Genomic DNA, 144179 nt, shown 5'->3' with positions numbered 1-144179 from the left:
GAAAAAGCACAAAACACGCACACAAACAACCACAAACACACACCAGGAGGATGGTTTTTTGTTTGTTTGTTTTGAGTAACAACATTTTCTCCAGCAATGGAAAGATAACATTGTCACATTAACATTATCTTTGTAACCTCCTGGTTCAGCTGCTGTGAGATAGCCCTCCCTGTTTAACAGGAAGGAGGGCAAGGGTGGCAGCTCATTTGTGAATTTCGTACAGGGCTACTGAATGTGCTTCTGGCCTCTGCTCAGTGCCGCACAGGACCTCCATCAACACAGTTTCTACAGTTTAATTCTGTTTCTCCTGTCCTCTTACTGCTGAATAGAATCATGCTGTTATCTTAATACTGATTTTTTTAATTCACTACTTGTCTTTTACTCTCTGCTGCCTTTCTCCATTTTATTTCAAAGCTATCAAGATCAGATTTAATTTCAGTTGATTTCCTGGTTTTGATTGATCTGTGCAGTTTACAAGGTCCAATTGTTTTCAAAGTGTTTCCACAACTACATGTTATAGATAACCATCAATTTGCCTATCTTCTCCCTAAACAATTTCTGATAATGTTAACATTATATATTTTTTACAGGCTTGTTATATGCCTGTCTCATTCATTTGAAACGTTGACTAGGGGTTTCTCCTTCAATTTCCACTCTTTTGGCTTAAGGCAGCTGAACAGCAGGGTAAGTCTGAGTATTTTAAGCAAGTCTTCAGCAGTTCCCACTTTTGTCTCAGTAAGTGTATTTATTATCTGAGAATAACCTGAGTTGTTCTAAGTATCTAATTACTGTATGTCTTAACTTTTACATAAATTTAAATAAAATTAGCAGTTAAGAATTAGGATTTCCATTCTTTAGTACCTGAATCAACTGATTTAAGATATAAGAGCTTCTTAGTCTTACTATATCTGAAGATGCAAGGTGTGTTTGAATCATACATTACAGAAGTGTTATTTGTTTCTTAGGACAACTCCAGAGGACTTACTCAAGCAGAAGCTCCAATTATTTTCTTTCCTAGTCCTCAGATTGCATATGCTCTCCCCTTTCTGATCAGAAAGCATCATAGCTGCTCAGGCTTGAAAGTCATAACCTACTCATTTGCTCTTGAATACTTCAGCAAGTTCAGGAAGAATGAGCATCCTTCACACTTGCTGGTTTTTTTAGGGACCACGTAACAGCTAAAGAAAGTAACATGAAGGGTTGGTTTTGTTTTGTTTTTCTAATAAATAATAAGATAGTCTTACTTTCATTGCAGAGATCAATGAAAAAAATAAATAAATAAAACTAAGTAATAAAACAAATAGTTACCTGAGAATTCCTGCCAACGTTTCATCATCATTCAGATTTCCTTAGGTTTCTGCACAAAGTCCTTTTCTTGTCTATTTTTTTCTCCTTGTCTTTTCTCTCACTTCTAAAATTTTTGATAGAAAATAAATCCTCACTTTGTTGACTAAGAATCTTGGCCCCATGAGTGAAAGAAAATATTCTTTACGGAGACATATTGCAGCAGACATCATGTTGACTTCTGTTTTATTTACTAGTACTATTGATGCTGTATCACCTATCAAGTTACATCACAGTATCATTTGTAGGGAATGATTTTAAGAAACAGTACTATTACTATAAAACTATCAAAAGTAGCATCTATGTCCCTTTTTCTTGCCTGCTAAATGAACTATAGACTGTTATTTAAGCTACTAAAAACCAATATGCATCAAAGAAATGCTGAGTGTCATGAAGCACTAGTCATGAAGTGTTATGCTGCAAAAATAGTCTATTTTGTGGGTTCAGTTGTCCATTCAGTTGTCCATTGTGGAGAGTTTTTGAAAGAAAGAAGGCATAAACTGTATGCTATGAACAAGCCAGAGCTTGATATAACTGAAGTGTAGGCCAGGGCCTACACAGAAGGTTATCTAAAGACATGAAAGAAGTAAACAGAAGCTGGATGCAGGAGGGGCACTGTCGCCACTGTGCGTGAACAGCTCATGGACAGTGCCCTGCAGCTAACCACAATGGCGGGGGCGGACCGGAAAACGCGTGACTGCAGAGAGTAGCCAATCATAGCCTGTGTTTTGTTGTGTGACCAGTAAGTAAAGGGTATATATGTGTTGTTAGAACGTGCATAGGAGGACATTGATATTCAATGTGTTGTTAAAACGTTCATTAAAGGGCATTGATGCTAGACTCATATTGAGCCCAAGTCTCTGTCCTCGCTGGTCCGCCCGTCGCACTCAAAGAGACTTACTGTGCCAAATTTTTCTTTCTCCACAGTCCAGGTGAAACAGTCTCTCTAAGTTGGGGGAATGACTACACACCATACCTCTCACACACGGAGCATTCAGGAACAACTGCCAGTCTAGAATGTACAAATGGAAATCGATGGAACAACACTGAGTGAGGTCTGATCCGATTGTACAGATATTTTCTAAAACTCTAAAAGCTGACATGTGAAGAACAGTAATTTAAAAAAAATCAAGTCATAAAATCCCATAGATAGTCATATTCCACACTGCTTTCATCTCTTATCCCCAGCTAGATGTTGAGGCATCACATTTCTGCTTTGAAAGAAAGATCAGACTACAACTTTTGTACCCAGACAGTTTTATTGGAAGATTAGTGTAAGATCTGTGCATCCAACACCATCATTACACTAATGATTGCCCTAACAGTGATCAGGTTTTTAGGTCAGATGGTCAGTCTGCCTTTGGGGAAACTGGATTCACAGTTCCTTTCTTCTGTGCTGCATCTAGATGTCATGCAGACCAGTCTCACACTAGAGAAACATGTTCTGCTCCTGTCAATAAGTGCATTTAAAAGTGAGGCATATTTCCATTTAAAGCACCCTCTTGTGTTGTCCAAGCACAGACTTGTATCTATCCAAGCATGATACGCTATACCACGTTCCAAATAATCACCCCTTCGGGGGAAAAGAAAAGCAGGAACAGTTCTTGAAACATCTTTCAGGGTGTACTACAGGGAAGCCATTTGCAGTGTCTTTCAAATAACACCCACACAAGGGCACAGACTCCAGAACTAGAGGCTTTTAAGCAGAACAAGAGCACGAAGTCTGTACAAATAAGCTACTTGATGGAAAACATTTAAAAACCCATCTTACTTAAGACAGGTCATAAGTGGGAAACTACTAATTATTTGTATCAAGAGCTCCTGGCATGCTATCAAGAAAGAGCTTAGGAGCAGTTTGGGATGCCCTTGTCTGTTTAGAAGCCACCAGCATCATATGTAAGTGACTGGAAAAACTCAAACAGTCCAGATACCCTACTTCAGGATCTAAACCTATTCTCTAGTCACCAGTGACATCCTAGGAGGTGTTAGGAATCCACTAGTGCCCACCATAAATGAAACCTAGAAACAATGTCTGAAGTCCTCTGACATCCAGCTGACCTGGAAACACTCAAGCCTACTGTTGGGATCCTCTCATGGCCAAGTATTAACTGGTCTCTGGCACTGAGTCAATTCACATTTATAACTTCTTTAAGATCACCAACAACTGGGCATTTCTTTGGGTTCCTGCTTATTTTATATGAATAGCCCACGACTGTGCTACCAAGCCTCTCCTATGCCTGTGCCCAGGGATGACTGAAGAAAAGCCACACAGCACAGATGTATGCCACAGCTCCCTGCACAAGGGACCTTTCACTCATCTCGTTGCAAAGCTCTTGAGACTAGAAAGGCGGCTGGAATATTATACTTCCCAGCATACTTGTACTTAAATGCTGTCTACTTCCAGATTCTGGTCTTTTTACTTACGTCTAATTTTGTTGATTTGGCCTCTTTACACAACACCTTGGAATTCAATTAAGATCAATAGTAAATGATACAGCATGTTGCAGTTATTTTACAGAACTCAAGTTGAAAAAGTTTGAGAAAAATCCATAGAAATTAAAAAGCAGTTTGTTTCTTGTTTCAGTTGTCTTGTTTTGACAGTCCCTCCAGCATTTGCAGGTTTAATTTCTCTTTCAAGCTAGAGGCATAAAGTGCCAAAGAAAACCATTTTGTCCAGCCTCAGCCAGTCATTTTGAGGTAATTATAGTGCTGAATGTTCAGCCTGAAGTTTTCCAGATAATTAGAGGTTTAGGTTAGCTGCCTTTCTTTGGTAAGTATTTCAGTTCCAACTCATCTCTGTTGAAATAACCCCCAAACCACACAGAGAAAGACATCCTCTGGGTTAGAGTAGACAGATTTTATCATATAGTCTAGTACAGCTATAGCTTTCCTAGAAACCTAGGTAAATAAACAAAACTAATCATTCTGGATTAGAAGATGGCTCTGTATGATAAAGCACTGTGTTAAAATATTTCTGAGGCCATATAAATCAGTTATTTTATATTCTATTCATTTTAAAATATGACACCAGCACCAGAGAGGCAGTCACAGTTTGTTTTATCAGGTGCTGCTACATCAACAGCTGCTGTGGTACACAAAGAGAACAGCTAAGGTTAATTTTCTTGTGATGTGTTAGAGCCCTGGGCTCCATCACATCACTGATAACCAGTAGTCAGGTTTGCAACCCCTGCTAGCCTTCAATTGCAAACACCAGTGCACAGGGAGGGCAGCCACTGGAGAACCTGATGGGCCCTTCCACACAGTTGCACAGAATGGGATTCCAGTGCACGATTTCAGACTTGGTTTCAAATGGAGCACCCCACTGATGTGCCTGAGTGTATTCTGTACCAACCCAGTTACAAAGATCAGGCAACTCTGCTCCTAAAAAGACCCTTTCCAAAGCACTAAACCATTCAAGTATGTCCTCAATGTGCTTGTTAACAAGATGAAATTAATATAATTGCAGAATGAAATCAATGACATGAGGAGAACTTTAACTTCTGGTCTTCATCCTGATACTTTCATTTTCCATGACCAACATACAGCAAGGATCCTACACATGTGTTATGCACACAGATATAAGTAACATTCCCCATACTCAAACTTTAGCAAGGTTTCAAAGCAGAGCAAGAGGAAGAACATGCACAGATCAGTGGAGAACTGAAAATCACTTTGCTGTTGTTTTGTGCAATACCACTCATTCAGCCAAAGTCCCTTGCTCAACCAAAATGAAGTACTGTTACGCTTTGAGTCCTTTCAAATCCATGCTTTAAATAACACTGAAATAAACATTTACAACTGCAAACATTTTGTGTGTTTTCAAAAATAAAGACAAAACATTTCAAATATTTCAGGTTTTGGGGACTTAAAAGAAAGTAAAACAGCTAAACCAATTTGCAGACTGCTTCAGATTACTTAAATGCACTCCCCCCTTTAAAATATCTGCTAAAAATTTCACCTAGACCTAAATGAGAATAATGTCAAAAAGTGTATGGTTCACATACAGAAACTATATATAACCTCAAATAGATGGAATCAAGTCAGTAATTTTAGAAATCCAATTATATATTGTAAATACAAATATTAGAAAAACTTTAGCAACTGCCCTTTTAATATCTCTCTTGAACAGCAAGAAGACAAAAAAAATTCTTAACCATAAACAATGGTAAAATTTGCACTTTAGTCATGGATTAATTCTGGAGTGTTATTTATTATTTTCATACAACATTTAGAGCAAGCAATATGGGTTAAAGGATTAAGCTTTGCATTTTGTCAAAATATCGTGAGCTCACTGTCAATGTACCACCAATGTGACCAGTGGAGGAGGCTGAAAAAAGTCGTCAGTGCAGCAACCATCTAGTTCTAAGTCTCTTTTTATCAAATTAAGAGACCAGTGCTGCACCACTGATTTAATGAATACTTTAATCTTTTACATTAGTGGCATAATTTCAACTCTCTGAAGAAACAATAACATATTATGGATTCACAATCAAGAAAAGCATTATGACGCCAAATTCTATTTCATATATCCCTCTATATACAATTAAGAATTAAATTCCTTGCACTGTATTTGAGCTATAGGCAACCCTCTGAGGGTTTTTAAATGAGCTTTAATGATTGAACCACAGGAGGATTTTGAATACCAACATTACAATAAAAATTGCTCTCTAAAATATGCCAGTTCTACAGATCTGTTTCTCATAAAGTTATTGCTGTCATTGTGAAAAGCTACATCATCCTATGGGCAGAAGTAGATAGGATAGTATCCATTATAAAGAGCAAACATCATATTGAAAACAAATTTGCAAGGTTCATTAGTATTTCCTGCTGATATGCTACTAAGGCTGGAGTCCAGCAGCCCTTTCCTTGTTTACTCTGTCTTAAAAACATTCACCCCAAGAGATGCATATCAAATACCACTGAACATCCAAGCAGCATTTTCACAGTACTGTACTTTGCTTGTGCTCAAGGACAGCTATTCCCTTTCCACCTACTGGCATATCGCCCACAAGAATTGTTCCCTATAACAGTAACACAAAAAAAACCACACACCAAAACACAAACAAAAACCCTAAACCCTTTCACAATGTCTGTAACACCATTGTCTATCTGAATAGTCTTGATTCTTCACTGTGCTAGTTTTTATAACAGTGTATTTCTTTCAGTCTACAGAAAACACAAACTCTTTTAAGTGGAATCTTGTGAAAATGGAAACAGATGTACGATAGAATATTTCATTTAATTCACAAGGATATTTATATCTCCAGCCCTGGTCCCACAGCACTTCTCCTCCAACAGGCAGCCAATACAGTCCTGGGCAGAGCTGCCACCCAGAGGGACACAGACAGGCTGGGGAACAAACCAACAGGAAGCTTACGAAGTTCAACATGAGTAAATGCAAAGCCCCGCACCTGGGAAGGCAGAGCAAGACAAACTGGGCATCGTGTGTAGTAGCTCTGTGGAAAAGTCCATGGGGGCTTCCAAGTTTCCCAAACCTCCTGAGCATATCCAGGCAGAGGGATTTACTGACCTCTTTGGACTTACCCACTCATCCCAACTTCCACATACACCCACACTCAGGCTTTGGGGCTCACTAGACCAGTCATCCCGGACTCAAAGGCTTTAACATATTTTTCCGTTCTTCCCCTCATAAGAATTTATAACAGAATACAGTAATATGAGTAAGATTTTCAACAGTCTAGTGCCTTGGATTTCATCATCAAGACCACAACTGATACAACTAATCTGTTTGATATAAAACAACACCCAAAGGAGTGCAGTTCTCTAAAACTATTTTCATAAAACATAAGGAAAACAGAAGTGTGTTATTTTGAATTAAAGCATGTTCTCATGTATTTAAGGTATTGCAGAACTTGCCTACTAAAGAATAATTTACACAAAATATATTGAAGTCTTGGTTTAAAAGCAATGTGCCCATTAAAATATGCAATCATATAAAGACTGCTTTTCTTCACTAGAAAAGAAGATTCTTCACTGAAAGCAAGCTGGAGGCAAAGATGCAAGGAACAAAATTTAAATTGATGTGCTGACAAGTTTTGCACCTCTAAAAGATCATTTTGTTTTGCTGCAACACTTTCCTCATTAGCTTTTATACACTGGCTATCTAACACATTTTAAGAATTAAAAAAAAAAAAAAATGTGGTGTCTTGAGCTGAGTTTAAAAACCAATAGAGGCCTTTGAAGACAATGAAGATGAACACTCCCAGAAAGATCAAGCCCTCTGTCCTCAATTTTGCAAACAAAATTCCTAACCAAGTTTACTTTCAGTCTCTGCTGGCATGTTGGGCACTGAGTGAAGGTTGGACAGCAAGGCTGCATTACTTGAAGAACCATTGCTGCCACAGAGGCAGGACTGGGACACAGCATAGTGACAGCCAATTTTGGGGACTTGGTTATACTGAAAACCACAAAATGCGTCAATATCCAAGACTCTCTCCAAAATGATACAATCTTCCTCCGATTTTATAACTCTCTATATCATTTATTCTTCTTTATTAAAAAAAAAATAACTATATATATATATTCTTCTGAGGGCACTTCCATCCAAACAGGAGTCCAATTTTCATATAATCCAAATCAAAATGTAGCAAAAGCAGCACTCTCGCAAAAATCAATATTGAGTCACCAGGATGTTTAGCTTTGCATTGGGATTAATGCAATACAATCTGGGCAAAAGTGCATGTCTCAAAAGTTTGCAGGAATATCTGTACAGGTCAGAGATCAGTTCAGAACAGACTTAATAAACTCGAGCATATTTAATAAAACAATACTGCTTTGACTAAACCAGTACTCCTGAGTGTTTTAGAAAGCATTAGAAAGCGTTTTTTATTTAGAAGGCGATATATTTTTAATATTAGTCTTCACACTTCACATTTTACTAAAATTAATGTATACATCGTCAAACTATTTTTCCTGAGAAGCAAATACATAGAAGCACTCTTCTGTTCCAGCTTACTCCTGAAAAGTTCTGAAATATGCGAACTGATATATGTAGCATTTGTTACACAAGAATTTACACGTATTCCCTTGAAGAATATTATGTTTTCCTTCTGTAAAGCTAGAGCCAGGTAGATCATGTAACTGCAACACAGTTCCTATTAATACTAATGAAGAGAAGACTAGAAGAGGCCTCCTGGATCACAATTTCCCTACTGTAGAAGTTGATCATAATGCTATCTCTAGATTTATGAAAGCTCCCATCTGGAAACCAGTTAGGATTTTTTTATCCCAGTCCTGTCAAGGTGTGTACAATAATCACTTTCCTCTTACAACTAGACTCTCTCCTGATTTGTAGCCCAAGTACATTGTTTGCTTATACAAATTTGTCCTCACTGTCTACTTGCCTCTCTTGTTTCATTTTATTTAACCCTGTTCTGTATTAACAAGGAGTAATGGCATGCCTAGACAGGCTCAATTTTGCTTGGTTAAGCAAAATCCAAAAGGTCTGGATCCTAAGATAGCTTTAGAAATGGGGAATGAAAAACAGCTTTGACTTTGTCATTTCAACAGCATACACATTGCTGCAAAGACTTCACCTTGTGTGCTGGCATTAATATTTCAACCTCTCCTGCTAGATTTCTCACATCTTAGAATCAGTTAGCTCTTCTGCAATGTCTATAGCATTAGTAGCACATACTTTTCATAAGATTTACCAGTGCAATAAGCTGACAAGCCACATCTCAGAGCAAAATTCTCCTTTATTCTTAAAGGAACAACCTTGAGCTCTATACTGTTAAATTTCAACTAGCTGTAGTCCTTTTTCTAAACACTAGTGTTCTGTAAAACCAACAGTTGTTCTGAGGACTGACAGCTTTATGTTAGCAGTAAATGTCCTCCAACCAGTCTAATTTTTCAGCCCGGGTCATCTATAATGGCAGGTGAGACCCAAAACCACTACAATAATGTGGCAGAACAGAAACCGTTTTAGACCTCCCTAGACTTCTTGTACATCTCTCCATATTAGCTTACCTAGATGATCTATCATATTCATCAAAAATTAGACTGAAGCATTAAACATTTCCCAATGCTACTAATTTTAAACTAGCAATCCCAGACTAAAGGATTGTTGGTTTGCTTGTTTGTGGTTTTTTGTGAGTTTTTTTGTGTTTTGTTTGTTTGCTGTTGTTGTTTGGGGGTTCCTTTCACTAGTGTTAGAAGATATGCTCAGTAAAATAAGTTTATTCTACAATTGTTGAGAGATAGTAGCATTCTGAACTTACATCTACTCTCCTCCCCAAACATGTATGTTCAGAACAGTAAATAACAAACATCATAATTTATGCATAGCACACTGAAACACAGGAGGTGTTTTTGTTTTAAGATGACACTATTTTTTATCAGTTTCAGAAGTGATAAGAAAGCAGTTTTCCAGATCTTTTACTCACTTTCATTGTCAGGAAGAATACTGAGGCTGAAGCTTACTCAGAAAAACAGAGAAAAGCTCAGGAATGGGCACCTATTAAGGCCCTTGAATCCTGAGGACAGCTGTGTCAGCCAAGCTGCAACCCAGGCTTGTCAGCATTCATTATGCAGAAAAGGGCTTAAATGCTCTTTAAACCTGGAACTCTTCCAGATATTAAAGTAGTATGCTGACTTGTCTAGCCTTTCGGATTTGCCAGCATCATACCACCCTCTGTTTTTTATGATTATATCACCTCCTACACTGAAAAACCCCACATCTATGCCACTTTTTTTAATTTTTCAAAAATAAATAACATCTGCTACGCTGTTACTACTTATGGTTAGTCACACATAAATATATGGGGCATATTATAAGAATTAAGCAATCTTTATGATAGCACTGCTTGATCATTTAAACACAGATGTTCTCCAATGACAGTTCTTCATACTGACTGATCTTATGATACTAGCTTGTGATAATTTCCAACAGCTAAATTGCAGGGGAAGAGAGCTAAAATTCATTCAGTACTTTCTCAATATTCCTTAGTCATATAAGCAATTGGTGTTTTACTCTAGCCACCCAGCACGATAGTAAATGAAAGGAGATTGCAGTCAGATTCTCCAATCTGCTCCTGTCGCTCTGTATCAATATACTGCAACTTACTCTGGGCAGAGTGCCGAAGCAAGCTCACATTCTATCTAACATTGCTCCTCTTCAGTTTAGAGGTTACTTTTTCCTGAATGAATCACTGCATTCTATTAAAAAAAAAAAAAACCACAACAAAAACAAAATAAATTTAAAAAAAAACACAAAAACAAACAAACAAAAACAAAAAACCACAACAAACAATGCCTTGTATTTCAGCTTATTCAGAGCTCATTTTCTTAGAATAGCACAACCAAACCAAACAACTTTAACTTGCCTTCCTGTGTTTTATGTTATTTTTTGATAGGCGTTGTTTACAAGTGAACAGATATGCAACTAAAAACAAAGGGCAGACACAAGAGAAGGTTTCCTAAATGAACATTTGGTTGCTGAAATGGAACAACTTACAAAACTTGTAGGACTCATAAGAGCAGCTCTTAGCAACTTACCCTGAGTTATTAGTTCACAGACATGGAAGGGTGTAACACAGCTCAAAGCAAAGCTTACGGTAAGAGAGAAATTCATAATGGAGGGAAATTTCTGCAACAAAATGCAGACCATGAAATAAAATTAAAATCCTTAGCTACACAGATCCTTTGAATCACTGGCATCATCATATCAGCTAAAAGAGCCATGAAAACAACCACACACACAAAAAAACCAAAACAAACAAAACAAAACAAACCACCACCCAAACAAAACACACCACACAAACCACAAAAAACCCCTCCTTTGTCCCTCTTTTATCCTAAATTAAGCATAAAACTATGAGGGACTTTCTCTTCTTCACTCAGTTGAACATAAAATAACTCATCCCCTATCACACCTGTTTTTGTCCCCACTCCCTTTCTATAACCGCCTGATAGTCAGCTGAAATAATTATTCCAACTGTCACCTCCTCATGAATTGCATTAGATTCACCTATTCCTTTTCACCTTCCCTGGAACACCTGATCTGGCTTGAACCTGCTCCAGAGATTGACCCTTTCCAAGGTTTTATCTGTGTTACACATGATCTTGAATTAGCACAATATCATTCTGAGTCTGTAAAAGAAAATACAGCTATTTGCAAGTGACAATTCCAAGTTCAGACTGGATAAGGACAACATCCTTATCTTGGGTAACAACGTTGGACAAAATGCAGTATAACCATGTAATGGAACACAGGAATAACATTTAGAGGCTTTTGGTTTGTATTGTTGATGGTGGTTTCATTGCACTCACAATCAACCATGACATTTAGAAAGTATGCAGGATAATGTCACAAACCAGTATTTTGATGTCAAGGAATAACACTGATCACTGTGCCACAGTATGTTCTGGCCACATTCTCAGCCTAGAGTGTGTCTGCCAGGTAGGAGGCTGAGCTAGAGACAGCAGCTTCATTAAGTCAGGTTAATATATTACACAAAACTGAAGACCCCCTGTGTCCCCCAAATTAAGCTTGAACTCATAGAAATATGTGCCAATACACCTTCAAAGTAATCTTCATAACTTTTCTTTAAAAACAGATACCTATCTTTTTTAATGGAGGTAGTGGAGAACATAATTCTAACTGGTCTGGCAGCAAACAATTAGCTATGGAAGACTAAAGACTGAAAACTGAAAGATGTAGAGTTGTTAAATAAAACAGATTTTTTTTTCTGTTATAAAACACTGGAAACAGTACAATACATTTAACACAGTCCATAAAGGAGTCTCCGTACATCTTAGAGGAACCATAATAAAAACAAAATATGAAATGGCAGCCAACAGAACTGATAAGCAAATGCAATAAAATAAATTGCCAATATCTATATATCACAAACTACAGTAGCCTGTGGAAGTTTGCCAGTGGTGCTTACATTTACCTACTAATTTCTTTACCTTTTACATCTCTTCTATAACTGATTAACAAATTTTACTTGTGCTGATTGCTCTGTTCTTAAAAATGAGATTCACTTGTGTGAACAAACCACAACTTAAACAGACATCACTCAACATCACTCATATGGATTAGTGAAATGAAAGCATGTGCCATTGAGCTGCATTACATGCCTTTACAGAAATGACGCCTCATCACAAACTCATAGACAAAGGACCTGGAGCTGAGGGGGAGCCACAGCCATGGGGCTCCATTCCCCTGCATGAGGTGGGAATGGATGTGTGCCAAGTTGCTCTGTGGCATGCTGCAAATTTTCCTGTAAGAATCACAGAGACAAAAAATGCGCCTGTTTGAGAGTTGGTGTCATAGAATTTTCCTGAGCCCCAGGCACTTGGAAAGCATATGAACTCCAGTGACTGTGTATCAGACAATTCTCTTCCCAGATATCTCCCACTATTCTCCTCATTTCTCAGTATTTTATGTTGTATAGCAGCTTTCACGTCACTCATCATTTTTATAAAATTGAGTTTATGTAGTGCATGAAGTCACCTCCTTGTAAGCTCTTTTACCAGCAACCAGCTGACATACTATGTGTTTCATTTAATTACCACCAAGACATTTGTCAGCATTGTCTTAATTAAGACCACTGCTTACCCTGGTATATTTCTAGGGTAAAAAGTAAGCCTTGAGAATATCATATCTGAGAACTGGATGCCCTGGAAGCTACTAAATAAACACTGTGCCTTCCCCGTGCCACTGCAGAGGAGGGGGTGACCGGCTGGGCATGTAGAGATCAAAAGCTGCATCAGCAGATACAGTCTCCCAGCTGTCCAAGAGTCAGAGCAAAGGCAGAAAAATAGCCTTTCTTGGAGACATGGTTTCTCTTTGTACAACAACAGTTTTGCTAGTGGCAAAATAACTTCCTACAACTATGCCTACATCGTTCACAGACAACCCCTTTCATTTGAGCAATTCATGCAGAGGGAATGGGCAATTTTTCAGAAGAGGAAAATTGCGACCAATTTCTATGATATTTTGGGGACTGTTCCTCAGAAATAATAGGTTGCAGGATGTGGCTAGAGACAGTGATGAGTTCCAGATCTTTCTATAGCAACTACATTTATTAAAAAAAGAAGTTAAACCTTTTTGCATCATATAAATAGTGGTGTCTGTCTCCGGGAGTTTAGAAGGGATATTAGTGTTGACTGCTGCACACACATCACTGCTGCTTCTTTAAAACCAGCGCTTGCATCTTCTGCCTACTAAGAAAAATGGCACTTGGTGACAGGGGCACTTCAAGATTTTGTGTTGGTCTCTACACATCAGCAATGTTTCTGCCAGATGCAAATGTAAAGTGTCATTTAAGTATAATTTAGCAAACATTATTGTTTTCTAAAAAAATGTTCATTGGTGAATAGCAGACATCTGCATAAATACAATAGCACACATGTGAATTGAACTCTGATTCTCTTCTCTCTAGCTGACTGAATAGCGGAATATTTCTTTTCTCACCTGAAACTTTATTTTTTACAACCAAACCTCTACTTTAATAGTGCTGGGTATTTCCTGATTCACACAGGCTTACATTTGTGGACATTTTCATGGAGGTAACTGGCAGGAAATTGCATTTACGGTAATGTAAATAATATGAATAATATGCAGCTTTCATACCTACATACTGATGTAGACATGATGTTTCCAGAGCTCAAACCTCACTTAAAGACCACCTTGTCAAGCAGCAACTCTAGAAACTGCAGATGTGGAAATTATAAAATGTAAACTGAGCTGTGGGCTGAATTGCCCAGGAAGAGTCACACCCATGGTAAGTAGGAACCAACACACTACGCTGAGCAACACTCGTGGCAAATCAATATACAATGCTACCTGCAGATCAAAATCTCTTTTCTCTCCGTGTCAGCCCCTAGTAGGATTCTTTGATCAGAAGCAGAAAAAGAAACAACTGCTTTTAAAGCCATGAAAGAGAAACAATGAGATTTCAATCCTAGGAGATTTAGGGCCAGCTGTTCCCATTCAGGCTGTAAATATGAACACGAGTGGTTCACAGAAGGAAAGTGCACATTTCAGGAAAAGGCACGTATTTTTTAAGAAGTCCGTATCGTACAGCTATGTCTGCTGCAGGCTGCTGGAGGAGACTCTTCTGCAGATACTTGTTGAGCCCTGGAGCTGAGCTGACGGGAACTAGAGGTCACTGCCAGTGGCGGCCAGTAACTGCTGTCCTCTGATTCAGTGTTGTTCTGATATGCAGTGCAGAAGTGTTTTCAAAACTATCCCTGGTGAGGGAATTGACAAACATACACACACCAACGCCCTTTGTTTTTGTTGTGGGGTTTTTGGTTTTTTGTTTGTTTTCACACATCAATTTTGAAAGATACATCCACCTCAAAGCTTTGTTTTCAGCTATTTTAATCGGCCCCGAGTTCCTTGCCATTTCACTGCAATAATCAAGGGAGAGTGTGACCCAGGACAGAAGATGTTCTATTTCAAGGAGTATTCATTAACAACAACCTTTAGGAAATTTTAGAAGTGATCAAAAAAGAAAATAAAAATAACAATTTCCAGCATTTCCAGCAGAGATAATTACTTTGTTATCATCAAATAAAAATAAATTTGCTTAGAGTTTTACAATACAGAAACATGCAGTAACTTAAGAACTAATTTCAAAGAGACGTATCCAGCACACTACACCACCTCAGGTACAGCTTGCAAAGTATCTGCATTGGCTGAGAGCTCATCAGTCTCATAACCCAAATATTTTTTTCAGTTTCTGTGAGTTTTGAAGTCTACATTGAATTCTTTGCTTCTGAAATAACACTCCAGTGATATTAGCTGGTTAAAATAGCTCCGTAGGAGCCCAGTCTAGAAAGAATTCTTGCCTTTAACAGTCACTCTGCCCTGTAAAGAGCTGGAATAAAAAGCATAAGTAGATTTGTTGTGGTTGGCTTGTATTGCTCTACAAGATTTTGGAAATAGAAATGCATTTGAATGAACTACCGTGCAATGAAACTAGATGACTTTTCAATTCATTGATCAAAGTGCTTGTAGCTCACATTTTGAATCAAGCAAAGGAGTGAAATGGTAACTATTGAACAAATATATTTCATCTGTCAGATTCTCAGGAATAGCTTAAGTTCTTGACAAAAATGGTATTTTTAAATGAAAAGAAAGTTTAAGTATGTTGTGACCTACCAATCTAATTCTAACAGCAGCATATTTTTGATATGTTCTCAGAGCTGTAACACATATGGAAGGAATGCAGACAGCATCTTCAAAGACCAAACAGAATGAGATAAAAAGAAACTGAGGGTTAATAATCTTCATGCAGCCAAGTATTTTTTACCTCATCAATAAAAAGAACAGTCTCAGGAATCCTTGTTCGAAAGACAATGATTCTCACAGAATCACACATTCTCCATACTTTTAGTACGCTGAGCATCCCTCAAGAGGTTTTTTTCATTTGGTGTGGGTTCACTGCCTTTGCCTCGCCTCTCAACCTCTCTCTCAAATGGCAGGGGAAAAAACAAAATCCTCTTTGAAATATTGGTGGTTACCCAACAAGTACAACGTTGTCCACACCTGAGCCATGTGGTTTGTCAGACACAGGTTGTCCAGGCTACACCTAACCCTAAGTTACTCCTAAAGCTCCTGGGAACCACATCCTTGTATGGAGCCACCGGCCAGGACCTGGCTTTCAGCTCCTGCTTCTCCAGGGCACCCTTCCACATCCACAGCTCCACCTGCTGCTCATTAATCTGAGTCTCTCTTCTATTTCTCCACCACCTAGAAAAACATTTAATCACACATTGTAGCCACTCCTCTGTTCATCTGAGCTCCCTGTTATCAACTAAAACTTCCATTGATTTACCAATTGCAAAACAGAAGAGAATTGAACTACTCCCTCCTTTAGCCTGGAGGGAACGGCAGCTGTTCCAAGGAGTTTAGACCCAAATCATACCTGTAGTCAGCTTAGGACTGACTCAGCTTTGTCAGTTTAGAAATCAAGATGATAGGAAGCCGCAAAATACAGGGATAAATAATACAGTTAACTTACTTGCAAGACAATTTCATCACTCCGCTCTCTTTCACTTCCTCCTACACATACACACGTTTGAAGTGAACGGAAAACAAAGTATTGCAGACTTTTTTCAAAGTTAGAATGTGACTGCCTGTGCACAACCAGTATGCACACTGACAAAATATTCAAAGATGTAATGATCACATTCATCTCTCACAGGAACTAAAATATACGATGATTTACGTAGCTCATCTGAGCTGATTCAATTTAAAATATTCATACAAGCTCCCCACATGCAGTTAAAAATCTGGAAACATTTACAGAAAAATTCGGCTAAGAGCTCCAACTACTAAAAATATGAAGAAGAGGGAAAAATCCTAAAACAATATATGGTCTACTGGCTATTTTATCACACATAATTGCAACCACAATGGTCATGCAGGATCTGACCATTGTTTATATCCTTTACTTGCCTCAGTATTATTAGCCCTCCCTCCCTCAGTGTTTCAGTGTTCCTCAATGCAATACCTGACCTCCACAAGGAAGATCTTAATGGTGCTTCTACCAAGTTGGATTTTTGTACAGATCGTTCAGCTTAATCCTGCATTTCTGCCACTTAGGAAATGGCAAGCAGTATAATAAAAATATTTAGAATCACAGATCCTACTTCCTGGCAATTCTTTTCAAATACTCAGCTCTTTATGCAACATAGGTGCACAATTTATTAACCTATTTTTCAGTAAATATTGATGAAACTTCTTTTACTTGCAGGAATATCTCATTTCAAAAAAGTGCTGAAAACACCATACAAATTTGTACAGCATGGAGGAAAATCCCAATAAAAAGTCTCACCACTGCCCAGAATTATAATAATCATTTTTGTGAATGTATATTTTGCACATACAACTATGTGCTGCAGTTTTATTTATTTAGATGAAGAATCTGTATTCTAAGCTGACTATAATACTGCATATGATGAGACTATAAAAATTCTTTATATTACATCCAGTGTTTTCTATAACAATTTACACATTACTTTTACATAGCTATATGTGAGAAAATAGTAAACAGTGCAATAGTATGAGGTAATTTCTTATTTTTAAGAACACTGAGTTAGGTAATCTTTCTGGTCAAGTTTTACCAGTCAACAGCCCATTTTGAAAGAAAATAATAATGTATGCTCTTCCATGGTCATTTTTTTTTTCTTGCTTTATGTTAAGATCCTTCCAGGGAGTAAACTTCAAGAGAACAGCGACAACTCATTTTATACCCTATTCCTTGTCTGATGTGTAATTTCATTAATATTTCATTCACATTTGCATTTTTTGTACAGCAACAGCCTCCTCCAAAAGACATCCTACCATATTTTCACTACCAGAAATTTAAGATGATTTATTCTGTGTCCCTTTTTTAAAAAGAAATACCTGAAGTCAACTTTTTTTTTTTTTTTTTTTTTAACTAGAGGATGTTTGACTATTATTCACAAATTCAATTACCCTTCCTTGATATGGAACAGTCTTTTAAATTATTTTATTTTGCAGTTCCAAGTTTTCTTCCTGCTGATTATTGCTTTGCTTGCTTGTTTAAGTCTGCCTGCCATCTTTTGATGATGTGTCAGCACATCTTATCACGTGGGAAACAAACAACAGTCAATAAGTAAAAAGCAACTTCGATCCACACTTTGATTCAAGTTAAGGTGCAGATTTCTTATTTTCCTTCCATGATTAAATTTTTCTAGTAGCAGATGAAATAGAAGCAACTTGTTCCTCACTCTATGTTTCACCTGTGGCTGACTCTGGATCTTCCCCCACCCTCTTCAGCTGATCTGGGAGAAAACATGTCGTAAAGACAAGATACATTTGCTCCATAGTTTTAGAAAACATGCCATCCTTGAACCACATGAATGAATGTTTGCATCATGAAATGTACCTACATCCTGGATTCTGGCCTGACTGGTGCTTGTCACCTACAGCTCTTGCTGGTTGAAGCTGAGCTGTCAGGACTTCACGTCCTTCCCAGCTGCATCACGCTTGGCAGATCTCACCCCATCTTTAGCTATGCACACTTTGGGAAATGCCATTTCCAGCACCCACCCTCCCCAGCTCACACTCCTCACAGCCACGTCCTTTCATGCCTCAGTTTTAGTTCTGTGCCCCTCCAACTGCTGCCCCACTCTTCAGCAGCACTGGCAGTTTTGCATGTTTAGTGTTTGGGGGCATTTTTGCAGATTAGCTTGGCATCACTAGAACAGCTGAAACGTCATCATTCCTGCATAGTGTCAGCTGCAAAGACAGCTAAGAAGAGGCAGCTGAACAGAGTTTGTGAATAAATACCAGGTGACAGGCAGACACTGATGCACTCAGCTAGGTTTTATTAATTATATCCCAAAATAAGATTAAGAATGCGAACATGCCTATGCATACATAGGTACCAGAGGTCATTAATTCAGCCAATATCTATGTTTGAATAAAAGATTCCACTCAGGAAATTGAAATACTCGTAAGCCACAAATTACTATTATCCTAAGATAAAATGAAATGACCAGGGTGAACAATCAATCATTTTTATATGGGTGTTTTCCATACTGTCTAAAAATAAGACAACACTTACTTCATATTTACAGCAGTCCTAAGCATTTCAGCCCCCAAGCAATTCACACTGCTTGCAGTTATATTCAGACCTGCTCTCAAAGACCTAAAGTGTACTCTTGTTCTCCATCACCACCTCAGATGTCAGGCTCCTCTGTCTCTCCCAGCAGAGACTCTACTGATAAAAGATGGACTTCCACTGGAGTGCAAATCCTGCTCGACAGTTGCCATTTCTGCTGTACACATTTTGTCACAGCACAAGCTGCATTTCTCTCCTGTTTCTCATTTCTCAGGCTGGCCTCTTTGTACTCCCAGGTCTCACCTTGTTTAGTAACAAGGACTTAGGAGGACAGGTTAGACAAACTGTCCTCTTCAAGAGTTCAGCTGAGCTGGAACCACCAACTCACACCAGGTTTTCTCATCAATGACCTGTCATTCAGTGACACCAGTCCCTTGTTCAGAAGAAACTGTTTTGCTCTGAAGAAAACCTGTGGTGTCATGTATTTACCCGAATTCCTCTGAGACACCGCATGCTGCCCATTCTTTGCCATCCTGGTGGAAATATGGAAAAGCAGAAAGGGATGCACTGTAATTCTTTATCTTGCTAAGAGAAAACAGCATTTTCACAGATGCCATGGTCCACTAAGCATATGTCTTCTATCAGTGCTTTGAGGGTGAATTTCTTCTTTCCAAAGATTGACAGAGGACAAAATTCTAATGATTTATTAAAAAATGGATCAAGAAACAAAATAACATGATGCTAAAAGACCATCACAAAGGGTCTAGAAGCAACATATTAACAGCAGAATTGTTCCTGGGTAAATAAGAAGAATGGAAAGTTGCAGCTGCTGTATTTGTGTAACTAAATCCAGAGTTTAGAGCACAGCTTAAAATCTAAGAAGTGGAGGAACTGTATGAGCTCTTCAATTCTATAGTAAAATTGAAAAAACAGGGCTTATGTTGAGGCACAGTGAGGCGAAACGTTTGGAAGAGTCTTCAGTCAATGTTTCTGCAAAACTGTAGATCTTAGGTGCTCAGTTTTCTGTCACATCCTATGGCTGTTGTAAATCTAGGCTTAAGTGGGTTTCTCCAACCTAAATAGGTGATTTTAGGAGAAGGCTGCACAGAGAAATCAAGGAGAGGAAGAAAGCCATCCAAACCCCAGGCATCCAGCTAGTCGGAGAAATTTCTACATGGAAATTTCTACATCTGCAGCCTTGCATTGCTCATTCCAGGTTTCTTGTACTGAAGCTTCACTGCTTCTATCACCCCTTCCCCTTATTTCATTTGTCCTATGTCCAACCTCCCCTCTAAACTTTTAACACTAGAAAACTATATGCCGCTACTCAGCTGCTGATATTTCTGGCACAATGCATCTTTCGTTCATTGTTGGCTCTGTTTTGCCTCGTTTGATTGTAAGCACTCCTCCAGACCTGCTTTTACTACCGTACAATAACATCACTGAAGCCACAGAAAACAGCAAGGTTTATGTGCTGGTACCCAAGTGACTGGTGATACAGCAACCAGCAACTAGATCAGATCCTATGACTTCTAATAGAAAATTTATAAGGGCGATTAGGAGTCATGTCTCCAGGAGTCTTATCATTCATGATAGGTGGCTCAAGCCTTTTTTAGTTTTAACTTTTCTTTATTTTATTTAATAGATATGCAACTGTGACCAGGGCTACATAGCAATGACTCGGATCAGAATACAGTGACTCATCACACAGAAAAACTAACCTATTTAAATAAAAGACTGCAGTCCAAAGAAGTTCCCTAGAACCTCTCTTCTTCGGGGTTTGACACAGAAGAAAGGAAATGTGTAAGCAAGTATTTCATAAAACGCTTCTGTAAATTTTTCATAGAATGTAGAAATATCATACTCTGAATTTAATAGTTGCAATAGCCAGTTAAAAAAATCTTGGTGAGTACGAAGATGAAGTTAGTACGATGGACTGTGATTGTTCAGGTTATATCAATCTGACCACTAGCATTCTGGTGAAGATTGTCCTACATTTCTGAAGGAGTTTGCCATACTGCAGAGATGAACTTGCCAGCCACGACTGTTTCAGTGTGGCACTATACATCTTTATCCACTGGTCGGGCTACTAAATCTCTGTTACACATTTTTGGCTAATGCTTACAAAGTACATTCAAAAGCACTAGCAAGGTACTAGGAGGTGAAAATGTATCATAAGTGTCAAAAGGTTTGGAAAGATGTTCTACTGCATTTCTAATATAAGGTTTCACATCCTTTTTGATTACTCCTTGCCTAAATCCAAACTAACACAGAAAAATAATGCCATGTATTTAGAGTCAGTTAACATATTCTGAGTTATTGCATTAGATGTCACTATCATTTAGAGGCACTGTACAAGTTAGGTCTAGGTAGACTTAGCAATAAATAGCTTATGGGTAACTAAGTACCTTCAAGCTCATCATATTTAGACGCAGTTCCATTTTTCTGATGGCTGTTAAGGATGACAAGTAAAATGACTTTTGGCAGTTGCACTCAGTTCCCTAGGGAACAAGTGTCAAATTCAAAATACAAGCAATAAAAGAATGTTGTATAAATGTGCTACCAAGTTCGACAGGTCAAAACAGTCTCAGCAGGATAGGAAGGACAGACTGAAACCAATCAGGCCCCATAAAGGTGTCCACAGTGTTTGGAAGTTACATTATTCAAGTGGCAGGAGTGATGTAAAAGTAGCATATTGCTTTCTTATAGCAAAAAAAAAGTTCCATTAATTTATTTGCTTTTGGTCATCATGCCTTCCCCCTTCTCTCCCACCAGGTTCTAAGCTAATAATAGCTTGTGTAGAGAGCTTGTAGTAACATTTATTTGTATGTGCAAGGTAAAGACAATGTAACTCTGTTGCCCTGTAATAAGGGGCTGTGCACTGTGTACTGAATTTGCAAGGCCTCAGATCTGAGGCTTGTCTAGCTTGGTGTGTCTGACCTTTTTTTTCTGCCTGCAACCTCCTGTTACTTTGGTTAGCTCCAACAGCAAATCTTCCTAATTGACCAGATTCTAACGGTGATTTGTTTTCCCTAGTTTTATCTTCTATAGTACAATCATAGTTTCATATAGATAGCAACAACAAGGAGTTATTCCATGTTGAGTGAGATATTTACGAATAACATAATCATACAGAGAAAAACAAGCCAGGTATAATGGCAGAGGATTGAGAAGTGGAGAATCAGGATGGAGCAGAGAGGAGTACAGGCCTGAGAAAATAAAGGATGGGGCACAGGCCTGCTACTGGAAAGCCCACAACTATAAACAAGTCACCAGTGCTCACTAAAAGAAAAGTGGACCTGGATCTGGTTAAAAGTGGGTTTATGTAGAACAAAGAAGTAGTAAACCAACACACATGAAAGGCATGAAATTTGGATGTGAAGTGGAGCTACAGACCAGTGAAGAATGATGACCAATGAAAGAAAAGCGAAGGCATGAAAGCATCTCAGCTCACATACAAAAACAGCCCCACACTGGTCCTTGGCTGATGGAGGAGAAGCCATCAGAATGTGCTTCCCAGCAAAGGAGTCCACATGCTGACAAACCACTGTAACACCCTTACCATCACCAAAATGAAACCTATGACCTTATATCTCAGAAGAGTAGGGGAAGAGGAAGCAGAACATTTCCTGACCCTTTCACTCATAAACAGTGTGTAAACAACAATTTTAACTCTGTTTTCATTATTATTAAACTTTTTCTGTATAGATGTATTCTTTCTGTAATAATTACAATTGTAGCAGCAATGGTTCTTGGATTAGACTATTGAGACTTCAATTATATTAGCAGTAAATATTTTTGCTTTATGAAAGATGTGTTTTGGTTTTGCCCATAAACATGACTTTGAGTGCAACAATGGTTGACAGTTCTAACTCAACACTCAACAACACTTTGGATTTTCTAAGGAAAGATCATCTTCTGCAGAGTAATGCTATTTCTGTAGATAACTTAATTATTCCGTAATAATTAATTTTAAAAATGGAAAGGTACTATTCAAATGTTTTGCTTAATCTCCCAAATATTTCTGTAACATTATTGTGTACAAATGGGACTGTATCTCTGTATATCCAATTTTGAGAACATTGTATTCTACTCTTCATGGCATACTGTTTTATTGTCAAGCAAATTAATAAGACCATAAGATTAGAAGGACCCTAGGAGGCCAAAATGTTAGTCAGTATGTCAGAAAACTTATTACTATCACTATTCCAATTAGCTACATTTTGCCTAAAGATATTTATGCACTATTTGTACTTAGTTGTTCCTGTCCCAACACTACTCATTACACAAAAATGATCTTAACTGCCCATGATGTGTATCATTCTAAAATATTCAGTTACTGTCATCATACTTCTCAGTCTTTATTTTGTCAAGCTTGGAAGCTTTGTTTAATTGTCCCATTGAGACAAACTCTTATTTTCCCTTAACATCTTTAACCCTTCTCTTCACTCATTCCAGTTAAACTACATGTCTCCTGAACATGAATAAGCAGAACTGATAGTCTTACTACTAATCCTTACTATTAACCCTTAAGTGCTCGCCTTGTCCCTTGTACTGTTAGATTTATTGTTAAATTAAATCATGGTTTGGTTCCTTTTGTTCTCACTGCTGTCCATCTTCTTCTGCTCTTGCTCTCTGCATATTCTTAAGGGTCTGTCAGCATATTGCAAATGTACCTCGAGCATTATATTTCCAGAGTGCACTTTTTGTGCCTCAGTCACTTCTGAAATTATTAAATATGATCAAGCTCAGAGGAACACCACTTGAAATCTCCTTTTATTTTAGTAGTTCCCCTATCAGTATAACTCACTTTTTGCTTAATCCATTCCATACACAACTCCCATGTTTTATCTCAGTCCCCATCTTATTCTACCTACTGCTTTCCCATGTGGCACTATGTCAAATGCTTTATTGAAATCTATACAGATAAGACATTTCCATTTTCTGGTCAATCATCACTCCAGTAAAAAAAAAAAAAAAAACACACGTCAGCTGGCACTATAAAAAAAATCAGCCTTGGACTTTTATGATAGCCTGTTTTCAATCTTCTTCTATTAATTCAAAAGCATTAACTTCCCACAGATGAAGATCTTGCATCCCACTGGCCTCAAAGCAAACAATTTCAAAGAACAATATTTGACTTGTAATTGAAAATCTACACAGTTCTCTAGCAAGTCTCTAACCTGTTCAATTCTATACACAGCTTTTCAACATCAGGGGACTTTAACCAACACTTAAAAGACATGAAGATATAAGCTAAGCAGTTATTTAATGGGTATTCTGTATTAAGAATCTCTGCACTGGAGGAGGATCTGTCTGTCGATCTAGTTGCCATTTCAGCAGTACAGCACCCCTCTTACCTCACCTTTTACCAGTGTAGCCTACATCAGTACTTCATACTTCAAAAATTTCAGGTCAAGAAACTGAATATTTTCCCAAGTACTTGGATGACACTCCAAGCACTCGAGAGTTTCTTGCCTGGCCAGTCTGGTTTCTCAGTTTCTATGCAACTGTCTTGTCTATGACCTGCAAAAGTTGAGAGGCACCAAATGCCTGTACGTAGCTGTAAAATAAAAGCAACCCAAACCATTTATTTTCTAAACTGTTAAATACAGTCCCAGCATTAACTACAAATCTCCAATATTATTCCTGGCCTGGACACAGTTCAGATACTAGTACAGGATGGGGGATCATTATGAAATCTGCATTTGACTGGCTTCCAAGCTGGACCTGGGACCTGCTTATCACCACAAACCCACCGAGCAGTCTCGACTGTTGCATGACCCTGGCCACGAGCTCTGGGTCTGCCCTGCTTGGCTCATTCAGGTGGCAGGGGCCTGGCTGGTCATACTGTCACACTTGACTTCCCAGCCCTTGGGGAGCAGCCTGCCCCTGCTGCTCCCTGACAGCATGTGTCCATAATGAATCTCTTGATAAAGAACAGATTTCACTTTTTTTTTGCAGTATTTCTTTCGAAGTTCTGTGACACATGGACTAGCCCTATTCACTGCACAAGGTCAAGGTGGCTACGTCAGTCACATCAATCAGCTGAGCTGAAATGCAAATTGTCAGCTTAGAAAAATGTTGCTACTGGAGTTCCTAGTGGGCTGGATTAGGGAATAGTCTCATTTAATATTCCTACTCATGGCCTTGGCTCAAGGAGTACAAAGGTACTAAAGAAGTTGGATAATGGCACAAAGTTGACAGGAATCTAAACGAATGAAGGAATACACTGGGGAAAAATAAAAAGACAACCTGAAGCACTGGAGAAATATGAACTGAATGAGGTCTAACACTATCAAATGCAAGCAAAGGAAGCAAGTAGCTTTCTGCACGACCTTCCACTATAAGCACAAATATCATCAGTTGAGCATGACAAAGGAGAGACCTTAGCGAACTAGTTCAGTGTCCTGTGACTGGTGACTGTACACCAGCTCTGTGAAATGACTCTACAAAAGAAAAATGTGAAATGAACTAGAACAGATGAAATACTATCATTAAAGAGGAGAAGTAACTCAAGTTCTGTCATGGAAGGAGTTTGTGAGGCTGTATCCAATACACTGAGTTCTTCTTGTTTCTCCATGCTGAACTCCATGCCCACTAAGAGGACATAACCAGAAGATTTGCTTCAAAAGTTCATTCTTGATCTGAATTAAAATATGAAACTGTTGTCAGCACTGCCAGCCTTAAACTACACACAGTTTGAGATGGACAGAACCTTACCTTTCCATAGACCCAGGTACCCTCTCTAAAGCTAATCAACAGCAGCAATGATTTCATCACATGTTCCCAATCCTGGTTTTGCCATGAGGAAAACATTTGGCTCATTTCCCCCCACTGATGGTATAAGAGCACTATTCAGTATAATCAAAACCATGGGTGAAACACATCCTCTATTAGTAGGCATCGTGGTGTCTCATTTGAGAAGTGGGAAGCTAGTCACTTTTCTATCCTGCTCTGTACTCATTAAATATAAGTTTAAGAAAGGAAGATTCAAGACCACACTGAATTTGTTTGTGTTTTCTGGGCTGGGATTTTTTTTTCTTGCTTTCCTTTAAACCATCAATAAAACATTAGTTGTGAATGGATGATTTGTTCCAGTTCCAGCAGGTACACTCCAGGCTCACTGCAAGGCTTTTCATTTTGAAAACGTTTTTGACATAATATTGCTATGTTACCATCTGCCTGAGTGACAAATCCCAGATAAGCAGCTTTATTGGGACACTCACTGTCTCTTAACACACAATCTATGCTAAACTTCCAGGGGCAGTTTTCAATATCTTAAGGCCAAACCCAAACACTACAACTTGCACTCAGTGGAATATATTGAAAAGTTATATTAGCATAAAAACAATATGAGAGGCCAATACAGAGAAAGGCAAGAGAAAAATATATACTGTATTTATTATTTATTAAGAATGAGGAAAAAAAAAACCAAAACAACAGCCTACAGTCCAAGCCATACTGTTTTTCCATCTCATGATGGATGTCATAACAAGCTGCAGGAAAGGAGCAGGAATGGAAGAAGGGAGTTCTTTACCCCGAGGTAGGGTAGGAATCTGAAAGCTTTCTGTACTTCATAGCATATGCTGAAAGAGCAAAGGTCCTTTACTGCCATCACCTGGAATAAATTCAATCAGAAACAGAAACATCCTCTTCAAGCAATACAGTCAAGACTCATTAAGCTGTGTGCTGTTTCACACATACAATGACAACATAGGCTTAGTTCCTCATGAGAGTAGTCAGAGAAGCAGCGAAATTAGAAAATGGTATCTCTCAAGAGAAATGGACATATCTTCATTCAACATCTGCACAATGAAACTAAGCATGATCTCTGCAAAACACAGATACCATTCTAAATCCCAGCAGAGCCAGGGCTTCCACACCTGGTGTGCTCATGAAAGGATCTGCAGAATTAAACCTGCAGTTACCAAGAAAACAAAATAAGACTCCAGAAGATTTAGGAGAAAATCTAAAAGTGTAAATCAGAATCATCAGGTGTATCAGATAGAAAGACAGTGGGGCTCTCAAGTCTCTATTTGTTGATTATGAGAAAATTTGGCCAAATATTACCAACTGTGTTCCATGCTGTCATCAAAATACTCACAGGTGATGTCTAGAGAGAAACAGATACAAAACAATGTTCTAATCCACATATCTTTGTAATTTGTAATCCCATATGGAAAAATATCTTGCAGCTTGATGTGACAGGCATTACTACAGCTGAAACCAGCTAAGGAATACAAGAGACAGCAGTCAGCGAATGCCCCTCATCCTCCACTGCATAATCACTCAGAAGTAGACTGATCTGCCAAATATTGAAGAAATCTTACACTGAGAAACTAGTAAGAGCTTTCCTATGTAAACAAGCACCTTAAAGCATTTTATTTGGGTCAAAATAAAGATTAATCCTGTAGCTTTGAATCACTTCTCAGAGATTTTTGTATCCACTTTTTAAATTCACTGCAGTGATTTAGTTCTAAGAAATACTCAGTGCACGTGGAGCAGCTCTATGTTGTCTGCTGTTCATGTACATCATTAAGAAGTTTTAAAACTCTCAAAATACTATAGGAAAAAGTATTCATAATTCTTTGAGTGAAGTCTGTGCTGTCAAGAAGAAAAGCCTTCCGTAAGCTTGATGTTCAATAAAATCTCTTATTCAATAAGAAAAGTGTCACTGAAAGTGACAATGCTGCATTTCAAAGTCTGAAAAAACGATATTTCAGAAATACTGCAAATTCAAAGAGTAGAAAACTCAAAATATTGGTGTAATGCTTTTCTTTATTTCCCTAAGTGTGCATTAACTTTAACAAGGGGGAAAGGATGCACAATAACCGGCACTTTGCTGGTTCTTGAACACCTAACAAAAGCTGTCAGCTGCAGCTTTGGTTTGGATAAGCAGCAAACAGGTTGGAGATCTGTAGTTTCCCAAGTTTTGTGGATGTAACACTAGTTAAAAACCTAGGCATAAAATTACTCAGCTAGTATTGATATTCATGGCTCTTTCATGTGCGACATCTATTCTCGCTGTTTCATTGTGTCCTTTTTCAAATCAAGTCAGAAAGCAGATTGAAGGCCGAAAATGAAAATCAAATCAAAATGTATGCATGCTCAATTCAAGTCTTAATTGAATCCTTGTGTCCATCTTTCGAAAATGTTTCTTTGCTTAAATACTTACCGCAGGTCAAACGTAACAGGCATCACAGACAGAAAACCTAGCTTATTAAATATGATCAGAAGATCTACATACACACATAAGCAATGTCTCTAATTCCCAGGCACTTGAATATGTCTCTGCTGATACTTAAGGACTTGGGAATGTAATTGTAAAAGGTTATGAATATCAAATACTTTCAGAAGGCAACTCTGATTTAAAGATCCATTTTGGAATACTTTTGATTAATGCAATATTCAAAACTGTAAGAAACTGGAATCACCAGCTTTATGAAGATCTACAATACATGATTGTATTTTTTTAAAGATAACAAAAGTTTACTGAGAGGAACTGTCCACTACCTTGTTTTTCCACAGCACACTGCAGAATAAACCTTTCCATTTTCCTGCTTTATCCCCCTTTTAACTCAGGTCTTTTACAGATGCTATAAAACAAAATTGTAATAGTACCTTTTAATAAACCGGTTCAGACTTTATAGGTAATTGCTTTTCCCATAGTGACCCTCTCTCAATTCAGGCACAGCTGCAGTGCGCCAAGCAACAACAACTTCAGTCTAAAACATTTCCTGAGAAATTTTCTTTGGATGAAGTTAATGACCGTGAGTCTTGCCTCAGACTATCAACCCTCTCAATCAGTCATTAATCCCCAGAAATTGCCCAGGGCCTCAACTGCCATCGCTTAAACACACTAAATGAGGTTTTAGACAAACAGAGCAAATGGAAGTCAATATCAGGAAACAGAATTCAGTGAAAATGAAATAAAATTCTGAGTTTATAATAGGTCAGTATCAGTTCAAGGCATACAAGGACTTGATCACAAGGTCTTCTGTAGTTACTGAGGACAAGGCCAGAAGAGCAGGGAGTTTACCTCTAATTTCATTGGGCTTTAGGTCAGATACTTAATGCTCTAAACTCTCACTTCTGGCACAAGGTGAGGTCATAAAAAGTGTCTATAATGTCAAAACACTGAAAACAAATTATAGTTGCACAATATTTTTAGCTACCCTGGGGCAGACGATGCATTTCAAATACATTCTGTCACAGGACTCTACAGACACTGGAAATCTGGAAATATTTCCCTTCAAATATTACAAAGAGAAAGAGCTACCTTTATGATGGACTTTGTTTGCCCCCCTCCTTCCTATCTCCCTCCCAAAAGCATAGTGCTCTTCAACATTACAAATTGCACGCATGCTTCCTTGTAAAATTTGGGGTTTTCCCTCATTACTTTAGTTATTACTATTGCAAGTAAGCAGTTATAATCAACTTTCCTAACCAAGAAACAGGAGCTTTACTTGCCAGCTTCCTTTAGGTTAGTTTGAGGACTTTTGCAGAGGTGGATCTTCCACTTTTACAAAACCAGTTGAGGTTGCACCATGAACACCATCTACCCCCTCAGCTCCTGGGGAATTTATACATGAGTACAAACAGCAGCAGAGTATTGGCTAATGAGGCTTTAATGGACCAAAATCAGCTTGACTGCTGTGCAAGTATCTAACCACAAGAAAGCAAAGGCTGTGTACGACACTCATAAGCCTAAACTCAATAACAATTTTCTAGTTACAGACTTTATCTATTATATATCTATGTAGCTCTTAGAGACAGTAACAGAGTAAAACTACAGCAATCAGAGGCTGTAAACATTGATAAAAAACTGATGTTGTAGGAGTACAAAACACATTGTGTGACATCTAAAGAAAATGTTGATGTCATAATTTTATAGACAATTGAGTAACCAGTGAAACGTGCAAGTTAGTTAGTGCCATATGATTAGGTAAGCAGGACTTAATGGTGCCTTACTTTTGTCACTTCAGTACATACAGGGCAACTAACAGGACAAAGAGGACTGATTTTTCACACACATTCAGTATTTTCCACGTATTTTGAAGATGCTGTACAGGTAAACCTCTTGTTTTTGCATGGCTCCTGCTAGAGCTCCTGTATGTTAACACAGTACCAATAAGTCACTACATTTACACAATTACATCCATAGGCTATCACGACAACATAAGTAAGGATTATGCTAAGAGGTTTGTCATTTTCTCCTAACAAATATATCCTTTTTATCAGCGTACCTGGCTTTTACAGCTTTCCAATGCAGCATAAGAGCACAGGAATTGTGTGGGTATCAGCTGCACTTGATCTATATTGCAAAAAACAGCTCTTGCTACCTTTTATGAGCAGCATAGACTGTGCCTGCTATGGAACTTGGCAGACAGGGTATTTTTATCCTCATTCCCACTTTTGTCTCGGCCACATAATGCAGTAAACAGATAGCAACCCTTTTATCCTTAACACTAAACCCATTCTGCTAAGAAAATCCAACATTTTAACATCTTGCTGAGATATTTAGCTCTTGACGACATCATATACTTCTTAAAAATCTATCCATGTCTATTGAGTCTCTTATTAAGCTAATATTATGCACTGACACACCTCAACAGAAAACTATGTAAAAAACTGTATACACCAACTTTATTGTAACCATTTTTTTACTACTGCCTTATTCTGGACAATATGGTCACAACCAAAATCTGCCACAGTTTACAATTCTTTTTTTTTTTTTTTTACTTGCCTGCAGAAGATAAAGACTTGTGAAGGTAGTTGTATTTCCTGTGCTGTTACTGCTCGCTAATACGGATCAGATCAAGCAAAAGAAATCTGTGTTTCCAGAGAAAACTCAGGCCACCCTGAGCAAAAGCCAGGCAAACTCATCTGTCTACCTGCTCGCCTTCACCAAAGGAAACAGGGATCAGCTGTTGGAGTAGCACATGCATCCATACAGCCACACAGCCCTCCCTCCTTCTGCAGTCTCTGAGCGAGAGTTGGGAAGTTGTAGCCAGACTGAGCTACTGTTTTGGGAGACAGCCTCCCACAGCAGCAAGAGCCACTCCCCCAGCCCCATCCTGGCAGCATCAGAACACCTGCCCAGGGCTCCCTTCCTTATGGAAGGTCTCTCCCTCCCTGAGCAGCCACCCCAGAGACACAAGGGCTGCTCCAGGGAGGTGCAAGCAATGGAGAATGTCGCTGCAAGTGCAGGTATAGTGGTCTCTTATCACAGGGGACTGGGAGAGGAACAGACTGGCCTAAGAGCAAGAGAATGAAACCCTTCCTCAGTCTTTGAAGATACTCTGAGCACTCCCAGTTAACCTTCATTACCGAGAATCCCCCTTCACCAGAATCTCCAGCAGTCCACTGTGACCCTCTGGCCAGTTCTTGCATCACTTCTGAGCTTTGCTGATTCCCTCATGTTCCTCCCACAGACCCTCAGAACTCCTAAAGTCTCTTCATAGTCCTCCATGCAAGACTCCCAAAGCTTCCTTTCATCTCCAGACCCACATTTATCTTTCTCTGACCCCTGCCAGACCTAGTTTCACCAAAGCCTCCCAACACATCTAAAGAAACATTGCAGGTTTCTACAGAGAACTAGAGGTACAAAATACCTAAATACACAGATAAGTATTTTTTTTCTTTAAGTGACCTGTAATGGTTGAATTTGAAAAATACAGCAGAAAAAATATATGGAAAAAATCCATAAATAATTTACCAAGATAAAAGCTGCTGTATTCTTGGCTTACTTTTACACTCTTTTCCAAGCACCTACTATTAGCCGTTCTGAGAGTCAGGAGACTGTCTTAGATCCACAATTGGTCTGACACGCTTTTACAGTCAAGGTCAAAGACAACCAGATGTTTATGAAAATCTTTAAGGTCACTCATCTTTCACAAATAATTTTTTTTCTCTGTTCTTCTTTTGGTTGACGTTGTAACAATTACTAATCCTGTACATTTGACTTCCAAAGCAGTTGTCATGGAAGCTAAGGTGATCTTGCAAACTCTAAATATTATTTCCCTATCAGACCATACAGGGAGAGAAACAAAAGGTCTTGTTGGAAAGTGAAACAACAAATTCTGTTTTGAGCATTTCACTAAATGGTAGACAGTAAGAGTCACAAGCCAGCAGAAATTATCAACTCTACTTTTTTTACTAAATTTATTTTTTCTACTAAATACATCTAAATTTACCTGGCTCACTACATCCCCCGCTTCCTCCCCAAATATTTTATTGTAATCTTAAAATCAGTTTGGAGTTGCATCAGTAATTATTAAAAGACATTAATTTCTGCTTATATTTTAAGTTTTGTGGTAACTAAAAATAGACGTAAACTCATTTGTCACGTATTCCAAAACTGCAACAAGAAACTACTAATTTCAGTATTACTCAAGTTAGAAGTAGGTATGTGACAACATAATTTAAAAAAAAAAAAAACAAACAAAACTTATTTATAATTCCAACACAGTTTCTGAAACAAACCTTTTTTTAAAACAATGTTGCCCTCAATACTGTATTTGAGCAAAATAGACTGAAGTAGAGCAGTTTTCTCTCATTTCTTCCCATGTAGCACCCCGTTCTTCAATGTTTGCATAGAGCTGGATTTTAGGAAGTTATAACATAACTACTTTGCTGTCTAGTGTTGATCACAGGACTTAAAATACGAACATTCATAAAAAACAAACAAACAAAAAAATAGTCTCCTGTTCATTCTCTGTAAGTTCCAAGGAGAAAAATGTGCCCTTAACTCACGTCCCCCTTGCCAAGAGAAAGTCAAGGCCTCTCAGCATCACCTCTTCAGAGGCAATTTTTCTTCATATTCCTAGTAACAGCAAACAATGAGGACACAGAATAGGTGCAGCTGCATAGCTGATCTATGCTAGGAATTAACAGCATTTCTGTATTGAACCCTGGATAAATTTGATAATAACCAACATTTCAGAGGAAAAAGACAAGAAGCAAAAACCCATAAAGGCTTATGTATACATTTAAAGCATTATCAGAACTACATATTGAAGATTTTAAATATTAACAATTTTTAGCAGAAGCCTTGAATGCCCAAGAGTGCCCAACAGGAAAGAAAGAAGTGTCTCGTCTAAGGTATGGGGCAGACAGTGTGTCATATAAAAATGAGAAATTCATATAAGTAATTTATTCAGGTATTGTAGATGTATATGCTATATATGTAAATCAAAATGGAGAGAATTTTATGAAAATTAATACCTCAGTTTATCACTGAAGTAGAAGTGGTATGTACAGTTCTGCTCATGCTTACTTGAAGCAAATGGCTTTGAGGTTTGTTCTTTGTTTAGGCCCGGATAAAAAAGAACAGTTGTTGATTTAATAAACTAGTGGCAGGATCTCAATTCTCTTGATTATGTCTCCTTGCAAAACTTTCTACCAGTTTGAAAGCTCCCATTATTTTATTGTTATTCCGTTTCACATGCAGAAAATTCCTCAAACTGACAACCTCCGAATTAAAAAACTGCAGGGGCAGCCACTGCATCTATTTGTCCAATGAGATTTATACCTAATTACTCAATGCAGTTTTACGTGCAGCTTGTGAATAGCTAAAGTATCCCCCTATATCTACTTGGTTTTGTTTTTATTGACTACTCTTTCTTCAAACTCCTGATTAGCTTGAGGCATCAGAAGATTGTGTCACCTCTTCATTGTTGCTCAGAAGAGAGGCTAATCACAATTCTACCTGGTATATTATAACAGCTCCACTTAACATTTTTGCTGCTTAAGAGTATTTCTTGTTAGATGCTTAACTCAGTGGAATCTCATCATACTTGTAAGATATTTCCATCTCTAAAAAGTTCGACTCAAACTTTGTACTTGTGATAGAAAACAAAAGCTTTTGCTTCCAAAATTACTATTAGATATTTACTTTTGTATGTTAAGCTTCAAAACCTGCTACCTACAGACTCAAAACTGCAGTTATTTGCAGCTTTAAGTGTTTTGGTTGTGTTGTGTTGTGTTTTGTTTTGTTTTGTTTGTAAACAAGTAATTAACACTAGTAGCCAAATTAAAAAAAAAAAAAAAAGAGTGGTTCATCTCCACTTTTTATAGATGCCACTGCCAACATTTGAAGGCAAATGCTAGAAGTGGAGCAACTTTGAAAAACAGGTCACCTAATTAGACATGAACATGAGATTTGAGAACTGCATTTCATGCATTTTAGTTCTGAAATCTTGGAGACAAAATTCACTAGTATATCATCAAATGAACTTGACATCAAGGTGCTGCTGTCATGAAAACATGATTCTTCCAAGATTTCCAGAATTATTTGCTCGGGAACCATAAATGTGAAGAGTGAAAAAAAGAGCACAGGATTTTAAATTTTCAATTAGATCCATATATTGAACTTCACTTCAAAATTTTAGGACATACACCTAGAACTCTAGCTTAGCTTGTCAGGCAAAGTTTAAAGTGACACATCTGTATATGGAAAGTGAGCATATATGCAGTGGATGCTGAAATATATTGTTATTTCTTCAACTACACACACCATTTGAAATCCTTATGAATACAAGACAGTATTTTGGCCCCTTGGATTTTTCTCTGCAGCCTAACCAGGCAGTGCAGAAGCATAAGAAAAACACAGCAAAGAGAGGAGGCCAGTCAGTATAGCATGTTTGGCTCCACTTGCCTCCTGGTTGACGATCTGATTCTGGAATTTTTCCCAAAAAATGTCATGGAAGCTCTACCTTACCCTCAAGCAAAATAGAATTTGTTCTGCTGGATTTTTCACTTCTTTCCCTTTCCACTATACCTATACAACTAAAGAAATAATGGTTGGAAATACACCAAATTTGGAAAGAAAAAAAAAACAAAACCAAAACTGCCAGCCTCCTAAGAGCAATTTTCTTCCTTCCTTTCCTTTCTGTCCTTTTCAGTACTGGAAATACTACAAGTACAGCCTATAGCTGTTGTCAAGGGTTCAGTCATGGGAGTTTAACTACAAGCCTCTGGTGTCATTTCCCCTAAAGATAAATAATAAAACATTTGGTTCCGTTGTCTACCCTTTTCTCTTTTGCTACACAAAAAAGAAGTGGGATGTAACAGAATAGTGAAGTAGCTTTATCCTCCCTTCCAGCACACAGTGTTCATAATTACATACCTGTGGAAGAATTGAGACAATATTTGTCACACTTTATACTTTGTCCTTGAAGGATTCAGCAGCTTCCATTCACCCTTTTTGAATGCAGAAGCATTGCCAGAAAAACCCCAGTGCACTACTGCACATTAGCTGGCAAAATGTCTGTAATTATCTAATAAATAGGCTGATGGATCATTTTGTATAATTTTCTTCTAAACCACTGCCCAGATCATCTCAAAGTGCAAACTATTATAAAAGCAGCTTAGCTTCATATACAGTATATATCACTTTAAAAATTCAGGCAGATTTTCACAGCACTATTAACAGAAATTAACAGCATTAACAGGAAGTTCAAACGTGTTTTTAGCAATCTGCTGAACTTCACACAATTTAGAATGTGTTTCTACACAGCTGCATAGCCACACTGATTTGGAAGCGGCTACTCTGCAAGTACATGCTATTCAGGTGTTTATTTTTTCAAACAGTTCTGCTTCAAAGCTGGTAAAGTTATATCCTTCCTGCAGCTATACAAATTTAAGCAAACCTATATCCATCAGAACTAGGTTGGCATAAGTTGAAAATATTTTTTTTAAAGGAAGTAAAACTGTAAGATGGCTATGGGAAACATCGCTTTCCTAACTGTTGTACCTTGTAAAACCTAAAAGGAAACACTTTTACCAGGAAAGCTCCATTTCATGAAAAGTGTTTAGGCATACCTTTCCTAAGGTCTGACAATGTATCAGATTCCCCTGAAATGTAGCACATTAATTACTGTTTTTAAATGATCAAGGTGTCAGTACCCGCTCAACTGAGAGTCTTCTACTGAGATCAAACCATAATTTCTCCAGGCCTTTTCCCTACAAACTGTAAGAATCCTTCCATCACAGAAGAAGACAGATATCAAAAAGTAATTATGAAATTCAGAGGAAAATTCAGTTTCCCTCAGTTCTTCATTTACTATTCTAAACTCTGCTCAGCTGTTTCAAGATGTTTCTGGACAGAATAATTGACATAATGACATAATGCTCAGTGGTAATATTAATCATTTTAAATATGTAGCTATGATTTCAAAACTGCTTTTCTAAGTCAGTTGCTGAGTGCTAGACCCCATAAGGAGCTCTCGTATTAAGTCTGTCAGCAGCACAGACCCTGACACTACCTACAGCATCACTAGGCAAGGAAGATGAGAAAGCCAGTCCTTCATGAAAGAAATTTAATTTCACTATGTGTGTATGGCGATATAGCGGAAGATTTGGTGAGGAAGTTAGTTAAATGTAAATACGCTCAAATGACTTGCACCTGTCTGTAGAAAAAGCACACACATCACACTAATTGTCTTACTGACCTTGTGTGCTTGATGAGTAGAAGCTCTGTGTTAGATAACACAGGCCTGGGAGAAACTCTGGGCACCTTATCACAGTGTCTGAGATTCCTGCTTTGTTGTGAGAAAGAGCGGGAGGCTGCACCTGCCTGAAGCCTTGAAATACAGGCGAGCTCAGCAGGCCCAGTGATCTTCCAGCAGGGCTGAACTGACCAGCGCCTGCGTCCCCGCTTGTGTCGCCTCTGCCTGGGAGCTCAGGTGTGGCTTCGGAGATCCCCCAGTAGAGAAGTAACTAAAATAAAACTTGCTCTTTGCAAATGCATCCGTGGCCTCTGGCTCTTGCGATGTGCCTGCATATGTGCACACAATGTGCTATGCTCCTTCTACACCCGTGAAATGATGCTGATGGGGAGCTGGGTTTGCACTGCACTCCTGGGACAACTGGTAGCAGCTGAAAATTTTGGGGATGGTAGGGGAGACCTGCATGAAGCTCACAGTGCAGCAGCTGAGCCATCCTGTGTCAGAAAACACAAGCTATCAACACTGCCGTCTGCTAAGCGGTCAGCAGCTAAATACTGTGCTGGGATGGGGGTTGTCCTCAGCTGCAAAGCACACTGAGCAACTTGCTTTAGCTGGAGCTGGTCTCTTCTCCTTTCAAATAGTTCCAGGGCTCTTGAATCTTGATTCATTCCCTGAGAGTAAAAACGGCCTAGCTCCAAGTGATCTGCACGAGGCACTCTGACCATTGCTAGAATGCCGGTAATAGACATTTGTTACCACGGCAGCATCCACAGAAAGGACCCGGGTGAAGTTAATTGTACATGGGTGTCAACATTGTCTTTCCCCATTTAGTTATCCGTGGTAGCATATTTGTCTTTTTAAGAAGCTTATAGTCTATAAGTGAGTCAAGTAAGGTGATTATGAATTTTACCATTGTATCTTCAGAGAGTTGTGACAGAAGCAACCAGGCAAGCTGAAAGATGCATGCTAATTGAGACACAACAGAAGAGGTAATTAAGAAGATTTTGCTATGAGGGGAAGAACTAACAACTGAACAGTAAATTTCTTATCCTGTGATTTCCCATTGCCTAATCATTGCTGGGGAAAAAGAATAAAAATCCTTGACAGAGCTGGAAAGGAAGCTCGTGTTTTTCAGATGGACCAAGAAACAGTAGAATTCATAAAGCTGTTTTTTCTCTGCATCTCACACCCTGCCAGGTAAAGGGAGCAGAGGATCATCAGAAAATGCTTTGGCAACAGAAGCAGGGAGGATGAGGAGAATTTCACTGGCAATGTCACCCTTGGGGTACAACAGTGCATCCTCCTGAAGAGGAAAACACTGAAGAAAGTAAAAAACAACTAGAAAAAAAACAAACTAAAGCAAACAAATATGTTTGAAAAATATATTCTGAAATGTTATTGTGTATACATCCCTTCCATACCCATTTCTATCACAAAAATATTTTTGTCCTTACATGAATAGGATAAAATAAAGTCATTCTTCCATGGTTAAATCTTGTCTAATAATATAATTTACTCTCAGTGATCTCATTAATAGACTATATACTATTTCTCAGGCAGCATTAGACACTCTGCATTGCTGTTAGAGCATCCCACATCCAGATTGGGCTGAGGGCCTACAAAGGTCTGTGCTGTAAACCCTCCCCTGCAATGCCTGCCACCAGCTCCGCACCACCTCCCAGCCTGGTGGTTAGCTGCCTAACAAATTCAAGGTTCAACTCTGATATGACACAGCTCCATCACCTCGACTCAGACTGCTTGATACTTTTGAGCTCTATATATGCTGCTCACAGAGCTTGTCTACACCAGCTAAAGACACCCAAATGTACAAGCTTGAGCTGGGAGCCACAGAGGTGCTAACGCCTCGCTGAAGGTGAGTAACACTTCAAATTTCTGAAAAAATCCTCTCCTAAGGAGAGAGAGGAGGAGACTGAGAGAAGCTCGCACCAGCGCCAATCAGTGCTATGTTACTGCACCTACGAGCAGAAGCATTATCAAACATGGGTATTTCTCCCACCAATGCAAGTTAAGAGCTGTGTCAGGCACATGTGGGTTGCTCCAAGGGTGCCAGGCAAGCTGGGCGCAAATCACACCCCTGGCTATAGGCCACCCACAGTGGTGTTGGTTTAAGCTTATTTTTTTCCTTCTGAAATTCTGATAGAATAAATGCCCATCAGCATCATTTATTGAAAACTCCATGAATCTTTATTGAAAGAGGAAATATTGCTCAGATACTGTCTTTTTTTCTTAATGACCTGGCTTCATTTGTTCTATGAAACAGGCTTGCCATCTCTACCTCCTGTCTTCCTCACAAGGAAACAGAACGGACTCTCTGCTGAGCAGTTTAGAAATGTGAATGTGCTGAAAAGAAATACCTATTCAGAAACCAGAATCAAGAGAACAGATGTTGGCCTGAAAAATTCAGCAGAAGAGGCAGCAATTTTTAAATCTGACTTAGAGGAAAGATAGTGGATCCTCTATGACAGAAGGATTTCAGTAATTGTGACTTTCCACCAGCAGCTTGTTTCATAGAATTCCTAACATCTTACCTTTTCTTACATCAGAAGTAATAAGGTGCCATAGTGCCTAATACAAGCGTTAGGAAGATCAAATCCATTGCACTGATAGGTAAAGATCAACTGTAAATAATTAATTAAGATCCAATTAATTAATTAATTCCAGTAGTTTACTCATAGGATTATTAACAATTGTGGTGTCTTTAAATCCTTCTTTGCCATAATTAACAATTTACAGGATGCACCAGGCAGTATCTAAAAATATTCAGAAATATCATTACATAAAATGATGATGGAAGTGCTTGTACAACAAGACAAAATTTAATTCATTTTTTCCGATATACTGCCCTACAACTACCCAATATGTTTTTTTCAGTTACCATGTAAGTATGAAGTAAATTTTGATTGCCCACATCCTACTTTCTGCTCAGTGTCTTCTTCGCAAATTACTTTCAAAGCCATTTTACCTGTTCTGTTGTGTTTCTGTCACCATCCTTGGCTAAAGCAGGTACCCCAATAACAACGTTACTTATTCAAAGCCCTCACGTAGCTCAAAATTTCATTTTTAGTTCTCATATGTTAGAGAAAGAGACAAAACCAAGATCATTATTATTAATAGCTTCTTTTGTGTTTTGGTTTTTTTTTTAAAGCCTAACAAACTTATTCCAGCTGAATGTTTCTGAATGCTCCTGCTTGGTAGTACTGCAGCAGATTCATTCAACCAGTAATACTCCAGTGTCCACACTCAATACTGTCACCTCCAACCATACATTTAGCCACTGGCACGTGGATGTAGAGGCTCACAGCCTTCTCACAACTTGTTTCATCATCGACTGCAATCCCACTAAACGGTGAAAAGCAGTGATGTTCTTGAAGGATACAAAGACAATCCTTTGTGTCCTGCTAAGTATTTGTACTTTGCCAGGGGAAGTTAACATGTGACTCTTACATATGTTAGGGCCATGGAAACATCTGTAATCAAAGTTTTGGGTTCTCAACATTCAAAGATAAACAGCTCTCATGAGTATAAACACAAGGCTCTATTCAAATTATAGCCTCTTCTGTGAAATCTTCAATCAGTCAGTGATGAGGAAAATTTCAAAGCATGGATCTTGAATCAAAAACATATACTACAATATTCAAGGCAAACAGCCACAATGTTTACATGAGTCATCTGTACAACCTTATGAAGCAGTAAGCAATAGAAAAGAGAACAAAGCAGAATAGAGAAAAAAGATTAACTAACTACAGTTTTGATGACAGATTTTGTAGAACTTGTACTGAATGGTGCTGAGGTTACTGATGGGAACATTAATTAGAGATTTTACACATCGTCAAAAGGAAAAGGTGGTGTTGCTTAGCAGGTCTCATTGATAGATAAACAAAAGAATTTGTGGTGTGTTGGTTTGTTTGATTTTTTTCCTTTAAATCCTAAAAAGAGAGAAACTGTAAAGGAATAACTATAAAATATTGATTAAATAGATCTGACAAATGGGTTTCCCAGCCTCATGCAGTATTGGCTCCTCTATGTGAAGAGATCTTTATCTGAATACCCAAATACTGCAGAAACACATGAACCAATTTGGTAAATATCATGAGCTTGGAAAGAAGGAGAAGGAGTTTAAGGTGATTCTTACTTTTTATGGCCAACTTGGGAAAATTAGGCTTATGTTATTGGCTATGTCTCTAAGCTTCCTTCCTTAGGCATAGTAGTTATAAATTATATTACTTTTTCAGATGAAAGCACATATGCTAGTGCCAACTTTATTCCAGTTACTAAGGCAACAAGAACACATACACACACACACAAAATGCACAAGCCTGATAAAATCAACTCCTGTTTATGCATGAGTTGTGACTATCAGCATTGGAAAAGATTTTAAAAAACAGATGACTGGCACTAGGTTATCAAAGAGGCAGCATTAATTTTACTCTTTCTTCTGCTGCATGCACCAATTTTCATCACATTTCACTTACGTCCTTTTGACTTCACTCTCAAGCAGAAAATTGTGCTACCTTAAGTATGGAAGTTATTATCATTCCTTCCTTCAGATTCAGGCATCCAAATAAATGAAATTTCAACAATGCTTAGCATCAAGCAGCTTCTAGGCTCTAAGGCTAGTGGAACCGCTCAGGATTAAAAGTGGTAAGTACAAGCTTAACTGTTTGGAATAACGTAGGCAAAATTTCATGTCACTTTTATGTGAAGTAATTTGATAGTGAAGCAATAATACTGAATCTTACATTATACCTAATCAAGGCTAAGTTATAGCATCATATCAAACCTTTATTAAACTCATCTTCAGAAAACAATTCTCACAGAAGTTGATTCACTCTATCAATAGCACTTTAGTCACAGCAGTTGCAGCTCTGCTGTAAACAACTTACTAATTGCATTTCTCAGTCTTTATGGTGGGAGACATGTTAACATATTTAAGCATGCCATTGCAGCAGAAAAGTTCCTTGGGAGAAACAAAAGCTCACAAATAAGCTGCACTCTCCAGATAAACTCTGGTTGCCCTACATGCATATACACAGCCTCTTTGCTTCTTTCTGCAAGCTTGCATGGGAGATGACCAACATCCATTGTAAGTGCAAGCGTGCAACAGAGAAATGTTCCATCCTCTGCAAGATCAAGTGCTCGCATAATGGAAACAGTGCTGTAATTTGACAGCTTAGCATACAAGAAATCATACATTCATTATGCTTTCTACAAGTGTCTGTGTAAACCAGTGGCCTATAACCACCGACTCATCATATGTGCTTGTTTTGATATAACTTACAACACATGACAAGACTTACAATATTTAAACCAGGCATGAATGTAGAAAGTTAGAGCTGCATCTTCCAAACAGAGTTGGGCTTAACAAATTGTCTAAATCCATATTATTTCGTATTTTATTTATATATATTTCATTTTAAAAGTAATGCACTGTCTGTGGGAGCACAGTGAGCATTTCATTGTATAAATAAAGTAATCTTTATATGTTCTTCATAAAATGTATCAAATCCTTGAAGTGCTTGCAGTAATTTCTATATGTATCATTATCTGATTTATTTTGAAATTGTTATCAGATAAATTGCATGTCTATATGATTTATCTGCCATGAAACTAGTAAAGTTACCAATAAAATACTGTGTTAATCAGAACCAAGAATTCATCGTTATATAGGTGTATTTCCAGAGAATTGTGTTAATTTTAAACTGGAACACCATTGTACCAAGAATGTCATGAAGCATTGCTGCCATCTACACAAATTAATAGCGAAGAAATTTGGTGACTATTTCCTTTTCATTATGCAATAACATTTTAGGCAGCAGCTCTAGGAATCTTACTGCTGGGATAATTATGTGGTTTATGGCACCTTCTTTCTTTTTTTTTTTCTTTCTGTGTGTATTTTCTCAAAGAAATACCTTTTTCCTGTTATGGCTCTCTAGTGAAAGTGGATTTTGTTGAAATTAATAAAGCAAAGCATTTTTGAACACTATGAAAAATATCCAGAGGAATGTTTTAAGTAGTATTCAGAACAATCCTGCTTAAGCATAAGAAAAAAACTCCTTGGAGGACTCATTTCCCCTCACTCGTATTTCCACTACCTCACCACGTAACTTCCTGAATATATCACAGATCCACTATATTCTGTAAGCTTACATTTGTCCCAGGTATAAATTAATTATCCTCCTAAAACATCCTAATTCTCCCACCCAAGTACCCTTTGAATGACCTATCATTCATTTAAAATGCAAAAATAAAGATATAGCTCGTACAGTGCTGGACTACAGACAGTTTTTCTAGGTCAGAGAACTCTGTCTTAGTTGATACAAATATTTCTTTCCTATGATGAACATAGTTAAAGCTTAGTTTTTTTATTCTAAATGCTAATTACTCTAGCATTCTGAGCTATCAGAGAGAAATGACTAGAGGGAAATTGCAAAGAGAAGAACTCCTAGAGCTAAGTTAAAATCCAGCATTTTGCTACATTTTAAGGGTGAAAGAAGCACACATGATGCCTTTTTAATATGGAGCCTTGCAAGGGATCCTTATGCCTCAAATTACAACTCTGTTTACTAAACTTCTCTTTAAATTTCTACAAAGGATCTTTCAACTGGTTTTTCACACTATAGTTCTCTTCAATTTCCACAGCAATAATATTTTTGACAACTTTCCATGTATTCTGCTGTTTACATTAGCATACACAAAGTGTAATTCAGAGAGATGCCACCATAGGACTTAAGTGTAGACATGTGCATACCTATTCAAATGTACAGTAGACAATTATTTGAACCACAACCAGACAAAAAAAAGCAAGAAAGCTGGACACATCACACAGCAGAGTGTGGCACAGAGATCCCCAATGCAGCACATCCCCAGCAGGGGTATGTATAACGGCACCTCCCAGAAGTAGTACAGAGCTGTTGGCATTGTGTTCAGCCTGAGTTAATAAATTGTCCCACTCAGAAGCAAATCAAAGCTAGTCGAGTTTACCCCAGCTAGACTATGCGGTATTTATGCTTGGTCACTAGTCTCACTCCCCTGAGATAGCCTTAATGGGATCTACTTCAGTCAGCCCATCACCGTACAAGATGATTTTCGCTAGATCAGCATTTCTGAAACTCTTCCTGTAAATGGGAATATGTGCAAACCATGGGAGAACGGTTTTACTGAAAGGTCTGAAAGCTTTGACACATGCTACCAGTTCTGCTACTGCCTTCCTAGATGACATTACACAAACCACTTAATCACTATTTCCTTCATTTGGAAAACAATTGACTAATATTAGTTTTCTGGGAACAGCAGATAGTAAATCAAAATGTTAAACATAATCATTGAGTACAAGGTGCTACAGACATGAATGCTTAGTAGATACTTCTCTGAAGCAAGACATTGATAGGAAAAAAGGAATTATGAAGTTAATCACACAGTTTTTACTCAAGCAAATGATCCTTTGAGCTTCATATTCAACAAAGCCTGAAGTTAATAAAAACTTTCCCAAATTTCAGGATAATCTAATGAGCAGTGGTAAAAAATGCAGAATACAACTCAGCGTGAGATACAACCTGTAAATAACTATGGCTGTGAAAAGACTTTGCCTTTAATTGCTCATTTGAATGTCTAACTTTTCACTCATTAATCTTTTGCTCAGTTTTACTGTAATCTTGGGAAATACCACAGATGAGAGATAAACACAGGAAACAGGATTAGACATCAGCTACCAAGCAGGAAAAAAAAAAAAAAAAGGCAGCTTCCAAATAAAAGAATATTAAATTAGACAAAGCAGAATCGTTTTATTCTCTACTGAACCTTTGAGCTAATAGAAGTGCTATGCATTTGTTTGACAAATATGTATTGCAGTTAAAGTCATAAGAATAAGTACAATGACACCTCCCTCCATCTGTATTGCACATCTTATCATGCTATCCATGCCTAAACATTTTTAACTAATTTCTGTAAACGAAACATGTTCTGTGAATAAGGATAAAAATCAGTTCAGTTTCTCAGTTAAATAATTCTTAATACCAATTACCAGTTGCCATGGTAATAACTGAGACTCTAGAAATATGTATTTTGTTTGTTTGGCACAGACAATCTGCTTCCCAGAAAGGTGCACATAGTAAAAGTTAGATGTCTGTAGGAAGATAATACCAAGGTCAGATATTCATCCTACTGGCATTTATACATTGTCATTAAAGTTATATTTTGGCACTATTAATTATGCTTGGCTGCCTCCTTTTCTCCTTTTTTTTTTTTTTTTAAGCACATAATTGGGAAGTTTCATTATAGTGAAAAATTCTTTCCATAGTAGTTAAGAGAAAAATATTTTGAAATAATGTGATTTTCCTTGCAGTGTTATGTTAGCCACTGCTGTCGTTACGTTTATTTATCGCCCTCATTCCAATTTTATATTTGAACTGTGAAACTTTTTAAAGCGCATCCCTGGCAATTCAAATATGGTTATTTCAAAAGTATCAGAAGTTTTGCTGAAATACTTTTTAACAGCTTTAATAGGTTTTTAATGTAAAGGGTTTTTTGACTGGAAACATACAGTTATTTTTCATTTAGCTACCAAGCTTTGACAACGTAAATGTTCAGTTCTCCATTAACACAGGTGTTTAAAAATATCATATGCATACAGATGTTTGTTTTAATACTTTCTTGACTTTCAGGAAAAAGTTATAGGAATTTTAGAAACACAGCAGAAGTGAGGTCCAAAGAATGAGAAATCTTCCTTAGAATGAATGCACATCAACTGCTTGTATTCCTAAATACAAATTTGTAGAAACAATTTTCAAACCCTTAAAACACATGAGTTACCCACAAACACTAGCACTGTGCAATAAAACAAGAATAACTTTATAGGGGAACACAGCATCAAATTAGGTAAAAAGTAACTAAGTAATACATCTAAATAATATATAAAAATTATATGTTTTCCACATGAAGAATCACAAACTGATTCTTGAGTAGTACAGGCTCCAAGAAGTTCCCCAAACCAAGTGATCAGAACCCTAGGAACACAGGGGCACATATCTGCCATAGATTTAAACGTAACCTGCGCAGGTTAAACATGAAAGCTACAAAAAAAGCTGTAAATTAATGTAATTGCAGTGGAAGAGTCTATATTGTAAGATAAAAATCACAAAAGAAATTTCTATATTCATCCCATTAAAAATAAAGCAACCATTAAACAGTCTAAAATCTCAAATACAGTGATAATAACATATATTCATGTTCAGTCTCCCTTGCCTAACAGTAGACTAAATGAAGCTTGCACATTTGAGAGAAGCAGATAGAAAGAAAACATTTGAGAGATTAAATATGGTGATGTTTTGTTTTGGTTTTTTTGTGAGGCAGTAGACCTAGAGGGGGATCTCATCCACTAGAACTGCGAGCTACTGCAGACGGACTGCCAGAATCTGCCAATCCTTTCATCACACTCAGCCTTTAATTGTTTTTTATGGAAACAATTTTTGTGTGTGTGTGAAATTTCTTTGAATATTTTTTCTTCAATAATTTTAATATTTTCTCTTAAATCAGGGATCTGTGCTTTTGATAACCGAAAGATTTATCTTTTTTAGCCAAACTATGCTTGTCCCAAGAGAAGTCACCTAGATCTCTTTAGGTTTACAGGTCATAAATATCTGGAGCCTCTTTTCAGTTCCTTCACTTTCCCTCAGTTCCTTCACTTTCCCTCAATTACTTTCCCTTCCCAGCTTTGCGTGGCTCGTACTGTAATATCACACAAAATCTTTGAAGATGAAAATGTCTGTCTCAACTAAAAAACACTGAACTTTCCAAAGTCTAACTTATTAATTACTCAGTAAACTTCGGAACCCCAGGCTACAAAAAGGCTTAGCTACCTGGTTACCACATTGACACCTCTCAAATTCTTGTGGCCGTGCACAACTCCCAGATAGAGGCAATCAGCCTTAACACATCCCAGCTTCACAATGGAAAAAAAATGAATCATGTTTCGCTTCTTCAGCCCTTATGCCTAGTTTAAATGGGCACTCAACCAGAATGGATAATCAAGGGACCAGGAAGACCAGGCATCCTAGAGAGCACATCTGCCTCAGAAAATAAATATTGTCTAAGAAGCTGATGGCACAGTCCTTAACTCCTGCCCAAAGAATCTTCCCTGGTGCATATCACCTGTGACTGAAAGAAGAACTTGTTGGCCTTAGCTCTGTATTGGCATGGCAAATTGAGAAGAAGGAAAAGGGAAGAGGAAAGAGAGAAGATCCACTGGATCTCTCAGCATCTCTCTCTGGAGGATTGAAACCACAAACAGTGGCCAAGATGGGGTTGGCTCTACCCTCCAGCCTGGGAGACTTGTGGCCACCTCACAGCTTGTGGTGGCATGAAAGGATGTCACGAAATGTGCACTGTGGGGTTTTATGGTTCGTATTGTGAAAAAGCCTAGGAAACAGTAAGCACTTGGAAAAATTAAAGGAAGGGGTTCTTCATCTCCTCTACCCTTAAATAATCTATAAACTGATACTTAAAAATGAAGACTCCTCTAATACTGGTGAAGTTGGTAATTTGGAGGATTAGAGCTTCGCCACAAATGCGGAAAAAAAAAAAAAAAAGGCAGAACTTAGCTCTGGTAACCCTAAGGGGAACTGACAGGTGGATAATTAGAATTGCACACATTTCTTTTGTAATATAAATAGAGTTGGGAGTTGCAAAAGTTAAATTTGACTTATAGATCCTATGTTGATTCATTGTGTTAAAGTATTAACTACCATATGATTTACTGGATCATAGTGAGTAAGGTTCTACACACAATTGTAAGGTCATACAGCGAGTGTAATCCCCACTGCCACATTTTTCAAATACCCCAGACTTATTATTACAGCAGAGCTAGAGATTACCTTTTCACCACTTGATCTCTGTCATGTACTCTTGCATTCTCTAGCAGCACAGAGTAAAAAGTCCCATGCTCTTAACACATTATTGCTTGCCACTGCAGTAATATTGGACAAAAATGACAGTACTAATGTGTTTGTTAGTGTCCATATTTTATTATCTGAAGAGACTACAGAGCAACACCTGATGCTTATTATATCAATAGTGTGAATTTTAATTTTCATCTATATGTAACTGATATGCTAGAATGTATTTTTTCAGGCAAAATAAATAGAATAAGTTAATATTATTAATTTTATATTCAATCATTTTTGCTTCTCACTTTATTTAAATGATTCTTTTTTAAATAAGTATATGGATCTCTAATTAGAAATTAATTTCTCATTATTTTTACTCAAGGTTTCCATTAGAACAACATAGAAATGATCAGCTGCAATGTCTAAGTGTAAGCACACCAATGAGCAGGACAGGGGAATTTTGAGGAAGAACCTTTAGCACAGGTAAGAAATTTCATTGTCTGGGAGGACCTGAAGAAGAGGAACTGACCCCTTCTCACTCCTACTGGAAAGAACTGAGTCTCTCCAAAAAGGAAGAACAGGTAACAAAGTGAGAGAGAAGAAAATTAAGAAGGAACAGACATGGGAAACTTTTTAGCAAGAAAAAGGAGCAGGAAAGCAACCAGGTGCCCAGAAGAGTAACAAAAATCTCACCCTATAACTGGGTGAGAATTGCAAAGATTAAATAGAGGGAGAAACAGAAAAAGAACCTTTCATTGGTCCAGTCCACTGTGAACAGGAGTACAAATTATTCTTTCTCACTTCCTCTTTCAACAGCTCTTATTTTCTTGAACTGTTAAGGTCTCCTTCACTTTAGTCGAAAGTCAGTGTTTCCTATCTTTCGGTCTAAGTAATTATTTCTGCTCTCCTCTGCAGTCTCTCCAAGTAGTCCATATTTTTTTTTAAATGTGAGATTGCCAAAACCACTTGCAACACAACTTCTTTAGCTCTCCCCCAAAAGCAAGGATAAGCTCCTCCCCTAGAAATTACTCTCACCTCCGACCTACTGAGTCTTAAAGAAAATGTAAAGGTGAGATTAGGTTCACCTTGTACACCCTAGTACACAAACACTGGATCCATTTTCCTGAGCATTACACATACAAATCTATTTTGCATTTCCTTATAAGCCCTGCCTCTTGCCTTGGAGGGGAGACGGCAGGGAAGGACAGCCAAAGGACATTCACAAGGAAAAGTAGGTTGAAACCTCCTCTTCTCTTGAACACCTTCTCCCCAGTTTTCTCTAGACTCTCTCACAGCTTTTCGCAGAAAGATTCATTAAAACCAGATTCTAATTCAGTAATCAGTTACGTGTTCTCACATTATATGTCAGGTATTAGTAATTCACAGTACAACAATTTTAGCCTATTTATTTAGACCCTACGGTTCCTGACCACTGAAGGTTTTGACACAAGCAGACTGAAACATTGTTGTAAACCTGTAAAATTAATCTGTTTTGTGTTATACTGAATATTAACTGTATAACATTTTAATCACAGCAATGAAATCGATGTAAAATTAGAGTCTGAAAAAGAGAGGCTTAAAATGTTCTCATATTCTTATCACTGCTTTAAATATGCATTGTCAGGAGACTGGATCCTGCCCTGGGTACCACCCTCAGCACCTTGCATATGCCATCTGCCAACCAGCCAGACCAGATTCTTTATGGATCATTTTGCTCAGCTGTACAGTGGGACTATATTCCCCAGCCACTCTTGAAGAGCACTTGAGATACAGAGATTAAAGTAAGTTCTTGGTACAATTATAATGAAGACAAATATCTACCTAAGCTCTAACGAAAAAAGAGAAAGCAGAGACATGACAGTCTGAAGCCCACATTTCACATGCTTATGCTTCTCTGTGAAACTCTTCCAACTATTTCTAAGAACATGCATGTAGTCCTTATGCATAACACAGACTGACACGCAAAAGATGGTACTCAAATAATTGCTACTGAGTTCATACAAGCCCAGAGATAGTTTTTAATGATTAGAAGAGTTGCTAACATATTAAGGCTACAAAATAAAGTATATTTTTCATTCTTTCCAAAGTCTACCTGAATTGGGAGAAAAAAAAAATCAAGCTTTTAGTACATGCTACAAAGCATGTGATGGATACATTAAGAAAACCAAGAAAAATCTGAAGTAATCTAATTCAGATTTTGAGCTATTATTCCTCTCCAACTATTGCAGAAAAATGATCTGTGTATACTGGTACCCAATCAGGATAACAGTAGCCTATGCTTTCCATTAAATTTGTACTAGAGGATGTACAGACTGATTCTGCACCTCTATTTTATATTCCTAGAATTTTTTTTTGAGAAAACTTTGTATTTTCTCAACAATTTATCACAATTATAGTTGTCATTAACAGAAGAAATACATGGTATTAACCATGAAAAACGAGGGTTTGGTGTCAGTTGGACAGTTTGGATTCTGTAAAAGTCTTCTAACAGAGCAATGTTGCAGGATTTTTTATCATTTCTTTGCAGGATTTTACAAATCATAACATGTGAAAACATCAAGGGAGACTCTCTTTTACAGGGTTCCACTGAGGTCCAAGAATCAGCCTTCATCACCCCAGGTAACACATAAGGACTATAAAGCATCTTCGTATGCATGCCAGTGCAAATGGTTATTAGACCAAGTGATGACCTGATTGATTTCAGCACAAGGAAAAAGGAACTGGACCAGCCTCAATCTGAAGAGTAAATCATTAACCCAAGCACTTTCTGCAGGTGAGCATTTCATTCTGTGAATAGCTGAATTCTGATTCTTAAAATCAACACAGCAGAACCGAGGGTGTTGCACTAATGACTCTGTTTACTTAGGTTATAATCATATTTATTCACATATGATTAATGACTAAGTATACAGTGAATCTACAAAACCCAAGGACATACGGTACCAGGCAACGTTCCTGCTTCATTGTTACCTTGGAGCCTCATGTACGTGGTATCGGTTTGATTGGACTGTTTCTCTCAGTCCTCCAAAACAGAACAGAATTGAACTGTTAGTTTTATTCTAGGAAAGCTACTATTATCAGCTCAACAGAACCTGAAGACTTGAATCAAAATGTATTGTGGAGATTATGTGAGTATAATGAGCTGTTCTCTGAAATCTTACAAAATTTTTCACTGCTCTTGAGTTGTCGTCACACATGTTGGGACCCGTTTCCCTCTACTGGTAGAAATTAATCTCAGGTGAAGTTCATTTATTTGTTATTTGGATTTAGTTCTGGGGTTACTTACAGTATATTCAAAGTATCTTAAATGAAAATTTAAATATAAAGAGTTATCAGTGCTTGTGTCATAATTTTAGGCCTTTCAAGAAAAAATAATTTGGTTTTTATCTCTTTGTGATACTCTGTGGGTTTTCTATATCTGCACTTAACTGTTACACAAGACATAAAATTGCATATTATCACCAAATTCCTAACTGTATTAAAAATAAAAAAGTGAGTTGTTCAGAAGATACCACTTCATGGTACTTTTTTGTCAGGCTATCTTTTTTTTATCTTTTCACAAGATAGTCTGTAACTGCATAATTTAACTGAATACCTTTTTCATCTATAACCATTTAGTTTTGTTCACAATGTGAAATATATATTAAAGCAAAGAAATGCTACCTCTACAAGGCCCATAACACAAGAAGAGCTATTAGTTATTGTTCCACATCAATAAATTATAGCAATATAATAAATGGTTTCATTGGTGGTCTTCAACAAAATAAAAGTTCATAGTGCAATTTTAAATATGCATTCTGAAAGTGGTTATAGTTATTATTTCATGACAGCAAAATATGAAATTGCTTTCTGCACCTGGCATACTGATAATTACGTTCACTAAGGACTTTCATATTCTTTTAATTATTATTAGTAGGAACAGTGATTCATTCTTCTTAAATGCTTTTTGCATATGCATTCCCAAATAATACACAGATCAATGCAAAATTTTATAAAGGATGAATATTTTATTCTTATTTTATTTGAAAGCATAATTGCACTAATTATTCCAACCTCATCAATAAAGTATTTCTTTATATTCTTTATATTTCTGTATACTGCAAACATTTAGGCTTTTTTTCTAAAGAAATAGGTATTTAATGTGTTTTACTACTGTGTTTGGTTTTCTGCAACTGGGATCTTGCATTTTTACTAGACCAGTTAAGAACAGAGAAGGGATTTTCTTCTTTGTTTCTTATTTTCTCTTTTAATTGCTATGTTATTAATCTATTCCTGATAATTAAAGGAAGACAGGAAAAATAACTCCATGTGACAAAGCTAGTAGATCCATTTCAGCTGGAGAAGTCAGGAAGTTCAGTTTCTTTTCTGCTTCCCGTTTATTGAGATCAATTGTATTTAAATAATTGACACTGCAGCTACATACAGTGTGTTGCCTAATATTAATGGCAATACATTATAAAATAGCTCATAGAAGAAATTATTTTGCTCTTGAAGTCATTAAAATTGGTAATTATTATGTTTGCAGTAACACTGCAACAGTTTGATAGTACTATCAAAAAATCAAATAAATTCCACGTTAATTCTTAACTGTGGGAGATGTTTACAGAATCCATTTTAGGCTTAATTTAATTGAATCATTGTGCACTAGGCAGTGTTTAGGACTGCTAAGCGAAGAAGGAACTGAAGTTCCTAATTCTGATCCTCTGAACTGTACCAAAATACTCCAAAATAAATGATGCAAATATCATCTCTCTATTCCCTCTGCTTCTAAATATATAAAGACACATGAATTACCTCCCCTTCCCCCCCTTTTTTTTTAATTATCACAGAATCAAGAGAGTAGAGAAGCACCTGTAGACAAAGGGGTGTACACTGGTCTCAGGAAAGACATGTAAACTTGATTACAGGCTTTCTTTGACAAGTAGTCTGATGAATTATACTTTTTTTCCCGATTTCCATGTGCTATGGGAAGGGAAGGGAGGGAGAGAAATCAGGGTTACATGTGAACTATCTGACTGGATCCGAACCAGCGGAACAGATTTCTTTGCTGAGGCACCCCGACAGAATGGGGACATGCAGTGCGGAGTCCAGGCAAATGTTCTCCCCTGGATGTCAGCTGGTTCCTCAAGATAAAGTCGGTCACGGAGCAGTGGTAGGTTTCTCAGATTTGTTCTCTCTAGCAAATGCCAAGCAAGAAAACAGGGCTTACACAGGACTGAGTGGTGAGGCTGTCACATTAATTTCTTGTCTGCTCTTCTTAAACAAAACCTTAGATCGATAACAAGTCTTAAAAGCACACTTTAGACTTAAAGATATTTTTCAAGTAATCCCAGAGCATTAATACACCATTAATTCAGAGCATAAGAAACATGAAAAGGATTTGGAACTATTACTTTCAAAATTTACTTTGTTCTTTAAGATTATCTCCTTTATATTTTATGTTACATAAATTAGTAATTACATTTGTTCTATATGAACAACCGGATAGGATGGAGTCCCCCAAGATCAAGAATGAGAAAAATAAAATGTTAACAGCAGCAGTTCTGCCATATTCAGCAATGCAGTGCAACATCATTATCAGAGATTACATACAGAAAATGGCTCCCCACAGTACCACAGAGGTAAAACTACAAGAAATTAGACAAAATGACATCTGTGAACTCTCTAAAATATATATACAGGAAAAGATGGGAGCCTTTGGAGAAAGAATTTTCTACGTTTATAAGTACTCCTTCCATTACTGTATCATATATTATTGAAATGAAGTGTAACACATACAGTAAACTCACAGTAAATCAAAATACTCATGAAATTTTTATTTAATAAAGTTGCACAAAAAAGGATATCTTTGCAAATGTATAGCTTGCTCACAGCATGTAGTTAGCTAATAAAGCAAGCATTTTATTTTAGTAGATATTCCCTAGGGGAAACATTCAGACTGAAGAGTCTGACTTTGTTATCAGCAGAATGACTTACTGAACAAATATTATTAGAAGGTTGTTCACACTTTAGATTGCCTTTTCCATCACAAGGCTGAATTGCTTCAACTTTACACTTCACAATTTGATAAAAGCTTTTACTGATACTTTTGTTGAACTCCTTATGGCTTTGGAAAAGCTGTAACTTCCTTGCTCCCATACAGAATGATGGTAGAGTGTAAGTATCATTTTCAGAGTTGTTACAAATTTCACAGTCCCTTTACAATCTCTTTCGTTGTTTTGATTCATTCAACTAACACCACACAAACTCGTTCTGTCTGCACAACTGTTTTGTAATCAGTTCCTTTCAAAAGAGTTAAATGAACATGTACAAGCACACAGATATATGTATGAAGTGCCCACCTGGACCACCCTGTGGAAACAGATCTGTGTTTTTATAGATGAGGGTATCTTGATGCCAGAAAGAGGATTAAAATCCTTAAAGTCAGAAATCACTGAATCACCTCTGCAGATTTGTTTGCCTTACTTTTAGGTGCTTAGACACTTCAGGGACATAGAGCAAAATATTGTTGATTTTCTTCCTTCTGAATAATAGGTATCCTTTTTGTTAGGGTTCTGCAAAAGAAAGATACAGCATGAAAACCTAGTCCTACTATTAAGAACATTAAGTGATCCAAAAATGTCCCTGCTCTTCTTAACTTTCAAAAATATTTCTGTTACTTCTGAATCACAGTTTTGTTTTGCTTCTGTGGATGGGTTGGAGAGCATTGTACTTAGAGAAATGATATTTAGTGAATGTATCCTAACTCTTCCTCTGACATCACCAAGACAACCACAATGCAACTTTCACTGCTGTGGATTTAGCTTTTCCATGAAGTGTAATTTCTGCTTGCAGCAAACAGTAACATAATGTTCATTTTAAGTGTGAAATTCAGGGTCTTAAAGTTGATGTGATCATGAATCTTAGATCTTTTATTCCCCCTCCCATGTCTTGCCACCTTCTTGACTTTAGCAGTTTTGTACTTCAGCACCTATGTCAGTTAGCTATTTTGTACTCCAGCAAACATCTGAAGCACTTCTATTTGAAAAAGGCAGACACAGAGCATACTTGGTTTTAGTCTGGAGAGAGAACACTGCTTTGAATTTTAGTATTAAGTATACAGTAGCTGGTTACAGATAAATAATTAACATGGGACTCTCCTACAGAGGGAAACTCAGATGCATTAAACCCAGGGTCAGAGTAAACAAAAGGGCCTGGTCTGCCTTACTTCTAGATAATGGAAACGATCGCTGATTCTTTAGTACAAGCTTGATGTGGATCATAAAAGAGCTTAATGATTAAGGACATATGGGAGAATTGGGGTATTTTAGTATATTTTCCTCTTTTATAAAATATCACTGATAAAGCTAATTTCAGTAGATTAAAGCTGAAGTAGCATTTAGAGTACTGACCAGAAAAGTTTACCTTTAAAACAGCTTGCTTTTTCCAAATCAAAGACACTTATTTAGTCTGTAGATGAAAGGCAGGAATTTTTAACATCATAAATTATAACCTAGAAGTGCTGAATTACGATTAAACAATGCCAACTTTAATTTTCAAACTGTTTCTTAAGAAAGGGACAAATGATGTCGGTGCGATCCTAGCCTTCCACCCACCCCTTAAGCCAGTGTTTTGCTGATGCTCTTCTCCTGAATTCTTTTGTCTTCTATAGCAGTCTGGTGCTCAAGGTGCACAACATACTCTGTACTGATCATTGACACAGCTTCCTACCCCTGTTGTTGGGCACATGAGTAATTTTTTTCATATCACTTCTATCTAGGGTGGCTTCTGACAAAAGCATAGACTGAGTTCCCCCCTCTTTTTTTTTAAGTTATCATCACAGTAGCTCTTGATGTTCTATCTCACAGCAGTTGCCACCTCATGTTCTCTATTTTGCAGAGGAAGCTGTAGTGATTCTGCAGGTTTTTATTCACTTTGATTTACGATGTGCTCTCTGGTCCTGTAAAATATTTTCAACTAATCTTCAGAAGGAGTTATTGTAATGTCATTGGTGCCTCAAAGCTGTTGGAATCTGATGATGGTACCTGTGCTATGGCCTACCTAATAATTCATCCTGATCGATGGGGAGCTGTTGCTTGAATTACTCAGCACTCTGTTGGACATTTCATTGACTGGAGGGTGTTTAAAGGTTTATTTCTTCTCTATGTAGGTAGCTTTTTTCTTCCACATAAATTTCACTTCATGTTCGGGATCTTCTGGTGGATATTTGGAAGAACTAAATGTATTTTAAAAAATAAACATGAAGTAAGAAAAACCTCAACAGAGGAATGAGTTAGCATCCCTATAGTGACTATCTTAAGGCTCGTGGAAGCAAAGTCATGAGATTATACCGCTAATTTCGTTATGCTTTTCAGACCTTAGGGGAGAAAAAGATGTTGTGTAAGCAAAACAGAAATGGCCATAGACTCAAAACTTGCCGTCTTGATGTTAGATTCCAATACTTTCTTATCAGTTCCTTGTAAATATTCATCCATACAGGGTGTAATGTTTAATATTAAATTTACTCATTGGAAGATAAGTGATTTTACACAGGATTTTCAATCTAGTAGAGTAGTGCAAAATGTACTGAAAACATAAGATAAATGTAATACTGATGAGATCCCTGTTACTTCATGATGTGCTCACTATTACAGTGCTGGCCACCGCCAACCACCAGGAAGGAATACATGGGTTGAAGCCAGCTTAAGCCCGTTGTTCTCTTCCAAATTATTTTGCTAGTTGCTAATTTTGTATATTCTATGTTGGGCTAAGCCACTCCCCTCATGCTCCTCTGGCTAACTCGGGGAGACATTCACACCCTTTTAATGAACTCAGGTATAAACACTTACACCACCAGTTCATTCACACAACCATGTATAGCTGTGTACCTAGAACAAACGCCACTCTCAGCTGCCTTTGTGTTGAGATAAAAGCAACTTTCTTTGCAACAGCTGTGGCCAGCCACATCCTGCATTGTTCCCTGAATTTCATGGGCACATCACCCTGCCCAGCTCCTCTGAGCCCTCTTCTATTACAGGGGTTTATTGGTCAGGCACAGCTGACTTCACTGAAAATGAATGAAGTGTAACAGCAGTACGTGTAACTACACTCAGCTATTCAATCAACCCTAAAAATGCCCTGCTTCAAACCAGGGCAGTAGAAATTCTCTAACCAAAGATAATGGAAAGGAACAACCTATTCCCGTGTATTTGTCTGCTCCCTGATGAAAATTCAATCTGTTCTAATTTCATTCAGTTACCAAATGCCTCTGCTGCTCTGCTCCCTCAGTTTGTGCAGTGATGAACACTGCTGCTAGCTATACATTTCCTAGGCACCTATAGACATTCAAACCCTGTATAATATTTGAGGGCAACATGATTTTGCACCCTAGGCCCCAGGTTCTGGAAGCAGAGCCCCAGCCTTCCCAAACTGAGTTGTTTTGACCTGTTTCCTTATTTTCTTCAGGAATGCCAAGCAAAAGAATGCTGGAACCACAGACACTTCTAAAATATGACAAGATTGCAACAAATCTTTGCAAAACAAAATGCCTACCACAACCTCCGAGTTTATCTCTCCATATAGGAGATTATTGTCATCATTCAGTCTTATTCAACAACTTTAAACTACACCAACTCTTTCATGGTTTCAGTCTCCCCATAAAACTACACCAAAGGACATTAGAGCAGTCATTTGTTCAGAAAAGCACCTCTTGGATTTCTGCATTGCTTTTGAAGTGAGATTTTTCCTTCTCACCTGCCATGTAGCATCTTGTCACCACAGGACAGTTGTGTCATCTGCCAGCACAGCACTAAGTCCCCATCCTCTGTGACAAGTTTATGGATTGTCCATGCAGGATTTACCTCAGAGAGGCACAGACAGCAGTGTAGCATCCAAAAATCAATCTCTGTCTCTGTTGAACCAAAAAATTTCCTTGGCTTTGCCTTCCATGGTAAATATCACACAGCTCTCTCAAATTACTTGATACTGGACAGAAACCAAAGGGCTGTAACACACAGCAAGTGTGTTATCACTCCATAATCATACTGATCTTGGACACAAAATTACCAAAGTTCATCTCTAAAGGTTTAGCCCAGACCTGCTTGTGCCCATATTTCAAAAACTCAATGAAAACAGGTGGAATAAGTTTAATAAATAATTAACTCCTGAAGACTGTGAAATTAAGTGCCTAAAGTGAACCAGGCATGCTTCTGCAGGCTTGTGACAGACAGGAATTATGAAAGTGGTCACAGGATAAAACTGACATAGGTTGTGACCGGATAAATCTTCCTAAAGGTTACACTGTATAAACACTGCAAAGTAGCGAAGTGCTTTCTTCAAGGTACTCAACGTTGCAACAATAATTCTGTGAGCTGTGCCAGCATTAAGGCATCATTAGCTACTTGGAAATTCCTTCTTAGGATGCTGATAGTGTGTATGTTGGAAGTACCAGACCTCAGTTCAAAGAAATGTTGTGTATCCGAAGAATGCTGAATTTGCTAAGAAACCGCTCTGAAAATACAAATACACTGAAAATCCTCACAAAAATAACACTCTGGGACAAATGTCTTTGTGGGATGGAAGACAAAGTCAAGTGCAATGCATACACAACAAGAAAATTGTAATTAAATTTTAATTTGTTTAAAAACAAGCAAAAGGATGAGAGTTATTTCCCACAAAGGACTTGTATTAAAAGAAAAAAACAAAAAGTTGTATTTTGCCTGAAAGATACAAGGGCTGTATTGAGGTTTTGGGTCAAAAATGTACAAACCTGCAAATCTGTGTATTCAAAACTCTTCTTTCTATGATCAGTCCTTCCATTATATTTTTGCAAATATGCATTCTGCAAGGCCCTTATTTTTGTTTTGACTGTTTCATGAATAAAAATCTATATTCCAAAATCGTTAATGCTCACCACTATTCTGACTGAGAGGTGATATCTACTTTGAAAACTACCTTTACTCATTTTCTATTCAAAGGAGCATGCAAGAATCCACCCTTAAAATACTCATTAAGTTGGTCACTTATTTCTTACTTTAATACAAGTATCCTAAATGCTGAAAAGATCAGTGACTTAGCGGTTTGTTTTGTGACACCACGAACCTGGATGTGTGAAAGGAAATGCTTTGAGATAACTAATCTTTGAGGGAATTTAACCTATTCACAGATGTTACACAGATGAGGAGCCAGCACTGGTGTTTCAAATTAGACTTGAATAAATGCACACATATCCTACAATTTGTCTCCCTCACCCCACCACCCTTCTCACCAGCAAGGGTTGACAGGTTCAGACAGCACTTAAACTGAATGCCAGATATGTTTATGCTTTCTACCTTTGGGTTAAAATGCAGCTTCAAAGTCTTTGAATCTCATATCTGTTACTTAAATTCCTTTTGCTTCCTACCATCCTTTGTTATTATTCCCATCAAAATACTTTTATGTTTTGACAACTTTAACATAATATTTGATGATGTTTTGGGTTTAGACTAGTTTGCTTCTTTCTCCCAAGATGGATGAGCTATTTTATTGTCTCAGATATTTTGGGAGGCACGAATTAGAGCCAGAATGCTAGATCTCATTTTTTTTTCCCAGGTCACAGCATGTATCAACAAACATTTTTGATTCTAGATTCTAACAAAGTCATTTAGCATTTCTTTCCTTAGTGACTTCATTGATTAGTAAGCTTTGGTGTGGTTTGTTCAGCTATAGAGTTCAATCATTTCTGTCTCCTAAGCTGCAGAGAATGATGACTGAACCAAGGTCAGTGTTATTTGACATGCCAGCAACAGTTTGGGGGAAACGGAGCCCCACATACCATCTGGCCAAAGAGTGCTCACACCCCTCACTGCTGCCAATACACGTGACTAGAAAACTGCTGGCAAATGACATTTGGAGAAGTACGTGTACTGTCAGTAACTAGGATGTCGTGAGCATAGAAACTCTCACTTCATTTCTCAGGCTATTGTTTCCAGAGTCCTACCCTAGAGATACGTTAAGTGACAAGTGAGTCCCAGTGTACACAGTCCACTTCCACTCTGAGAGAAAGATGGGATGGAGCGTATCTTAAACATGAGCCTGCAATTCATTTTAGATACAACAACACGTATCACACTACAAAAATCAGCATGGTCACTTTTGTCTTCTCTGTGGCTGGTGTGTCTCTCTGTATTCCCAAAATATTTCTTTTTTTCTCATTTTTGTGACTGTTTTAGTAAGTAAAAAGGCACTACATGATTTGTGTTAAGTTGTAAGTGCAGGACCTTGCATGTAAATTATGAGCAAACTACAGAAGGATATTTGCCTATTGGCAAGTACTTTTTTGTCTAAAGACATGTTTCCCTACTAGTAGTTTTTAAAGTACCTCCCTTTAAAATCTTACATTTCTGACCATACGTTCTTTTCTTCACCTAGACACTGACAATTTTTTACCGCTACTTTTGCTTGGTGAGTCTAAAGTAATGATGAAACATCAGGAAATTACATCTTCCTTCTCATCAAAAACATTAATTTCGTACTTAATGCTTTTTAATTCCTTTGCTAAAACTGAGAACCAAGAAGGTCTGATTAGTGGTCAGGCAAAACATTATCATTACTATCATTAGTATATTGTTACTATATGATTACTATTGATGACATGATATATAAAAGGCTTTCAAGTGTATGTAAAGTGAGCAAACAAAAAAAAAAAAAAAAATTAGTGTAATCAGTGTACATCCTGATTCTAGGAGGTCTTTTACATCTGTAAAATATATCCCCTTTTTCCCTGAAATGTAAATTTCAAGTTAACAGTGTCATTTTAATCAGATGTATTTATTGAAACTAGGAATCATCACAAAAGATAACCTTAATACTTAGGACATCTGGAAAAGCAGGTAGAATCCTCAGAGGAATGAAAGAGGTTAACTAGGGAATAGAGCTGAGCAGATTTCAACCTGTTATTTTCTTCTGGGTTTCTGTGATTCTATGAAAATGAGTACATCAGTTCTGTTTATTATTCACAGCTGTCTTAAAAAGAAAAAGAAGAAATAATACATGAAATAAAATATCACTGAGAATGAACTGACAATAATTTAATCAGTTACAAAGCAACTAGGAAAATGATGTGGCCTTCTACATGGCACATCAGAAAACTATCTCTGCGCTTAGCAGTAACATCATTCCTTTAAAATACCACTAGGTTTGTAAGCAACCTATATATCTCATTCGTCATTTTCTCATTAGGCCTTTCAAATTAGAAATACCATGAGAAATAGATATTGAAGACTGTCAGGGATATAATGGATTAACTTTTAAAGATTAAGTAATATTTTCAGAAAAAAGGTCGGGGAAGAGATTGACACAAAACTAACTCATGCTAGGAGCAACTTTCTCCTCTTGGTTCCTCTTCCTAGAGTTTTCTGCAAGTTTAAGTTCTATTTCATAAATTTAAAAAATTGCATCCTGTTCCCCATGAAGCAAAGACAATTTAATGTTATGATGGCTGGTTTTCAACAGAATTATATATGCAGTGTTGTAGATGCAAAACACCTCAATTAAAGGCTGCTTTCTCCTTTAGCAGGTACAAGGAACGATTTTTCCCGCTCCGAATTTTAATCCTGTTATGGATGCTCAGTTGCTGGGAGGAGCCCTACAGGGAATCAGTGAGTATCTTGACTGATTTTAACACACCTTTTTTCTTCAGAAGGATCTCATAAAATGACATGCATTAGGCAAAATAACAACTCATAAAAGTGTCACCGATTCTCCAAGGTATCACAGTAAGACACACTGTCAATGTCCAAATAAATAATATATCTGCATTTACAGAAACTAAGAGGTGATTAAGATAAATCTAAAATCTATACCAACACTTAGGGTAGTAAATGCTTTCCTCAAGAAAATAAGAAAATGAAAACAGAATTCTGTGTTACATCACTACACTGAAGGCCAACAAAGTAAAGGCTTTTACTTGTAACTTCCATCATTAAATATTACCAGGGACTGTTAAGTCTTTTAAAATATCAGTCATCAAGAAATAAAAATAAATGGAGGAGAAAGTTTAAAGAATTTATGATCTTCCACTCAGGAGTGATTTTTGTTGTCAGTCTACGGACAGAAAAAAAAAAACAACAAGAAAAAAACAAACAAAACACCCACAAAACAAAACAAAACAAACAAACAAGCAAACAAACAAACAAAAAAAAAACCCACAAGACAAAACAAACCAAAAATTTTCGCCAAAGCATTTTTCTCTGTTCAGATTTTTGTGTTTTCCTGTTAAACATTGTTGGTACTGCTGAGACTCAGGATATTGATTTTTTTTTTTTTTACTATCTCAGATATTTTCCTCACATTAAAATTGTTTTATGTATCAGAATTTTTATTCCCCTTGGGCTTTTCACAAGGCTGCACAGCACCAAATCTTACATTCTGTTTTCAGTTTGCTTAACAGAAATGTGAGGACTAAGACTTAATGTCAAATGAACCACAAGGAGTATTATTGATCAGAGGGAATCTCAAGTATCGTTTTGATTAACGTGGCTACAGACGAAAGGTTATAAACGCTCTGCTAAACTTCAAACAATACTTCCAATGCAATGTTGCTAACATGGCAAGACTGTGATGATTCTCTTCGTATTGTAAATACAAACATATTAACCTTACTTTTAATTTCGCTATCAAACTATGCGGAACAAAGTTCTAATTTTCAAGGACAACTGGCAAAATAAAAATTCCAGCTTCAGAGGAGTTTAAGTGCCTTTAAAGGCACTGACTCCCTGGCTTTGAATATTGCACGCAACATTCCTTTTTGCGAGAAGGTTCAGTCACAAATGCTGTCCCACTGATACCAGTGGTGTTAAACAAATGAATAAAGTTATTTAGGGTTAAAATATTTCCTGCATCCTTCTTAGTTTTTACTGTAGAGACTACATAAGCTGTACAGATTTCTAGTGATATTTTCTGAAAAGTAAGGAGAAATCCTTATGCACAGAGTTTCAGTAATACTTCCATTTTGTTTGATGGAAAGGACTCAGACTGATGTTAAATGTGTCTTGCTAAAGAGCTGGTGTAATTGTGGCAAGATGATCCAGAAGAAAGAGAACTAAAGCTGGTGTATAATGAGCAAATGCAGGCTTCTTCTGCCAACATAAAAAAAAAAAAGTATTTGATGTCCAATTATATTTATGTAAAAATGGAACCTGTCAGTTTTAGATTATATGATAAAATCTGCATAACAAAGCTGCAATAGGTACAGAATGTGTATCTGTAACATATATATATATATATATGCATACCTATATTACAATGACAGGTAGAAACTTGGGAGACCACCCTCCTCCATTCAGATGCGAGCAGTTTCCCATGCTTTGCAGCCTAATTCATTTCTGCTGCAAGTGTGCTAATGTCAATTGATTTACACTTGGAGATACATTTATGCTGGAATGTCTTTCAAATGCTCAGCCATCGGAAATTACCACAAACCAACTTTTGGGATGGAAAAAAATTTTAAACGATAAAATAATTTTCAGACTATGTTAATTATCTTTTTCATAAGCAATAAATACTGATGCATTACAGAAGTTTAACAGTATGCTCTAGCCATCGAGCAAAAGATCACAGGTAACCTTCAACAAAATGCCCTTGGAGATTGGCTAAAATATTATATTTTTAAAACTTACTTTATATGGTTCCTCTGAAAATATATCTTTCAGTTTTTCAACAATGGTCTGACCATGGTTTGTCATTCCTATAAAAGAGACCCCTAATCCTAAAATGGCAATTTAATCCATATCAACAGAGTATAAAGTATGACTTCTCAGGCTTAGCCACAAATTCTGCTGGTATGCCTAGTTCTGAATAGATGAAAGCCTCTATCTGTTTTGTTGATGCTTTCAAATCCATTGAGCTTGAGAGAGGTGATGATGCATGTGATAATAACAGACCACTTCACTTTATGCTGGTATTACACCAGCAAGTCAAAGATACGTAAGCACAGTAAATATAAATCATGTTGGTAAATATCAGTGGGATATTAACCTGTTGATCTCTTTTTTACAAGAAATTAGGTTAGTGTTCTGGAACAAAACACAAACAGTCACAAATGTAACTAAATTACAACACTTTGTTAATTTAGAGCCTGTGCTGTGTTTCCTTTACAGGTTGTGAGAAAGATGTGTTGATTGATATCCTAACGCAGCGTTGCAACGCACAGCGGCTGATGATCGCCGAGGCGTACAGGGACATGTACGGCCGGGTATGACAGCGCTGGTCTGGCCTTTCAGCACTTCTGTCCTTCGCGTCCCCGGTGCAGTCAGTCAGCCCTTCTCTCGGGTCAGTCACTGGAACAAAAAACCTGGCAGACGGCTGGCTGGCACCCGTGGACTGGCACACAATTTCACACACGTAACTATCAAAACCTATGATGGTTTCAAACTGCCATTTTTATAGCAGCAGAAGCACTTCTGCCACCCGCAAAGTTTTTCTAGAAAAAAAAAAAAAGAGACATGGAAAGTTTCTACTTCTATAATTCATTCTCTTCCTCTATTGACCAAACGACAATTTCTAGACAGACTTACTTCTTCCTCCATGTGCTTTTGGAAGTTTCTGCAGTACTTTTTTCAAGTTTTTTGAATTAAAAAAAAATATCGTAATTGGGTTTAAATACCAAAGAAAAACACCATACCAACAGTTACAGGTAGTTGTACCTTACTCACTAATACTCTCATCTCAAACACTGACATTCTCAGACCACACACTATGTAATCCCATCCATACACTCAGCACAATACTCATCTGAGCTGCTTAATGTTAAATTTATGAATCTTTGAAAGGTGTTTAAAAAAATTTAAAACGTAAAAAATACATGGTTTTTTTTTCAAATGCATTTACTGTATTAGACAAAGAAGTTTTTTTTCTTAAACATACGCAGAGACAGATATCCTCATTCTATGTCCAGATCTACTATTGCTAAACAAATGACTTTGAGAAAGTCACAGTGCCTGCATTTTCCTCACTTACCCCAGCTATGTAAGGGCAAAAATAATAGCAACATCTTCTGTAAAATCCCTGTGAAATCTAGTGATGAAAAGGGCTGTATGAAACTAGATACCATTGGAAAGCTAAAGAAAAATGCTGTGATAAAACTGACCAGATGTGGCCTTCCCCCTTCCAGTGTTATTCTTTTCCCAAAACCTGAAAAACTACCGTCTTACTGGAAAATGCCTTGAAGGTCACTGTATGCTTGCCGTTGAATTGACCATCATGAAGGAGAGGGAGTTTGCAGAAATCCTACCACATAGCCCTCAGCCTTAATTAGAGTTAACTAGAAATGGTTCATTCAAAACCTCCATACTAACCACGGATGTGGTAGTGTGTTACACCACCAGTCTGCTAACCAGCAGCACAGAGTATTTTTATCTTTGGATAGCCAAGTAGTCTTCCAGAGTCAGCCTTGTGCCACCTGTACACCAAAATATCTCACAACTGTTGGCCTCTAATATGCTGAAACAGCCCCTTACTCTCCTAGAATTGGGGAAAAGAGAAGAGTTGGACTTAATCAGTGCAGTGTGTTGATTTGGTGTTGTTACACACCTATAGGACATCACTGGCTTTATTTGGACAAAAAACAAAATTCAAACACAAAATATCTGTGATATTATACATGCAGTCTTGAATGGATTAGTATGTTATAAATAGACTGTAAGAGAACAATAACTGAATCACAGACTGAACTCAGTGGATCTGCATGATTAAAAGTTGTTTTCTATTATGAGCTGTTTATTGGGTTACCATTACCATCACACATGCATACCACACAAGTTCAGTGTTTATCCACACAACATTGCTCACTGAGCTTTAGTTTTACTTACAGAAAAACAAAGCATGACAAGCTACCCAAAGGTGCCTGTGACAGTGAAGCATCCAGGCCCATTCTTTCCAGGTCTTCATTTATCTCCTTAATTACCGGACAGTGCTCCTTCTCTACACTCCATCCATAGCAGCTAGCTGGGGTTTTTTCACCTTTTCTCTATAGTGTTTCAACTGGACTTCTCATTTGAACAACAGAAAACATTTAAAAGCTCCATATAACTTTTTATCTTTAATTTCTGCACTCTGATGCATGATGATGACCTACAGATAACCACTCAATATCAATATCTCAATAAGGAATTGCCAAATGTCCTTCAAGAATGGTGTTATGATTTGCCATATTTAGTATTAAAGGAGAACAATTATTGACTTGCTCACTACTGATCTATTTGGATTTTCTTTACAATCCAAAATAAAAATATAAACAAATAAATAAATCCCTATGAAAACACACCACCTTTAAATTTATAACTCTGCCAGCCAAATTCAGTCAACCTGAAGTACTATAAAACCAGTAACCGCAGACCTAAAGATGTAGAAGAACTAAAAAAGCCAAAGAAAACCTCAGATGTAATTTTTAAGAATTTTGATCTCTGAAACTATGAATAATAATAAAAGTGAAAGGCAAGCAAACTGTTTTTATATTCCAGCAACATGTTACAGAAAATTCTGAAACTCATGGAACATCTTGCATATGCACCCACATTTTTAATTTAAATGGATCCATCAAGCACTGGGAATACTTTATAGTGCAAGATATACCAAGATACTCTTGACAGCTTTCCAAAAGTTCTGCCTTTTGCCATATGGAGACAGGGGTCAGTGCAAGTTAGCTCTAATCTAATCCAGAGATGAAATAGGAATGCTGGTTTGGGGGTTTTGTGTGTGTGTGTTTTTGTTTTGGTTTGGTTTGGTTTTGGTTTGGTTTTTTCTTTTTGTTTTGTTTGTTTGTTTGTTCTTTCTTTTTTTCTTTTTCCTTTTTTGTTTTTTTTCTCAGCTGTAACAGCAGATATATTGACATGGGTCATCTGGTTAGTGCTCCATGTGATTTATTTGACTGACCCCTCAAAAGTTTGTTATCTTGGACGGGAACTGCCAAACAGGATGGGATGTGTCTTGCCCTGAATTGCTGCAGTTTACACTTCAGAAGATACTTTAGCACACAGCAGTGAGAGGTTTTAACTGCCTGTAATCGGTATTAATGGATATATTGCATCAAGTGAATGTGCTGTTCAGCAGTACCATCTTATGAGTGGTAAATTCTGCAGCACAGAAAAGAAATACAGGCAGGCAATAACAATTTTAGCCTTCTCAGTTTAATCTATGGCAAACCTGTCAGTTAGTCCAATCCTCCACCTTCTTAATTTCAATTCATTCTGTTCAGTATGGAAATATGGCAGCAACTATGCCTATTCATTTGACAAATAGAAAGTGTGACACATTAAAAGGAGAAATATCTTTAAAAAAAAAAAAAAAAGAAAACCGTGATCTGGCTGCACGATTCAGACATACGGACATGCTTTAAGATTCATTTTTACAATTAGCCTTCAAGGATTTCTTATAGCAGACGTGATTAAGAAATGTTAATAATGACAACTTAGAGTTGTCTTTTCTTATTTTTCAATACTTCCCTTAGTTCTGATTGCAGGAGTAATGTTTAATTAGTATCCATTTGTATTATTAATCCATTTTCCCACAGGCAAGTTGTCAGAAGTGAAATGTCTTAATGAATAAATTTCTATTACATGTGTGATTTAGTGGTTGTCAAATGCATCTAATGTGCATTTACTGAAGACTGTGTATGTTTCTTCATAACAAATTTTAATGTATGTCCTCCTTCATTGATACTCTAGCTATTAATTTAATTATATCCACATATGTATCAGCTCTGAAAAAAAGGAGAGCTCATATCATGGGGACCATTTCTGGTACTCTTTTAAATTCAGGCTTAGGTCAGAGCATATCTGAGAGGTACCTAGTGCCATACACAAAACATTTTAAAAAAATAGTGCACAAGTATCCTTTTACTCAGAAACAGCAATAGTATAAACAACAAACTTTTGGCATTTCCAGTGTTTTGAAAGATGCTACTGGGAAAGCGGAGACTGGGGAGGAAAGTCTCATCCATTACTTGCTACCTGGCAAGCGAGTCCTGAGACACATTTGAGAGAAGAGAGGTGTTTCCTTTTATTAATCCAGCATCTGTCAAAAATAGTTAATTCAGTTTGAATGTAATATATACATAAATTAAAGCCCCTAACTTTCCAGTAATCCAAAGCAGATATTTTCATGTACTAGGAGCAATATGAATTATTTTAAAAATTATTCACATAGTAACACTGAAAAAAGCACCAGAAATTGCCTGTGTTTTGTGAGATCTGACTTCTGGAGATGCTTAGCTCCCACAGATTCGCATGTGGAATATGCCAAGGGAAGCTGCAGATGCTCTGCTGTGGTATTCAGGTTTCCAAGCCTCTAAGTAGTAGCTGTACTTAAACCCCTGAATTTTCTTCTGTATTCTAATGAACTGAAAATCAACAATCCTATGTGGTCTACTGGCCCATGTGTCTATTGTCATCTCGCCCACCTTCAACAGTTCATCTTTATTAATCATTTACAGAGAAAACCACTATTTTTTTTTAAGCTGTCTTCATAAAGTGTGACTAGAGAAATAATCGGGTCTATGCTTTTTCTTTTCAAGGATCTGATAACAGATTTAAAAGAGAATCTCTCTCATCACTTCAAAGAAGTCATGGTCGGCTTGATGTATCCACCTGCCTCCTATGATGCCCATGAGCTCTGGCATGCCTTGAAGGTACTTGTCAAATCGAGAATTGCTTAGAGTTGCCGTCACTAATTACAGTACTAAACATATCTTAAATTCTTTTTTTTTACATAGAAATGGTTGATGAACTGCTGGAATTTAGTACACTGCAGTAGTGTACTGCTGTGTAGTGATCAGAAAGATAGTGCTATACGAAGTTTATTCATTGGTATGCAAAAACAATCTACTTGCCCTGTAACAAATACAATCCAGTTCACACCTCTGGTAAATTCAGTAAATGAAGAAATATTTGCACAGGGAAATGTAAGGCCCCGATCCTGCAAGCATTTATATGTATTAAAAACATAATTCATGTGAACAGTCAGTGTCACACACTAAGCTTCCACCTCTGAAAAGACCAATACTTCTTTAGCAGAACATGTCTTTACATAAACACAAGTAACTCTGTGACAAAGCAATGATTGCTCCACTAAGATTGAACTGATCGCACATTTTGAAGAAAATATTTGCTTTTGTTCCCAGGATCTGAGCCTGTGCTCCTGAAACAACTGACATTTTGAAACAAAGACTTTTTTTTCCAAATAATCATGTAATTAAATGTTGAAATTTATTTATGCAGGGAATTGTGGAGGCCAAAAGTACAAATTAGTTCATAAAGACTTTCAACAATTTATTAGAAAACAGGTCCACTGTTGGCTATTGAAACTAATAAACCTTTGAAAAATTCCTTCTCAGGAAATTCCTAAATTGCCAATTCCTGGAACATGAGAAGGCATGTCAAAACTCATTGCTGTTTTCTTTCCATGAATATTTGCCACTGTCACAAATAAAACACGGATTATACAACTCTGAGTGAGGTGACCTATTTATATATTTTGAGAATCCCCTCAAAAAAAAAAAAAAAAAAAAACCACTGTTTTTTCTTGTCCTTCAGAGACTTAAACCAATGCACTTTTTAGAACTACTGATATATTTCTAATTACAGTTGGTATTAAAAGGATTGTGAAATTTTGGTAGCATTGGAAGCATGAATTTTATTAAAATTATTGACAAGATTGCTGAATTTCTGGTTTTTTCTACATGTGGCTCAAAGCTAAACTTTCTTATTGTATTCTATCTTGATCTGGATTCATACAGTCAAAGTATAAAACTGGCCATATGTGTGTCCGGGCTCAGGCTCGATGTCATGTTTTCCCACTATCCCAAATGCAGAATACTCACTAACAGTATACACGTGCATATCAAAAGCAGCATATATGGCATATCTTATGTCAATTAAAGTTTATAAAATTAATTCAAATCCTGTGGGAAAATACAGTGATTTGCAGCACTGCATGCATGGCCATGATGCTTCCCTCATATACCAAGTTTTACGGTAGACATTACAAACCATAACATTACTAAATAAATAACAGCAATAATAAATAACTAAACAACATAATGATTGGGCTCATATCTACTTCAGATTGTCTGAACACTTGTTGTACACTAAATGTACGCTAAATCTTTGCACCTGATTTCTTTCAGCAAATTCTAAATTCTTACTAAAGCTCTAAAATTCTTCCCATTACGTCTCTGTCAACAGTAGTCTTGCTTCATTCCCAACTTGTTGATGTACATGTGGAATTTCAGATTAAGTAGAATATATTTTAAATACAGGGTTCTACTATTAATTTAAAGCCATTTTCTATTTAAATAGGTAGGCTATGCAAAAGTACATTCTGCATTGCTCCAGCAGAGATTGCTATTATTTTGTTACTTCTGAAAAGCACAACGTTGTCTTCTTCTAAAAGCTGTGGTTTCAACTAACATCATCTTTTCCTATTTATTTCTATCCACACAGGGAGTAGACACAGAAGAAAAATGTCTAATTGACATATTAGCCTCAAGATCAAACATGGAGATCTTCCAGATGAAAGAAGCCTACTTAATGCGTAATGTTTTTTACAAGTGCACAGTAGCAGTTGTACCATGTGTGCTCTGGATGTATTAGCACGCATGAAGGAAATGAACTACAAAAATGACTTCTCAGTACTAACTACCTCTCTGACCCCTCCACTCCCACAACTTCATACAAAAGGCTGAAGCAAAACATTTGAAGTTGATAATAGGTCATAATATTTTTGAGATGTGTTGCTGCCTAAGACATTTGAAATATCCAGCAGTCACATTTGGGGATTTTCAGAAACTTTCGCACACTTTAATCTAAAAAAGTACATAAGCTGTTTTCCTTCCAAAAGTCCTGACTCAGGCTGGGCACTCTGTGAAGGGGTTTCGTTAGAAGGAGATATGTTGTTGAATTAGTCAGGCCCAAAGGAATCTCAAGGCCACTTCGAGAAGCTGAGAACAGAATCTGCTGTGAGAAAGAGGGGCGTTTCTTCATTAACAGGGCCTCAGCATGGCGTGAGTCGTCGGACCTATCATCGGTGGGGCTCCAGCATGTGGACTGCCCATGATACTCATTTAGCGAATCCATGCTTGGAGCATGGATTCGTGATTAGAGAATAGTTGCGTATATAAGGAGACATGTTTCTGTAATAAATGGCTTTGCGTGATTCACATTGAATCGGAGTGCTGAGTCCTTTATCGTTCCAACAGCACTCCACTCACCTGCCTTGACAGGGCATTTCCAAGTATCTGCAGCAGCAGCAGTGGGTGGGCAGACAAGCTCGGGCTGCAGCCCCCCAAGTAGGGCAGAGCTCCCCGGCTGGCCCAGGGGTAGCTCCCTGCAGAACCCATGCTGAGGAACAATCACTGTAGAAAATAGACAAGTATTTGCACCCTATTTATTTATCCTTTGTTTATTAATCTTCTCAAGTACTATTCAGAGCATGTTCATTTGTGATTATATGTTTTTGTTTTAACCTAGAATACAATAATGATCTTCAACAAGATATCGATTCTGAGACTTCAGGTCACTTCAGAGATACACTCATGAACCTTGCTCAGGTACTGTAAAAACAAGTAGTATGAATTACTTTTCTAAAAAATTCATAACAATTTTTGATACTATTTGAGAAATCTTAAATTCTGAGGTGATTGTGGTTAAAGCTAGCTCAACAGGGCTACACTTTTGAAAAGGAGAGGAGAAAGAGTAGAAGAGGAAGAGAACTTGAATTCCTCCATCTACTTTGACTTTGATTTTCAGATGGAGGCCAAGGTCAACAGACCATTTTATTGAGTAAGTCCCTGGATATTCAACTGCTGACCTTGTGCTCAATCTGCCTCATCTCAAAAGGAGTCTACTTGCATGTACAAATGAGATTTTCATTGTTAACATTCTGTGTTCTTCTTTGTGAGAATATCTGGTTCATAATCCAGTCTAGGCATTATGTAAAAAATGAGGTATATCCACATTTGACTATGCAGGAAAGTATTAAATAGTTTTCTGTTTTAAGCATTATGTTCTTTGCCTTACTGCATATGCTAAGTCACAGTATGTTTGCACGCAAGTAAATGAACTGTCACTATCATACACCAACTTTTGCAGTTTTACCAATTTGTAGTTTTATGCAACAAAGTTGGTCATCCTTGTCAAATCATGAGTTCTCATTTGCATTGTAGTTACTGTGCTCATTATCTTAAAAATCATTTGTAAACCAGAGTAACAAATAACAAAAGGACTGGCAGGAGATAACAGCGTACATAAGGTACATCTGTATTTTTATGTATGTGTGTCTGGGGAAAAAGTGTTTCTTACTAAGATTTGAAATAGCAGCAGGCTTCACTGCAGTACAGAGATAAAGAGCAGATGTTTCAAATGTAGAAGCTATAAACAAGAAATATTTGTCTAATGGTGGATGTTTTTTCTTCTTAATAATGAAAATACTTCCTTGCTTAAAAATGAGGAGCTACAAGTTAAGCAACTTCACTTCTCATCTTAATTAAAACTATGGGACACATCATTAGCCCCGATTTTCTAAACCACAGATATTGATAAAGAGGCCTGAAATCAGCAGCTTCTTAGCTAACAAGATCTAACTGCTATTCTTCAAAGATGAAGAATAGTTGCAGGAAATTCCAGCTTTACTCAGTTATACTGTATACTTCTGAATACTCTAAGTCGAATCGTTTATGTTTGGCCAGCACTCCACCTGTGTGAGGTGTGAGCAGGTGCAAGATCTGCTTGACATAGTTGTGAAACTTAAGGAGGAGGTTGAGACATTGAGGTCCACCAGGGAGTGCGAAAGGGAGATCGACTGGTGGAGTAACACCCTTACGTGACAGTCGGAAAGGCCCCAGGGAGGTACCCCGAAAGGAGATGGACCTCCTGCCCTCTCGGACAGAGGCGGAGGTCCTGAGACAGCCCCACCCTTGTCGCTGTCGGGCAGAGGTAAGGGACCTAAAAGAAGACGAGGGTTGGAAGCGTAGTCCAGTTCGGCATCACGGGCAGCCCCCCTCTGCGTTGCCTCCCCAGGTGCCCCTTCGTAATAGGTTTGAGGCCCTGGGTCTTGAAGAAGAGGTAGGTGAGGAGATGGTGCCAAGCCTGCCTACAAGATCACATAGGAAGAGGCGGTTGACTTCACAACCTAAGACTGCCTCTGATAAGAAAGAAAGAAGGGTGATTGTAATAGGAAATTCCCTTCTGAAAGGAACAGAGGGCCCAATATGCAGAGTTGACCCTCATCTTAGGGAAGTTTGCAGTCTACTTGGAGCCCGGATCAAGGCTATTGCAAGAGAGTTCCCCAAACTGGTGCACCCGACAGACTACTACCCGCTGCTGGTCTTCGAGACAGATGGGGAGGAAGCTGCTACCCGTAGTCTGAGGGGAATGAAGGACGATTTCAAGGTCTTGGAAAGGATGGTAAAAGACTCGGGGGCTCAAGTGATCTTCTCTTCACTCCTTCCGTCTTCAAGTGATGATGTGGGGTGGAATAGGAAAATTCAGTCTCTAAATGGTTGGCTCCAAGACTGGTGCTACAGGCAGGGCTTTGGATTTTTTGATAATGGCTGGTTTTATAAGACTCCAGTCTGGACAGTGTTATGCGGGAAAGGTTTATCTCACAGAGGCAAAACGATGCTGGAGCAGGAATTAGCTGGGCTCATTTGGAGAACTTTAAACTAGGCTCGAAGGGGGATGGGGTTGTAGCTGGGCTTGTCCCAGTGGGGCAGCATTCTCAAACAGATGAGGACCGGGTGGCCTTCTGTGCCCCTAGGGAGAAACTGGTGTGCTCTGCTCGCTCCCTGAAATGCCTGTACACCAATGCGCGCAGCATGGGGAATAAGCAGGAGGAGTTAGAATCCTATGTTCGGTCGGGAGATTATGATCTGGTGGCAATTACAGAAACGTGGTGGGACAGCTCACATGACTGGAATGTGGTCATGGATGGCTACGCCCTTTTCAGGAAAGACAGGCCAGCCAGGCGTGGTGGTGGAGTTACTCTCTATGTGAGAGAGCAACTACAATGTACTAAATTCTGCCCAGGAGCAGATGAGGAACGAGTTGAGAGTGTATGGGTCAGGATTAAGGGGCAGGCTGGCAGGGGTGATACTGTTGTAGGTGTCTATTACAGGCCACCAGATCAGATTGAGGAAGTTGATGAGGCCTTCTATGCGCAGCTGAGAGTGGCCTCACAGTCACAGGCCCTGGTTGTTGTGGGTGATCTTAACTTCCCTGATGTTTGCTGGAAGGACCATTCAGCCAGCCAGCCACAGTCCAGGAGGTTCCTCCAGTGCATTGATGATAACTTCCTCATGCAGATGGTGGAGGAGCCGACCAGGAGAGGTGCACTGCTGGATCTCATCCTCACTAACAAAGAGGGTCTGGTCGAAGCAGTAAAGGTCGAGGGCTGCCTGGGTTGCAGTGACCACGAGATGGTGGAGTTCAGCATCTTGTGTGGCAGGAACAGAATAGCAAGTAGAATTGCAACCCTGGACTTTAGCAGGGCTAACTTCAGCCTTTTCAAGCAATTGCTAGGGGAAATCCCATGGGCAAGACTGCTTGAGGGAAAAGGGGCCCAAGAGAGCTGGATTGCATTCAGAGATTGCTTCTTCCATGCTCAAGATCAGAGCATCCCCACACGTAGGAAGTCGAGGAAGGGAGCCAGGAGGCCTGTGTGGTTGCATAGGGATCTGTTTGGTATGCTCAAGCAGAAGAGGAGGTTATACACGTCATGGAAGAAGGGGCTGGTCACTTGGGAGGAATATAAGGCTGCTCTTAGAGGATGTAGGAAGGCAGCTAGGATAGCCAAGGCCTCCTTAGAATTACAGCTGGCGAGAGGGGTCAAGGACAGCAAGAAGAACTTTTTCAAATACATAGCAGATAAAACTAATACCAGAGGCAATGTAGGCCCACTGATGAACGAGGTGGGTGCCCTGGTGGCAGAAGACACAGAGAAGGCAGAATTGCTGAATGCCTTCTCTGTCTACTCTGCTGGAGGCTGTCCTGGGGAGCCCTGTACCCCTGAGACCCCGGATGAAGCCAGGTCAGTGGAAGAGTTTGCTTCAGTCGATGAGGACTGGGTTAGGGAGCAATTAAATAGTCTGGACATCCATAAATCCATGGGTCCAGATGGGATGCATCCGGGGGTGCTGAGGGAGCTGGCTGAAGTCATTGCTAGACCGCTCTCCATCATTTTTGCAAAGTCTTGGGAAACAGGATAGGTGCCCGAGGATTGGAGGAAAACAAATGTCACTGCAGTCTTCAAAAAGGGCAAGAAGGAGGACCCGGGTAATTATAGAGCGGTCAGCCTCACCTCTGTCCCTGGGAAAGTAATGGAACAGCTTATCCTTGGTGTCATCTCAAGGCATATCAAGGATAAGAGGGTTATTAGGGGCAGTCAGCATGGCTTTACTAAGCGTAAGTCATGCTTGACCAACCTCATAGCCTTTTATGAGAATGTAACAAGGTGGATGGATGATGGCAGAGCGGTGGATGTGGTCTACCTTGACTTCAGTAAAGCCTTTGACACAGTCTCCCACAACATCCTCACAGCTAAGTTGAGGAGGTGTGGTCTAGACAACAGAGTAGTGAGGTGGGTTGCAAACTGGCTTAAGGAGAGAAGCCAGAGAGTGGTGGTCAATGGTGCGGAGTCCAGTTGGAGGCCAGTATCTAGTGGAGTGCCTCAGGGGTCAGTACTGGGGCCAATATTATTCAATATATTCATTAACGATTTGGACAAGGGAATTGAGTGTACTATCAGCAAGTTTGCTGATGACACTAAGCTGACATGCCAGAAGGCTGTGCTGCCATCCAGCGGGACCTTGACAGGCTGGAGAGTTGGGCGGGGAATAACCTGATTAAATTTAACAAGGGAAAGTGTAGAGTCCTGCATCTGGGCAGGAAAAACCCCAGGTTCCAGTATAGGTTGGGAAATTACATATTAGAGAGCAGTGTAGGGGAAAGGGACCTGGGGGTCCTGGTGGACAACAGGATGACCATGAGCCAGCACTGTGCCCTTGTGGCCAGGAAAGCCAATGGCATCCTGGGGTGTATTACAAGGAGGGTGGTTAGTAGATCGAGAGAGGTCCTCCTTCCCCTCTACTCCGCCCTGGTGAGACCCCATCCGGAATATTGTGTCCAGTTCTGGGCCCCTCAGTTCAAGAAGGACAGGGAACTGCTGGAGAGGGTCCAGCGTAGGGCAAAAAGGTGATTAAGGGAGTGGAGCACCTCCCTTATGAAGAAAGGCTGAGGGAGCTGGGTCTCTTTAGTTTGGAGAAGAGGAGACTGAGGGGTGACCTTATTAATGTTTATAAATATATAAAGGGTGAGTGCCACGAGGATGGACCCAGGCTCTTCTCGGTGGCAAACAATGACAGGACAAGGGGTAATGGGTTCAAGCTGGAACACAAAAGGTTCCATTTAAATTTGAGAAAAAAAGCTTCTTCTCAGTGAGGGTAACAGAGCACTGGAACAGGCTGCCCAGGGAGGTTGTGGAGTCTCCTACTCTGGAGACATTCAAAACCCGCCTGGACACATTCCTGTGCGACCTCACCTAGGCGTTCCTGCTCTGGCAGGGGGATTGGACTAGATGATCTTTTGAGGTCCCTTCCAATCCCAAACATACTGTGATACTGTGAAACTTACAGAATACTCTATAGCAACATTTCCAGTGCACCCTTTAATGCTTTTTCAGACACCTTTTGCTTAGATTTCTATTAAATCTTTGGATTGATGACACACACATCTGACTACAGATAGAAGTAAATTTGCTTCACATACAGGGAGCAAACTATTCAACTGCTGTAGTGTGGAATTTACTGTTTTCATGTCCATAGTGAGGTAGATTAGAAGTTATAGGTTATAGTCCTTCCCAAATAAATTAACAGAGTTAAAAATTCAGGCTAACTAATAGTGTAGTACAAGACAAACAGATTTTTATTCGAATTCTCGTTTTTGGGTTATCAACTGAAATATGGCAATTTTCTACAATTTAAAAAATAATTACACATACTGTGAGATTCTCCAGCAAAACTATGCCAAGAGTAGTCACTGTTAAATGTTACTGGGGAAAGTGGGCATTTGGCTCAAGTAGGGTATTATTTAACTTATTTTATTGTTTGCTTGTCTGTCTTTTTTCCTGTGTTTTCTCATGTATGTAAGTTTATACAGTCATTCCAGGATAATTTCCTTCAAGTAATTTATCTTGTTACTAGGAATTCCACTGTGTGAAATTCTTACCATTTAATTAAAATATAGATTAACATTTTTAACAGGAAAGAGCTACAAATCAGTCTTTCTACAAGTTGACAGCCAATACATAATTTCAATCCTCCCTTTCACATATAGGGTAAAACAACTGTAAATTTTAAACTAAAGTAAATTGCTTCAAACACGTATCATTAAGGCAGTGATTACATGCAGCTTGAGATTGTTAAGGGTTCTGCAACCAGGGCTGATTTGTATCCTTGCAAGATGCTTATGGTTAAAAAAGCAATTCTGAAAGTTGTGTGCTTTTCTCTTTTTCTAACAATTATATAATTCATATCATAGCATGTTTACTAAAGCATATCAGCTTGATTTGTGTAACTGAAAAGTGATTAAATGTATGGGGAAATGAGAAGTATCCTTTTGTGGTTTATGTATCAAAGTTGTCAAACAATTTCCTAATCTTGGATCTTAATTGTAGACAATAGTTTAAAAGCAAGCAAAATTTCCACTATTTGACATGCTTGCTCCTACAGTTTGTGCAGGGATTAAAAAAACAAAGAGAAAAGATTCTTCTGGCAACATGCATATTGGTAAGAAATAATCAGTGAATGGCAGATTAGTTATTCTTCTCCTAGTTGTCCCCTCATAGTCAAATATTATAGCAAGCAATATAACATCAATGATACTGGAAATGGTGGTGGCATGGTAGTGGTAAGATAAAAGCTTATTTTAAATGTATCTTTTTATTTCCCCCAGGGAACAAGGATGGAAGGATATGCAGATCCTTGTACAGCTGCTCAGGATGCAATGGTAAATATAGTCAGATGTGAGCTTCTCAAAAATTAAAAGACGAACAAATACAAATTTTGAAAGGAGATCCAGGACTAACTCAAAACCTTTTGCTTTTTTTTTTTTTTTCCTGGTATATTAGGTTCTATGGGAAGCATGTCAGCAGAAAACAGGCGAACACAAAACCATGCTGCAAATGATTCTCTGCAACAAGAGTTACCAGCAGTTGTGGATGGGTAATCCAGTGGCTCAGCTGTTTGAACATAGAATGCAAAGGCAAATTCTGACTTGCTCATAAAACCATGTGTTGCATACCAAGAAGCTCAGCGTGCAGCAGGGTATTAGACTGGAACCAAAGTGTAAACTGTTGGAGTTCTCAGACTCCCCCTGATGTTAATGGGAATTTGGAAGTAATGCAAAACCAAACTTTGCCTGATGACTACAGACAGCTGCAGACAGAACAGACAGACATCAGGATGCTTAATAGCAGATAAAAGAATGCACAGCCAAAGAAAGGCATAGGCTATTGCTGCACTGCCTTTATTCACAACACAACAGGATGAGGCAGATCTTTCTTAACTATATCCTTAATTTTCCTAAGTAACTCTTTGCTATGAGCGGGAACAGCTTGGGAGAGTCATGTGGAGTATTTTCAACAAATGTTTGTATGTGAAAACACATTGCTGTGTTGAAGCGTTTCTGTGGAAGTTACAAAGAAGCTTTTGATAAGACCACTTCAGGGCCCACGACCTCTCATAATGAACATACATAAACATAATGGGACATTTTTATTTAAAATAGATAATCAGACAATTACATATTGCAAGAAAATTATATGAGAACATCCAGATCTTTCACTGTAGAAAAGAAACCTGCTGTATCTGTTTGGTAACAAGTTTGAGATGTCTTTTGCTCTGCAGTGGAAAAACAGTCTATTTGGTGACAATTTATCACTGTGCAGCCAGCTGTATTTCTTATGCCAACTTCTAACAGCAGCTTAGAACTACTTTGCTGTCATGGATCAACAAGTTAATTCTTCTATCATAACTGCTGTAGGGCTGGTGATGATAGGATTAACATAATGTAACAAATCTGCTTATGCTCTACTCTCTTTCTGTAAAAAAGATTTGAGGGCTCTGCCTGTAAGCCAGCCCTCCAGCAGGTTAGTAGCGGGCAGTGAGTTGAAAATGTCCCTCTTTCCCTAAAGAAGTAAAGCACTCTCTGTGCATTATCCAGGGCGTCCCTGTCTGGATCCCAACGTGGTGTGCACACCATGCTGTGGCTCCTTCTCTGGCTGGTTTTAGCCAAGCTGAGCAAGGAATTTGTCTTCATGGCATGACATTCTTACAAGTTTTGTAAACAGAGGTTGCTAAACAGAGAGTTTATTAAAGCTGAAACAGAGGCCTCGAAGTACATTCATTGCATACTGTATGCTGGAGAACCCAGAGGGAGGACATCCTGGAAACCAGGTTTCAGGCTACTCATTCAGATTGCCTTACCTGGGGGATATAAACACAGTGAAACACTGAAAATAAACAGAGAAAAAACTAAACTCAGTAGCTATAATACTGTAGAAAACAGGAAAAAGAAAGGTCAAGTTGATCATTATCAATGAACTAGAATAAAGCGAGATTTTTTTCCCCTCAAGTTTTCCAGGAGTTCCAAAACATCTCTGGGCAAGACATAGTAGATGCCATTAATGACTGTTATGATGGATACTTTCAAGAATTATTGGTTGCAATAGGTAACGTAAAAATATTATTTTATTCTAGTAGTAATCTCTTAATTAATATCTAGTATCATATTTCTGATGCATCAAGAATATTATTTTTCTGATTTTTTTTTATTTTACCCACTTTACCCTCCTATACAGTGTAATTACATTTTCAGATATAATTAGAAAATAATATTTTAACTGCTTTTCCATGTTCATGTAAATCTAAAAATGTATATATGCAGCATTAGATTCTTACTGAGCACAACTAGTATCTGTTCTTTATTTGATAATAAATGTTGTGTGATCAATGATAATTGCATTATCAACTGGTTCTACACACACTAAATAATTGGCAAAGTTTACAGGACTTGAATGGCGTATAAACAAGTTCCAAGCTTTACGTGCCTTTGGTTTCCATTTATAGAGTAAAGATAATAATGTTTTTACAAAGATGTAATGCAAGCATATTCACTAATATTTAATAAGCCTTTTGATACAACGGTGATGAGAACCCACTCAGAATAAATGGCAGACTTTTTAAACTATAAATATAGTAATGTTTGTGAAAAACTGGTAGCTTAATTTTAAGCATGGACAGCACTACCCAGCTTTATATTTCAAGGAGCCCAAAGCCAATAGAATTGATTTTATAATAATCTTATGTTTACTTGTTGCAACTTTTCTCTCCTAGTGCTCTGTGTTCGTGACAAGCCTTCCTACTTTGCTTACAGGCTTTATAATGCAATTCATGTAAGTAGTCTTTCGTCTTTGCGTATTATAAAAAGTAACTTCCCCGGTTTTTTGTTTACTTGATTATTCTTAAGTACTTAAAAATCAGTCTGTTCAATCTTTAAGATTTGATTGCGTATTTTAAAACTGCTGGTACCTACATAAATTTCAAAGCATTAGTGCCTAAGCAGCGGTTAGGATTTAACAGTAACAGTAAAAGGTTAAATATTTGATTACTCTAAAAAGTATCTGTCTGGTAACTGTTGATTTTTTTCAGGTGAAAATTTTTCTTTTCCATGGAATGTATCTCCCCCTGCTGTGCAAAACTCAATGCGCACTTTTCTTCCCATGAAATTTTTATACCTAGAGATAGAATAAGTTTCACTAAAAATTAAATCATAAATTAGTGTTACATAAAAACAAATAGCCATATTTACTTGTGGGGCTCAATGTACATACACAGGTTCTTTATCTTGGTGTGTGAGTGTTAACATACAATACTAGAACAAAAAGAAATGCAGGTAAATGCAATGAAACACATAAAAATTCTTCCTACTAGAGGTCACTGAAGACATTTTATTTTGTTTTTCATTTGTTATTGAAAATAATGAGGCATTATGTTATATAAAAAATAAAGTATAATCTTCGAAGCTTAATCTTTTAAGTGCAATCTTCAGAAGATGGTCATAAAAAAACAGCCACGGATAAAATCTGAAGTATCATCTTAGAGCAGGAATGGCAAAGAAAGGATTCAATCCCAAACCATCAAATAAATCTATTCAGCAATGCTTCAGCAGGGCCTCGGTATCCTCTTCCAAATGCTGTCGCTGCTGCTCTCCTGTCTCAGCTAAACCAGCAACAGTGGCAGCAGAGAACCAAGGGAAATTCCAGGGGCTGAGAGGAAAAGGCAGTATTTTGTCTGAGTGATCAAAAGAGGATTCTGGCACATGGCATGAATAAGGTTTGCCAGAGGTACCAGCAAAAGTGATTTTTCTCAAAGGTTTGATATCAAGACCACTTTTCAAGTTAAAACCTCATTTTTACTTTTAAGAAATATCCCATAGGTAGTTTCATTATATAATATATTCAGATGATGCATGTTATGCAGGAAAAGTTTATTAAGTTTGCATTTTGTTTTAGTTAGTATATTATGCTGTTTTCACAGTGTTTTGATTAGCACAAATAATTCTAAAAAGAAATACGAGAATTTAAAAGCATCTTGTTTTGCAGATGATTTATGTCCAGATTATACCAAAGGCTTTTTGTATGTCCATTTACAATGCAATATAATAAAACACACCTAGGATTCTAATGCTTGAAATCATAGTCCATAATGCCTTATAAGAAAGATTTTAACCTAGCCATCAAACATGTATCAAATTCTCTACATGTAGCTGTTAAACATCTCATTACTTGTTTTCTGAGAACAAGATTTCAGTATCAATGGCTACTCTATAAAATTATGATTTAGCTTTGAACAACCTAAATTGGTCATCTGTCTTCCCAGCTCTAAATCTCTTTTGATTACTTTTACTCCCACTAGATGTCTCCATTCTCCACAGGATTACAATTGAAAAATGTAGTTAGTTTAACACCGTTGAATATCAGCTATGTCAATTCTAAATCAGCAGTTAAAAATCTCACTGAATTCACATTTGGCAGCAGTTGTTGTGAAACAGATTATTGGCTTCAGTATAGTCTGAATGGCCTTTACAACAACAGTCACAACAGCTATTTACAAACTGAATATCTAAGACAAAAGTTCATCAGGTTTTTCCTTTTCAAAGTTTCACTACATGGTTAAAACACTGACATGTGGGGAATCTCGGCTATTAAGAAACGTGAATTTGTTATTTGAGCATGTGAAAACTCTGTAGGATAAAACCTTTGAATGAATAGACTTCTTTAAAATCTAGGATATCTTTACAAGTAGTCTGATTAATTGGTTTATCAAACATTAGTACGAGCATATACAGATAGGCAAACACATACTGTCCAACTGTGAAGTTTATTCTCATGTTATTTTCTTTTTAGGACTTTGGGTTTCACAATAAAACAGTTATAAGGATTCTCATTGCCAGAAGTGAGATTGACTTGATGAATATACGACAACGATACAAAGAGAGATATGGGAAATCACTCTTTCATGACATTAAAGTAAGTTTTTACACATTTTGCATATGTTCAGTGCTGGCACTACACAGACTGTGCCAAGCCCTATCAGAAAATAAATAATTTCTGTTCAACCACTCGGTTTAAGAAAAAAAAAAAAAAAGAAAACACTGTATAAAAACTATAGCCTATCAGCCTCAGACTGACTTCAGTTATTGAGCAGTGAATTCTCAACTCTCATTCTACATGATTTTGCCCCTCCTGAATAGCAAGGAGAGACTACAAACAGGGGAGGACAGTGTATGCTGAGGAACAGTTGACACAAATATTTTCTACACTGGTTGATACCATTTTCTTTCCCACTGTCCTGCAAGATCAGGGTAATACCACTTCTGTGTAAAACTGAGATAAAAATCTGGTTTTATCCTTGTGCTTATGTAGTATCAACCTTCAGGAAAAAGATTCTTCTTGTACTCTTGCTCTGTATCCTAAAATAAAACTCTGACACTCTTTAGTTGTACAAAAATTAGTCTTGCTAAATTACATTACCTTTTTTATGTTGCTATAATCCAAATGTAAGATGCACAGTAACTGTAAGAAATTGCTCACGATTTTTTGGTATTGAACTTGAGAAGTGTTACATAGGTTTGTTCCAACCTTTCAGAGGTAGATTGCTTCTAGGTGCCCAAGCAACCAAAGTCCAAGGTATGTGAAATTCAAAAAATCTTGGTCTAGAATCCTTGTGAAAATACTGTAATATTTTACAGAACCTTACAACATCAGTTGTCACGCAGTCAAAAGAAGAAAATATAAGAAAACATAGTCACAGAAATGTTGATTTTTTTGTTTTTTTTTTTCTTGCAGCATTTTGCTTCAGGGCATTATGAAAGTGCTTTACTTGCTATCTGTGCTGGTGATGCTGAAGATTATTAAGGACAAAGAAGATGAACTTTGAAGGCTATGTAAATGTATTTTAAATAGAAATTGAAGTGATACACAATACACTAACTGTAAGAGATCCCTGTTCCACATAAAAGAACAGAAAAATCAATGATATAAATTTGCTATTATTAAATCTTTCCTGAGACAGGGAAAAAATGTTGGCAGGAGTATGTCATTATCCCTAGTTCTGATTAATATTTCTGTTTCTATGATTAATGTAAATTAATGAAACAAGTAGCAAAACAACTCCATGGAAGCATTATTTTTATCATTTAGTCTTGCAACATCTCAAACACTAGGCAACAGGTTCTGAAAGAACCTATTCACTTCCACACTGTAGAGAAAATATGTTTTGATTTATTTACTTTCAGCAGCTTGGTTTCTTCCTCTAAGTATTTTTTCTTTCCCACTTCTTATACATCATATTTTATGCTCTTGAACATTATTTTAGTAGTTACTATCAAACTAAGCATCTGCCTCAGTCTATTATCAGTCACTCACGAAAGAGTGCTTTTGTATCGCCTTTCATTTAGCTCGCAGACTTAACGGCATTTCCCTTTTTCTGTTTGAAACAAACAAGAAAATTAGAATCAAGTCTCCCAAACCATTCTTGATTTAGCGCCACGCACTGGAAACCCCTGGAAGACAAAGCATTCTATAGCTTTGAGCAACCTGTGTCTCTGTACCTCCAGTCAGCTTCATATAAACCGACATAAGCAAGGGAAAATGTGCTCATATTCATCAAAATAACAACCCTTCCTTTTTCTCCTGCAGCTACAAAGTTTCCAACTTGACACAGACACTTTAGATTTTTTTTTAATAGGTACATTCTGCAAGTACAGCTCAGCATGACTGCATAAAGCACTGCTATAAAAACATACAAACACATGGCCGCTTTTATGCTGTTTGCACCTGTCCCTTTCCTCAGTCTGTGAAAATAACATTATTTTCAGTGTGTACTGCTTTTTTTTTGCAAATACCAGCTTTATGTTACACATCTATTGATTTACAATAAACTTAAAATTTCAGTTGAGTCTCTCTTGAGTTTGGCACGTTTCAAAATATTTCAGGTGGATCATGTAATTGTTAACCCAGAACTTTGGAAGGAACAGCTCCGGAAGGAAAAACAAACCAAGAACACAAATTAGAACGAGATGAGGACTATCCCAATTCATCAGCATCAACAAAATTCGCAGGCTAAACTCCGTTGTGGTTGTACAACTGTAGTTATAGGTAGCTAATCACAGCCGTATCTCAGCACGGGGGAGTTATTTCGCTTTAACTCCGTATTCCTGCACACCGAAATACGGACACCGCCTTGTTCACGCGCCCTCCCTCACACCGCGCAGAGCGGGAACTTCTGCGGAGCGCCTGGCACCACATGGCGGCGGCGGCGCTAGGACCCGGCAGGCGTCATCTGGCGCAGCCGCCCTCGCACGCCGAGCATGGGGCGGGTTCCAGTGCCCCCCGCCCCGCCCCACGCTGTCGGAGGCGCTCTGCTGGGCCAGCGGTCACGCACAGACAGTGCCGCGCCCCGCCCCCTCTCTGCTCTGATTGGAAAACAACGGTGTCAATCTTACGCCTTCTCCAATCGCCGCCGCGTCTCTCCGTGCCGCTCGCTCCGCTGCCGGGTTCCACTTCCTGGGAAGTTGGCGGTTGGGGTTCGCAGTTTGTGGTGACTCCGGCTCTCTCTCCGTGACCGCAGCCCCAGCCCCAGCCCCTCCGCGGCGGGGCCCGCTGCCGCCGAGCTGGAGCCTGCGGCGCTGCAGGAAGAGCCTGGAGCATCCTGCGAGCCCGGCCCGGGGCAGCGGGACCAGCCCGGGGGGCCCAGCCCAGCCGCCGGCGAGCCGGGCCCGGGACAGCAGGAGCGGCGGCCCCGGCTGCCCGCCTGCCTGTCGCAGATGGAGGCCAGCCTGACGTGCGCCGTGTGCCTGTCGCTCTTCGAGGAGCCGGTGACGCTGCCCCTCTGCTCGCACAACTTCTGCCGGGACTGCGTGCTGGAGTGCCTGGCCTCGGCCGAGGCCGCCCGCCTGCAGCAGCAGCGGGGCCAGGGGCAGGCCCGCCTCTCGCGGGGGGGACCGGGGCTGGGCGCTGGCGGCGGCGCGGCCGGCGCCCGAGTGTCGTGCCCGCTGTGCAGGAAGCTGTGCCCGCTGCCCCGCGGCGGCGCCGCCGCTCTGCCCGTCAACACCACCCTGGCGGAGGTGGTCAAGCTGTACCGGTCTGGCGCGGCTGGAGCCGCCAGGGCGGGGGAGGCGCAGCCGGGGCCTGGGCTGTTCTCCCCGCTGGCGCTCGGGGGAACCTGCCAGAAGCATCCGAGCCGGCTGGTGCAGCTCTACTGCCGGATGTGTCGCCAGGCGGGCTGCGGGCAGTGCATCTCTGAGGAGCACCAGGGCATCTTCCACTCCGTCAACCTCATCGACACCGTGTACCAGGAAGAAAAAGTAAGCGAGGCGCTTCCCCTCCGCGCCAGGGGTCCGTTTGGGAGGTCAGGCTGTCCCGTGGAGGATCCCAGCGGGCCCGGGGTGCTTTCACTCGGAGTGGCGGGCAGGCGAGAGGCAGCGAGGGAGGATGCTGCGATGGACCAGGAGTCAGGGTTGGTTGTGGACTGCTGGGGTGTGCCTTCCCCTCCTGCGGAAGGCTTCATCCACCGCACACAGGGGACCTGGAGATATTACGGTGTCAACAGCTCTGAACCCAACTTACCAAAGCACCTGAAGAGTTGGGCTTGTTTTATTTTGGTTTTTGGTTTTTTTTTTGTTTGTTTGTTTTTTGATATAGAGACTTGCAGGCTTTGCTGAAAAAAAAAAAAAAAAAAAAAAAAAAAACCACACTGATTATAAGAGTTTATTGCATATCTGGATCAAGTTTTTCCAGGTTCAGGAAGGTGCTGGTCCTACTACCAAAAAAACCCCAGACTCACAGATGTTTTGTTTATAGGCTCTCTGAGCTGGCATAGGTAATTTGGGTCACAGGTAATTAAATGTTTAGAAATAGATGGTTAAGGTAAGTAATAATTTCATAAATGTAAAACCAGAATGCATTCCTGTCTGCATGAAGAAAGCAGCTACCTGGCCTAATGCTTGTCTGGCTGGTTGTAGTGGTGATAGTTGTGGCTTTTGCCAGAAGAGCTACTGCTTGGGTAGAATGAGCTTTTCATGCCTTATGCAAATTGGGTTCAGGGTGGCATGTCATGCAGCAGTTCTGCTGTACAGCAATTGGAACAACTGCAGGGCAGTGATGAAGAGTAGGGGTATAAAAGTTCAGGTATAACACTGATTATTCTTTAAGCCAAAAGTTGCTTTTGCACTTATTTTCCTCCTGCTTCTCCCATCACCAATTGCATGTCATTTGGGGAATCCAGGAGAAAAGTCTTTGCACTAAACTTTCTGTCTAAAACTTAGAGATCATGTAGTGAGGTAAAGGCAGAAAAAACAGTGATTGTCTTAGTTTTAAACCAAACAGAAATAACTCAGTTATGGACAGTTTTCTATTTTATCAGTGAGGCATTAAAAAAAAAGGCTGAGGAAAACAATTGTTTTAACTATAAAGAAACTCTGTAGCTATTCTAGCAATATGCATTGTAGGTGAGCCTAAAAACGTTACTGTGAGAGAGAGAAATAGCAAAATAAAGTTTGTGTACCCATGCAGGAAAGTATTAAATGTTATTAAGTGGTGTGTCGAATCATGACCTTTGTTTAATGTGTTGTAGAGAACATCCCATGGTGTGATTCAAGATAATCACTGAAATTTATTTATTGTATGAAATGGATAAAGTCGCAATAAGTGTTTCAATTGTCTTGCAGTTAACCTTCTTCAGCAGTCTGAAAAAAATGAGAAAACTAAATGAGAAGCTGATGAACGAAATCTCAAGTCAACCAAATGATATGGATGTGAGTTAGAGATGCTGGATACTAAATATATATGTCTTTGTTTCTCTTCTCATTTTAGGTTAATCACATATTTTTACGTTCTTGTGCTTCTAGATGGTGCTGAACAATGATGCAGAGATAATTGCACTGGAATTTGGAGAAATTTTCAAAACTCTGGAAATGAAGAAACGGCAATTGTTAGAAGATGTTGAAAATCAAAGAAGTAAAAAAGAGAAAGAATTTCAGATTTGGAAGAAAATGAAGGAAGCTCACAAGAAGACCATTGAGAATTTTTTGAAGGATTGTGAAAAGCTTGTCCATGAGTGTGATCCTCAGCGTTTCCTGGAGGTGGTGGCTTTTTTTTTATTTGACATCAGTTGTGTAATGAACCTCAAATGTCATACAGATCCTGCTGTGTTGTAGATTATGATAATGACTGGATCAGGAAAAACAAATGCAAAAAACAAAAAATACAGACTAAAATTATTATGCATTCATACTTTTTTTATAATGGTGCTTTTTACTTAAGCTGCAAAGCTTTTCAAACTTTTCTTATCAGTGATATTTAGTGAATTCAGTAGACATGTTTTCTGCACTGAAAACTAATGAAATTATTATTGACTGTATAGCTGTTGCTGTTCCACTTGCTATATTATGCTACCAGCTGTGAAAGTAAGCTGCCTTGGTGCTGGGTAGGGAGTTATTTACTAGGACTGCTTCCAAAATTGTGTCACATTTATTTACTTTTTTTCATATTTGTTTTCAAATGCTTTGTGTATTAAGCACTTTCATTGCATTTTTAAATTTCTAAGGCGTTAAAAATGCTTTTCTGGGGAAAGATTTGAGCCAGAACTGATAACTTGTCTGTGCTGCACAGTGGAGCGCTGTGTTGTGGTATGTGAGCTAAGGTGATTATACTGATCTTAAAACCTACTGTAAACTTTGCATTGAGGTGTGCAACGGAGATAAACAAGCCTGTTCAAAGCTAGTTGAGGTACTTCTGACACACACTGTACTATATAGTATATATATTTCTGTATACAAGACACTGAAAATCTTTCATGTAGTGTTTATTGGAACTGCAGAGAAAAACAGTTTCTGATTTAGAGATAAATGCTAGAGGAACCCAAGACACTGTTACCAAAGCTAGTGTAGAGCTTTATAATCTCATTTATGTCAAACACTGTGGCTGCAGTTCTATGATATTTAGGCAGATTATAGACGTGGGGCAAAGTATTTAATTAACTACTAAATTTTGTCTTTAACTTCAAGACTTATGCTTTTCTAAGAAACAACAGCATGCTGCTTTTTTTCTGCAATGGGTCTTTTTGCTGCCTTCAGATAAATGAGAAGTGAAGAAAGTCCTTAGGGTTTCACTAAGTTTCTGGTAACAACTAGTTACAGAAGATCTCACTATTAGTCCAAGTAAAAGCGACTCCCACTTTTGGAAGAAATATTCTGATTCTAGTGATTAATATGCTTTAAACTTAGCACCTTCCCACCTGCCCCCCATGACAGTACACAATTCATTTCAGTGAGGGGAGGGGCTGGTGGTGGTTGTTTTAAAATTCTGTATAGTGATATCACCAGATTTTTATAAGGAAGCAGCTAGTCTATAATCCAGTCAGTTTTGTTACTTTTTGTTACCCATTCTTTGGGATTTGTCACTTGACTATAGCACAGTGCATTTTGTATGGCCATCGTCTGAATGATTTAAAACTAAAAGACAGCATTTTAAAACTTTCAGTGTAACACCATCTTCAGAGCAGGTACCAGAGGCTTCCCTCACTGAGATACACAAAATAGTCTTTCATTTGAATGATTACGAATATCTGTACAGCCAAAATGGTTTAGATAACCATATGGGTCATTATTAATTATTTGAATGCCTTCATTTGGCTCAAAGGAGTTCTTTCTGTCTTTAACACAAAATTGTCTCAGACATACTTCTTTTTTTTTATTTTATTTTTTTACATTAAGATGCTCTTTTTTTTTTTTCTTTCATATTTTGAATGATAACAGGTTTATTCCCTATAGTTCTATGAAATTAAGACAGGGAGTTCAGTCTCTGAAGTATTTTGTTAAAGCAATTATCTCCTTTTGAGAGTTGGAGGAAAGCTCATTCATATCTTATAAATTCTTGTTTTATTTATAGGTGGCCTGTGGCTTGAATACAAGGTATATATATTTTTTCATGCTTTGTTAGTTCTCTAGTATAATTTTAAGATTAAAAACTAAGAAAATAGTTTCTTTGGATATAGTCAGATACAGCAACTTAAAATGAAAACAGTATTTGGTGATTAAGACACTATAATGCTTTCACATCTTTGGATGCTCCGTATACCAACTTTTAGGAAAAGTGTCAAGAATTTTAGTGATGTACTATCTGGGATTAGAGATAATCAGCCTTCTGAATTGGCTCCCCAATAAAAAACTGAGTATACATGGTGACTGGATATTTTTAGATACCTTATTTAAACTCAGGAACACTGAAGCATGCCTGGAGATGCTGCGGTGTCTACATTTTTGAGTTTGCAGTGCACATAGCCTGTAGATTTCTTTCTAAAGGTTCTTAGTTATATTTCTTATTACTTTTTAAGCAGAATCTAAGAAAGAATATTGGAAATTGAGTTCTTTAAGATATGTTGTGTTTCAGACTAGCATTAGGTATGCTCTCTGAATAAAGAGTGTAATTTACATTCCAATATCGTACACTAAGAAAAGGGTGGGTGGGGCTAAGCTTTTTGCTGAACTACTTCTTTGCAGTTTTCATTGCCTGTGAAACCTAACTCAAGTGAATCATCAAGTAGTAAGTTCTAAGGAAAAAACATCTAGGAAACTTTGTATTTTATTGAAGACTTACTTTTACTGATTTCTTCTTCCTCTTAATGATTTCTTTTTAAAAGACTTTTTTGTATTGGGCAGGTGTAATTTAGTTGTTGGCATGTGAGCCTTAAGAAGAGTGTTTAGTTTGTTTTTTTTTCTTTCCCAGAATGAAAACTCAGCTTGACCTGATGAATATAGCATCCAGCTATGAAAAACCATCGGAGTATACACAAAAGAAGATGGATATCAAACCTGTGGTTAACGAAATCTTGGCTTTGAAGTTAATGCCTGTTAATGTAGGCATTGCCAAAGGTAGGGAAGAAGGCCTTAGTATAGGACAAGATACAGGAAGTCACTCTAGGAACATGCAGCTTGTGGAACTAATTGCTAATAAACAACATGCATGACAAATTATGGCAGTGGTCAGAAAGCGTCTGAGCAAATTAACAGATGATAAATTCATCAAGGGCTTTTAAATACATTTTATGAGTGTACTTTCTCTGTAAAGTCTCTAGGCTGTATTTTTTTAAGCTATAATTTTCCTATTCAGCCAGTGGTGTCACTGTCGGAAGTGTGTTGCTGAACTAGATGGGTATTTGTTGTAGTATAATATGAATATTAACTATGCTGTGATTAAATGCTTTTACCTCATAGGAGAAAATGTTAGCATTTGTATCAGGGCAAGTAGCTCCATGCATTTAGAAAACTTGTTACACAGGCCTCTTGCTTTATATCACGGAAATTTTGACAAGTACGAGGGTCTCACTTAGAGCAGTGTGCTCCTGTGCTTAATTGGGATCTATGTTTAGATGCACTGGAACCTCTCGGTATTTTCCATACTTAATATGCTCTCCATCAGCATTCCTGGGTTCTTTCTAACAGATCTACCTTCTGGAGGAATTGAGAACTCAACAAATAATACTCTTTTTAAAAATAACATAAAGCAATGGCAGGACCAGAAGAGTACACCCAACACATTTCTTGTAAGTTATTCCCTAGGGGGCTACAACACTGTACTATTTTGTTTATTCTGTCTTATTGAAATGAACTGTAATCTCTGCTGCAAAATATTTTTCAGCCTGTACTACGACAGGAGGAAGCACAAGCAGACGGTAGCAGGATCTGTACTCGCTTAATGTCAATATCGGAAATGGCGGCATTTCAAAACATGAGTCATGAGGTATGATTGAACATCTGTTGTAAGTATGGCTAAGTTACTATTTGTTATGACACAATTTTTTTTAGAAAAACTTTTATAATATTTTTCATTTTTTTTAGTGGAAAGGTACCCTTGCAATTCCAGAATGTAAATTTGCCTAGGTTATTAAAACTGTCGGGATTACTTGTTTTTGTTTTTTCTTCAGAAAGATGGAACTTAATCTTACTTCACATGTTTATTTTTATATTTTAGTGTGGCTTTTTGAGTCACACCTGTAGCTTTCTAATCCAAATGAGCTTCTCTGTTGCCTGTTTGAAGAGGAAGTCATCTGCCTGTGTTCTGGTTTCTGAAGATAATAGAATTCACTCTTCTAAGACTACCTGAATGCCTTATTTGACATGAAACTGAATGTGGTCTCTTATTTTTGTTTCATTTCCAATCATCTAGTTATACAACTAGATTTTTTTATCACTTACTAGCAGTTCCATGTGGGTGGCTGAGTGAATATCGTTCTATACAGAATGATTCTGGTTACAGTTAGTGAAGCCTGGCTGGCAGTGAATCACATAACGTAGGTTCTGAGAATGCCAGTGGCAGAGGATTAAATCAAAAAGTAGCTTAGGTCCTTTAAATATAAAATTATTTTTCTTTTGCTGTATTATTTTGGAGATTATCTGTTTTCTATTCTCATTGAGAATACAACTTATGTAGTTACTGTATCTAGTGAAAAAAAAAAAAAAAAGGAAAAACCAAAATTGGCTATTGGTTATTTTTCGTGACAATTTGCAAATTTGTCATTTAATGTCTAAGGTAATATTTTTAGCTCGTTCTGGTTTTGGCAGTGACTTTTATCAGTTTTCTATAGTCTCCTATTTCCAAAAATACTTTGTCATCAGGGTTCCATATGTGTCTTGTTCAATTGTTTTTAAAGAACTTTTTTCCATAATGACTTGTGTTCTGTTGCTTTCTTGCAGCAATGGAAAATACCTCATAAATGCTATAGATTGTACAAAAAACTTTTCTTCAGTCTTAGGGTTATATTTGAGTTTTATAGACTAAATCCAGAAATGCCATTTTATGTAACGGGATTCTTTGCTGTAATTGTAGGAGATACGTTACAAATACTATATGGAACATCAGAGGCTCACCGATGAGTTCAAGACACAAATTTTACCTGCAAATAAAAAGCATAAGTTTGTAACTGCTGCAGCTTTGAAGGGTAGGTCCTCAGGAAGTCCTTCTGTATCTTCACCTACCAAAGCAAATAAAACAGATAATGAAACCTTGCGAAGAGCAGATGCCTTTGGCGTGAGAAGCTTTTCTGGCACAAGTGGTTACAGCATCCCATCTGAAACGAATGGTGACTTAAAATTATTTCACGAGAGAAGTTCCCAGGATGTGACCACTCCAGCCTTATCAGAAACCTCTAAAGACTTTGTAATCAAAGAAAAATTACCAACGCAGCCATCGGCAGTTATTGTTTCCAATGACATGGACACAAATACTAGCACTTCATCCAGCTTAAAACCAGCAACTGTTTCAAATTCAGAATTTCTAGATGTTTCTGCAGAGAGACTTTCTGCTTCACCTTTTGCCTTCAGTGCCTGTAACAACTCATTACCCAGATTTATTAAAGATGCAGGTACATTTTCCTTTAAAAATAAAGACGGGAAATATGTTTTCCCTCAGTTTTATCTAGGAAAATGTGATAGTGCAGGTAAAACAGATAACCAGGATGAAATCAAATTTAGAAAACATGGTCCTGTAACCAAAACCACAGTTTCTGATGCTTCGACCAGTCCTAATTTAGACTCAGCAGAAAGTGAGAAGCCAGACTTTTCATTTCCTTTTGGCAGTTCAGAAAAATTGTTTTGCAATTCATTTAAAGTTTTACAATTATCGTCATTCTTTAGCCAATCTGAGAAGCCATCTGACAAAAATACACCTCACATGAGAGAAAAAACACTTTCTGCAAAGGAGACTGCAGAATATGGTACACAGAAACCATCTGTCTCAGGGGAACAAAAAGCTGATGCCTCAGAATCCATCACAAATGTAGCTTGCAGTACTTCAGAAACCAACACTGCAGCTGGGGTGAATGATGTCTCTGAGACCTCTCTTTTCCCCAGTAATTGTGCATTTTCCTTTCAAAATAACTGTGTTCAGTTGTCTTCACCAGTATTTTCATTTGGAAGTATTGTCAGAAATACCTCTGATTCCCTGACTTCCTCTGTGTTTTTTTGTGGAAGTGGCACTGAAAAAGTGAGATCTCCTGACAAAACACCTCTCAGTCTAGGGAAGCCTGTATCTTCTGAGTGTGCTGAGCCTGCTTCCAGACATAATCATCCAAAGTGTGAAGGCTCATTCTTCCCTATGAACTCATCTAAGAAACCTGAAAGTGCAGAAATGCTTGCTGATAGTAATGCTTCCTATAGTCAGCCTTTATATTCAGTTGTCCTTCCTGGTAAATATGAGAACGCATCTTCCACAGAACTTACTATTACAGCAACAAACCAAGAAACAAAGATAAAAGACGAAGAAAGTGAAACTGTTGTTGAAAACAGCTCTTGCTGTCCTAGGAGGGAAGATGAATGTGAGTCTGCACAGTTTCAGAATGCAGCTTGTTCTCTTCCCAGCACGTGCAAGGATCCGTCTTTGGGAGGTTCTGTGCTGACAGTAAACGAGACAGGAAGAATGCCAAGTGACGGCGATTCTGACAATGAAGATCTAAGTCAAACATCCGTCTCTACTGATGCCAGCAGTGCATCAGAATATTTTTCTGTTGCTGAAGACAAATTATCTACTAGAAGAAGATCAGAGACATGAAAAGAGAGTGAAATGGAGAAGATAACTATACCTAAATAAGCTGGAATTTAATAAATGCTACTTAGCATGTTAAAAAGTGGGGATACCTGTGATTTTTTACAGCTGTTACTCTCCCTGATTCTTGGTTATCTCTGTGTTAGAAACATATTTGCTTCCCAGCAAGTACAGTGTACTGAAGTGATTTATATAGTTCAAACCCAAACTGAAGAAACAACCAAAAATGGCATGTCCTGTTAAAGACTAAAGTATGACCACATCTACCGTACCTTTAAGAATTCAGAGCTTCCAAGAAGTGCCACAGGGTATGTGTGGGTGGTGGGGGACTGGAGTGTCCCAGCAGTGGGGTTCAGGGAAGCCTTGGCAGCAGGAGGCAGGGCATTGCTGGGGCAGTGCAGCAGCACTCACACTAGGGTCACATCACAGGAAATAGCATCACCTCATAGGCCAGGAGGGAGGAGAAAGTGGGGGGAATAAAGGTTGTCGAAGGGCATTACTGGAAACTTTTGTCTGTCTCCCTTTGGCTGTGTTCTTTTTCTGTGATTTATTTATAATTGCAATTTATAGTGTAATTTCAATAATTTCTCTAACGCTATTGAAATTGAAATGCCACACCAGTGCTCTTATTATACATTGCAGAAGGGTATTGGCTACACTTCTGAAATGCTTCCTTGACGAAAAATAACTGTCTCAATTAATTTTCAGTTCCTTTTAGCATTATTTTGGGAATCAGTGACAGATACTAATTTGCTGTTTTGATGAAAGCTTTGGGAAAATGTAGCTTTTAGAACAGAAAAATCTTAAAATTTGTCTAACAACAGGAAAAAAGGAAAACAGCAATTCTCACTGTAAGTATTAATGATACAGAACTCATTGAATTTTTAGTCTGTGAAATATGATACAAAGTGAGGATAAAAATACCATCTTTTCGAATTTATTAACCATTTTGTTGCATCCAAAAATACTTGTCCTTTAACTATTAGAATACACGAACAGTAGTACTATTTCATTTAGTGTTCACTCTCTAGCAAGAGCTGGTGCCAGATTTTGAATGAATTAATCCTGCATTAGGTAGATATGTCAGCTGGCAAGTATTAGATCAGAATGTTAAATATTCCTTCAGAATCTTTCACTGCCAGCTGCTAGATAGTCTTCTGTTGTTTTTTTTTTTTTAAATTTCCAAATTCTTTCTAACTTCATAGGAGAAATATTAAATTTAAATCTCTGCAAGGCTTACCATTATACTTACTGTGACAGAATACTTAGAAATACTATTCTTGGTTTAGGAAATGTTAACCTAATTTTAATTTGATTTGCATTCAATTCTTCGCCTCAGTTTTTTCTGTGGCAGTGCACACGCTGTGACAGACCTAATAAGTTTGGTTTTTACCCAGGTTTTCACACGTACTCATCAAATAACTGAGAACATAACAAGACCAATTTCTGACTTTATTCCTTGGTCAATTTATTCTGTCTTAGCTAAAAAGATTATTCCAGTTAAATCGGGAAACGTGAACATGTAAAGGTCTAAATATGGCTACTTCTACCCTAGTCAAGGAACAGTTGTGCAAGATCTATCTCCATATGGCATGACTTACTAGACAGTAAAGAATAATTTGAGCAAATTTTATTGCCTAAGCAGAGGTAAAGCAGTCTTTTCTACCCATGCATTCCAGTTCTGTTGTCTTGTTTCACACATTAAAAAAAAATGGAAGGAAAAGAGAGTTTTACATCAGTTGATGATAGCTCAGGAGCAGTAACTGACTGCATACAGGTTTCAAGCCCCCCCAGTATCTCTAGGCAATGTCTACATGTAGTTTAATGCTGCCTGAAGAGATTTCAAGTCAAACACTTCATCACTAATTTGAGGAAATGGGATTCTGGATCATCCTTAATGCACGTTTCACTTATTACTAACAGAAAATAACTTCCATCACTGTCTTGGTCGTCTTTATAAAACTGTGTGTTGCAATGACTGTTGTCAAAGCCTAATTTTCCTAGGTTATCTAAACATTAGTATGTCTGCATATATATTTTTTCAGACTACAAGTAGACTAAAACGTAGTGTTAAACTGAAGAATTTTCAGGAACAGTATGAAAATACTATTGAAAACTTTGCTCTTCCCAGCAAAACCCAAGAAGATAGTGAGGAAACTTATTTAACAAAACTAAGTAATTTGTGTTGCAAGGGACTTTTTGACAAGTGTGCTCAAGGTTTCCTGGATCTTTCTGACTTTTAAGGATACAAGAAGTGAAAAACCAAGCAATTCTGCATGTGGATGGAACATTTTATTAATCAAACTTCATTACACAAATATAAAACCCTCTTTATACATAGATGTTGTTAGATTAAAATTGCAGACCAGTTCAAGCTTTTATAATGGTTCATTAAGGTACTATCTCATAACCTAATAGAAACCTTGAAAAAATAATTAGAATGATCTATTTGACTATAACTGTCAAAGTAATTGCTGAACGTCCTTCACAAATGGTGCAAAAGTTTCCAGCACTGTCCTGCTGAGAGGCTGATCTCACCAGCTGTCAGAACTGTGGCGTTTGTTCAGTATATTTCTGAAATGTCTTAACATATATGTCAGTATCTGGAAAAAAAAGTGCAATTGAAAGACAAGTGCAATTACCTAGTTTCTAATCTATTAGAAGTAATTATTTAGTTGGCATTGGAGCTGCTAAAATGTCAATGTGTGAAGGTTGATTTTCTAAAGTAAACTTCGTATTCCTGATATTGGATATTACTACAGCTTTATTATGAAACATATTAGATAACTCAGGCCTAGTCACTTCCATACTTAAAAGGCAGCTGTTCTGTGTGTTAAGTGTATCATGTACTGCTGCCTTTTTGTTTGTATTTTCTTTTTTCTTCAGGTAGCAGAGTTCAGTTTCTCTTGGTAGATTTTACCCAGTTGTTGAAATGCCAGTAGAACATGATCGTTTGGATCATCACACAGTTCACTCAGTGACGTTCTGTTGTTTCGTTGTTTAAAAAAGAAAAAAAAAAAAGTGTTGTTTCATTTTAAGTTGCTTTAAATATGAAATATGTATTATATATTAAAAAGGAAAGTATATCATACCCAATAGATTTAATGAGGAGTGAAAAATCCTTGAGTAGGTAGTAAGCATCTCCTTCATTTAACCTAAAGAAAGAAAAAAATTGAAATGGGTATGCACTGTAACGTACTGCTTCACCTTCAATAAACCCTGCCATGTAGGCTGCATAAGGATGCAGACAGCATATTCCATGGCCTCAAACACTGACATACTAATTCATTAGGATTCCTGTAGAATAACTATAAGCTTAAAATAATAATGCTATAAAGACACGATTCCATAATTATACCAAACATATAAAAGACTCATGAGTAATATTTGTAAAGATAATTTAATTTATTAATATTGTATTGGAACATGGTTTGATCTGTTTGAATTAACCTGTCACAGCTAAACTGGAATGCTGTTCTTCAGATGAATCTGCTGGCTAAGTTGAGCAGGAGTTAGTGTAAGCTTTGCACAGATGATGAAGACCCCATATTTTTCAAAAAGGACCACTGATTACTGAAAAGCAACTTAATAAACTCAGTTCCTAGTAATAAAGAATACATTAAAAAAAAAAAAAGTATTGTGTTGAAAACAATAGAATTATAGAATGGTTTGGATTGGAAGGGACCTTTAGAGATTATCTAGTCCAACCCCACTGCCATGAACAGGGACATCTGCAATTAGATCAGCTTGACAGAATCAAAGAATGTGATTCTGTGATCAGTATTACTATTTCTGCATCTCTTGATAATGTGGCATTAGTGCCAAACTGGTGTTGTAACTACAATAGTGCATGGAGTGTGTATTCTACTTGTTCTTTGAAGAGCTTACAAAAAAGCAGATAATATTATATGCTGCTAAGAGTACCCTCAGGGAGCAGAGTGAGGTGGTATTTTCTTATAAATAAAAGTTACTGGCAAAATAAAGATACTTGATATAGAGTAGTTGGGAGAGGGAACTTATGGTTGAGCTTGCTTTGGCTGAGGCTGGGAATAAAAGAGATATGTGAATGGCTTCATTAAGGACTGCAAGCTGGAAGTTTTATAAAGAGATGGATTTAATGAACAAGGTTACAGAAGGCTGATGAGATTCAAAGGTGAAAGTGATAGTGATGAAAACGACACTACATTTAGCAGGAGCATCTCTAAAGGACTGAAGAGGACAACAGGGCTGTAAATGGTAAGAGAAAAATAAAATCTCAAATTTAGCTTCTGAAATGAAGAAAGATAAGGCTGATACAGTTTATAAGTTGCTTAATTAGGAAGGTGAAAGTGTCTCAAAAATTATTTGGAGCTTTATCAAGTGTAAGAGCTGGATAGGCTCTTTAGAAGGTTTGGGGGACTTTTGTTTGGTTGGTTTTAATTTAATCAAGGTTTTTCCACAATGAAAAGGACCAAAATGAGGAAGTCTAATGCAGGAGTATAGAAGATAGTGACATAGTAATGCAGAGATGTCAAAAACTTGGTCAAATAATGAAGGAACAGATTAAAGGAGGAATTCATAATCATAGAATGTCCTGAGTTGGAAGGGACCCACAAGGATCATCGAGTCCAACTCCTGTCCCTGCATATGACAACTCCACAGTTCACACCATGTGAGGGTGTTGTCCAGTCTCTTCTTGAACACTGTCAGGCTTGGGGCCGTGACACCTCCCTGGGGAGCCTGTTCTAGTGCTCCACCACCCTCTGGGGGAAGAACCTTTTCCTAACGTCCAGCCTAAACCTCCCCTGGCATATCTGCCTATAAAAGAAAAGATTAAAACTCAAGTTTTGGAAAAGCTAGAGCATAAGTGATGCAGGAGGAAAGAGCAGAGGAAGGCCACATGTACCACCGGCTTAAACATGAAAATATGAGATACGGCAGTTTTCAACTAGCTTGGGCACAGAGCTTTTGGTGGGTGGCTGTTTTTTCTTTGATTTAAAGCGAGATGACAGTATCATTGAATTATTAGGACAAGTTGCTAAATGCTTAGAAAAGATTAGGAAAAGGGATGTGTTGAAGCAATACTGATACAAATACTGAATTACTGACAAATTTTGCTTTGCTACTGTGAAAGTCAGGTTTCTATGATGACAGTCTTCCTGTTCCAGGAAAGAGTTTACGTTTTGGATGCAGCAAGCAATGAGAGGTAGTTTGAGATCATGCCACTGTTTGGTCAAAATAACCCATGTCACTGAAGTCCAATTTACGGTACTGTTTTAAATACCCAGCTACTGCCATTGCCATTGGACTTTAATGTAGGATATGTTTTATTCTCATTAAAACATTCAACTAAACTAATCATGCTTAACAGCTATTGCATCCCTGAGCTCTGGAGGGTGAAGGCTTTAAAAACAAAAATATGTACTTATGTACCATATTGTAAACAGTGTTGCTGTTTAAACATATTTAAGATGGTAGTACATACCAGTTGTCAGTTGTCAGTGCAACCAAGGAACCATGCTTAAAAAAGTCCAGTGCATAAGCATTGAGTGGCATCCTTCTTCCATGTTTATCGTACTTTTCCAAATAAAACAGGGGGCAATTTGTGACATTAATTCCAAGGGAATGTAAGACAGCCTAAGGAAAAAAGAAAAAAAATAAATCTGCTGAATACCTGTTGTGGTTATGTTTATATGCATTGTTTTGTCAAAACTATACCTGTAGACCCACAGCTGGTAAATTCCACACTTCTAATTCTGGACCACTCCAAAAATCTGCACAAGTAAGTACATTTAGGGTCTCGGCACAGGAGACAGTTAGTTAGTAGTGACTTACATGAACAGTGAAGCTCTGGGACATTCTGAGTAAAGTTTTACTAGGACACTGGGTTTCTCTTGAGTTTTAGATGAGGATTTTTCCACATGCGGAGATCATGTATTCAGACTCACTCATGCTTCAAAAGTATTAATCAACCTCAAGCATGGAACATTTTAAGGGTGAAGGTAAATTTCAAATCCCTAGTTGTAGGAATTTAATTTTTTCTATTACAGAGCTATGAGTCATGCAATAATTCCCTCATGGTCCAAAGCTCAAAGCATGTAGAAGACCACAGAAAAATGTAAGCTAACTGTAAACATGTTGATGCGTATTACAATTAAGCTATTAATAATTCATATGCTAACATGATACACTGAAATCCTAGTTGAGAAGCAAATGATCAATGCAATAATGCATTATTTCACTAGGATTCTTGAGAATACTGTGTGTTTGACTTTAAAAAATAATAAACTCCTGATGTGGAGAAAAACTGGGGATACAGTTTGAATCTGAATTTTTAGAGTATTTTACTTGTCTCGGAGTTGAAATGGACAGAGGCATTTTAAGAAAGCAAACTATTTACAGATTTCTTTTTTCCTACATCCATCTGTTCTGCGTTTCTTGCACTGTGTTAATGTCATACTACTCAGTGCTGATTTTTTTTTTTGGAGGCCTTTCAAATTGTTTCTATTAGAGAGTGACACTTGAGCATAGTGCCATCACATTACAGAGAGGCAAGAAGATTGTGATAAAAATAAATTTTATTGAACTGTAATTAAATGTTTGCTTGAACTGTAATAAAATTTTCCCCACAATGAAAATATAACTTACTTTATCAATGATCTCCCCATGAAATAGATCGTTATCAACCACTCCAGATAAGCATGCAAAAGGTGAGATGGCAGATATGCTTTTGGTGGTGTCCATCAAATAAGATGCCAGCTCAGAGCCGTGCCAATCCTTAGATGTAAAATCTGGGAGAAAAGTTTCAAGCACAACATAAGCTATGCAGACACAAGCTCCCTTTCAGCAATCTATTTTAAAAGCAAGAAATTTTCAGTTCACTAGATAATGATAGGAAATGGAGTTAATCTTCTAAACTTAAATCCTTCTTCATATGTTTATTTTGTTCATAAGAACACCTATGCAGTTGATTATAGTACATAAGAACTTTCTAGTGGTGAGAATAATGATGTCTCAATACTCCCATCACAACTTCAGCCTTTCTGCTTGACTCATCTGAAGCCAGAATTGCTAACAGCATTAAGTTTTCCCAAAAATGAATGGGAACATTACCATCGGAAGGCTTACTCTACCTTCATCTTTTATTCTGTCCTATAGTGAAGAAAAACAGGGTTTTTTCAACCTATGTTCATAGGTCTTAATAGCTAAACACCATTTTTCTTGAAACATGGAACTCTAAAGAATTAATATTCTACCTGAGGCCATGTTAGGGCTTAAGTATGTGAAGGTTGTCACAAACAAGTGCTTTGCTTTATGCAGCCCAGTATGAATTGCAGTTTTGACACCAGCACAGCATTTCAGTGGGTGTATGGTCTGCCTGAAACTTCAAGCTCTTCCTGTAGAACACCTGTCTAGTTATTTCTAAATATATTTGTACTTTTGATTTTCCTTTACTAAGTAGAAACTTATTATTTCTTTCCAAATTGTCAGCGAAATTTTCAATTCTTACACTGCAACCTTTTCTGCTTTGTGTTATGGTAAATAAGCTATAATTACACTGTTAGGTCATTCATGAAAAAAATCTCAGCAGCTTGACACATTGTTTTTTTGCAGTCTCACTGCAAGTTATGTAAGTACAAAAGTGTCTGCCACCTCTTGAACTGGACATGGTTTGATCTTTAATCTCTTTTTCTGTAAATCTAATGGAAAATGTTTCTTTCAAAGTGAAACAGCTTCAGCAAAATGAGAAGAATGCAACCATATTGCACCTCCCCTTTAAACAAGAAACTTTGCCATTCAAATAGAATAGGAAGATTAATTTCCACCATTCATATCCTGGGTAAAAGTAGCATTAGTAACACTAATATATAAAAAAGAATATATATCTTGAAAATGGATGGCAGCCTGTGCTTTGCTCTTCAAATTTAGAATTCCTTCATTCTGTGATTTACAGTTCTTAATTTCCTAAGTTTTTCAGGTAACATATTAAGGTGTGGGGTCCCTCCATTGCTAAAATAAACAATGTTAAACTGAATATGAAAAATAGGATTTCACTGTGGTGTTGCTACTGGAAACAGAAAACTGCTATTTACTGTCTCAAGCCATACATAGCATTCAATCTTGTTTTGCATTCATCTTATCTGTTTATCACAAATCACAGAATGGTTGGGCTTGGAAGGGACCTCTGGAGATCCTCCAGTCCAACCCACCTGCTAAAGCAGGTTCACCCAGCACAGATCACATAGGAATGTGTCCAGGTGGGTCCTGAATGTCTCCAGAGAGGGAGACTCCACAACCTCTCTGGGCAGTCTGGTCCAGTGCTCTGGCACCCTCACTGAGAAGTAGTTTCTCCTCATGTTTAAATGGAACTTCCTGTGTTTCAGTCTGTGCCTATTGCCCCACATCCTATCACTGGGCACCACTGAAAGGAGTCTGGTCTCATCCTCTTGACATCCACCCTTGAGATATTTATAAATATTGATGACATCCTTTCTTAGCTTTCTCTTCTCCAGGCTGAACAGACCCAGCTCTCTGAGTCTCCCCCAGTTCCTCACCTTTTATTAAACTGACATCCACTTTATACAAAATTTTCTAAGATCTGGGTATCCCCACACTTGAAACTCAAAGTAGATGGTAAGATAAAGTAGCTTGTGAGGTGATTTGAGCTTTTTTTTTTTTTTTTTTAATTATTTGTACACAGCAGAGACAAAAAAAAAAACCAACCAAACAAACAAAAGCCACACCACTGTACCAGTGTAGGAAATAAGGATGAATAAATACAGTTATCTGCTATAATTAAAGTTCTTCCTTACCGCAAAAATAGTATTTTTGAAGGCATGTTATTTTTAGAGGAGCAAGGCAATGCATCAATGGTATATTATATTGCTTTTATATCTCTCCAGGAAGTAACATGAGATTTTGTTAAATATTTTTCATGCAAGGGCAATCCATATTGCTTAGCAATTTTATAGTCATGCCTTTCCCTATTGTGTTGGTTATTGGACATCACTTAGTGGCATAAGTAACTTAGTTGATTTAACAAATGGTACAATGTTCTTTAACTTTTACTTCAATCTTCAGGCTGTTCAGATGTTGAAAATCGAATCTTTGTAAGACTCGGAAAGCAATTCAAGTACCGTAAGCATTTGAGGATCTGCAAATGCATTGAAGATTAGATAGAAAGGTTTTTATTCAATAATTACATTTAATATACTTTTATAAAAAAAAAATCCATTTGTTTTTATTTCCTCTATAAACATGAATAGTAACTAAAATGACCTTTTTCCTGTACAAAAGTTCTACCATATACAATATAAACTATAATGCTTGTAAAATGTAAGTGAAATAGAAATTATATCTATTATGTCTGAACTCACCATTTTTTTCTTTAGACATAAGAATTAACCTAACTTTCCTAATAAAATCAATTTCACAAATTATGATTATGCATTAATTTTTCACTTCCTACCTGTCTTTGACAGTGGAAGTCTGTATTCTTGTTCCATATTTGCCAGCCTGGCAGTTGTCAGAAGAAAATGAGCAAAATTTTCCTCTACTTTGGTGTTGTACTCATTTACAGCAGCTGCAAACTCTTCTGGCAGATCTTCTAAAAAGACCTGAAATAACATGCAGTTTATTGCTTAATTCAGGTAATTTTTCTAAAGGTGTCAGTTCTTCATTGGTGTGTAAGTAAAGTATTAGTACACACAAAATGTATTAGTACACATATAATGTATTAGTAGAAAGAAGGAGAGAGTACAGCTCCAAACTTTACCCAACTTGTTAGACTGCCTGACCATCTAGAATTAACAGATGTGGAAGATGAAGATGAATTTCATGCAGAAAAGGGCGTGAAAGATAGTAAGTATGAAATTCCTAGATTTTTACTCACAGAGTATCTGGCAAACAGGTCTATTGAAGATGTTTCAGCTAGCTAAAGAGGGACTTTTGAAGGGGTGCTTTTCCCAGATCTTGTTTTGCATATCTTGGTGTTCAACAGGTTTCCTACCTACATGACAGACTGACGCTTTGCTGCTATCAGCCACAGCAGTCCTGCAATCCCTCCTACATGACTAGCCACTTTTTGGAAATAAGTAACATTTTTTCCTCCTGGAATGCTTGCTGGAAACTGACCACATAAGCATCTTCATCTAGAAGTTTCCTTTGCTGTTCCAGCCATAGCTATGTCCTCCAAAATTTTAAGACTTTGCACAGAATAGCCAACAGGAGCATGTTACAAATGTTTCATTTCCTGCACCCATGGTGGGTTAACTTTGTGCCTAACTAATGTAAATTTGAGTTGTATTGTATAAAGAAATACTGTGTCATTTATACTTTTACATTTTGCGTAACTGTATGATCATCTGTCATCACTAAAACATACTTGAATGATCTGGTACTTTTCACTTAACTGGACAGTCAGCTGCTACTTCTGTGGTTAAATCACAGCTTCCTGATTTTAATCCAGTAACTACTTTTTCATTATTCTAACTACTTGTGTGTAGGTGGCAAGGGGCTGGCAGGGGACAGGGAGGGAGGAGGGTGCGTGGGTCAGGGATGGCTGCTGGGAGAAGAGGCCATGGACTGCCCCATGGCAGACACAACCAGCTCCAAAGGCCCCACCACAGACCAGAGCTGAGCCCATCACACACCAGTGCAGCACCTCTGTGAAAACTGAGTGAGACGCAGCAGCACTAACACCAAGATCAGAGGATGGGGGGGAGGAGGTGCTCCAGGTGATTAAGAGATTTCCCTGTAGCCTGTAAAAGAGACCACAGTGAGAGATCTTGCTGTAGTGAGAAATGTGTGAAAGTGACCATGCCGAAGCAGATGTCCACACTGCAGCCTGTGAAGGACTCCACACCAAGGCAGCTGGATGTTTCCTGAGAAAGCTGCAGCCCATGAAGAGCCCACATGGGAGCAAGTTTATCCTGAAGGACTGCAGCCCATGGAGAGAACTCTCACCAGAGCAGGGCTGATGTGTGAGGAGAAAGGAGCAGAAGGTGAGCTGTTATGAATCAATCACAACAACTAAATTTCTCCTCAGCCCTGCCCTGCCTGGGGTGGAAGGGAGGTAAAGGAGTCAGGAATGAAGGAGTAAAGTTGAGGCTGGGGAAGGCAGAGGAGGGAAGATCGTGTTGAAAATTTTAATTTGTTTCTCACCACCAAAATCCATTTTAATTAGCAACAAACTAACTTAATTTTCTGCAAGTTGGGGCTGTTTTGCCCATGATCCTAACTGGTTAGCAATCTCCCCATTTTTGTCTTGACCCACAAGCATTTCCATCCTATATTCTCTCCCATCCTGTTGAGACGGAGGAGTAAGAGAGCGACTGGGTGGACAGGTACCTGCTGGCCCACCAGACTACTGTACACACATAATGATACTAGTATAACTGACAAAAGGAAACAAGTTCACAGAAGGGATACACAACCTAAGTTACAGTAAAGACCAAGGTTTTCTCTACCTTTGACTGGAAAAATCTGTGTTTATATTTCATTGAGCAGGCTGGAAGATATTTTCTCCCAAATAGGTTTGCGAGAATGAGCACTAGCTTTTCCAGGACATCTTCTGAAAAAACAGTTGAGCCTATTTCAAAAAAGAAATTACTTGGGTTAAATATGAAAGTGAAAAAAAAAAAAATTTTTTTTTTTCTGAAAATGAACAGCTATTCAAGAGTTTCCTTCCCAGCTGCCCTTGTCATGACAGGGGTTATGCAAAACTACGTTGGATAAAGATCAACTGATTACATACAAAAAACTCCGGTAGATAATCAAGCAACTAATACATACAAATTAATACTCTATTCTTATATGTTCACATACTGCAGCATATCTCAGCGCACACAATGGATGTTACTTATGTCATAAGATATTAGTAGTACTTCAGTTTTTTAATGTTATTCAGAGTCATCATCTGTCTTATTTGCTACCTGGCATTCAAATCTTGCTCTGGAGTCAGAATTATTAATTTTTCTGTGTATAGCTTTCTTTTCTACCTCATCAGAATATTTCACAAACACTAAATTTATGTTCACGATAGCAGCATAAGTGTACCTTGGCTTTCTCAGACAGAAGTATAAGCATATGCGGAGTGTGCAAAGGCAGATGCCAAGGATATGAGGATGAAGACCAGGCAAGCAAAAGGTGACAGCAGCAAGAAGGCACCCAGAAGATTTCAGAACAGTTGGGATTACAGAGCCCGCCATAGACTGCAATTAAGATACAGGTAGGATTATTTACCTTTAATGGGCCGGCACAATTTGTGGAATAAACCTTTCACAAGAAAACTCACTAAAACAAAATTTGAGGGTTCATGATAGTACAAGTGCGTCACAAGTCCAGCAAATCCTATGGGGTTACCTTTTTGATCCAAGTAGCCCTATTTAATTCAAAAAGCAAATTAAGCTTAGTTATGAAAGATGAACTTGAATATCATGGAAATATAAAATGGTGGCATTCAGAATAGTCATTCAACCTAATGTATAGGTATCTATTAAGGCCATTCACTTTCCACTGTAAAGTAAAAATTTGTCCTTACTGAAAAACAAGTCACCAACTATTTGAGTATTTCCATGGGAGATAGTCATCTCCCTGTACAAAGCATAGATCTTCATAGTATTAGCACCAATTTAGATCATGTTGAAAGTGAAAAGTGCATTTAGTCACCAAAGTAAGACTTGATGCAACTTTCATTAAAAAAAAGAAAAAAAAATTAGCCCCAATGTTTGATGGGATAACAGCACAGCAAGCATTGATCTGTCAAATATGTTGCTGCAAGATATTTGGGTGCTAGAAGCTTATATAGTTTCAACAAAACATCAGGACAAACTCATTGAATAAAACTCCATCAAAGGCTACGAATTCAAGGACAACTCTTCTGTTGGTGATCACTCTGCATCACACCCTGTATGAAAGTAGGGAGTATCCAGATGATAATCATAATTATATGGTTGCCCCCCCCCCCCTTTTTTTAAAATATGATTTCCTGGAAAAATTATTGGAAACAGGATGCTAAGTATGTAGGCCAGGTTTTGTCCCATTCTTATGCTAACTGTAACTTTTCAGAAACGTTACTGAACTGTCTTGTATGCTGACGAAGTTCTTCTCTTCAATGGGGGTAACAGACTCCTGGTCTCACATAGAAGGGACAACCAGTACAGGAGGCAGAAACATACATTACACTCCTACTGGGAGCAGGACTGGGAAACCTGAGCACAGATGATTTGTCAATGTACTCATATTATTGGTGCCTCTTATTGCCTGTAGTTCTGGGCTGTAAGGCAAAATGGAGTACTGCATAAAAGTTCTCCAAAACGGTATCCATCCAATTGTAACTGTTACTATAGAGAGATACACCACAAATTTTCAGTCTTCTCCAAGACCTTCTTCCCAAATTTTTGTTAGAGAGAAAACTTCTCCCAGGATTTTGGAAATTTTGTCATCCTTAGTACGTTTTAATCCCCATCATTTAATATGCATGCATCTTCAGATACAATATAAATGCACAACTTTTACTTTCCTAATAAATTTGTAATCACATAGATTTGTAATCATATAGACCATTCCCTATTGAATTTATTCCATAAATAGCTCAGAATTAACTTCAATCTTAGAGCACTCTATCTGTTTCTTTAAATTTATTTCTAATAGAAAGAAATAGCCTGTTGTCATGAAATATAAAATAAATGGTTCTTTAAATGAACACATACTAACACAAACAAGTGAGAACTACGCTTTATGAGAACAAGTTAAAACTTACCTCTTTGATAAGAAATTGCAAGGAAAACATAAAATAGATTTTTAATATTTCAGCATATCTTTCTTTTCTGAACGACATCAGCGAATGCTTCAACACTGACAATGCCTGGTCAAACAAACAGGAAAAAAATTAAAAATAAAAAAAAAAAAAAAGAAACTAGAAATCCAAGGAAATGTTGGTGTTGTAACAAGGAAAGAAATTCAACATCCAGATTTTCTGCTTTGTTTCATCAATTGGTTTTCAGGGTAAAAGCGCTGGATGGGGCTTATGTTGTATTTTTATTTAAATTGAACGCCTAACTCCTGGAAGTGCTTGTGAAAAAGTCCATCCTCTGCCAGATGTGTGTGCATTTTCTAAATTTATACTGAGATTTGTAAAGTTAATTAAATGAAATTCATATAGAGATCTAAAAGGCAAGGATCTAAATATCATTAAACAAAAAACAGTAAGCTTTGAAAGTACTTCTTACAGTTTAGTACCATTTTAATATTTAACATAGAAGTTTAGCAATTTACTTTGTTATGCTAAGATTTATGTCTGAATTCATTCAGTGAGTCCTTGAAAATAAACATTCATATGCTGAAGTGGATATAAAAACCAGCTCATCTGGAGGTAAGAATTCATTAATAATTGCAAGAATATATCTCTGACCAATTTGTAATCATCTTTATGAGTTCTTTACTTAAATCACTGTAATAAATGACAAGAATAAGAATTCTTTGATTCCATAGAGTTAGTGTGCAGATTCAAATATGTGAGTAACACATAGAATTTATCCATTATTTCAGTTGAGATAGCATTTCCTAGCTCCCCTCTTCCCTATGGAAATGTATGTTCACATCTTTTCTAAAATAAACGTGACATTTTAAATATTGGAAGACTCTCTGATTCTCTAAGTTAATGCAAATATTGCACAGAACAAGAGTCAGTAAAAATACCTTCCTGACAGTATAATTCTTTCTGATGATAATATTTATTGCAAAGAATAAATGCATGGAAATGCAATATTTAGGAGAAGATGGCACAGGTACTAGAAGCATTATAGCAAAGCATGCAATTTCATTTGCAGCCAGACTGCTTACTTCAGAATTGCATAACTTCCTGCTCATGCTAAGGAAACATAATTTAATTAAATTGCTATTAAGAAAAAAATCTTAAACCTTTGCTTTGGCATCTGCTTTGTCATCAGCCTTTGAGGTCAACAGCATGAGTCTCAATATTAAGGAAAGAGTCAGAGGAAACTGCCCTTTCAACTGAGGTACATTGGATTTGATAAGTCTTTCAACTTTGGGCAGTGGGATATCGTAGAAGAACACATTTCCAATCATATCTTGTCCTCGTCTTCCAGCACGTCCTGTCATCTAAGAATAAGATATACAATACCTATATTATTAAAATAATAAATTATTAATTTTAAAATAAAATATACATAAGTTGTATTTACTGGTACTATCTATACAGTTTTAATAAAGCATTTATGCACAACTATTAAAATAATGTGTGCAAAATATGTTGTACCTCAAATATAGCTGGTTTACAATTGTGGTCACTTTATTTACTTTTGCAAATATGAACTTCAAAATTTGATAGAAGACCTAAACACTCACCAGGATACGCTCTCTCATGTCTTTTTAACATTTCTATTTCTTCAAGGTAAGTTTTAACGTAATTTATACCTATACACCAGCTTTGTTTTCAAATTACATTTAGGTCTGAATTATTTCTGGGTAGATCTGGGGCAGAGGTGGTCTCAGTATGAATAAAGAGCAGAGAATACAGAGCAGAGAGAAGCTGCCTAAGGGTGTTTTCCCTTGCTTGGATCACCTGCTCTTGGTCAGGTCCCTTGTGGGGACTTGCCCATTGTAGCAGATGGACACAGGTGGAGCCACGTCATTTACGTGCAGCAGAAGGGAGATGCACATAGGTCTGGCTACTGCACAGATCCACTCACACCCTGACTCCGAGACCTACCTGCCAGGTGATGCCATCAGCTCTATCTGGCCTTTATGGTTTCCTAAACCAGAGGCAAACTGGCAGTATTTCGTGAAAATGCAGTTTTGAAAAGTAGTACAAAAGCAGGAAATGGGGACTAATGAATAGGTTAGAGTCTCTCAGCCCACCCAGTAATTTGTGCCAGGACTGGAGACATTCTACTTTATTGCATTGGCAACCTCATCTACACATTGCTGTGTTGCATTGTGTGAAGTGCCAAGATGGAAAGAATTCAAATGACCCTAATTAATCCAGTCAGCAATCTTTCTTTTCCTCATTACATTCCCACTGTATGTTCTTACAGCATATTTTTCACACATTTGTAAAACCATGGCTAGAACAAAACAGCTTTTGTCTTTCCAGTTCCTGTAAATGAAAGCAGAATCTGTGCCTTTAATTCACTGAGCAAATGTAATATTTTCATTGCTGAGGCAGGTCTTTTGACTACAAACATTATTTGTGGGCTGGCAGTTCCAAAAAATTAGTAAAATCACCTTAGCTAAAACTACTATCGTCACCAAAAAGAACAGCCAAAAGCCAGAACATACGCAGAAGTATGTGAAAATGAAAAGACATTTTTCTGAATTTGTGTGTCATGACAGCTACATGTGTACTGTTCTTGTAATAAAAAGTAGGTGTTCTATTTCCATACCTGTCTGTAATTTAGGGCATCTAAAAAGACCGAATCTTCAGCAAAGATAACAGATCTGCATGGCATGTTGATTCCCAGAGCAAGTGTTGAAGTAGCTGTGACTACCTGTAAAATATCAAACATGAGTATAACTATTAGAAATGGCAATATCCAATTTAAAAAGAACACCTGTAATACCCAACTTAAATCAACAGAAATTTTACTATCATTCTTCCTATAGCTAAACTTTAATCTGATGAATTTAACAGAGCTATGAACTTAGAAGAATTTCACTGTTCAGTGTTGCTCATATAGCTATTACATATGCATATTGAACTTTTGTATCGTGCAAGTTTATAGTGCATCTTTTATGGAACACAAATTGAAATAATATTGAAACTGAAGACAAATTGAAATATTTTGTGAAGACAGTACAAAATATCATAATCCTGTAGGGTTTGTTTAACTATAAAACATTTTCAGCTGGCTCCTGCAGTAAAAAACAATAAAAAAATGTTTCAATAAATACATGAGCAACAAAATGAGGGCTAAGGAGAATCTCCATTCTTGATCGGATGTGGGGGGAAAACATAGTGACAGAGGAAGAGGAAAAGGCTGAGGTACTAAATGCCTTCTTTGCCTCAGTCTTAATAGCAAGACCAGTTGTTCTCGGAGTACACAGTCCCCTGAGCTGTAAGACCGGGATGTGGAGCAGAACGAAGCCCCAATAATCCAAGGGAAAATGGTTAATGACCTGCTACACCACTCAGACACACACAAGCCTATGTGGCTAGATGGGATCCACCCAAGGGTACTGAGGGAGCTGGCGTAGGTGCTCACTTTCCATAATTTTATCAGCAACCCTGGCTAACCAGGGAGGTTTCAGTTGACTGCAGGTTAGAAAATGTGACGCTCATCTACAGGAACGGTCAGAAGGAGGATTCGGTGAGCTACATGCCTGTCAGTCTGACCTCAGTACCAGGGAAGGTCATGGACAGATCATCCTGAGTGCCATCACGTGGCACACACAGAACAACCAAGCATCCAGGCCCAGTCAGCATGGGTTTATGAAAGGCAGGTCCTGCTTGACTAACCTGATGTCTTTCTATTACAAGGTAACCTGCTTAGTGGATGAGGTAAAGGCCGTGGATTTTGTCTACCTAGAATTTAGCGAAGCCTTTGACACTGTTTCCCACAGCATTCTCCTGGAGAAAGGCTGCTCGTGCCTTGGATGGGTGCACTCTTTGTTGGCTAAAAAACTGTCTGGATGGCCAGGCCCAAAGACTTGTGGTGAATGGAGTCAAATCCAGTTGGCGGCCAGTCACAAGTGGTGCTCTCCAGGGATCAGTATTGGGGTCAGCTCTGTTTAATCTGTTTATCAATGATCTGGATGAGGGGATTGAGTGCACCCTTAGTAAATTTGCAGATGACACCAAGTTGGGTGGGAATGTTGATCTGCTGGAGGGTAGGAAAGCTCTACAGAGGGATCTGGACCAGCTGGATCGATAGGCTGAGGCTGATTGTATGAAATTTAACAAGGCCAAGTGCTGGGTCTTGCACTTGGGTCACAACAACCCCAGACAGCGCTACGGGCTGGGGGAACAGTGGCTGGAAAGCTGCCTGGCAGAAAGGGATCTGGGGGTGTTGGTTGGCAGTTGACTGAACATGAGCCAGCAGTGTGCCCAGGTGGCCAAAAAGGCCAACAGCACCCTGGCTTGTATCAGGAATAGTGTGGCCAGCAGGACCAGGGAAGTGATTGTCCTCCTGTACTCGGCTCTGGTGAAGCTGCACCTCGAATCCTGTGTTCAGTTTTGGGCCTCTCACTACAAGAAAGACATTGAGGTGCTGGAGGGAGTTCAGAGAAGGGCAACAAAGCTGGTGACATGTCTGGAGCACAAGTCTTGTGAGAGGCGGCTGAGGGAACTGGAGCTGTTTAGCCTGGAGAAAAGGGGACTGAGGGGAGACCTTATTGCCATCTACTACTACCTGAAAGGAGGTGGTAGCATGGAGAGTGTTGGTCTCTTCTCCCAAGTAACAAGCATTAGGATGAGAGGAAACAGCCCCAAGTTGCACCAGGGGAGGTTTAGATGGGACATTATGAAAAATTCCTACACTTAAAGAACTGTCAAGCATTGGAACAGGCTGCCCAGGGAAGTGGTTGAGTCACAAACCCTGAAGGTGTTTCGAAGACATGCAGACATAGTGCTTAGGGACATAGTTTAGTTGTGGACTTGGTAGCATTAGGTTTATGGTTGGAGTTGGTGATCTTGACGGTCTTTTCCGGCCTAAATGATTCTATGATACTATGATTTGCTAATCTGAAAGACAGAAAATCTTTGTTAGAAATAAAGTTCTACATCCATCAGTTCACTTAGTTTATTTGTTTGGAAACCATCCTGTTAGCATTTTAAAATGAGTATGACAAAGTCTGCTATATATTTTGCTAGTGGTGAAAGGTACACTATATTTTTACATCAAATATATGGAAAAACTAACATTAAAAAAAAAAAGAAAAAGGCAAATTTACCAACCTTGATATATCCCAGCCTGAAAAGCATCTCCACTACTTGTCTTCCTTTGGCAGTCATAGATCCATGATGATACCCAATGCCCCTCAGTGCCATCGTTTGCTGTAAATAACCTCTTCTCTCAAACCTAAGTCGACCAAAAATCTTCCTTAAAGTCTACAAATAAAAAGAAATGCTAAGTATTAACCATAACCAGGTGTTGTTAATGGAAAAAGAAAAAAAAAAAAAGTCTTATCTGACAAAATTCCAAGCACTACGAAGAAATACAGCTGTTTATGATCTTCAGTGAACCTGAAGTATACAAGTGGATGTGTACCATCAGTAGACAGTACAGTAGCTTCATTATGATGACAAATCCAAGCTCTTTGGTACATTTCTATATACTATCAGGTTTTTTCACCTTTGCAACAAATGCCATTACAACAGTCTCAACTGTCATACCATGCAGCTAGATGCAACCAGACATAGGAAGCCCACATGTTCACGACTTTTGTACTCGAAGAATGGCCCTGTGACTACGGACTGTGTGCCACTATGACAGCGCAAATTCCCAAGTAGCTACATGAAGCTGATACACGTTTGCTCTTGTTTGTCATCCCTGCTTGGTACCACCATTTCATCTCACTACACAGTTAGAAACTTCCCTTTTCCAAACTCAGAAATAGCATCGAATTAAGCTTTTTCAATACTTTCTGAACTTCACTCTACATCTAAGTGCCACCTGTTCCAAAGTTCAAGCTACTTTTTCACTGCCTTTATCCATATACAACTGTGGGAAGTAATGTTTCTTCCAGCAGTCCGAAAATGCCATCAGGATTCCAAGTTCCCCGCATAAAGAATCATGAGATTTTTCAAGTTTGGTCCCAATACCGAGAATTTTCCTCTCTTTCAAGATATATCACAATAAGCAGAAAGCATTATCAAGACACTTCATCAAAATTTTGAGCACTTTTTTTTCTGAATTAAGAGCTATATATCACAATTACTTTTTTTAATTAAAAAAACCCCAGTCATAAAGAGAGCTATATGAACCACAGTCATGTTTCAAGAAGTTCAGACAACAGGGGATCTCCTGAATCAAAGCCCAGTAACCCACTACTGCTGGAAACCACATCATATAAATCTCTTTCATAAATTATTCCTTAATTATTTGTATACAAATATATACGTCACTATTTCTGATGGACATCTGCAGATTTTCAGTGCATTTCTCACCTTTTCTTTCCTGAACGGGTCATAAACACATTGAAGAGCATGGAAAATTTTGCTTTATGGGGACTAGAAATTTTAAAGCTTAAAATAATTTATTATTTATTATTTTTACAAAATACGAAGGGCTTAAAAATATTTTGATAAGCACAGAAAGGTGCCATATAGCCTATGCTGATGACTCTGTCAGAAAAATAGGAGTCTGAGATATGAATTAACAAGTCACAGAACTGCGTAGTTGATAGTTCATAGAAATGAACAAACTGTAGTATACATCTCAGGACTCCTATCATAGGGACAAGTCAACATCTTTTTATTTGGCAGAGTGAAAGTTGTCCATACATCTTAAAGGAAAAATTATCTAAGATTGATACCCAGAATCGGATTTAAATGTTTCATGATATCTATGCATACTGTTATGAATTACAACTGCATCACACATTATATGTGGTTTATGTATTTATGCACAAATTCATGCACTTTAGACATACAAAACCAAAATCATTTTATAATTGTCAGTGAATTACTTACATCTTCATCCACTGCTTTAGGATCAGCATAAGTACACCCAGAAGGGATAGCAGTTAGCCTTTTAAGTCTTTTTTCTAGCTGTTTTTTTTTTGTCAAAAGAAGTTGCATGTTTTCGATTTTACTGGAGCTCATCTTTTTGGTATCCCTGTATACAGTATACAATTAAAAGTATTATTTCTGTAATTAACACAAATATCTCAATTTTGAAATATTCTTTGAGTACTGAAAGATGTAGACTCAATCGATTTTAAACTGTAGGCTCAAACATGTAGGTAGATCTGTAAATGTAAAGTTACTGGCAATGCTAACAGCTTCCTTTTATCATGGCTTGTATGCAAAACAGTAATTCTGGATGAAGTAGAGAGGAGGAATTATGGTGATATACAAAAACTAAGATTAACACAGCAACTCTAAAGTACTTCATTTAGCAAGTTGGTAAGCTAACAAGATTGAACAGTAGAAGTATTAAACATGAAAGAGAAATGTGATGGATTTACTGCCAATAATGACATGGACTGTAGGGATTTAGGACAGGATTTGAAGAAGAGAGAAGGAAAACTATTTAGAGGCAGATTTTCAAGCTACTTCAATGTTTAAACATGTATCTAAATTCCTACTGGATTTTCAAGTTCTCACTACTATGAAAGTCAGCTAAGTTTGATGATCCTTGTGGGTCCCTTCCAACTCAGGACATTCTATGATTCTATGATTCATTCTTTCACGATATTATGTCCAAAGAATCCATGTTGTCATGATTAGGAGGGCAAAACCATGACGCTTTATGTTCCTGACAATCCTGATAACTATAGCTGCATTTCGCTGCCAAATGTCTTACAAAAATCTGTACTCAATGATCACAAAAATCAAGAAAATTCAAGGTTAAGGGAGAAACAAATATGGTACAATCCAAGCAAAAGGCTGATAAATATTCAGAGAACATCTCACCAGTCAGGTGAACCCATACTTCTGAGATCCACCGCTGTAACCAGCCATGGTGAGGCTAAACTACTCTCCCGCAGTTGCTGACCCAGCACCAGGGTCAGATGCTACACTGTTTTTAATGCATGCATGACAAAAGTTCCTGTCTGGAGAATGAGTCATTCTGATATCTTGGTATCTCAGAGGTGAATTATTCCAAATTGACCGATCTCATATACTTGGGTCTCTGTCTTTGATTCTTATGTCATAGTGCCAGCACTTTACACAATGTCAGCAACACTGGCACTTTCCTGCTGCGTGACTATGTACTAGGTACAGCTGATTGACACTTTGCACACAGCTGCTCCTACAGTGTGGGTTGCTAGAGCACAAAGAGGAGCAGGGACTTCTACACTGCAAACTGCAGGACTGTGCTGCTGCAAGGTACATTCCCCAGAAATGAGTTATCACAAAATTATGCTCTGTCTTAATATGTAAGCTTTTTAGTAATATATGGTTATAATACTTACCGAGGGTTGAATTTTATTAGTGTTTTATTCACTTTTTTTAGTTCATCCCTTAAATGTTCTTTTTTGCTCTCGCTATCAGGGTCTTGTTCACTTTTTTGTCTTTTCAGCAAATTGAAGAATACGTTCTTGGCTGCATTTTCCACTGAATCCACATTAAATCTTAAAGTACATAATATATAATATACATCGGTTAGGTGAACTCTAATAGAGTTTTTATTTATATGTAGTGCTGTTACAATAATATTAGTTAAACCTTATAATCTGACAATAGTCAGAATCTACTAATAAGAAGCATATCCCTATTACTTCTCTAAATCATAGTCCGCATTCCATTTCAAACCCAATGGAAAAATGTTAAATGGTTCTGCCAATAAATCATCTATAGAAAGTATGCTCAACTCTACCTTTCCTTAAGCTGGACACTTGGACAAACGGATAAAGTAAATTGTAGTTTAAGTAATTTTAATTTTTTTCCACACCCCATTGAGAATCACTTTCTTGTTCTTCTACATAGCTGCTTTCCTCATAGCTTTTTTTTTTTCTTTTTTGAGTTTAACTAACACCATGCAAGGTGTTGGCAACACATGGGATGAGGTTTCATCCTAGTCCATTAGAATATTCACTAGTCATTCAAATATAGCAGTCACCATGAACAGGAGCAAAAACTGAAGGACTTTATCGTTTTATCCAGAAAGACAATATAGATTTTAAGGCTAGGAGGTAACTTCTCCCTAACTTAAGCTTTCCACATCTTCACAGATGACAAAGCTCAGTAACAGTCACTTGCCATTTACTTTCTTCTCTCTCTCTGAAGCTCAGACTGAATGACCTAATTTCTCTCTATCATTGAGTTTAGGCAGCCATAAGGAGTACTAAAGTGGTGCCCACCCATGCTTTTCCTTCTTGGCTCTAAGAAAAGAAAAGTAAACTCTTAAGTACTGGATTTTCCCTACCACCAAGGGCTACAATAGCAATTTGGCTTCTACAGCTCCAATACCTGTTCTCTTAGGGGTGTCCATTAATTCCATGCTAACATAACACTATATAGGATGACTGCTTTTCAACCCCACTCATCATTAATGGCTTAGGGAGACAAGGCTTATCAGCACCAATGAAGCATAAATGTCAATCTGTTACTCCAAGTCACTGTCTACTGTTTGTGAGGGCTACTCATCCCCTCCATCTTCATCAGAATTTCTCAGGTCTGGGCTATTTAACTAGAGAGATTTTTTAATTATTATTATTTTATCTGGGGCTTTTTCGGTTCTGTCTGACTCTTGTCTTTTGCCTAGCTAGAAAGACACTAGGGAGGTCTACCAAGTGCTGTTACACTATACCTCTGCCTTAAAAGACCCTTAGATAACAGATTTCTGTACCTCATCCCCCAGCTTGGTACCATTAGGTTCTCTCTATATTTTCACCAGTCTGGGATGTGTTCTTGTCTCACCATGATCATTTATCAATTGTCTAGGATATTCATACTCTACTCACAGTCCCTTGCAAGAGCCATAAGTCACCAAGAATTTCTAAGGACTCATCATTCCAGGGTAGATGAGAGGAAGGCATTTATCCATCTGCCCTAAGGAGAAGCACCTTGGAACTTCCTATTGAGTGCCCCAAAATGATGATGTAGTTCATACAGCAGCCCTGAAATTATTCCTTATTTGATGGAATTACAAATATCTAAGAGTCCTTCTGAAAACTGCCAGTTTCAGCTTGGTATCAGCCATAACATAAATTTACAACTAGACCATCACTGAAAAATAGAAAAAGAAATAATTTACCAGCAACTAGAATAATTTGAGATGTACCATCAATATGTATATTCACTTTTTGCTTCTTCCTTTCTAGAGTTCTTTCAGAAATGTCTTTTTATCAGCATCAAGCATGTGAGAACTGAAATGGCAGTGAGCATTCTACCTCTAACCATCAAAGGAAGGAAAAGGCTTCATACAAAGAAAACTTTCAATTTTTACATGATTGTTTCTAAGCATTATTACAGTGAGAATATGCAGTAGACAACTATTTACTGGTAAGCAGCTTTTTTTTATTATTAAGTCCAGCATTGAGGTACATGCGTGCTTCATTGATATTAGCACTATCACCGACTATAGCAGTATTGTCTATAGGCTCAAAGTTGTGCATGCCTGATGTTATGTAATTGCACCTCACAGATTTGCAAAACAGGTTGTTTGATGCATGTCACTATATGTGAGATTGTTAGAGGCTGTGCAGTGGAGCTGTCACCATATGACAAACACAGAACCTCATTCCACCCTTTTCCCTAGCAAATCTGCCCCACATACACTATTTGCACCTCTAAATAAACAGCATATGCTTCCTACAAGTTTTACTGACTACCTTGGGGCAAAGCAACTGAAAATCTGACTCTCATTTTACTGTGATTCAGTTTCTTGTAATTTTCTCAGACATCATGCGTGGATTCTACCCTTTCCACAAAGTAATTACATGCTCCCAGTTTGATTACAGCTAAAACTTTAGTGCCATAAAGATGCATGGGTTACTTTGTATGTTTTAAGGCAAATGTAACAAATACCATATAAATGGCATTTGCCAAGCCATATCAATGCTTATCTCTGAACTCCATTTTTCTGAATATAGGCAATAAACATATAATTACTGGAATGTAAATACTTACATGAAAAATATGGCCGGCAACTGATCCATCTCCCATAATTTATCAACAAAGCTTGCAAGATGTCTCCACTTCTCATGTTCTGAGCAATCCACAGGTTTTGGCTTAAGGTGCTCCAGTAACTCATTCACCTGACCAAAGCAGTATTATTGTGGATATTTTAATGGTAGAAACTTCTAGTCAGAGGCTAATAAATACAAAGACTCTGTTTTCCTGTGTCAACTTCTATCAGCAAATTTTTTTAAAAACATTCAGAGCTGCAATAGCCATGTGTAGTTTACAGACTGCAAGTTATCGACTGACTTTGGTAAGAGCTCAAAATGCAAGTCATCACTGCACAAATAATGAAGTATCACTAATAGGCTGATTATGATTTATTTTCACCTTTAACTGTCATATTTCAATAAATTTGTTGGGTTTGGTTTTGTTTTGTTTTTCCCCAGATATTGTTTATTTTTAACATGTCAATTCACCACCTCCTCATGTTCCTTTTTATAATGTTGCAATAGGTGGCCTCCAATCAAGACTTTTTAAAATTTTCTGCTCATTGCTTTAATTCCTCTCTTTTGCATGAAAACATACATACTGTCTGTCTGCAGTTCCACAAGAAGCTTTCAAATGAAGAGCAAAAAAGAAGTAGACTGAAAAAGCAGAGCAAATGTACAATATTCTCACTAACTGTAGGCAGTACCTAAGGGAATCAGGAACTGAAATCTCACAGCAGTGTTAGAAGTCGGATTCCCAGAGAAGCTTGTGAAAACATCACCTTGAAAATGCTCATGGGGAAATGCCACAAATATTAATGCTTATCTTTCAAGTACAGCACCAGTTAAACCTACTAAATAATAATAATGGGAGGAGAAACTGCCATAATTATATTATTGCATATTATTATTTTAAAGATGTATACGATCTTCAGAAAGTGCATTGTAACCACTGTTACCTTCTGCCTTTGGCCAAGCACAATCCATTCACTTAATTCTTTCTTCAGTTCCCGTTCATATTTCCTCACGTCTGTTTTTTTTATCACCACTTTATTCTTGAAAGAGACAAATTCCTCAGGATCTAGCTCCTGGAAAAACAACATTAGTATCAAACATTGCAGAACTTTGTTATCTATTTATTTTTATATCTTTTGTCCACCGCTGTGTATACACACCTGTGCCCTTGGCCACTCTTGCCAGACTTTCACCATTGTGTCATAAAGCTGGATGCTCTCTCGTGGAGACAGAGAAAGATCTGAAGGAATACCATAGTTCTCAATCTGCAAGGAATTTAAATATAAAATAAAAATAAAATAAAATAAAAAGGGATAATTTTGATGGAATTCATGTTGCCTAAAAGTAACAGTTGCTAAACAATGTTGATACCAGTATTATGCTTACATGATTGACTGTTAATGCAGCACATGGATGATAATGTTCAATGATAAAATCACTGCCCTTTAGAGAACACACATACTTTTCCAAATCATTGTATCTTTCTTCATACATGACTGTGAAGAGACAAAAATGCTGTCATTATGCATTTGGTTGTTTTGAAAAGCAAATACTTAATCCTGCAAGATTTGTTTTTATTTAAAAGAAAACCCAAAGCAAAATAGGCTTCAGTTCACACACCATGATTTAAGTTTTTGCAGAAATAACACTAAAATTTATTTCCTAGTTCCAAAATACTCTGATACACACCTAGTCTAACACGATATGATTTCTTCTGTCCTTGCACTTTAGATTTCCCTTTAAATTTTCTTGTGAAGTTGTCTTCAGAGTTTGTAAAGCTTCCTTCTATCATACTCTCAGCATGTTGCCAATACCTTTTCACAGATTTTAACCACCTATAATGCAAGAATAAAACAAAAATAAGAGTTGTAAAAAATAGTTTCAGAAAATTGCTACTGATGATGAATAGATGAATTATTACCATATGCTCAATTTCTCCTGTTGAATTTCCAGTCTCCCTCTCACCATCTCCAGTGCAGTTTTCTCCAGTTTATCCCAGGGGGCAAATAAAAAATATGCAATAGCACCATTTTATATATATAAATATGGTGCATCTTCTCTGATTGATGATGGATAAGTGTTCTTATCAGGCCTTGGCAATTCAAATAGATGTAAAAGCTTCCGAAGGCCTCTGCGCAGTTCAATTATAGGGTCTGAAGGCAGACTAGTGCCTATTCTCTTTACAAAGTTAAGAATTACAGCATTGTTTTGCCTGAACTGGGGAGTAAAAATAGCATAATACATATAACAATATAACTCCAAATCAATTGCCTCCTAATAGTAATTGATCTGTCTATCTAAAAACAGCTCATATCTGGTTTAAATACACTCTTGTGAGCAAGAAAATTTCACACGTACTCAGTTAGGTGTTCAGGGTTACTGACAGTAGCAGAGAGCGCCAAAAACGGACACCGAATTGTTACCAGAAGATGCTCCCAAACCTCTGCTCCAATTTCACTGCCAAGACAATGGACCTATGTTTTTGGGAAAAGGGATTGAAAGAAAAAAAAGTGTTCCTTATCAAAGTGTATCCAAAACAGTTATTGTTTTGCATTTTGCAAAAATAAAAAGTTTGGCAAGATCAGTACTGAGTAATTCTTACGTTGTAGCAAATCACCATGAAATCTAAATCAAGGGTCCAGTAAACCTCTCTCCGCACTTCACTAGATAGCACATTAGTGTAAATTTCAATAGTACATTCACTGTTTGTACCCTAGATGGTGGCGTAATTAGCAATTAATTCTATATACAAGAAAAAGTACAGTAGGAATTTTAAATTTAGCAAGATTAATTATCATCCTTTTCCCTGGAAAGACTGACTAATACTGTATGAAGTAAAATGTGGATGATCCCACTCCAAAATGCTCTACTTGTGCCACTGAGACTACAGTGGTGGCTTTTAGTTTTTCAGCTGACTGGCCTGAGATAAATTAAGGAATTCCCTGGTAGCTTCCTCTCGAGGACTAACACAGCTTTAAGTGCTTTCACTGGAGTACATAAAAACTATCAGCAAATTGGGAAAAGGTAGTGAGTCTGAAATAATATTTCTGAAAGTTGTTATTTTACCAGCAATAATGTATGTAATGCACCAGCCTTTTTCCTCAAGCTCTTTTTGTGTATCTGTTAAATTGGTTACTATTAAAAGATGCCTACCTCATCAAATATGACATATTGTATCCGTTTGGTCCATTTCTGGCAACGAGGAGAAAGCATCAAGATTTCTAAACATTGAGGCACAGTCACTAGTATCTAAGAATAAAGGTTTGTAAAGCATTATTTTGAAGTAAAGTGACCAACTACACGTAGATTCTTTATTAAAAAAGACTTTAAAAATATATTTGATTTCAAGTTAAACAAGAACGAATGAATGATTTGTCACTGCTATCTTATCATAGAATCACAGAATGATAGGGTTGGAAGGGACCTTAAATATTGTCTAGTTCCAACCGCCCTGCCATGGGCAGGCACACTTTCCACTAGACCAGGTTGCTTAAAGCTCCATCCAACCTGGCCTTGAACACTGCCAGGGATGGGCATCCACAGCTTCTCTGGGCAGCCTGTTCCAGTGACTCACCACCCTCATGGTGAAGGAGGGCACTTCAAGAAGGGCAAGAACGAGGACCCAGGAAACTCCAGATTGGTCAGCCTCACCTCGATTGCTGGAAAGTTGAGGGAGTGACTAATCCTGGAAACCATTTCCAAGGACACAGAGGACAAGAAAATCATTGAGGTATTCAACATGAATTCACCAGTGGAAGTCATGCTTGACCAACTTCTATGATGAAATGACTGGTTTGGTAGATGAGAGGAGAACAGTGGATATTGTCTTCAGGAAGTCTTTCAACAATCTCTCTCATAAGATCCTCACAGACAAGCTGTTGAAGTATGGCTCAGATGAGCAGATAGTGAGGTGCATGCCAGAGGGTCATGCCGTCATCCAGAGGGACTCTACACAGGCTGGAGGAATGGCCTGACAGGAACCTCATGAAGTTCAACAGGCAGAGGTAAAAAGTACTGAACCTGGGGAGGAGCAACCCCATTCACCAGCGTATGCTAGGGGCCATCTAGCTGGGAAGCAGCTCTGCAGAAAAGGACCTGATGGTCCTGGTGTACTCCAAGCTGAACAGGAAGCAGCAATGTGCCCTTCTGGCAAGGAAGGCTAATGATATCCTGGGCTATGTTAGGAAGAGTCATGCCGGTAAGTCAAGGCAGGGGATCGTTCTCCTTTGCTCTCCACTGATGTGTCCACACCTGGAGTCCTGTGTCCAGTTCTAGGCTCTCCAGTACAGGAGAGACCAATCTAGTGGCCTTCTATAATGGAGTGACTGCAAGGGATGAGCTACTGATGTATTCTATCTGGACTTCTGCAAGGCATCTGCTGTATGCTGGCAACCAAATACTTTTAATGTTTTTGCTTTTAACCAGAGCAAGTAATCAACTGCGTGTGCCCTAAGGATGGATAGGTAAGGCTGTATGCCATAGACTGCAAGTATCTGGTAAGAAGTAAAGGTATGCTTTGATTTTTCCTGCACTTTGCAATTAGTAATGGAACAATTTTTATAATTCAAAGTAACATTTTCAGAAGCCAGATGGAATACAGAAGTCATTATTATTGTGTTAAAACACGCATAAAAATATACCTGAGAATTCATGACATCATTGTGATAATCTCGCGTGAAGACTCCACACATTGCCAATCCATCTGGAAGTTTCTTGGTGAATCGACTGTATATAGTTCCCACCACTTGATTTACAAGGGCCTTAAATAAAGCAGGTCATTAACAAAACTAGATAGCATATGTCTAAAAGCATATGATATTCTGAGACATATAAAAGAATTCAACTTTGGTACTAATATTGATGTACTAGACTATAAAGTAGTATGTAACATACTATAAAGTCTAGACTGTCAAAAATGTTAACTTTAAAAAGATTTGGTACTTGATTTTCAATTATACTGAAATGCTTTCAAGGAAATTCACTGTTCTGTAAAGTGAATTATACACTATTAAGTCTGTATTTTAATTATTTTCAAAGCAGTTAAAAATAGATCACATTATACTGCATCTACAAGCACTTTAATGAACTCAAAGTCCTGGGGCTGCAGGTATAAAGTACATTTCTGCACCCAAACTGATATTCTAATTAAAAGATTATTTTGATGCCCAGCCTGAGGACAACCATAAAAAAAAAATTATTTTACTTACAGAAAACAATCCACAGAGATTGTTATTGAATAACAACACATGTAATTTATTATCCAAAAATGATATTACTGACATTAAACTAAGTTTTGGAAGAAATCAAAATATTGTAGCTCAGCACTCAAGTCAGTTTTTAACTATTAGGCTAGAAGTCTCATTAAAAAATATCCCAATGCCTAGAGTTTCATAAATTTTCTCTTGAAGCATCTAATGGTAAAGTCAATTAGAAAAAGATTACTTGCCTGGTCATTGTTCTGTTCCAACATTACTTTCACCATGTTGGTAGGCTTTTGGTACTCTCACCATTTACTTCACATAGTACTTATAGCACTTTTGTATATATTAGTGTTTCTGACCTGAAATTAGCTATACATATATTAATAGACAAAAAATCTACAGGAGCTTAGATATTTTGAAGATTTTCTTGTAAACATGCTGTTTCTAATGAATGTAAAACACAACACAAAGATTCAATTTCCAATGAAAAAATATATATATCAACTAAAATTGTGTAACAGGTTACCCCAAACAGTTTCAGAATCATACTGAGAAATTCATGGTCAAATATACAGAATATGTAGCAGGATGCAGCCTTACCTTTGTAGGAGCAACATACACAACTACTCCATCATTGCTCATTTTCAGAACTTTTTCCATGCAATAGTATGATGCATATGTTTTTCCTGATGAAGTGGGAGCAACAATCACTGCAGATTCATTATTATCCACCGCATCAAGAAGTTCTCGCTAAGAGAAAAGCAGCTATGTCAAAATGTCTTGTTATAAAATTCTTATTGAGTAAACCAGCTCTTTCTGTGAAGACATCTCTTATTTTTGCATGTAGACTTTATATACAGATTTTAGACCACAGAAAGTTAGAGTTAATCTCGTTGGTTTATGGCTGTATTATTTTCTCTTAAACTGTTAGTGGGAAAAAATGGATCTACAAATTATTATTAGTCCATTTCACTTATTTGGTCTGAGATACTGATATCAGAACATTGAGTCCAAACTTGGACATCTTCAAATTAAAAAATAAAACCAGTTAACTCAGAAGTGTATAATTTAGTTTCAAAAACTTCATTGTTTTATACAAGGCAGAATTTTTTTCTGGCATTATAATAGTTACATCAATACTGTCCAAATCTCTCTTCTGCTCCTAGGATACAGTATTTATTAAAGTGTTTTCTTCCTTATTATTGTCTCCCTCCATGCTCTCTGACCTTACACAGGCCTGTGAAAGGATGCGGTAAGGGGTACAGAAGAGGAAACAGGAATAGCACTAACACTGTCTCTCTCTATCAGCTCATATGCCAAGTTCCATGTTGCTTTTCAAGCATGTGACCGTTTTGCAGATATAGACATTCAAAGCAGCAAATTCAGCTGGCCTCCTAAGTCTAATAGTAATAATAATAACAATAATAACAACAACACTAACAACAACAACAATAATAATAATAATAATATCTGAGTTAGACTTCCTCTGCTTTAGACAGAAGTTAGTTTTCAACTTGTACTATGGGTAATTCTTTAGGGACAAATAGGTACAGGATGAACAGTTAGAGATTATGCAAATGGGGCATTACCACCATCAAATATGGTAATGAGCAGTGAAATCCCACAGATTTGGCATTTCTTATGTTGAATTCTTTGGGCCAAGGTCTCTGCAGAAAAGCTCTCAGTGTAGAAAGAACATGGACTACAGTCCAAAATTATTTACTGAATTTGTTACATTTGTTAAAAAATTAAATTATATAAACAACACTACTAGTAGTATAATAATGCATACTCTTAAATGAAAAAAAAAAAAAAATAAAACTTCCATTAACTTTATGCAAAAAGTTTGTGTGTCATTACCTGCCATGTGTCTGGTATGAAGTGTTGCACTCGGGGATCTGGATCATTCCTCTCTTCTCTGAGCAAGTAATAATCCATGTATTGTAGCTGAAAGCGAGCTGGACCCACTTTGATAGCATATTTGCTTGTATTCTGGTCATTACTTTCTCCAGTCTGTAGGGTCAAAAGAAAATTCAAGGTGGTCTGAAAGCTAGCAAGAGATTAAGAAAATGACACATCTTTTGCTTTGTGGAACTCCGCAAGCTTGGAAAAACATATAAAAGTGCAGGTGATTTTAAAATTTTCTTGCAGAAATCTATACCATGTAGCCTTACACGAGGGTTATACTTGTATCTCTTCAAATGAGACCATGTTCTAAAGATAATAGGTCTTCCACAGCTGGTGTTGGTGTTGTTTTTGTTGTCAGAAGAGCTAACAAAACTGGCTAGCAGGCAAAGCTCAGCCTCTTCAAGATACTGCCTGCCAGAGTCTTCTCATCGTATTTTTGTGCCTCTTTTCTTCAGCCTGCCCTGAAGCCTTGTACAAAGAATCACAGCTGCAAAATCTAAAGACTGAGTGTAATCCCAAATTTTATAAAGCATTGTATTTTTAAACAATGCCTGCATACCCTAAAACATACCAAATTAAATATTCACAGGCAGGACTGGTTACGACATCGGATCCTGAAAGCTGTATAGAAAAGCATTACATCTTACAACATACACCAGAAGGTAAGAGAAAATCACATAACTAGTTTGTTAGGGATGTCTGGATGTCAGTTAATCCAACTCGCTGCTAGAAGCCGGTGCAATAGATCAGGTCACTGAGGGCTGTGTTCAGAAGGAAATCTCTTACAAGACAATAATTTCCTTCCTCAACTCTCAGCCCTGATCCTCAAGGAAGGATAATAAACATTTTCCAGATATAAGCTTCCAGAAATTCTTAACTCTATTGTGCCTGAAAAACGAGACACTGAAGTGACTGATATTAGTTTTACAGTTCAGGGTGATCTTCCTTCTGCTACTGATTCCATATTCTGCAGGCTATGAGTTACATCCTCCCTCTTCTGCCTGAGAGCCACTTAAGCACTCTCTCTCCTTAATAACACCCCATCTACACACAAACGTATCAAACTGCTCTTGACATTAAATCACCCAGCACGCAGGTTGCTAATATGCAGAAAAGTGCAGTCCTTAGAGAAGTCACTTCAGAGACAAACTGAGTGTAGCTACCGGTGGTCCCAGCTGTGCTAACAAGGACAAACAACTCAGTATCTGAAGAGGTTTCCTTCAGAGGTGATCAGTAGCACCACAACAACAAACGGAATAGTTTTCATCCACCTCTGCAGTCTCAAAGATTTGCTTCTCTAACATAGCACATCTGTGCCTGTTAAAGAGCAGGTGCTCATTAGCTCATTACTCAGGCTTTTAACAGTTATTTTTAACATGCAGAATTCAGTGGATGAGATGTATTGAACAGGAGGTACCTTTAAGAGATATCTAAGGCCTCAGGCAGACATAACTAGAGCAAATTAACCTTGATGCATGTTTCAAAAGGTATCTTTGAAGCCATAAAATTTCTATTTACTAAAGGGGAAGTGGCTTATTGTGCCAGCAAGCCCTGATATCAAGCAGAGAAATGTAACCATGGAACTAAAGAAGATTAATATCTGAAGCAAGAATAGACAGTTCCAAATCTTATGACACAATACAAAATAAAATAAGCTCAATATAGATCTTCTGCACATTAGTCAATGCTTAAGAAAACACTGTTGATATTCAGCTGCAGATCCAGTTACAGTAGAATCACTAAAGTCTGTAAAGTTACCTGGCCAGATAGAGTGCATGCCAAATTCTCAAATCCAAGAAGTCTTAGATATCTGGTCAGTTTTTGTAGATGTTGTTTCTCCAAGAGATCGTGATACTTTTCGAGGACGATATGAATTCTCCTCATGACTTGAACAGCTTTACTTAAATCTTTTGACTGGCTACCTTTAAAAAAAAGTCTACAGTTATTTGAGAGCTGATTGTATCACTGGGAATCTTCTGATATTAGGTATTTTTAAAACAGACCATACTTGTCCAACCACACTTAATGACAATTTAAAAACTAATTTATTTTAAAGGCAACTAGACAAAGACAATCGACATACCTGAGACCTCCGTGATAATCCTATCCGCTTCTGCACACTCAACTATAAAAAGGAGTTGTACCTCTGACATCTACATAATAACTGAGCTCTCACGTTTCACTTTCCTGACCCACACATTTGTTAGTCAGTGTTATTAGTAACATATTTCACTCTAATGTTTACAATGCTCAACAGGTTTAGAGCAATATGTATTTGGAGTCCCCTGACTGAGGGTATGGCCTGAACAAGTTAATTCTGGTGAAACAGGACGCCACTAACCATGGTAGCACACATTTCTGTGCAAATTGTCATTCAAACTGTGAGCTAACCACTTCTGCTAATTAAACAATCCACTGCAATACAGATACATTTTAGTGTGCATTATAATCATTCAAGATCTATACACTAAAGATATATACAATAAAAAAATGTTAGGCATGCAGTGTTTAGAAAGCAAACCAGGAAAACAGCAGCAATCTAATTTCATTGGGATACTGCGCAGCTGACTCAAAGGATTTTGAAATTGCAAACATGGACCAGAGCCTGATTATACTTACAAAACACTGTTCCTACTTCTGAAACAGGTCTGTATTTACACACCATCATCCCAGCTGAGAATGTCCAAAGTCACTCACTCTTGGTTAAAGGGAATTTTGAATATTGAACATGAATTTGGCTATCGTACCTTCTTTTCTGCAGTGTTCCTTCCACACTTCTAAACAGGCAGAAAGTCCTGTCATTTCTACGCTGAGCTTCACAGATTTACTTTTAAGGGTCTTGAGAAACTTCTCCAATTTATTTATTCCGACAGTCAGATTTGCTTTTATTTCCTTTTCAGTTGGTATGCACAAGGCTTCCCACTGCTCCTGTTCTTTCTTTTCTTCTTTAGTTTGTAGTCGCCTGTTGTTTTCCTCTGCAATCATTGCCGCTTTACTTTTCTATGCAATAAAACGAAGATATCCAGAACTAACAATCACTGTGTGAAAGTAGTATCTAAAAAAAGTTAATCCATAAACTGAATCACAGCAGGTACATTATAGTTTTTAATTATTCTGTGTGATGCATTGTGTTCTGGGAATTTATTAAAATAGTACTTCATTTTAAAGGGGATATCATTTCTGATTTCAAACACATGTTACTCAAAAGAGCTTCCCTAAGCTTCATTTTAAGTCAGTATAAAGCTTCACGAGTGGTAAAGAAAGGCAAAAATATGTAAAAATAAAAGAGCAGATGTCTGAAAGTTAAATTTCAAGCTTTCATTTTATACATGGGTAATAGTAATTCTGATCACATTGAGATGTTTTTCAATAACTTAACTAAAATTAAGAGTTCAATCTTACCTGAAGTTAAGAAAGTTATTTTACATACAGACTTTTACAGGCAGCTCAACAAGCCATAATCTGTAAGCCACAGTACAGTCTATTATGAAATATTATTAAAATTATTATTGGTCAGTATTCTTCAAGAGTATGCAGCTACATGCTACCTACCCTGTGATGTCTGACAATGTTCACGTAATTAGGATTAATTGCAATATCTACAGGATCTTTCAAAGATAAAGTTTCCAAATAGTGCAAGGAAATATAATAAACAACTGAATAATGTTTTTTGAAGAATTTATCAATAGTTTCTTAAAGTAAAATTAAATTAATGAATGCCAGTTTCCTTCATTCCACATTACTGGCCATGAGCCAAAACCTGTCTGTCTTTACAGAGTATATATGTACTAGTTTTTTTTATTTGTGCCTGTTAAAATATAATCACTCACCAGTAGTCCAAGCCAGAAACAAAAATACTTTCAACAAGTCACTAATTAAATTTGAAGTACAAAGATGATTTAAATTTCTTCCACTGACAGCTACCACTGCATTCAGAATACAAAACTTCAGCTGTGGGACTCCTATATAGCAGAAATCCTTTCCTGGATAATAGAAAAAAATATTTGGAAGGAGTAACTTGAATATACTCACATGCTTTTTTTGTGTCTTTTTCACAGCAGCATTAGCATTCCTTGACACATCCTCTTGATGTACAATAAGTTTTGAATTGTTGTCTTCCAAAGTGCTCCCATAAAAATGACGAAAAGTCTGTAATTTTTGTATTTGTCTTCTTTCTTCTGGATCTTTGGCTTTTGTTGCAAACAAATATAATTTATTAAAAAACACTCTGATAGAATTCCAGCCTAATCTATTCCCAATAAAAGATACCTGAGTAATGGATTAATTTCCTAAAAAATCCTCATTGATCTAGAGGCCAAAATCACATTTTGAAAGAGGCTGGCTACTAAGACTCACTGAAATCCAACAGTACTTTGGAACACTTGAGAGAAAGGCAATAGACTACTTTAGGCACACATTAAAAATATTGGAAAACTTAACAAGCAGGATGCCTGGAAGGAAATAATAACTGCTTGAGGACAATGCCTACGCTTACAGTCCATGAAAATAGGAAAGTGTTTTCCAAAGGCAATTCAGATGATCAGAAAGCGACCTCTTGCCCCTGAAAACAAAACTCTGTCATCGGAACATAAATAAATAAAGCTGCCAGAAAAACGCTTATGCTAGCCAATGGAAGATACTGAACTAAGCACATGAATACTTCCACACTCAAACCTAGGTATTTCTCTCTGTCCTAAAATCAAAATGATCAATCAGTTTCTGAGTGTGAAGACCCACTTTGGAAGATCTTTCTGTTTTTCACAAGAAAAACTGAGATGACACATGCCAGCATTCAGAGTATTCATGCAAGGCATGGGGGAGAGAGGGCCCTCTCTTCAGCTGGAGCAAACATAAACCTTCAACTCCAACATTATGGAAGGTGCTTTAGTTACTATTCTGCAGGTTAAGCTCTCCAAACTTCATGTTGAAATCAAAGTGCACAGAAGAATGCAAAAATCACCCAGTCAGAAAGGTGAGCAGCTGAAACCATCGTTTCATAGCTCAAGTGGCACAAAATCCCACTCAGGAGACAACATTTCTTAAGTCAACTAATGAAATCCATAAGCAACACTGGAAGGGCCAAGAGTGATCCATGATTTCTCAACTCTTGGTAGGTTTTTCACAGTTTAATTCATTATATGATGCAATAGATAACGGGAACATCTTTGAGAGAAAGTTTTGTGTACTTGCTGGTACATACAGTATCATTTACTCCATTTCACTTAAACATGCAAATCTAAGATAAAAATTAAGTCTGTGGTTTGTTTTCCTGAGTATCTCAAATGGGAAAAAACTTATAGGAAACTATAATGCATAACATCAATAATTATGATACAAACAACTTTTGTTTTCTTCTGTGCAGGTTTTAATGGAATAGAGTTAAATTTCTTCACAAAAGCTTGTATGGAGCTATGTTTTGAATTTGTGATGGAAATAGTTTTAATAACACAGGGGTGTTTAGCTATCGCTGAGCAGTGCTTACACAGCATCAAGGCCTCTTCTACTGCTCACACCCTCCAAGTAGCAAGTAGGCTGGGGGTGCACAAGAAGCTTGGAGGGGACACAGCTGGGACAGCTGACCCCCAACTGACACTGTATGACATCATGCTCAGCAATAAAAATAGAAGGAAGAAGGAGGAAGGAGGGGGATGTTTGGAGTGATTGTGGGTTTTTTCCCCAAGAGACTGTCAGGTATGCTGGAGCCCTGCTTACCGAGAGATGGCTCTAAACACCTGCCTGGCAATGGGAAGTAGTGAATGAATTCCTCATTTGCTTTGTTTGTATGTGCAGCTTTTGGTTTACTTATTAAACTGTCTTTATCTCAACCGAGCTTTCTCACGTTCACCCTTCTGATTCTCTCCCCCATCCCACCAAGGTAGGCAAGTGGCTGTGTGGTGCTTGGTTGCCAGCTGGGATTAAACCACAACAATTTCTTTTACTTCTTATTTTAATTCTGGTCTCAAAATATAAGATTGGTTATGCATGCAGTGTGAAAATGTCTGAGCAGATTTTGCACACACATGGATGTGCTTACCAAGCATTATGCAAACTATATATTTAAACGTTAAATTGCACATGTGCATACGTTCTGCTTATATAAATCTGTGAAGCATTTTGCAAGCTAAAGGGAATGTATCATGAACATCTGACCACAAGCACTCATTCTGTTATACTCATATAGAGCTATTTAAGATAATACACAATGCATACACATAACGCACAAGCACATCGGTTTAAGTATAATTTCGCTGGTACCTAGTTGTATCTAGTACCAGCTGTATCTAGTTTGTCAAGTATTCATACAGTTGCAAATATTTTCTGAAATGAAAATAAACATTTACAATAACCCTTACAATACTGTTCTAGCCAACACAGACACACGGGCTTTGTGTTAGTTCTTCTCACCGTCAGCATTGCACTGTATTCGCTCATATTCCTCAGTCAAAGGTCGGCCAGAATGCCAGTGACGGAGCTCATGAAATTCCTTGTGTTTAATGAGTGAAGTAACTGCAGGATCATTGCTGAAATATACAAACATTAAACAGATCAGAAATTAAAAGTGTTTTCTGGCATCTCTGATGAAACAGTCAAGGTATTCAAAAAACTGGGTATTATCAAAACACAATTTTACTGTGGCAGAAAACCAGCACAGGATTTAATTCTACTCCAAACATAGTGTGTCCACATAGCCTCAGTTTTTCAGAAAGAATTAATAACAAACAAAGTAAAACCCCATTTTTTCACCTATTTTCATACACAATAATCACAGAATTCAATGTTAACTGCATAACTCACACACTGGCTAAAAAACACTCATTGTGCAGCACAGAACCCAATTCCATAAGTAGCAAGACAAATGTAAAGGATATCTTCTAAATGTCTTTTCAATATTTTTATTTAATGTTTTTCTTTTCCTAAAATAATCTGATCTTTGCAATTTAGGATAAGGTCTTTCAAATACATATTGTACAGTTAGAATAAGGATTAAAGAGTACAATGCAAACAAGTAACAGTATATGGAAATATGGATATATTAACTCTTATCCGCTCATGTTTTGAACTTTCTGTTAGTATTTGTGCCAGTACATGTAAATGTGAAATTTTACTCAGTCATAGCAAACGCAATTCTACATGTGTACAAATTGAGCATAACATGGATGTAAAGTGCATAATACCATAAAATGTTATTTCACTAGAATAAAACTCAAACCCGTACCTTTCTAAAACAGGTAGGTATTTCAAAACATCTCCAGCATACTCTTCAACAAGATCAGATTTCACTGAGATTAGTCCAATGTTAGGAATTTCTTCTTCATTGAGTTTACAATGTAAAAAACAATTAATATTATTTAATTAAGAATACATATAACTGCATATCATGCTTAAAAATTCTGTCAAGTTACATTGTAAGTGAAATTCTATAAGGTAAAATTTGCTAAAAGTAAGCAGCAGTTCACTAATTCCCCTTTTCCTGTTTCTTCTCAAGCATGGGAAGAAGAATGAAGCAGACATCACTACTGCCTCCAAGTAGATATTCTCGTAATCCATTTCAGACACCTGCGCTAATTTTTTGGATGCTACAATCCATCCCATCTCACAGGCATCTGCTTTCCTGCTCCATTTCCATAAAGACCTCAGTCTCCTAAACAGGCATGCTCAATGGTGTTTACATTAGATGACTGAAAATGACATGTTAACATGGTGCATCCTTCCCACATTTGAAGTCTAGCCACAACTTCAGTCTTCAAGGTTTCCAGAGAATATACAGAAATATGCAACTCAAACACTGTGCCAGAAGATGCCTTAATTTCCCACACATAACAAAGAAACTGCCCATTAGAGTCTACTTTGCTTACTTGATGTCTTTGAAACTAGCTGAAAAGCACTCACAAACTTCAGTAGAATTATATTCCAGCCTTTACTGAATTTCTTATCAACTGTCTCTTCTAAAGATTTATACAATTTTATAGGTTTAAAACAAACATTTGAAAGTTGTAACAAAACTGGTTCTCAAGAAACATCAGATATCAGGCAAAAACCCCTACCTACTCCTTTCACATATTCAGAACAGATCTTGGAAGTGAGAGAAGAAAACAAGTCACCTCTGAAACAACTCCGCGCTTCCACAATTATGGACTAGTAAGCAGGATGATGGTGTAATTTAAGACACTTACGGGTAAGTCACATTTCTACAACCTCCAGGGATTGCAATGTGAGCTTCAGTGATAGCTGGACTCTCTACCACTAGGGCAACAGTGCTGTATTTCACTTGATTTGCTGCTCCCATGCCCAATACCTGCATAACCCTATATCCAAATGTACAAAGATGTTCTTCAGAGACACACTTCCTGCAGCATAATCGTTATTTAATTATGAGTAATAATTATGCTTCTTACTGTTATTTGTATTACACTAATCGTAATTTTTTTACAACATGTACAACAGGTTTGGGCTAGTGATCATGGGCCTAAACCTAATTACTACTGATGTCAATAACGATACTTGTGCTGTCTACAGAGGAGTCAGAATTTCACCCAAAAGGCCTGGTCAGATTTATTTTGGCATCAACTTCAAGTTTTGCTATTGAGTTGAAAGGAAAGAATAGAGGATCCATGAAGCATGGAGTAGATTTTTGATTAGGATAAAATCAGATCACTACTCCTAGAACTTGTAGTTATCATAATGAAGATAATGCTTCTAACTCTCTAATTCGTGGAGTTGTCAGTACCTCTAAATAATGTCTGTTTCTCATCAAGAAATAGCTGGGAAGTCTTTCGTATTGGGAAAGCATCTCCAAAACTGTATTTCAGTGCCAGTTTTGTTACAGTGTTCCATAAGCACTGGTATTCATTCTCTATTTCTTTCCCCAATTCCTTTCTGAACTCTAATCCTGCAAAGGGAAGAAAAACAAAACAAAGCAAAAAAACTTTAAAAGTTTCCTCAAACAGAACCTACTTAGTCACATATGCAGCATCAGGGACAGACTTTAGTTCCATGCAAGGTCTTTGGTCATTAGAACAAATTAGAACAGAATGTTGTACATTCACAGTTTTTAATGGTCCAGGGTATAAATAACTAAATGTACTTAAAAGATGTATTTTAGAAAAAAACATCAGATTTAGCCTGACTATGGAATCATAGAATCTGCAAGCTGCACAGCTAAAGAAGTTTCTCTCACCTTCACCTCCTGCAGGGTAGGATCTTGAATTAATAAGTTTCTTTTTAGTGCCCAATAAAAGGTATCTTTATAAAAATAAATGCTTCATGTTCTTAATTTATACTTCCTTAAAAATTCCTCTACACTTGCTTTACTGAAGTACATACAGGACATCTTGTGACTAGATTCAAAAAGAAAGGGTTCTGATTTACTATCAGACAGATGGACTCATGACAGAGGACTTTAGGCAAACAGAATTGCTCTCAAAGAACATTTGCTATGAATCTTTTTCCATACTTTTTTTGCTCAGTCAGCTTTTATAACTTTTTTTTGGTGGATTTTAACACAACTGATGGTGTTCTTAAAGCTTAAGCTCACAAATTCATGTATTTATAAGACAAGATATTATTTTGTCTGAATCAATCTCATCCGAAATTAAAAATATTATCCAATGTCACAGTGAAAGTAGGGATAGAATCTAGCTTCCATTTTGACTGTGTTGCACCAAGACAAAATGAAATGGGTAGAAAACTGTCTAAAAACCAAACAGTTGAGAACACCCTATAACAGTGATACAGAGTTCTTATTACCTAAGCCATATTACTTTTCCTCTGCATAAGTACAGGTAGCACATCGAAGATATGACATGGTAAAGTATTCTGAATGAGTACTGGTAAAAGATACTTTCACGTGTGATTTTCTACACTTGGCTATAGAAAAATGTTTCCTTATTATTCCATAAAGTGTATCCATTATTCTATGGGTTATTAGAAAATTGTGCTCATTTCTGCTGGTATAAGCAGTTTCATTCTCATTTTGCAGCTTAATAAAGTTAGAAATGTAAGAAAGAAAACTGTTCAACAAAGATAAATACCTTCAGTGTATTTGATCTCATAGTAATGTGCAAGATTTATGAGCAGTGAATCGTCATTTAAGTCAGGCAGGTAAGTTAAATCCAACTTCCAATCATTCATATCATTTAGCTGTGTCAGAGCAAAATGCATACACAACCGACACTGTTAAAAGAAAGCGAACAATTAACTCTTACGGAGCACCTTTTAATTTGGAGGGATCAAAGCATCTCCAAAGCAAGGTTAACTACAACATATTATATTGACATGAAAAACAACACACTGTTACTTGACTTCTCCATGATCAGGAAACTGCTTTCACTGTTTTCCTTCACTGTAATAACCAACTTTAAACAGTAAGAAGGTCTGCCATCAAACTTTTCATATTGAATGAGACCAAAAGGTCCATATAGCTCACTACCCCAATACTAATGCTGGCTAACTGGAGATGTCTAAGAAGAGGTTAAGTAAAGAGAGATTGCCCCAAACAGTCTCCTAGAACCACTGATCTATGGCTCACAAGATTCTTGAACCAGGTAAGGTTTGTTTCCAGCAGGTATGTAACACTCTTTGATCTCACCAGTTGACTGAAGTAGCATGTAAAGGAAAAATGGAAACGAAATGGCAATTGCACCCAATGACAGGGGAAGTAAGACACACATACCATTTTTATGAATGGTAAAACTTGATTAGTCCAGCAGGATTCCAGAATCCTTAGCTGAGCTCTCTGTGAAAGAGGCATGTGAAGAAGAAATGCCACTGTAAGGCATTGCATTCTACAGAGGTCAGCTGCTTCTTCTGGAGATAGGGGTTTACTTCTTCCCTGCTGAGAGATAACAGATAAAAAGTTGACCCTGTCCTTCAGTAAAATAATTGTGGGTTTACCTCTACTTCATTCAGTGTTTTGCACTTTGTTAAAGCAGCTAGTAATTTTGATCTATTTAAGCACTTTATGCATTGTAAATACTTGTGGATACGCTTGTTCAAAACAAACATTCTTGTAGTACTGGTAGATGTAGTTCCTTTATAAAGAAAAAAAAATATATCTTTTCCCAAAAGAATATGACTAAGAAAATCAAGTCAAAACTTAAAAGTAATTGTCTGTGTACCTGGCTAGAAATGCTAATATTTTAAGAGGAAAAGTTAATATATAGATATAGGCCTATACCCTTTTCTCAACTGCACAGCAAAAAGTCTGTACAGAAATCCAGTGGTGCTAACCATTCATAGTTATCCTGTAATCCACTGAATATGTGTCTTATAAAACATTACTGATACATTGCATCTATGTTAACTTGATGAAAATATAAGGTTTGTAGTATGGTCACAAAAATGGTGTCAAGATCATATCTAGAAAGAAATCTTTCTTCTGGCATGTCTTGCTAACGTGAGGAAAAGTGTGTTCTCCTGTAAAAGCTAGTATGCTACTGAACTTCAGGAAAATAAAAATAATGAGCCGCAACCACCTTCTTAGATAAAATCTCCTATGGCAGCAATTGCTCCTAAAGGAAATAGCCACTGCAGCAGGGGACACAGTGCCACCCACAGACAGATCACACACCTTTGGAGGAGCTGTGGCCACAGTAATCCTCTGAACCAGACCACTTACTGAGTGCAGCCACTAAAGAAGCAAGCAGGTCTCTCTTTAGCTTGGAATCTAGAAAGACAGCCGTCTCTCTTCTGTTACCAAAATGCTTATGGTCACTGTGCTGAAAAATTATTTTAAAAATTCTTACTCTTCCTGATTGCTTTGTCTTTGCTTCCATGGAAGTATCTGCATTTTCCAACATGTTGCTGTATATTGTTAATCCCACAGCACAAGAAAGAACACAGACCATACGCCGAATGTCAGATCCTTCAGGCCACAGTTGTCTCAACAGAAGGACAGCCTGGTGAACCTGTAGTCATAACATTATGAATAGCATAACCAACCACTATAATAAAAATTACAAAAAAACCCACAAGTCTTTACAAAGTTCCATCAGAGAAGAGAAAAAAAGGGTATGAAAACTACAAAAGGAAAAGTGGGTACAATCATTTGTAAAAATAGCTCTTTTTTTGTCATGTTCTTGAGGGGACCAACAGCCCTGACTAACCCTGCTCAACCCCTGGGGCCTGCCCCCAGCTGCCCAGGGCCTCATTTCAGCCCCTCGAGGCCGTCAGTCCCTGCCCCAGAGATGCTGCAGCAGTGCCAGTCTCCAGCTCCCCACAGCCCAGCAGGTCAACAACCTGGTCTGGCCTCAGCCCTTTGCCAGGGGTGTGCCCAAAGCTGGGGGTTGCAACTGCCCCCCAGATGCCCTGCTCCTGGCCAGGGCAGCGGGACAGGCCCTGGCTACCAGCCTCTGCCTGGCTGCCTCCAGGAGAGATCCTGCTGGCTGGGTCCTGAGGGAGCAGCCGCCTGTCCTCGCTGTGCCCTGATGTTTGTCTGCTCCTGAGGTATCTAATTATTGAACTTGCCTCAGGAAAGATAAGGTAGCCAGGCAGATGTATTTCTACCGATTTTAAAATGCTTTCTAAGTAACACCATTTTTTTCTGGACTGCAAATGTCAGCTTGCTGGACCAGTGTCATTCCCACTGAAGTCCAAGGGAGCCTTGCTGCTGTTCTCTGCAGGAGCACAAGTACAGTCACAACACTACAGTGTAACCTAACACTGAGGGAAATGGCAGGGGTATATAGGCACTAAAGGCAAAATATTTACCTAAACTTACCAAATTTTTAAGGTTAACAAATATTAATGAATCCATCACTTTATTCCTGCAAGCACAAGCTCTTAATAAACATAAAAATCCCAGATTGTGAATAATTTGGTAGCTTGGTAGCTGCAACAGTGAGGTTTAGGTTTGCAAATGTCTCTACAGAGACATTGGTGCTGGCAGCAGCACCATTTCTTGCCCACTGCTGCTGAAGGCATCCTCCCACCCCCTGCTCCCAGGAGCCGCCCACTGCCGTGGGGGTGAGGCCACAGCCCCACCAGGCAGCTGAGAGTAGATTTATGCCCTAGACAGTGTTTTCTGATGAACGGGCTTGTTCCCATCTTCTACAACATAAAGGCAGTCACCAAGATGGAAACATCCTTGAAGGGCCATTGCACCGATCAGCTTTCAGCTGAATCATCCTACTCCAGTGAACGTTAAAGAAAGAGGCAACTTCAAGCTGCTGTGAGGAAGAGCTGGCACAGTGGAGACCTTCTCAGATTCAGAGTGACACTTCAGAATAAGGAAGAGAACCCTCAGTTCTGGCTAGGAAAGAATTTCAGGTAAAGGAATGTAGAAAGACAGTCAACCTGAGGAGAAAAAACAAAAAGCATCAAAGAGGTCCAATTACCTCTTGTTGTATGCTTTTCAGGCTCAGCTTGAGATGTTCATATAGACACATGGATGGTTCTTGATACCTGACTAGGTTTGCACAGGCATATCGCAGATCTCGTTCATGCTAAGGAGTGCAGAATTCAAAGTTATATGCAAAAATCAACAGATGCAATGCATCGGGGACTACGAGCCACATCCAGAAACCATTCAGATATAGAACAATCCTCAACCTCCAAGAAACATCAATTCTCAATAAAACTCATTTAAAAATCACATTCCTGGCCTAAATGCTGGTCTTGTCTGGCAATTACAAGTCAATGAAGATACTGAAGATATGGGAAAGGGTGTATTTGAGACTACAAATACAAGGATGTGGAATGAGACTACAGAGAACAGTGCAGGAAATTACCACCAATCCTGTTAAGGATTTCAAGACTAGCAGATTAAAGATACATAAAATGAGCCAAGTATCAGTGCTTTATAATTTCAATGTAAAATATAATAGTCATATTGAGATATTTTAATTAAAACTGCTAAGTAGAACTAACATCATTATTGTAAACCAACAATGAAGTTTTGTAACTTACCTTTTGAAAAAATGTTCTGTGTTTATACACACTCTCAACGTGATATCCATAAACTCTAAGAATATCACACTCCTGTCCTGAAGCAAGCACAACATTGATTTTCTTTGACAATGAATGAGCCATTAAAATATATAAATAGTCTGTTTGGAGAGAGGTCAATCCTATATCAGATACAATGATGAAGTAAGGATAGCTTTTCTTGAGGAAAATCTCCCATTCAGATGATAAACAATTAGAAAATTCTGTATGAACAGTGGTGCCTGTATTATGCCTCAGGTGTTTAATTAATGCAGTGCGTAAGAAAAGAAAATGAGGATATGGAAAGTACATCTGTTCCGCATCCTGTGGAAAATAAAAATGATGAAATTATTCAGTGACATTTGTTGACCAAACAGAATCAAGTAGTTGGTTTTTGAAGGAGTGCAGTGGTTTAAACAGCAAACAAATATTACTTGTTCATTACCTTGAAGAAAACAATGATGTATTTTGCTCCTTTTTCAGTGAAATCCTGAAGGAAGCATTCAATTTGATAGAAGAAGTTTAGATATTGTGTTTCCTCATCTGAAAACATAAGTAGTAAGGAATCCCCATCTATTACAAAGAATTCAGACTCAACAAAGTCTTTAAGCAGACTGACATACCTGGAAGAAAAAGAAATAGCATGTACATAACACTACTTCAAGAAAAGTTGGGGACATGAAACAGAAGAAATTTGCTTACCTTAAAATAGGTGTCTTTGTTAACTAAACATTACAGTTATAAATTAAATAAATTAAGTCAATAGCAAATTATCTTTCTTGGATCTAAGGTTACTCCTAAATATCTTGCAATCCTTTCAGTTATTGAATGCATTGGCATTTGTCTCCTCTACACCTCCAGAGACTTTTGTAGCATCAGAGGTTTCTGTGACTTACGTGGCAACTGTTGTCCATGTACACTTATGCAGAAAGTGTTATCTGTTCTATAAGAAATACCCCACAGAAGATAACCACAAAATGTATTTTGGGGGCCTTCCTGCCTGAGTTTCCAACTAAAAACAGCAAGTGGGTTACCAACAAGTATCATGACAGTGACAACTACCTCCCTCATCCAAGGAATGTCTATGGCAAGAAAAATACCTTAGCAGCAAGAAGAATCAAATCATCACACTACATTCCTTCAAGAGACCTAAGAATCAAAAGACTTCATCCCCTTCCCATTTCGGAAGACTGTGAAAGTTGATTTACATTAATCAGTCTTACGTCAAACTGGAAACAAATCCTCTTCACTGAAGATGGCAGCTATAAACAGGAAGCAGTTTAGTAGTTTTTAATACATCATAGAAACTGACTGCATTCTGCACCTCTTTAAGAATCCATGGAAGTCCAGGGACATGCCATTTTACCCAGGACTGACCAAGAAGTCTATTACGTATTACAATATTAATGTATAGTATGAGATCATCATTATTCTAATGGTAAGAATGTATTTGTTTTCTTCAAGGCTATCAAGAATGCCTGACATACATCACCTTAGATCCACACCTGGGAAGACTCAGCTTTCCTTTCTAGTTGGAATCAACAGCCTCTGGTTTACAGGCCCAGTTTGTTATCTGGCACAATGAGCAGACTTTCATTAACAAAACTTCTGTGAACTACGGTCATACACATTTAAATTGTCTGCCTTTAATTAATACTAATGTCTTTAGCGTGTCAGCTCCAGACTGCAGAGAAGACATTTAACTGTCAATGCGAACAGCACTATTGCTAATCCTTTTCTATATCAAGCAGGGAAAGGAATTGGAATCTGAAGATGCAGAACATCATGCATTAGAACAGACAAACAAATACACAGAAGGTGTATATGAAAAGGAAAATTTCATAGGAGAACTGTTTTAAATGCTGTAAAAGTAGAAGCCTTAAAACACATGAGGAAATGTGCTCCGAAAAAGCATGACAGAGAATTTGAAAAAGAAAAAATAGCAATAATTAAAATTGTAGATCAGTTCCTAAAATGTACAGATGATCTCTATTCTCAGGCAGACTTGCTATCGTATTAGGAATCTTCCTTCATATGGCTGGAGGAAGTATGAAATCATAAGCATGCCTTCTGTCTCCTGATTCTCCACAAACCTAGGTGACGAGCACATAGTTTTTTTTCTCCAAGGCACATACTACACTGTGATGTCTACTTAGTTCAAATAAACTATTTTACTACATTTCTTTCCACAAGCCCCACTGTACTTACTGAGCTCTTGATAGGGATGACCAAATGTGTAGCCTCAAGTTCTCCAGAAATTCATCATGTTTTTTTTTTCCTAAAACAACCACACACGCAGTTATTGATAGAACCATATAACCATAACTCATCAATTAGTTACAAAAACACCAAAAGGTAAGACACTGCAATAAAAGCTAGTGACACAAGCATAAGCTAATAACAGCTCCTCACCATGTCTTTGGGAACCACGTTTGTGCTGGAGAACTCTCAAATCCTTGCCTTCAGTTTGTGATGCCTGCTGTGTCACTTCTTCAGTGGTCAAGATACTGTAAGTGTTTCTGTAATGTTTATCTTTGACTTCTTTTTCTCTGTCTTCCCCTTCTTTAGGCATCTGCATAACAGCTCCTTCTGCTTCGTCACTGGTGTCATCCTCATCATCACTGTCACTTGTACTCCCAGTCTCTTCATCTTCCTTTGTTGGAATGAAACCTTTTTTCTCACTGTTGCTACACTCACTAACCTTATCATAATTACCAACATTCTCGTTTGCATCATTATGAATTACTTTATTGAAATTATCTTCTGCAGAATCCATCACAGATCTTGATTCTGGCATAAAAAAAAAAAAAAAAAAAAAAAAAAGAAACAAACAAACAAAAAAAACCCAACAAACAACAAACCTCTAAGTAATCAAGAGATATTTTTCAGGAAACATGGTATGCTCTGAGGTTTCAATCATTAAGTTATCTACTTCATAATCACACTGATATAAAGCTTTAAGAAAAATCAGAAAACATTTTGTGAACATTCTTGTAAGACATATTTGCATTTCATAAAATCAATAAATATTTTTATGAACTATAAACATCAACTTTTGTCTTTCTAAAAGTTTACTAAAGAGTAGCATTAGGTATCTGTTTTGTGCTTTACATGAAGGAACTCTCGGGAAGGTAGTAATTAAAAAAAAAAAAAAAAAGGCTTAAATACTTTGTTACATCAGCACTTTTCTGCAGTGCACACACTGAGATCTGAGGTACCTGGGGCTACAATGTGGGCGCCCGTTGCCCCTCCACCCTGGAGGGTGCTGCCTTGCTGCCTGCAAAGTCCCAGATGTTTCCCTGCACGCTGCCCAGCCCCTTTGTCCAGTCCTAAACCAACTGCAACCTTAACGCAAACCCCAACCCCAGCTCCAGCACCATCCCTAAATCCCACCACAGCCCCTTCAGACCTAAACCCCACCACAGCCCTAACCCCAATCTCAGTCTCAGCCCCAAACCCCAGCCGAAAGGCAAACCTAACGGCAACTTCATCAAAGCCCCGGCCCGGGCAGTACCTGGGGCCGCGGTCCGCTCCGTCGCAGCCCGGCCCGGCCGCTACCCCGCCTTTAAGGCGCTGCCGGCGGGCGGCCCCGCGGTCGGAGCCCGCGGCCGCCGCCCATCGCAGCAGGTTTCGGTTTCCGTTCCCGGCTGCTAAAGCCAGGTCTCGTTTACGAGGTGCTGGCAGAAATGCGTGCTGAACACGGCACTGCCCAGTTATGACCGGTAATTCCTTGCTTCCATTCAATTACACAGCTTCAGGTAATAGTCCAAGAGCCATTACGCCTGCTTTGCTTAAGAATATTTTTAATGCAGATTTAATAGTGCAGAAAATATTAATTCCTATTTTTGTACCTTTATTGACCACAATCTATCCTCTTACCAGCTTTCTTAAAGTAGAAACTAAGACATATACTTTACATAACTTCTAGCATTTCCAGCAAATCCTTCAGCAGGGATGGCACTGCATCCCTATCAGTTGAAAATAGTGAAGCCTCAATTCGCTAGGGAACCTGGGTACCCAAGTGCTGTTGAAACAGCATTTCGGAAGCCAGAGTTTATGTATCAGATTGTCTTGGTGAGAAGTGGAAAGCCCAGCTCCCGTTTAGATATTTGTGCAGGATACAACACAGGAAACCACTGGGGTTACATATGTAAGTAGTCTCCTCATGTATCCAGGTAACGTTTTGGCAGTCTCCCTGGTGGACAGTTGACACATAACACTTGCCAGGTAAGCAGATCAGAAGTCTTTTCCACATCCTGTATTTCCTTTGGACCTGTACAAACAATGCTACAGCACACCCACAGTGCTCCAGCATATCAGAATTGTTTTGTTTATCCAGCCAAGACAAGCCCCTACTCCCCTCCTCTCAGCACACTTTCTTTTTCTTTTGTTGGTAACAATCTGGATAATAATTGGAACTCTTTGTTTCCATTCCTCAGATCACATGGGAGATGATCTTTAGCCCAATGCTTCAACAGATTCTGATATAACCTTCAATTAGGTTCGATTAGATTCAATTCTCCATCCCTTTGGATGATCCATTTTTGTCTAAAAGTGTATTTTAGGTCTGTTATTCACCAGACTAAAAGACAGACCAGACACTTTCCTGAGAAACCTGATGCCACCTCCATAAAAACATGTTTAAGAAAGAGAAGAAAAAACAAACAAACAAAACCCAAAAACAACAACAGCAAAAAACTCGAGGGTGGAGAGGGAAAAAAAAAAAAAAAAAGAGTGGGAAAAACACAAAGGCCAGGTCCCCCTGTGGAGGACTTTATGCTGGAGCAGGTGGATATGCCCTGTAAGAGCTGCAGTCCGTGGAAAGCCCACACTGGGGCAGGTTTGTCCTGAAGGAATGTAGCCCATGGAGACAACTCACACTGGAGAAGGGGTAAAGTGTCAAGAATAACCGTTATGTATTGACCCCCTCCCAACCCTCATCCCCCCGTACTGCTCAGAGAATGGGGAGGGACAGAGCAG

At 37.9% G+C, this 144179-nt stretch overlaps 3 protein-coding genes and 1 long non-coding RNA gene across 4 annotated transcripts; 3 read left to right on the top strand and 1 right to left on the bottom strand.

The window, feature by feature from the left end:
* The first annotated feature begins 47656 nt into the window (after positions 1–47656).
* On the top strand, positions 47657–49922 carry LOC139827917 (uncharacterized). The gene is made up of 3 exons (XR_011739055.1): positions 47657–47849; positions 48893–49049; positions 49848–49922. It is a non-coding gene; the product is annotated as an uncharacterized lncRNA (long non-coding RNA).
* Positions 49923–49981: 59 nt separating this feature from the next.
* Positions 49982–83749, top strand: ANXA10 (annexin A10). Its single transcript, XM_065837540.2, has 12 exons — positions 49982–50041; positions 60800–60884; positions 63384–63478; positions 67796–67909; positions 69723–69813; positions 70749–70828; positions 77226–77279; positions 77401–77494; positions 78907–79002; positions 79667–79725; positions 81739–81861; positions 82681–83749. The coding sequence occupies exons 2-12, from the start codon at positions 60845–60847 to the stop codon at positions 82747–82749; spliced, it is 915 nt and encodes a 304-aa protein (XP_065693612.1). The 5' UTR covers positions 49982–50041; positions 60800–60844; the 3' UTR covers positions 82750–83749.
* Positions 83750–84393: 644 nt separating this feature from the next.
* LOC136101479 (uncharacterized) lies at positions 84394–93514 on the top strand. Its single transcript, XM_065837638.2, has 8 exons — positions 84394–85199; positions 86562–86648; positions 86742–86975; positions 88783–88805; positions 89620–89765; positions 90336–90436; positions 90532–90633; positions 91720–93514. The coding sequence occupies exons 1-8, from the start codon at positions 84660–84662 to the stop codon at positions 93436–93438; spliced, it is 2952 nt and encodes a 983-aa protein (XP_065693710.2). The 5' UTR covers positions 84394–84659; the 3' UTR covers positions 93439–93514.
* Positions 93515–96242: 2728 nt separating this feature from the next.
* Positions 96243–141975, bottom strand: DDX60 (DExD/H-box helicase 60). Its single transcript, XM_071808359.1, is given in 37 exon segments — positions 96243–96417; positions 96525–96587; positions 98897–99048; positions 100060–100202; positions 102881–103028; positions 104880–105001; positions 105655–105793; positions 107174–107278; positions 108334–108534; positions 109818–109922; positions 112328–112480; positions 114065–114209; positions 115513–115671; positions 118172–118299; positions 119112–119240; positions 119328–119432; positions 119554–119663; positions 119857–120002; positions 120526–120641; positions 121321–121416; positions 122808–122927; positions 123969–124118; positions 125229–125381; positions 127035–127198; positions 128024–128276; positions 129309–129466; positions 131682–131797; positions 132493–132586; positions 134005–134166; positions 135308–135449; positions 135949–136110; positions 137021–137182; positions 138611–138718; positions 139182–139523; positions 139645–139822; positions 141408–141477; positions 141612–141975. Coding segments are annotated over 37 exon segments (5538 nt in total).
* Positions 141976–144179: the final 2204 nt, after the last annotated feature.

The sequence above is a fragment of the Patagioenas fasciata genome, chromosome 4 (genome assembly GCF_037038585.1).
Source record: "Patagioenas fasciata isolate bPatFas1 chromosome 4, bPatFas1.hap1, whole genome shotgun sequence".
Taxonomy (NCBI): Eukaryota; Metazoa; Chordata; class Aves; order Columbiformes; family Columbidae; genus Patagioenas; species Patagioenas fasciata.
This window is presented reverse-complemented; position numbering and strand designations above follow the sequence as displayed.

Excerpts from the sequence above, each read along its gene's own strand:
- LOC136101479 (XM_065837638.2), top strand. The coding sequence starts at position 84,660 with ATGGAGGCCAGCCTGACGTGCGCCGTGTGCCTGTCGCTCTTCGAGGAG. Across the intron at positions 86,649-86,741 it reads GTCAACCAAATGATATGGAT|ATGGTGCTGAACAATGATGC; the intron begins GTGAGTTAGAGA and ends TTGTGCTTCTAG. Across the intron at positions 89,766-90,335 it reads TAATGTAGGCATTGCCAAAG|ATCTACCTTCTGGAGGAATT; the intron begins GTAGGGAAGAAG and ends TCTTTCTAACAG.
- ANXA10 (XM_065837540.2), top strand. The coding sequence starts at position 60,845 with ATGGATGCTCAGTTGCTGGGAGGAGCCCTACAGGGAATCA. Across the intron at positions 70,829-77,225 it reads CACTCATGAACCTTGCTCAG|GGAACAAGGATGGAAGGATA; the intron begins GTACTGTAAAAA and ends TATTTCCCCCAG. Across the intron at positions 79,003-79,666 it reads AGAATTATTGGTTGCAATAG|TGCTCTGTGTTCGTGACAAG; the intron begins GTAACGTAAAAA and ends TTTCTCTCCTAG.